Source organism: Staurois parvus, unplaced genomic scaffold (genome assembly GCF_062004578.1).
Source record: "Staurois parvus isolate SC_StPar_1 unplaced genomic scaffold, SC_StPar_1.0 ptg001036l, whole genome shotgun sequence".
NCBI lineage: Eukaryota > Metazoa > Chordata > Amphibia > Anura > Ranidae > Staurois > Staurois parvus.
In genome coordinates, this window is record NW_028318832.1 from 105,417 (window position 1) to 249,595 (window position 144,179).

At 46.7% G+C, this 144,179-nt stretch overlaps 2 protein-coding genes across 2 annotated transcripts; one reads left to right on the forward strand and one right to left on the reverse strand.

The window, feature by feature from the left end:
* The first annotated feature begins 4,496 nt into the window (after positions 1–4,496).
* LOC149441018 (NACHT, LRR and PYD domains-containing protein 3-like) lies at positions 4,497–120,511 on the forward strand. Its single transcript, XM_089657854.1, has 10 exons — positions 4,497–4,869; positions 49,697–49,764; positions 50,178–50,477; positions 77,107–77,145; positions 77,668–79,393; positions 82,854–83,000; positions 92,002–92,172; positions 105,649–105,819; positions 114,124–114,306; positions 119,844–120,511. Exons 2-10 carry the CDS (start codon positions 49,728–49,730, stop codon positions 119,944–119,946), a joined length of 2,877 nt encoding a protein of 958 aa, XP_089513980.1. The 5' UTR covers positions 4,497–4,869; positions 49,697–49,727; the 3' UTR covers positions 119,947–120,511.
* LOC149441019 (nuclear factor 7, ovary-like) lies at positions 7,698–13,483 on the reverse strand. The gene is made up of 2 exons (XM_089657853.1): positions 13,297–13,483; positions 7,698–10,300 (listed from the first exon to the last, which is right to left on the reverse strand). The coding sequence occupies exon 2, from the start codon at positions 10,223–10,225 to the stop codon at positions 8,918–8,920; it is 1,308 nt and encodes a 435-aa protein (XP_089513979.1). The 5' UTR covers positions 10,226–10,300; positions 13,297–13,483; the 3' UTR covers positions 7,698–8,917.
* Positions 120,512–144,179: the final 23,668 nt, after the last annotated feature.

Below are 144,179 nucleotides of genomic sequence, written 5' to 3' on the forward strand. Positions count from 1 at the left end.
GGCCCTCGAATCCCTCTTGTATTGAACTATATTGTTACTGTATTGTCTCTCACTATAATGTTAAGCGCTGAGCAATCCGTTAGCACTATATAAATCCTGTATAATAATAATAATGTGGACGGGTGCATTTTTGCAACCAGGGAAGGGACCCAATACCACCATAATAACATTTTATTACATGGTATCTGAAGTACCAGCAGAAGGTTCACCAGTCCTGAACACAAGTCTTGTGGGGATAACAGAACGTTGGAGAGATATCTCCGGACAGAACGATATTCCCTCCCTCTCTCCACACACATGATGAGGCTTCCATCAAGGGGTCCATACAGCAATGAAAGTCTCCTGCCACTATCAGGCACTGGAGAGGACCGAGGCCTGCGGCCATTTCTGGAGCATGCCTGTGAGTGTTTGTCAGCCCCATTGGAGGGGACCTTTCACTCTCTGATTGCTATCGAGGACCAAGTTCTTGGAATCATCATTTCAGGTTCTCTATGCTCTGTGACTCCTTGTGGGTTGAATTTTAAAGGTGAGCGTGCACACTGGCCGGTGGAGGATTTTTTTGTATACGTTTGCCGCACTGGATATTTCACGGCGTGCACCGAAGATTTACTGTGGTTTTTCCTGAGTTTTTGGGACTGCTATATATATATATATATATATATATATATATATATATATATATATATATATATATATATATAATTTAATAATAATCATAATATATTTTTTTTGGGGACTGTACTTATTGATTTTATTGATTTTTTTGGGGGGACTGAGTCACTTATTGATTTTTTGGGGGACTGTGTCACTTATTGATTTTATTGATTTTTTTGGGATACTGAGTCACTTATTGATTTTTTTTGGGGGGACTGAGTCACTTTTATTACACCATACACGTTATCATTATTGTTCTATTCACTTTTGTCACCAGCACTTTATAGTTTTTGTGCTGCGGTTATTGTCATTTCTCATTCTTTTGCACCCATTCGCATGTATTTTGGATATGTTATGTGTACACTTGGATGAGGGCCATATCTGTATTCAGTATAATGTATTTATGTTTCTACTGTTCATTCACTAAGTAGCTCAGCACCCTTTCACCCCTTTTTTGGTTTTCACTATTTTTGGAATATGGTTAGGTGTTTGCGGCCACTTTTGTTTTTTGGGGGTCATTGCAGGTAGGGAGGTAGCAGGAGGACCATCTTTATACAATAGGGTGCTGCCACCATATATGGCACATAGTTCCTACCTGGCCGCAATGCTGGAAATAGGTGGGGGATGCGGACGGGTGCAATTTTGCAACCTGGGAAGGGATCAAGTGCCACCTTAATAACATTTTATAATTGGCCTCTATCAAAGCCGTATTAATCAACACTTTAGATCAGGGATGTCAAACTGGCGGCCCTTCAGCTGTTGTGAAACTACAAGTCCCATCATGCCTCTGCCCTTTTGGGAGTCACGTTTGTAACTGTCCATCTTGCAATGCCTCATGGGACTTGTAGTTTGGCAACAGCTGGAGGGCCTCGAGTTTGACACCCGTGCTTCAGATTGAGTGGCAAGATATTGCTTCTCCTCTGACAATTCGAAAGCAAGGTTCAGGTCCCTTTCCCATGGAGACGTGTAAGGAAGCTTTGAAGTCGGATCAGTGAGGGAAGCATATAGTGCAGACACCCGCCCCCTCGCAAAGTTCCGGGATTGGCAAGAAAGTTCAAAAGGTGTGAGAGTGAGGGGACTAGTTAGCAAATTAAGTTTGGACCGTATGAAAGACACAATGTTTTATACAGCTATATAGTTAGTCTGGCTGAAAAAAAGACAAAATACCATCCAGTGCAACCATAAAAAACACTGTACAATCCTACACCCACAGTTGATCCAGAGGAAGGCAAAGAAACCAGCAAAGCACGATCCAATTTGTTCCTGCAGGGAAACTAGCAGTTCCTTCTTGGTCAAACTAGATGAACTAATTGTGAAGTAGATCCATAAGGCAGAAGGCAAATTGCCATCTTCTTCCAATGGTAGGTGGTTTGGCAATGCTGTCCAACACTGCTGGTGTAAACAAGCCCTGCATGGTTATATCTAAAGAGTTCATTCGAGGACATCTGTAGTTTATCCTTAAGAATTGCGGGGAGTAAATCTGATGACCATTTTGGGCCCCATATAGCCAACCTGACAGGGCCCCCCAAGCCATGGGGCCCCATACAGCCAACCTGACAGGGCCCCCCAAGCCACGGGGCCCCATACAGCCCACCTGACAGGGCCCCTCAAGCCACAGGGCCCAATACAGCCAAATAGAAAAGGGCCCCCAAGCCACGGTGCCTCATACAGCCAACCTGACAAGCCCTCCCCTCTATTACCACAATAAAACACTGTTTAATATGCTTCAATTATGAATGAACAGTTATTAATTGGTACCGATCACTCTTTGTGTTCCTTCAGGAAAGGAAGGGGCTGGTAAATGGGACTTATTTACCAGACCCTTCCCCCACTCTCCATCCTGAAGGATCCTATTGTATGCTTGCAGCTGCCAGTGGGAATGAGAGGAAGGAAGCCGGCAACATTACAGGGGAGGGGGCAGTAGGGTGAAATGTATGGTGTACAGGGAGGGTGATGGGTGTACCGGGGTGGGGGCAATTACTGTAACCATTTCCCTGTCTGATTCTCTGCAGCAGCTGAAAGCCAGCCAGAGGGGGAGGAGAAGAAGCCAACTTTCAGCTCTGCAGAGAGAGCTATACAGGGGATTGGTTCCAGTAATTCCCCCCCTGCTGTGTCAATCACTCTCCCTGCCCCCATCCGATTCCCCATCTGCCTGGGCTCTTCTGCTGGCCTGGGCCCCATACAGGAGGACTGGTGGTACCCCCTTATCCCCGGCCCTGGAGATGGGCATAGTATAGGAGGGTGTAAGCAGGTAGGAAGCCATAATAGTGACCCAATAGGGAAAGGATTGCAGGAGAGGGCTTCAATGGAGACCCAAAGGGGTGAAGGACCCTTAGCGGTAGTGTAGACGACTTGAGCAATCTGCGCAGCTTGAAAATAGGCGCATAAATTAGGAAGGCCAAGCCCACCTCGTGGTTTCGAGGTATAAAATGTTAGTTTGTGCATACGGGGTCTGCCATTTCCCTAAACAAAGCGGAGGTCATCAGTTGGTGAGCGTTGTAGTTCCATTCTCAGGGACAACAATTGTCCTAATATAATAAAGAAGCCTGAGTAAAAATGTCATTTTAATCGAATGAATTCTGCCAAATCAGGATCATGAATAATCCGCCCAGAGGTGGAGATCGTCTCCAAGTGTCTTAACCCCTTCTCTACCGGGCACTTTTACCGCCCTCCTGCCCAGGACAATTTACAGCTTTCAGCACTGTCGCAGTTTGAATGACAATTGCGAGTTCCAGGGGCGAACTGACAACTCATGGGGCCCCCAGGCAATAGGAAATCATGGGGCTCCCATGTCCTCGCCTACACTCAAACCACACCCAAAAAGGCCTATGAAAGGTACCAGGGGCATCTCATGGGGCCCCCTACTGACCCCGGGCCCTCGGGCAATGTCCGAGTGTCTAAATGGTCAGTCCGCCCCTGGTGCGGTCATGCAACACTGTACCCATATGACATTTTCATCATTTTTTTTAGACATATAGAGCTTTCTTTTGGTGGTATTTAATCACCTCCGGGGTTGTTGTTTTTTTTTTTTTTGCTAAACAAACTAAAAAAGAATGAAAATGTTTTTTAAAAAAAAGTTTTTTCTTAGTTTCTGTTATAAATTTTGTAAATGAGTAATTTTTCTCCTTCACTGATGTGCACTAATGAGGCTGCAGTGATGGGCAATGATAGGCTGCACTGATGGACGCTAATGAGGCTGTAGTGATGGGCACTGATAGGCTGCACTGATGGGCACTGATAGGCGGCACTGATATGAGGTACTGGTAAGTGGCACTGATGGGCATTCACAGGCATCACTGATGGCACTGAAAGACAGCACTCATATATGGCACTGATAGGTGGCACTGATAGGTGGCACCGATTGGTGCTATTACTTGGAACTATTAGGTGGCAGTGATGGGCACTGATAGGTAGCACTGATGGGCACTGTTAGGCAGTACTGACTGGCACAGACAGGCATCACTGACTGGCACTGATAGGTGGAGCTGACTGGCAATTATGGTTGGCACTGAAAGGCAGCTCTGATGGGCACTGATATTGAGGCAGTAATGGAAGAGTACCCCTTTAATATGAACCAATGTGGTAGCACCCAGCTAGTGCAGAGTTTCCCTTAAATATGTAAGGTTTTAGTTTGCAGAGTTGAGCTAAGCTCTGACTCCTCCCCCACATTTCCTGTCACAAGGGTCTGTCGTAATTTAGCAGGTGACAGTCTGAGCAGAAACCACAAATATCCTCTATGTTGCTTTTCACAGTTACAAGAAATTTCAAGAGGAAAATATATTCCTTGTGACATAATCACTAATACAGGGCTTGAAATATCTGCTCGCCAAATGCGAGGGGAAATCCCTTTGTGGGGAGCACAGACGGAGCGGGTGGCTTGCAATGGAGCGGGTGGCTTGCAATGCGATCTCCAGGCCCCGGGGATCGATTTCCGTTACACTTGTGCTCCAAGCCTTGTTGTGAAGCCAACTTCTGGTTTCTGACTTCCGGTTTTCAGCTTACAGTTTCTTCTTCGCTGCCTTGGGTGACACAAGGAGTGGCCTGCACTCGACCGCCTTGGGTGACACAAGGAGTGGCCTGCACTCGACCGCCTTGGGGGACACAAGGAGTGGCCCGCTCTCCACTGCCTTGGGGGACACGAGGCCCGCTCTCCACCGACTTGGGGGACACGAGGACCACTCTCCACCACCTTGGGGGACACAAGGCCAGATTAAGGTGAGCTGCTTGCATGCACACTACAGGTCGTTCCTCATTGTTCCTCATACATATGCACATTTAGGAGATACTCCTTTTACCTACAGGGAAGATTTATGATCAGCTACACCAGACCAAGGGATGTTTCCATGGATATTTTACAACAGGGCTTCCTTAAAGTCTCTGGCTCTGGAGGTTCATGACCCCCAATTATAGTGAGCCTAGCTTACAGCCTGTCAGATACTCTGCTAGAAGGCTTATGAGATGGCAATGGGGCTTAATTAGAAGTCATGGGAGGCTTACATCACTCCTCAGACCCAATACCATCATGGACGGGACTTAAAGTGTTCCTAAACCCCCAACAGTACAATCAGTCTGTAGATGCAGTACAGCATGCTTGTTATACTCACTGTGGAACCGAAGGGGTTAATGCTCTGCATTGTGGTATAAGGATGTTTGATCCTGTCTTCTCTGATCGTCCATTTCTTCTGCAGTCCCCATTTCATCTCCTGATATAACACAGCATTGGGGGGCACTCTGCACATGCTCAGTTTGGTGTATTGATAGAGAGTTTTTTCTTTTTCCTGGGAGGGTGCATGTTATCAGCACAGGACCAATCAGCACTCTCCAGACAGAGGGTCAGGGGTCCTGCAATCTCATAGGGCAGTGAGAGGAGAATGAAAACTCCTCCTACAAGCTTTAACCAGTACTCAGCTGGATACTGATAGAAGTCACAAGACTGCTATATACTGCTGATGAGGAAATGTATTTAGCAGTTTATATTTATTTAAAAAATTCCATGTTCTGTGGGAGAGCGGATATAGTGAATGCGGGGTCCGGGGAGAGCGGATATAGTGAATGCGGGGTCTGGGGAGAGTGGATATAGTAAATGCGGGGTCCGGGGAGAGCGGATATAGTGAATGAGGGGTCCGGAGAGAGCGGATATAGTGAATGCGGGGTCCGGGGAGAGCGGATACAGTGAATGCGGGGTCCGGGGAGAGCGGATACAGTGAATGCGGGGTCCGGGGAGAGCGGATATAGTGAATGAGGGGTCCGGAGAGAGCGGATATAGTGAATGCCGTGTCCGGGAGAGCGGATATAGTGAATGCGGGGTCCGGGGAGAGCGGATATAGTGAATGCGGGGTCCTGGGAGAGGGGATACAGTTAATGCGGGGTCCGGGGAGAGCGGATACAGTTAATGCGGGGTCCGGGGAGACCGGATACAGTGAGTGCGGGGTCCGGGGAGAGCGGATGTAGTGAATGCGGGGTCCGGGGAGAGCGGATACAGTGAATGCGGGGTCCGGGGAGAGCGGATACAGTGAATGCGGGGTCCGGGGAGAGCGGATATAGTGAATGAGGGGTCCGGAGAGAGCGGATATAGTGAATGCGGGGTCCGGGGAGAGCGGATATAGTGAATGCGGGGTCCGGGGAGAGCGGATATAGTGAATGCGGGGTCCGGGGAAAGCGGATATAGTGAATGCGGGGTCCGGGGAGAGCGGATATAGTGAATGCGGGGTCCTGGGAGAGCGGATATAGCGAGTGCGGGGTCCGGGGAGAGCGGATATAGCGACTGCGGGGTCCGGCGAGAGCGGATATAGCGAATGCGGGGTCCGGGGAGAGCGGATACAGTGAATGCGGGGTCCGGGGAGAGCGGATATAGTGAATGCGGGGTCCGGGGAGAGCGGATACAGTGAATGCGGGGTCCGGGGAGAGCGGATACAGTGAATGCGGGGTCCGGGGAGAGCGGATACAGTGAATGCGGGGTCCGGGGAGAGCGGATATAGTGAATGCGGGGTCCGGGGAGAGCGGATATAGTGAATGCGGGGTCCGGGGAGAGCGGATATAGTGAATGCGGGGTCCGGGGAGAGCGGATACAGTGAATGCGGGGTCCGGGGAGAGCGGATACAGTGAATGCGGGGTCCGGGGAGAGCGGATACAGTGAATGCGGGGTCCGGGGAGAGCGGATACAGTGAATGCGGGGTCCGGGGAGAGCGGATACAGTGAATGCGGGGTCCGGGGGGAGCGGATTTAGTGAATGCGGGGTCCGGGGAGAGCGGATATAGTGAATGCGGGGTCCGGGGAGAGCGGATACAGTGAATGCGGGGTCCGGGGAGAGCGGATACAGTGAATGCGGGGTCCGGGGGGAGCGGATTTAGTGAATGCGGGGTCCGGGGAGAGCAGATACAGTGAATGCGGGGCCCGGGGGGAGCGGATTTAGTGAATGCGGGAGCAATATCATGCATGATCGAAAGCAGAAGATGACCCGGATGTTTATGTCCGAGGAATCTTTTTAAACACAAACAAAAAATCCAAATGTTAAAAGTAGATCGGCCTAATGAGATCATGAAGCCAGAATTCTGCAGATTATATATTATGTATCACTCATTATGTATACAGATCATGTGATAAATTATATTATACTCATTGCTGGTAATTGTTGTGTATATCGCTCGCTCTGGTCGGAAGGGCGTGGCTACAAGGTCACATGCACACCACATCACTTCCACTTGTACAGAAGGCATCAACACTACGTATTCCCCGATGAACAATTTTTTTAGATTGGTTAATGTGGGCCACGATTTTGACCAAACAACGAACGCCTCTCGGTGGTCGGATGACCGATCGGTCGATTTTCTAGTCGTGTATTCCCACCTTAACAGACTAAATCTGTCCAAACTGATCAGCGATCCCATCTTGTGGCTCATGAATATGTCTGTATGAAAATGGCATCTGGCACATGAGATCTTGCTGGCGTTCGATGGAAGGTGATGTGCAGAAAGTCCTCTTACACTGTGCGCTTGTAATGTTCGAGCATCGATTACATACATACACCGAAAAATACAGAACAATGAAGAACAAAAGATCCATCACCTTTTATTGTTGCACTAAAACTGTACTTACTAATAGATAATAAAAATGGATAATTTTGCAAATATATTAATAAAAATAAACGTAATTGTGAATCTGATTATAGTCATTTCCAGAGACAAATCTCTAAATCTGGTGACTGTTCTTGGAAAGTCAGGCATACTCTGTAGTTATGATCGTGTCTATTTAATGAATTGTGATATTTAACACCTTCCAGTCCGGACACCCCTCCCCCCCCCCTCCCCCCCCTTCCTGTCCAGGCCAATTTTCAGCTTTCAGCCCTATCACACTTTGAATGACAATTGCGCGGTCATGCAACACTGTACCCATATGAATGTTTTAGCTTTTTTTGAGACAGATAAAGCTTTATTTTGGTGGTACTTGTTCACCGCTTGGATTTGTATTTTTTTTGCTATATAAATGAAAATGTCCAAAAATGTTTTAAAAAAGTGTTTTTCTTATAACATTTTGCAAATGAATAATTTTTCTTCATAAATCTTAGCCACAATGTATTCAGTTATATTTTTAATTAAAAAAAAAATAACCCAAATTAGTTTATAACCAAAAATTATAATTTTTCATATTTTAAAAAAAATATATTATTTATTTATTGTTAACATATCGTCACCCTAGCAGTAGTGGCACCATAGTGACACTGTACTACTTGTGGGGGGTGATGAAGATTTTTTCTTCTTTTTTTTACACTGATTGCAATGATTTCTCCTTCTCTCTGGCTTCATTCCTGCAGCCGTTGAGAAATACTGTGAGAGCTGTGATTGGTCACAGCTTGTCACATGGTACAAGGCTGTTGTGAATAGTCCAGTACCATGTGATCTCTGTGATCATTCACAGATTTCACACGTAGTAAGCAATGATGTCAGAAGTGACATTGTGTTTGCTACTATTGATGTGATCACTGATTGGCCAATCAGTGAACACATGAATCGAAACCTCACACAGAGGTCCCGTACAGTGATTGGTGTTCCGCTGTGTCCTCCTAGGGAGCGCGCACAGGCAGTTAATACGGGGGCTATTTATAAATGGTAACCCGCTTCGCACTGCTCCCTTCCGTCCGTTTATGTACATGGGCTGGACAGGAAGTGGTGAAAGTTATCACTATCTTCAAGTATTGGCTCTACAATTAACAATTCTATCCTCCGTTCCTGTGATGTCACCAGTTTCTGGGTGGAGTTCTCACATCTCAGTACTTTCCCCCACAGATCTTTATACAACCTCTCACTACACCTACCCCAGCATGGAGGGGCTCAGTGAAGGTGGTGGTGAAGGTGTGGAGGTGTCGGATTGGGTCACACAGGTCATAGAAGGAGATCCGGCCGGCCTCATAATCCAGATATATCCTGACTCTGGTACTGGGGATGTTTGTAGATAAGGGGATCTCTTTACCGTCATGTCTCACAGAATACTGATTTCTAGACCTCAGCAAACCCCAGGACTTGTCATTCCTTCCTAATCCTGCCTGCAAAACTTTCCTGTCCATACTGGGGTAACACATTCCAACTCTCCACCAATCTGATCCCTCCACATTCACTTCCCAGTAGTGTTGACCTGATGAGAAACGTTGCCTGCTCAATACCTGAAGATGATCTGTAAGTCTCTCTGGTGTTTCTGGGCGATTCTGGTTTCTATCTGACCAGGATGCAGTTTTCCCGTCAACTGATATATGTAGCTTATTGCCAGCTGTGTTCACATCCAGTAATATGTCTGCAGGTTTCTGTATATAGAAGGCTATATTTACCTCTTTTAAGATTCCAGCCATATCCAGCCCCCCTCCATCATGGAGGAGTTCCTCATGTCTCTCTCTGTCCTCATTATCTCCATCCTCAGTATCACACAAGTCACCTGTGTCTGATTCCTGTAGGACAGTCAGTGGATCCGTCATGTTACACATCTCCTCAATGTCACGCATCTTCCTGGACAGATCCTCCTTCTTTATTTCCAGATCCCGGATGAAGATGGAGACCCGCTCTGCCCTCCCGGAGATGTCCCTCAGGACTCTCTTCTCCAGGTCTTCCAGCCACCTCCTGAGATCTTTAAACAGGGCAATGACTCTCTTGGTGTCACCAACTGCTTCTTCTTCTACTTTCCTCCTGTGTTCCTGCAGACTCTGGACTCTTTTCTCCATCTCCTCTCTCTGTGTCAGAAGTTTATGCAGAACATTCCTCAGTTTATTCTTCTTCTTCTTCTTCCCAGAAGCCACGTTCAGTTTTTCCACCTTGCAGAAGACTCTGGACTTCTTCTGATCTGGCAGAGAATACTGGAAACTCTCCGCTATGTTTCGCAGTTTCTTGTTCCTCTGCAGTGCAGGACGACCCCTGAACTTTGTTTTGCATTCAGGACAGGAATATCCTCCAGACCCCTCCTGTGTATCCAGCACACGGTCAATACAGTCCCGGCAGAAGTTGTGTCCACATCTCAGCATTACAGGATCTGCAAAAATGTTCTTACAGAGGAAACATTCCAGCTCAGTTCTCAGAGCAGCAGACGCCATCGCTGACCACAGAAGAGGGAGAGATAATCTGCGAGAATATTAAAGACTTTCTCTTTCATGGACCTTTGGACATTGCTGAAATCAGAAAAATATGAATTCATGATTGGCTGTTCTTACAGGACATACATTACATAAACATGACATTCTTCCACAGTCAGGTGTCAGTCGATCACAGTTGTGTCCCCCATCTTGTGCTGACTCAGTCATCGCTGTACTAGGCAGCTGCTTTATCAGTTTAAAGTGAACCTGTCCTGTGTCATTTGGGGCAGATCAACAAGTAAACCTCACGTCCACTCTCCCAAATATCACATATGTACCTTACCTTTTGCTCCTCTATCACTCTGTATATGGTTGCTGAGAACTAAGAAAAGGAAACCTTGTGTAAGCTTTGAGTCAATCTAGTCAGAGCTTACAGAGGGCTGAGGTCTCTCCCCATCCCTGCCCCCATGACAGTGGAGGACCAATCAGCAAAACTGCTCTCATATGGGAAGATAAGTGATTGACTCTCAGGTAAGTTTGTCCTTAAATCAATTCATGTATACAGTATACACTCACCAGCCATTTTATTATGTCCACCTTGCTAGTGCCAAGAAAATTCCTGCCACACCATGACACCACCAGCCTGAACCCATCATACAAGGCAGGATGGATCCATGCTTCCATGTTGTTTATGCCAAATTCTGACCCTACCATCCGAATGTCACAGCAACCAGTCTGCGCATTCTCCTCTGACCTCAACAAGGCATTCTCCTCCACACAACTGCTGCTCACTGGATATTTTCTCTTTTTTGGACCATTCTCTGTAAACCCTAGAGATGGTTGTGTGTGAAAATCCCAGTAGATCAGCAGTTTTTGAAATACTCAGACCGGCCCGTCTGGAATTAACAACCATGTCACATTCAAAGTCACGTAAATCCCATTTCTTCCCCATTCTGATGCTCGGTTTGAACTTCAGCAAGTCGTCTTCACTACATCTAGATGCCTAAATGCATTGAGTTGCTGCCATGTGATTGGCTGATTAGCAATTTGTGTTACCAAGCAATTGTATCTAATAAAGTGGCCGGTGAGTGTATGTCCCACTGCTGAGACCTACATGAAGTAGAATCACATGTAACTGGAATGCCTTTGTAGTCTAAACATACATTTGTAAATTTGTACAATGAAGGACCCTATGATGAAAGAGAAGTAGATTAGTCCGGCGTTCTTTGCTGATGGATAAGGTGCATGCTGGGAATTGCTTGTTTGTTTTTTGTTCTTGACTTCATCTTCCACAGTCCTTTTTGTTTAGTAATCAGGTGATCCTTGAATGCGCTTCTTGTGACGCATGAACTCCCTCTGCAGACTCCATGTTGAATTCCACATACAGAAAGCCTGATGGTCTCAACCACCAATCAGATTCACACATCACACTGATTGGTGATAGAGGAAATTACACAGCACAGACCAAGGATCTACAATCCTGCTGCCCTACAACTAACCCTGTGAGGTGCTCCCTGAAATATTCTTACAGGCTTTTATACAGATGCATATTAAAGTGGTTCTAAAGGCTCCAGGTTTTATACCTTCATACGTTCTATACGTTCTATGCATGAAGGTAAAAACCTTCTGTGTGCAGCATCCACCCTAATACTCACCTAAGCCTCCTCTATCCAACAATGTTCACTGGAGTCTCGGCTATCCCAGGACTCCCCCTTCTCGCCGGCTGAGACAGAAGTGGGAGCCATTGTCTCCCACCACCATCAACCACAGCCAGTGAGCCAATGAGAATATAGGGGGGCAGGGCTGAGTCACGGAATGGACACACGGAGCAGCAGGTGCCTCCATAGCAAGCTAAAGTTGCAGTGTTTATTTAATACCACAACTAGCTCACTCATTGCATTTCCTTATTGCACAGAATTGCTCTTAAAAATAAAAACTACTGGGCCAAAGTTAGGCTTGGTGGTCTATAATAGAGAATGGGGAAGGAGCCTTTATCAATTCTCAGCAAGGACCAAGATATCAGAATTCCGTCCTTCATACCTGTAGAAGGTCAGTGGCTCAGTACGTAGGGAAACCAGTATCAGGATGATGACCCCAGGAGTCTACCTTCTTTCTATCCATGGGGCAGACTGACAACTCATGGGGCCCCCGGGCAATAGGGGATCATGGGGCCCCCATGTCCTCGCCCACACTCAAACCACACCCAAAAAAGCATATGAAAGGTACCAGGGATATCTCATGGGTCCCCCTACTGACCCCGGGCCCTCGGGCACTGCCCGAGTTCCCCAATGGTCAGTCTGCCCCTGTTTCTATCTTGATAGTTCCCCTTTAACTCCAGCACTTTTCTAGTTATAAGACATTCCCAGTTATATGGGAACCTGCCATGAAAGGAAAACGTGTGTGAAGACTAAGATGTCAGAACTGACAACCTAAGACTTTCAAAACTGAATATTGGTCGTTGCAGTGACCAGTTTATACTGAAGCTATGAAACTTGTATCCAAAGCTGTTCTCACTAAACATTTTCTGATGAATCGACTCTATACAGCTTGTATATGTAAATGTGCTGGTTTAGACATTAATGGCGGTGTGTTGAGTTATTTTGAGGGGACAAAAAATTTACATGTCATGTTATACCAGCTGTACATTGACTACGTCACATTGTAGCAAAGTGTCATTTCTTCAGTGTTGTCACATGGAAAGAGAGAATCAAATATTTACAAAAATGTGAGGGGGGACTCACTTCTGAGAGATACTGGATATATATATATATTGTATACAGTCTGGGGGAGGGGTGGACTCACTTCCATGAGGTACTGGATATATATATATATATATATATATATATATATATATATATAGTATACAGTCTGGGGGAGGGGTGGACTCACTTCCATGAGATACTGTATGTTGATATATACACATACATAATATAATAATGTTTGGAGATTATAAGTAAATTTCTAGCAAAAAAATATGGATTTAAACTTGTAAACAAAACGTCCCAGAAAATGGCGGCTCTTCAAATGGTTATAGTCATTTCGAAGCACATTGGATATAGAGCGGGATAACAATCAGCTGTCAGCAGACTTACCTAGAAGGCCACGTCGGGGTTAATGGAGTCGGCCGGTCTGTGTTGCAGATCACTGGTGCTGCAGCAGTTGCTGTAATCCCCGCAGTGCTCAGGGTAAAGGATCCTTCTCGTGGATGGACCACGGAAGAATGTTCATGAAAACCAGAAAAAGGAAACTTTATTCTCTAAAAGTTATGCTTTTTTCGGCTGCATCGTGACTCCGCCCTTCTACAATTATACACGTAGAGTTGTCAACCCGTTGCAACTTTTTCAAAAGAGAAAACATGGAAACATTCCAGTCAGGGCACATTTTTTACTGACAACCTGAAATATGACTGAAACACCTATTAGAAACGAAGACAATTGACATTTAAAGGATAAGTTCACCTTTGCAGAAAAAATATTAAGTTCTGATAGTTTTGCAGAAAAAAAAGTGAATGTATTATTTTTGGTTGCAGGAGCCTGGGCAGCATTGCACCCGCAATGGGCATATTTCCTCATATCCTTTCCTCACCACCTCTCACAGTTTCAGAGGCCCTAAAATGCCAGGATAGTAGAAGCCCCTCCCCCCCAAATGACCCCTTTTTTGGAAAGTAGACACCCCAAGGAATTTGGTAAGAGGCATGGTGAGTATTTTACAGACTTCATTTTTGTCACAGGGTTTGAAAAAGGAAAAAAAGAAAAGAAAAAATACATTTTTGTTTTCTTTCTTCATTTTCCAAAAAACTTGTGGAAACAAATGAGATCTGTAAAATACTCCCCATGCCTCTTAGTGAATGCATTGGAATGTCTACTTTCCAAAAAGGGGTCATTTGGGGGGGAGGCTGCTTCTACTATCCTGGTATTTCAGGGCCAAAATTAGACGCGTCTGCCAAACATCACCCACTCGTCTAACCACTGGAATACCAAGCCTTTTCCAACACTTTTGTTTACATGAAAAAACGTTTTTTTTGCTAGAAAATTACTTTGAACCCCCAAACATGATTATTTTTTTTTTAAAGCAGAGGCCCTAAAAAAATAAAACGGTGGGTGTTGCCATTTGTTTACATCACACAGTATTTGCGCAGCAATTTTTTAAACGCTACTTTTTTGGAAAAAGATTTTAATCTTAATGCACAGTATATTGAACAATTTTTAAATAAAATACAAAAGATGATGTTAGCTGAATAAATAGATACCAAACATCATATACTTTAAAATTGCGCATGCCTGTGCAATGGCAACAAACTATGTACAGTGGGGCAAAAAAGTATTTAATCACCACCAATTGTACAAGTTCTCCCACTTACAAAGATGAGAGAGGCCTGTAATTGGCATCATAGGGAGACCTCAACTATGAGAGACAAAATGAGAAAACAAATCCAGACAATCTCATTGGCTGATCTGGAAAGAATTTATTTGCAAATTATGGTGGAAAATAAGTATTTGGTCACCTACAAACAAGCAAGATTTCTGGCTCTCACAGACCTGGACCTTCTTCTTTAAGAGGCTCCTCTGTCCTGCACTCATTACCTGTATCAATGGCACCTGTTTGAACTTGTTATCAGTATAAAAGACACCTGTCCACAACCTCAAACAGTCACACTCCAAACTCCACTATGGTGAAGACCAAAGAGCTGTCGAAGGACACCAGAAACAAAATTGTAGACCTGCACCAGGCTGGGAAGACTGAATCTGCAATAGGCAAGCAGCTTGGTGTGAACAAATCAACTGTGGGAGCAATAATTAGAAAATGGAAGACATACAAGACCACTGATAATCTCCCTCCATCTGGGGCTCCACACAAGATCTCACCCCGTGGGGTCAAAATGATCACAAGAACGGTGAGCAAAAATCCCAGGACCACACGGGGGGACCTAGTGAATGACCTGCAGAGAGCTGGGACCAACGTAACAAAGGCTACAATCAGTAACACACTACGCCGCCAGGGACTCAGATCCTGCAGTGCCAGACGTGTCCCCCTGCTTAAGCCAGTACATGTCCCGGCCCGTCTGAAGTTTGCTAGAGAGCATTTGGATGATCCAGAAGAGGATTGGGAGAATGCCATATGGTCAGATGAAACCAAAATAGAACTGTTTGGTAGAAACACAACTCGTCGTGCTTGGAGGAGAGAGAATGCTGAGTTGCATCCAAAGAACACCATACCTACTGTGAAGCATGGGGGTGGCAACATCATGCTTTGGGGCTGTTTCTCCGCAAAGGGACCAGGACAACTGATCCATGTACAGGACAGAATGAATGGGGCCATGTATCGTGAGATTTTGAGTGCAAACCTCCTTCCATCAGCAAGGGCATTGAAGATGAAACATGGCTGGGTCTTCCAACATGACAATGATCCCAAACATACCACCCGGGCAACGAAGGAGTGGCTTCGTAAGAAGCATTTCAAGGTCCTGGAGTGGTCTAGCCAGTCTCCAGATCTCAACCCCATAGAAAACCTTTGGAGGGAGTTGAAAGTCCGTGTTGCCCAGCGACAGCCCCAAAACATCACTGCTGTAGAGGAGATCTGCATGGAGGATGGGCCAACATACCAGCAACAGTGTGTGCCAACCTTGTGAAGACTTACAGGAAACGTCTGACCTCTGTCATTGCCAACAAAGGATATATAACAAAGTATTGACATGAACTTTTCATATTCACCAAATACTTATTTTCCACCATAATTTGCAAATAAATTCTTTCCAGATCAGCCAATGAGATTGTCTGGATTTGTTTTCTCATTTTGTCTCTCATAGTTGAGGTCTCCCTATGATGCCAATTACAGGCCTCTCTCATCTTTGTAAGTGGGAGAACTTGCACCATTGGTGGTGACTAAATACTTTTTTGCCCCACTGTAACTGTTTAATATTGATAGGCAATGCTATAAAAGCCTTTACAGGTCACCACTTTAGATTTACACAGGAGGTCCAGTGCTAGAATGACTGTCCTCGATCTGATGTTTGCGGTGATACCTCACATGCATGGTGCAATCTCTGCACATGAGCACAGGAAGGGGGTGGGGTGGGGTCATTTTTTTTTACACTGTACCTTTCTTTTTTTTAATCAATTTTATTGTTATCACAAGGAATGTAAATATCTCCTGTGATAGCAATAGGCAGTGACAGGTATTCTTTTTTGAGAAATCTGGGGTCTATCAGACTCTAGATCTCTCCTCTGCCCTTATATTATCTAATCTCACCAAGATCGCTGTGATCAGATGACTTCCCAAAGTAAAAATGGCGCTGTTAAAGTCCGGCAAAAGGGAAATGATGAAATGCTCATAGCTTCCAATTTCTTAGACTATAGAGATGATTGGAGCCATTCTGGTTTCTGTTCAGCTCTATGGTCAGCCAGCAGAACTGCCGGCTGCATGCTTGGATCCAGGAGAGCCTAAGAAAGCAGTGGAAAGAGGCGGGGGATGTCCATTTCTGCTGCTTGTAAAAATGATCCTGCAGCTAATTTGTCACTAGGATTGTTTTTACATGAAAGCTGATAACCAGCTAAAAAAAAAACGGTCCCGGGATGATGTCTGTAGCTGCAAGCATCATCCCGGTATAACCACCCAAAGTCCAGCGACGTACCAGTACATTGCTGGTCCATGTTGGACATATATGTAACAGCAGAGAACACGGACATACGATGAATCGGGTCTGTGGACCAATATGGCCGGCATTAATTTTTTTCTGTAACGCCCATGTTGAGGGTTCGTCTCAATAGAGTTTTAAATTCAGAAACCGTGATTGGTTTCCATGTGAATTGTCCAGCAAGAGCTGAATTTGGGTGGCGGCAATGTATTGTTGTGTATAAATTGCCTTGGCCCACAATCCATTGCTACAAATCTGCCATGAAAAACAGCGGGGGGGCTAAACACTAGTGCTGACCGGGAACGGGGCCCATCCTGCTAACTCTGCATTTTTGTGGGCACTATACTAAGCAGGCACTAGTATAAACTGAAACAGGGTGAGTGTGCGCAAATCACAAGACAGCAGCTAGCACACAAGGCAATCCTCAACACCAAAAAAACAAAATATACAAATGGTATGCAGCGCTAAATGGTATATCAACCATCAATATAAAGATGGATGAGACAGTAAATAGACAGTCAAAATATGAATAGTTCCATATAGATAAAATATAAATATATAAATGTTAAAATCCAATCCGGCTTGTGGAAAAATCCAGTAAATGATTGCGCTTACCACAAAAACATACAAACAGAGCGTTGTATGTATAAGATGGACATCAGGGCCTGGTCAGCAACTAGAACAGCATCCGGTCACCATATGAGACTTCCAGGAATGGTGGAAACCCCCCACGGTCATCTCCGGTTTTACCAGCAGGTCCAACGAAGTCCTCTCCACGCACTGTTCATCTGGATCACACCACCTTGGTAACGCTCATAAATGATGAGCCAGAGCAAAATGGGCAATGATAGTGAAGTATGTTTTAATGGGTGAACAGTAAAATATAAAGTATAGAACTCACATAATGGGAAAAACACAGCCCAGGTCAAACGAAGAATTTCCCTGGTGATCTGTGGTTCCCTGGTAATCTAATGGCGTCTGTTGGGTGGATCTCCTAACATGTTTCGAGCCACGCTCGTTGTCAAAGGGGTGAAAAAAAAAATCACCCCTTTGACAACGAACGTGGCTCGAAACATGTTAGGGGATCCACCCAACAGACGCCATTAGATTACCAGGGAACCACAGATCACCAGGGAAATTCTTTGTTTGACCTGGGCTGTGTTTTTCCCATTATGCTGTTCTAGTTGCTGACCAGGCCCTGATGTCCATCTTATACATACAACGCTCTGTTTGTATGTTTTTGTGGTAAGCGCAATCATTTACTGGATTTTTCCACAAGCCGGATTGGATTTTAACATTTATATATTTATATTTTATCTATATGGAACTATTCATATTTTGACTGTCTATTTACTGTCTCAGGCACTAGTATAGTTCTGTAAGTGATCACTATATTGATCCGTACAAACACTATACTAGTAATGGGGGAGATCAGCGACTTATAGCGTGAGTGCGATGGTGTGCGGGCAATCTAACGCTAGCTGACCCTGGCTGGGAGGGGCGCTAACTGACCCTGACGTCATCTGATGTCACTAGTGGCAGGAATACAGTGATCAGTGAAACATTCTATATACTGACACTGTACTAATGGCACTGGCTGGGTGACGGGGCCATCAAAGGGTTAATAGGGGAGATCAAAGGGTTAAATGTGCTAATCGAACGTGTGCATGTAAAATGTATTGCTTTTATTCGGTTCCGTGTTCACTCTTCTCTCCCTGGACTGACCGGGGGGGGCAGCAAGAGGGCGCAGGTGTGTTCACACCCCAATAATAGAAAGTGGCATAAGGTTAAGTCGCTTTGCTCAAAGCCGCTGCTCACCCACAAAATGCGGGCAGGCGGGTTGAAAAAAAAAAGTTAAATTTTTTTTTTTTAATTTTCAATACGGTATTTTTTATTTTAGTTTATTTTTTACATTATTTATTTATTTAAAAATTACTTTCATCAAAGTAATACATCGTTACCATAGTAACATTGTACTACTCTGGGGGGTGATCAGGGATTTTTTTTTACACTTTGCATTGCAGGAGGAATGAAGATCAAAGCTTGTTTTGAATGGTCATGAATGAGTTGAGGTTATGACAGTTCAACCTCATAGTGATCTGTGATTGGCTAGAGCTGGTCACATGGTACATGGTAACCAATCACTAGGAAGAGAAGCGGAACTGTTATGAATCAAATTGATTCGTAAGGACTTTGCTAATGTTGCTAATGATCACCGGGTCTCATTCACTGGGATCTTCATTCTGCTGTGTCCCACAGCTGTCGTGGGTGGGGAGCGCTGCACACCTGCTCGGGCATGCAGCGCCCTCCTGTGTTAGTACAGCCAGAACAACGTACCCATGCGTCGCTCTGCCCGTAGATCCCCGAGGGTGGAGGGTGAGCAGTGTTGCTGATACCAGTGGCTGGAGAAGGTCTTTATGGAGAGGAGTAAGTGCCACCATTGAGGACACCAAGTGAGGTGACTGACCTGTGACCAATAATACCTGTAAGGATCGTGGTGTGATCCTAGAAGGGAGCTGGCTTCTAAGGAGGTGAGGGGGCATTTTGGCCACTTGAGGATTTGCACCTGTGATGTGACCACGACTACACAATATCACCTGCATGATTTTGATGTTTTGAGCACTATTTGATATTTTCTTGAGGTCGCACAAATCCTGTTCGTGATTTTCAATGACAGTGGCCGCAGCGTCCATTCTATCTTCGAGATCGTTCGTCCGGGTGCCCAACTCCCGAATTTCTTGCGAAAGACGGTCGGCCAGCTTGGAGGTAGCAGATGACAATTCCACCTGCAGCATACACTTAAAGTGGCGCTGGAGCTCAGCATCACGCAAGGATGGAGCGGGAGAATGCTGGGATATCTCTGCTTCCAGGTCCCCCATACCATCAGGATCCTCGGATAGCGGAAGCGGGGGACCCACAGTCATGGGCATCATTTGCAGCCCCCGGTGGGAGCCGTGGACCCGCGGCCGGGATCGCGGAAGCCTCCGGCGGCCGGCCCAAAATCGAGGCCGCGGCTTCAGTCGCGACCTCTGGAGGGTAGGCCGCAAAGTCTGGCGCAGCCCGCCGGGCGCTGGAGGCGCGGGCGGCCCGCGTTTTCTTGCCCATAGGGTTCATGGAGGGTCAGGGGCCAGCGAGCAATCAGGGGGACCTCCCCTGAGGGTCGGAAATTGGCCGATGTGTCCGGCGGCCGAGGAAGAAAATCAGAAGGCAGCCATCCTGGCTGCTGCTCACGAGCGCCCCTGGAGCACTAGTTGATATTTTCCATTATTTGTTATTTATATGTGCTGGAAAGGGGGATTTCAGTTGGGGGTGGACATGTACTGGGAGGAGGGGGAATTTATGCTTAGAGGGTAAGAATGCAGATTAGTGGTCAATTTTTTTCTTTTCTTGGGGGGGGGGGATTTTTGCTTAGACATAATGCTCATACATCTTGGGCCGGTGGCATGCAATTTGACATGTATGCCCTGGGCTGTAGATGACCTTGTCCCAGCACTGATCCCTGCTGTTCCTGCCAGTTCCTATGCTTTCCTAGCCTGAGAGCTCAGTGTGGTCAGTTCTCTCTACTCTCTAGGTATGCTGAAAACTCAGCCTGCTCTCCTTCAATGACCAGACTTGTCTTGCCCCTTATACAGCCATTCACTGGGAAGATCGGTGTGCTGAGGTTTATCCTCTCCAGCTCTCTGAGCTCCCTATGATGCTGAGAACAGAGGGAATGTGATCACTTATAAAAAAGGGTATTTATAGTGTTTTTTTTATATCTATACACAAATGTGTTACCTTTCATTTCTATTTTAAACTGAACGGGTGGTTCTACAAGGTGAGGGGTCACTTTAAAGACTTTAAAGGACTTATCAAGAGATGAGTGCCTATATTTACTTCGTTCACGGACGCCGAGCCTACTACAGCTGCCAACGCCTAGCCTACTCCACCTCCAGACGTCGATCCATACCACCTCCTGACGACGACCCTTCCACTTCTCCTGACGCCGGGCCCTTCAGCACCCTCAGCGCCTCCCGACACCGATCCCTCAACACCTGGCCTCAACTTCTCCGATCTCCGAGCCACCAGCATCACCAGACACCGCGCCTACCGCACCCCAGACGTCGCGCCCTATGACCCCTCCGCTCACCGAATCACCGCACCCACTGATGACGTGCTGCCGCACCCACAGACACCAACCTACTTCACCCGCAGACTACTACCAACCAGCTGCTATCCCTGCTGCCCTCCACTCTCCCCTCACAGAAGAACTCAATAGTCTCCTCCACAGTGCTACAGACGCTCTGCTTCACCATCCCGGACCTGCACCCCCTCACCTCCCACGGCGTTTCAGACACTCTGCTTTGCCATCCCTGACCAGCACTCCTTCAAATGCGTTTCGGACACTCTGCTTTGCCATCCCTGACCAGCACCCCTTCACCCCCCTTACCTTTCCAGCACCCCGCTCACCCCAACATGCCGCCCGTGCTCCTCCTCCTCGTCCTCCTCTCCTCCATCCCTAAAACCGCCTCCCTCTACCCGCCCACCCCCACTAAGCAGCTCTATATCACCCCCTCGCTTCTCCCCTCTCCCCATTACGGCACCCACCACCTCCTCCTGCTACTCCACTTCCCCGCTGACCCACTTGCCACCACTTCCAGACCCACGCGCTCCTACACCTCCCGTTCCCATGCCACCTTCCTCACCCTCATCCTTCTCATATCAGCTGGGGACATCTCCCCGAACCCTGGCCCCTCACCACCTCACCCCCCCCCTAGAGCCCCCCCTGCTCACGCCAGCCGACGCGACCCCCTCAACCTCATACATTTACCCCTCCTCCCCATACCTATCCCCCCTCTCTCGGTTGCACTCCTGAATGCCCGTTCGGTTTGCAACAAGCTTACCGCCATCCATGACCTCTTCATCTCTCGCTCCCTAAACCTCCTAGCAGTCACCGAAACCTGGGAACAGGCCACCGACTCCACTTCCCCTGCGGCACTCACCCATTGAGGTCTCATCTGGACCAATTCGCCAAGACTGAGCGATCGCAGAGGTGGTGGTGTCGGCTTGCTCCTTTCACCGCTGAGCACCTTCCAGGTCCTCCCTAACCCACCCTCTCTATCCTTCCCCTCCTTTGAGGCGCACTGCATCCGACTCTTCTCACCCACCCCCCTAAGGATCGCAGTGATCTACAGACCTCCTGGGTCCATACCCCACTTCCTGGACAACTTCGCCGCCTGGCTCCCCTTCTTCCTCTCCTCTGAGCTACCGACCGTCATCCTCGGGGACTTCAATATCCCCATCAACGACAACAACCCGGCCACTTCCCAATTCCTCCACCTAACCTCCTCCTTCGCGCTCACACAGCACACTCAATCCTCCACCCACATCGGAGGGAGCACCCTGGACCTCGTCTTCTCCCACCTCTGTACCCTCAACCAGTTCTCTAACACCCCCTTCCCTCTCTCTGACTACCACCTCATCACGTTCTCCATCTCCCCTTCCCCCAACTCCCCCCCCCCAAAACCGCCAAACCATCACCAGCCGCAATCTCCACAACCTGAACCCGGCCCCCCTCCACTCAGCCGCCGACCGCCTACACGACAGCATCCTCCCACTGTCATGTCCCCTGGACCATATCCCCTCTCAACTCCTCCGGTCACCCCCCTTTTCCCTCATCCGCTCCCTCACCCACATCTTCAATCTCTCCCTCTCTACTGGCGCATTCCCCTCCCCCCTAAAGCACGCACATATCACCCCCATCCTCAAAAAGCCCTCCCTGGATCCCGCAGACCCCAACAACCTCAGACCCATCTCCCTGCTGCCACTCACCTCCAAGCTCCTTGAGCGCATAGTCTATGATCGCCTAAGCGCCCACCTTATTGACAATAACCTCCTTGACCCATTACAGTCCGGCTTCCGTCCCCTACACTCCACCTAAACTGCCCTCCTCAAAATCACTAACGTCCTACTAAACGCCAAAGCCAAGGGCAACTACTCTGTCCTCCTTCTCCTGGACCTCTCTGCGGCCTTCGACACAGTCAACCACCCCCCACTCCTTAATAAACTACTCTCCCTTGGCATCAGAGATACCGCTCTCTCCTGGTTCTCATCCTACCTATCCCGATGCTCCTTCAGCGTCACCTACAATGGTGCCACCTCCCCCTCCCTCCCCCCTCTGTTGGGGTCCCCCAAGGCTCTGTCCTTGGACCCCTTCTCTTCTCCATGTACACCTCCTCTCTGTGCACACTCATACACTCCCATGGCTTCAATTATCACCTCTATGCTGACGACACCCACATTTACCTCTCCACCCCTCACCTCACCCCCACTATCTCCACCCGCATCCCTCACCTCCTAAACGACATCTCAGACTGGATGTCGTTCCATTTCCTCAAGCTTAACCTCTCCAAAACCGAACTCCTCGTCTTTCCCCCTGCCCACACCCCCCCCCCCCCATCCTATCCATCACCACCACCAACACCACTATCATTCCCGCCCCGCAAGCCAAAGTCCTTGGCGTCATCCTTGACTCGAACCTCTCCCTCCAACCTCATGTCAAATCACTTACAAACACCTGCAGGCTCCATCTCCGCAATATTGCCAAGATACGTACCTTCCTCACCCCAGACACCACCAAACTTCTTGTACACTCCCTCATCATCTCACGCCTTGACTACTGCAACTCTCTTCTCACTGGCCTACCCCAGTGCAGGCTCTCCCCGCTCCAGACCATCCTGAACTCAGCGGCCAGACTCATCCACCTCACCACTCGCTCCACCTCTGCCACCCTCCTCTGCCTCTCCCTCCACTGGCTCCCGATTGCCCAACGCATCAAATTTAAACTTCTAATTCTGACCTACAAAGCCGTTCATAACACTGCCCCTGACTACCTCACCAACCTGATCCCCAAGTACCACCCTACCCGTACCCTTCGCTCTTCACTGGACCTCCTTCTATCCTGCTCCCTGGTCTCCTCCTCCCATTCACGACTGCAGGACTTCTCCAGGTCCTCCCCCATCCTCTGGGACTCACTACCCCAATCCATCCGACTGTCGCCTTCCCTCCCCACATTCAGGCGCTCCCTCAAAACCCATCTCTTCAGGGAAGCCTACCCCACCCTCACCTAACGGCCATTCTCCCTCATTCCTCCCACCACTTCATCCCCCTCAGCCACTTCCTATTGTTCCACTACCCCCTCCCTCCTAGATTGTAAGCTTGAAAGAGTAGGGCCCTCTTACCCCTTGTACGCTGTCTGTTTTTGTTGTACTGTGCCATGTATTGTCCCCCTTATTGTACAGCGCTGAGCAAACCCTTTGGCGCTATATAAACTCGATGTAATAATAATTTACTAGGTACTTTTTTTTTTTTTTTTGATTGAGTAGGGAATAAAAATCTGACAGAGGCTCCAGGTTCCTCCATCCAAAATAAAATGCAGGTTTTAATTGGAGTTGGGCTTTAGCCTGCCATGGGACCTGTGAGGTCTTCCCACATCTCTATCTATCCTGTACAGACGGACCATTTATGAGCAGTTTGTCCAGCTCAGATGTGTTCTTTTTGTTGCATTTATAGTAAAGTTCTTTATCTACCCGGCAGGATCTCTAGAAACGTCCTTTTCAGGGTTTCACTTGAAAAATATGTACAGTCAGGGTGACATGGAGACATCACCTTCCCATTGTTGTCTCTTCTGCTTTAAATACTTTCTGTTGTTCTGTAACAACATTTTTTCTCATTTTATCTGTTTGTTTTATTCTTCGTCTGTATTGTACAAACGTTCTCTGTGTTGTGGAGTTCGGAGGATGCGCAGCGTCACCAAAGACTACAGCCAACTAACAGGCAGGATGGAGGCCAGGGAGGTGTAAGTCCTCAGATGGGTGGGCGGAGGAAGGAGGCGAGAGTAGCAGACGGGTGGTCAGAGGAAGGAGACGAGAGTAGCAGACGTGTGGGCGGAGGAAGGAGACGAGAGTAGCAGACGGGTGGGCGGAGGAAGGAGACGAGAGTAGCAGACGGGTGGTCGGAGGAAGGAGATGAGTGTAGCAGTCTGAAGACTGGAGGTCAGGTCACATTAATTATTTTAAATAGATATCACATCCAAAACTGTTAGAGAAAAGAGGGGATATTATAATATATATTGTAGGAGGATATTGGGGCCCAATTGTCCCTGAACTGGGAGCTGTGGCAGTGATAGGCGCCGAGCCTCTATCTACCAGGTGACACCTTACGCCCAAGTTATGAATGGGTGGCATATATATAACGTGTATATTAGACAGAGTGATATTAGGCTCTCCTGATACACACTGCTCAAAAAATGAAAGGAAAACTTTGAAAACCCATCAGATCTCAATGGGGAAAAATCTCCTGCTGGATCTCTATACTGACATGGACAGGGTAATGTGTGAGGAACGTAAGGACGCCCCATCATTGATGGAAATGAAAATGATTGACCTACAGAGGACTGAATTCAAAGACGCCCCGAAAATCAAAGTGAAAAAATGATGCAGCAGGCAAGTCCATTTTGCTGAAAATTCATTGCAGCAACTCAAAATCAACAGTTTGGTCCATTCTGAGGAAAGAAGAACGCACTGGTGAGCTCAGCAACATAAAAAAGGAATGGGCGTCCATGGAAGACAACAGTGGTGGGTGATTGCAGGATCCTCTCTATGGTAAAGAAAAGTCCATTCACAACATCCAGACAAGTGAAGGACACTGTCCAGGAGGGGGGTGTATCATTGTCAAACTCTACAATCAAGAGAAGATTTCACGAGAGCAAGTGCAGAGGGTCCACCACAAGGTGCAAACCATTCATAAGCCTGAAGAATAGAAAAGCCAGATTAGACTTTGCCAAAAAACATCTAAAAAAGCCGGACCAGTTCTGGAAAAGCATTCTTTGGACGGATGAAACAAAGATGAATCTGTACCAGAATGAAGGGAAGAAAAAAGTGAGGAGAAAGGCTTGGAACAGCTCATGAACCAAAGCACACCATGTCATCTGTAAAACATGGTGGAGGCAGTGTGATGGCATGGGTGGAGGCAGTGTGATTGCATGGGTGGAGGCAGGGATATGGCATGGGTGGAGGCAGTGTGATGGCATGGGTGGAGGCAGTGTGATGGCATGGGCATGCATGGCTTCCAGTGGCACTGGGTCGTTGGTGTTTATTGATGATGTGACAGAAGACAGAAGCAGCCGGATGAATTCTGAAGTGTTTACAGATATACTATCAGTCCAGATTCAGCCAAATGCAGCAAAGGTGATTGTACGGCGCTTCACAGTACAGATGGACTATGATCCAAAACACACTGCAAAAGCAACCCAGGAGCTTTTGAAGAAAAATAAGTGGAACATTCTGCAATGGCCAAGTCCATCACCTGATCTCAACCCAATTGAGCATGCATTTTACTTGCTGAAGGCAAAACTCAAGGCAGAAAGACCCACAAAGAACAACTGAAGACAGCTGCAGTTAGAGCCTGGCAAAGCATCATAAAGAAGGAAACCCAGTCTTTGGTCATGTCCATGGGTTCCAGACTTCAGGCAATGCATCAGAAAGGAGGAAACCCAGTCTTTGGTCATGCCCATGGGTTACAGACTTCAGGCAAAGCATCAGAAAGATGGAAACCCAGTCTTTGATCATGTCCATGGGTTACAGACTTCAGGCAAAGCATCAGAAAGGAGGAAACCCAGTCTTTGGTCATGTCCATGAGTCCCAGACTTCAGGCAAAGCATCAGAAAGGAGGAAACCCAATATTTGGTCATGTCCATGGGTTACAGAGTTGTTTGTACAGTCTGACTTGTTTGCTGGGAGCTTAGCCAAGCCCCAGTGGGAATCTGGTCAAGGGAGTGGGTGGTTTTGGTGGCTTGCAGGAGGTCAGGTAGGGTTCCCTCATCAGCCTCCCCTATGGGTGTGGGGCAGATTGCTAGTATGGGCAGGGTCCTGTCATGGTATTCATTTTTTTTTTTAGAGAAACTTTATTGGATTTTCAATTAGCAGGAGAAATACTCCAAGGATGTATCTCAGTAACAAAACATTGTTGTTAAATGTATTGACATAATAATCAAAACAGGCAATAGTAAGAATTATTTATAGAAAATCTGAACATAGAAATTTACCATATACTTGATACCTCTGAGGGGAATTCAGAAGATGAAAAGAAAACACCTAATTGTAGTACCATCAGTAAGGAAATCTGAGGAGAGACTCTGAAAACTGATGAGAAAGAAGAAGAGGTGTGTTGTGAGTCAGAGATGTAGAAGGGTGTGGAACAGTATGCTATATCATATCCAGAGATATGAAGGTGACAATAGGTTATAATGTAGTGATTATGTTCCAGATTACTGAGACTGTGTTGAGAGTCAAGTAAATGGGTTGAATACTAAAGTGGGAAGAAAAAAAAACATACGTGAAAAAGAATTAAGCAGAGAGGAAGGAGAAAAACGAGGAAGTTAGAGGGAGCTATAAAAGGAAAGGAGAGACGTGAGAGAGAGACTAAGCTGGAGAGCAGAAGTGAAAGAAAAGAGAAGAGGAAATGATGCAGGAGCGGGCTGGAGGGGCCCTTCCCAAGAAGTCACTGAATATGTTTAGCAGTGAGCCGAACGGTGTATTAAAGATCAAGGGGGGGGGGTGCAAGAGAAGGCATTATGTAGCTGAAGGTACTGTAGGTGTTGTAAGGCCACACTGGTTAGGGGTGGGAAAGGATAATGTATAGGGAATTAGAGAAGGGATTAGAGTATACAGGAGACGGTGAGGAAAAATAAAGAACAAATAGTTAGATGGAAATTTAGTTTGGCTGGCTAGGAGTGGTAAGAGAGCAGCAACAAAAGAGCCTTGTATGCCTATGATACAGTCATGTGGACTTGAGACAAAATGGATCAATATGATATAGTCGGATTACTGGATCCTGTTTCCAGGTGGAATCATAACAGAAGAGTCATGAAGTAACAGCTGTTGCTCTGAGGTCAGAAAGGACTGTTGTATATAGAGTCTCCATTTTCAATTATAATGTTCCTCTCTATGCTGATGGGAGGAGGTTAGAAAGTTGAGCTGATCCAGATGAAGAAGGGCATTGAGATCTGTCTTGACATCTGAGATATTGGGAGGGCTGTTCGAGACCCATTTTTTCAGTATAGCTCTTCTCGCAACCATCAGGCAAGAGGACAGCCATGGTTTTGTGGCACGGAGTGTGGCAAGCTGAAGCAGGCTAGCTCTTGGCAGAGGCAGTTTCAGATTGCCAAAGAGAAGAGGTAGGGGGTTCCTTGGTAATTGGAGAGAAGTAATGGAATCAATGTAGCTGAGTAGTTGGGTCCAGAAAATAGATATGGATTGGCAAGTCCAAAATCTGTGTTTTAACGAGGGTTTATAGTGACCACATAGAGGGCAGGTAGAAACTGAAGGATTCCCACGGACATATAAGCATGGCATATAGGCATGATACATCAGCTTGAGTTGTTGCTCCCATCAGAACTCATTGGTGTTGAAAACGCTGGTATTGTTGAAACCAGTGAGGAGTTGATCCATTGAAAATGTGTTATCGAAGTCTCTAATCCAGGGATAGTTGGTAGAGGATGACTCTAGAGATTGTATATAATGTAGATTTAACGGTCCATAGATGTTAGATATCTTGTATTTTCGATTCCTGACTAAGGTATCTATGAGCGATGAACGGAAGCGGCCAGCTTTAACTGGTATTATCGTATTCACATAGTTACATACTTGTAGGACGTATAGAAAATGGTGAGGAGGTAGATTGAAGGAAGTTGAGATCTGAGAAAAAGACAGGAGAGAGCCAGAAGCAATGTCATATAATTGGTTTACTAATTTGAGGTCCTGTGCAAACCATAGATCGTATGCCACGTGTTGTTGCAGGACGGGGAAAGCAGGATTGTAGTGAATGGGGAGGAAGCGAGAGACCCAGGGGGGATACCCCTAGTTTGCGTCTGATTTCCCTCCATGTGATAAGGGTATCTCGTATGAGTGGATTATACTTTAAGTGTGGTGGGAGTGAGTTAGGATTTGAATGTAGAAGGGCTGTGAGATCAAAAGGGTGAACCATGGCAGATTCTAATTGTAGATTATAGTAGTTAGAGGACTTGGTCAGCCAATCTATACATACCCGTAGAATGCAGGAAAGATTATATACTCTGATATTTGGAAGACCAATTCCTCCCTCACATCTATGCAGATATAGCTTCTGCAGGGCAATTCGTGAGCGAAGTCCTTTCCATACAAAGTTGGAGATCGCCTTGTTTAGTCGAATTATGTCCGTATGTTTAAGCAGTAGAGGGATAGTTTGAAGAGGGTATAACAATTTTGGGAAGCTCGCCATTTTGAAGAGATGTGCCCGCCCCGAAAGTGACAAGGGCAGCTCTTTCCATAGCTCCAATTCGCCTATAATTTTTTGAACTGTCGGTGAATAATTAAGCGAGTAAAGAGAAGAAGCAAGTTTTCCAATCTTTGTTCCTAAATATGTAATGTGACGTGAGGTAATTTTGAAAATAGAATTGAGAGCCCATGAGGGAGTGCATGCATGGAATAGCGGGAGGACTTTGCTTTACATGAACTTAATGCGGAGACCCGAACAGTGCCGGAAGGCCGTGAAAATATTGTGTATATAAGGCAAGTCGTGGGTTGGGTCAGCCATGAAAATCAAAATATTGTCAGCAAACAATGCTAGACGTAGATCTTGCTGTGCAATTTGAACTCCGTGCAGTTGTGAATGGAACAGTAGGAAGTGGGCTAAGGGTTCTAGTGCCATGTTGAAGAGCAAGGGGGATAGGGGGCAGCCTTGTCTTGTTCCTTCATGAAGTTTTTTATAGAGGGAGATATGTGCCCTGCAGCAATCACCTGTGCCGTGGGAGCCGAATACATAACTTGGACTAAATGAGTGAAAGGGCCCAAGAACCGAATCTATGTAACACCATCTGTAGCCACTGAAAATTAACATTATCAAAGGCCTTCTCGGCGTCAAGGGAAATTATTGCTATATCCTGGAGAGGATTGATTTATTGCATGGTTTAATACAGCTAGTACTTTGGGGATGTTTGAAGCGGCAGAGCGACCCTGTATGAAGCCTGCTTGTGAAGGGTGGATGATGGAAGGCAAGATGATGGCTAAACGATTCGCTATAATTTTTGAGAGAATTTTGGCGTCTAAATTTAGAAGGGAGATTGGTCTATAAGAACCCGGTTCAGATGGGTCCTTGTCTTGTTTTGCGATTAGTTTTATATGTGCTTGGAAGGCTGACGGAAGGTACGCTCCCCCTGCTTGTATTGAAGAGTACACTGATTGTAAGGTTGGAGAAAGGGTTGTATCCATGAGTTTATAAAATTTGGAAGTGTATCCTTCTGGGCCGGGACCTTTACCATTTGCTAGGGTTTTTATGGCAGAGTGAATGTTGGATTGTGAGATAGGAGCATTGAGGGATTGGAGTGCTACGGGGGCAATTTGGGGAAGAGCAATACTGTCTAGGAAGGAGATGGCCTGTGATTGATCAATGGGTTCGGATCCATAAAGTTTAGCATAGAAATTTTACAATATGGAAATAATTTCCTCAGGGGAGTGTTTTAGCGTGCCCTGAGAGTCTTTGAGGGAGGTGAAGTGTGTAGGTGTAAACGGTTTACGGCACAAGCGGGCTAGCAATTTACCATGTTTGTTGCCAAATTTATGGTACTGTAAATCTAGATAGGATTGGTACATAGATTTTTGGGCTGTTGCCCATGTTTCGAAGTGATGTTCTGCATCCAGCGCTGAGCGAACTATTGGCGCTTTATAAATACTGTATAATAATAATAATAATAGCCATTCTTTCCTGTGTTCATGTATGTTGGATTCCGCCAAATTTTTTTGAGTCAGTCGTAGTCGATTACTAGCTTCTGTGTATTTGAGAGTGAATTTTTTCTTGTAAGTGGATGTAAAAGCGATGATTTTACCACGTAAGACTGCCTTACCTGCTTCCCAAAATAGATTTGGGTTAGTCAGATGAGCTGCATTAGTGAACTGGAAGTCTGCCCATGTGTCTTGGAGTTGTCGTAACAGCTCCTGATTATTTACTAAGAAGGAAGGAAAGCGCCACATTTTGTGTTGTTGTGTTATTAAGATAGTTGAGAGAAATGGAGATGGGAGAATGGTCCGAGATAGCAATATCATGTATGTCTGAAGATGAAGTGAATTGCGTTGCAAAGGAATTGTAGAAAAAATAATCTATTCTAGAAAGCGAGTGATGTACCGGGGAAAAGAAGGTGAATTCCTTAACCACTCTATGGGCCAAGCATCAAATATCAGTTAATTGCATTGCTTCCGCAAAGGAAGATTAGAGAGTGTGTGTAGGGTGGGACTCCGAGGGTGAACGATGGTTAAGATCCAGGGACTTTGACTTGTCATCAAGGGCGTTCATGAATGAGTTGAAATCCCCTCCAACTACTAAAGGGAGATGAATGTAGCTGGCCTGTCTTGAAGACAAGTCCTGGAAAAACTGTTTAGATGGTGAATTTCGGGGCATATGTGTTGGTGAGGACCAGGGATTGAGACCCTACTTTAAGATGTATTGCTAGGAATCTGCCTACTTCATCAGTGTTTACTGATAGTATTTTGGGAGTGAGACTTTTGTGTATCAGAATAAGGACTCCAGCTTTATTGTTGAGTGAAGGGGAGCCTATAACGTGCCCTACCCAGAGTTTCTTCATATGAGCAAAGTCAGTTTGACCTAGATGTGTATCTTGGAGTAGTGCTACATCTGCTCTGAGTCTGTGGAGATGATGACGTATTGCCATGCATTTATGTGGTGATCTCAAGCCCTTGACATTCCAGGAAATACGTATCATTGTGTCACATGAAAGGTGATGTGTACTGAGGTGATAGACTTGCAGGTTTGCTGAGCGCAACAATCTAATCGCTCATCACCACCCCATCTCTGATGGAATATGATTGACTCCCGGGGGGGGGGAAAGTCTCCAGAGAAATGTGATGAAGGAAAGTAAAAAGGGAAAGAGAGAGAGTAGAGCAGGATGTCCCAACTGGGGCCTAACTGATTGGCAAAATAAACAGTAAACCATAGCAATATACTGGACTTCACGTATATCTGCATGCTGTCCCTGTGCTATGACCAGCGTATCCGGGTAGTAGCAGAATAAATGATCTGCAACAGGGGCTCATTGGAATTGTTGAGAGGACAGAGGAGCATAGCCCCCTGACCTGTTTGGTAGTACCGAGGGGGAGTGGACTCAACAAATCGAGCTGCCAAAGTGGAACTTTTGGTCGAGGCAAGGCACAGAAAAGGGGTGTCACAATAAATGCATGTATAAATGATCAAACAGAGTGACAATTAAGTAACCACAAAACCAAGAGTGTTATCACTATCTAGCAGCAGTTAGATCTACCCGTGGACTCAAATCGAGGTAATATCTAAAGGCCTAGAAGACATATATGTAAATGACTGGAGCAGGTAGATTAATGTGAGGAGCTGTCCATATAGCACCTGTATGACTGCGTCAACTCAGAATTGGCGAGATTTGGAGGAGGCAAAGTTGGCGTTTCGGTGGATCGTTGCGGGGGCTTCGTTGATCTCTAGGACCCGAGTGTCGGGTGGGATGATGGGGAGACGTTAAAGCTTCCATGTCCCCCAAAGAATCTTAGAGATATTAAGTGGCTTCTTCTGGGTGGACGAAAGTCTTTGTGTCACCAGAGGGTGTAGTGAAGCGGAGAGTAGCCGGATAAGCCAGGGTGAACTTGTAACCCCTTTGGTATAGCGTGGCACATATTTGCTGAAAGGCCTTGCATTTGCAGGAAACATCTTGTGAATAATCAGCAAATAGGAGTAATTTGTGACCATCTATTTGCAGGGACCGTGAGTTGCAGAAAGAATTGAGAATAGCCACTCGATCAGCATAATTGAGATATTTGACGATCCTCAAGCGTAATGTGCGACGGTCATTCGAGGGCGGCCCTAGGCAATGTGCTCTCTCGACTTGGCATGGTGTGGTTATGCCAAAGCTGAGGGTATACATGTGGAACATAATTCTGGAAGTACCCCTGATGGAAATGATTCCAGAAGGCCCACAATACGTAAATTATTTCTGCGTGAGTGGCTTTCTAAATCATCTAACTTGTCTAGGATGGTTTGGTGTGTACGATTGGTCTGATATGTACCTGTACGTAGTGATTGAACGTCAGCTTCTAAATCTGACAAATGCTGCTCCACCTCAGTTAAGCGTTTGGAGTGATCACCCATATCCCTCCTAATCTGGTCAATGCCAGTGGCTACAACATTATCCACAGCTTGAGTGATTGTGGGCAGTAAGATGGAGGCGACTACTTGTGCAATCTTTTCATAAAGATCTGTGGGACTAAAAGTGCCAGGAGTGGTGCCAGGGGTAGTGAGCAGAGCTGGGAGCATTGTGACAGTGTGAGCAGGGAGGATGTTTGTACCTGCTTCAGCGTTTCTGTCAGCCTCTGTGCCTGTGGCCATTGAGGAGCTGTTATCGGTAGCCATCTTGGCTGCAGGGAGGGGGGAGCCGCATCCCTCTCCCTTTGTGGCGGGACCGGAGCTGGGCGGCGTCGGCAGGAGGAATCGCTCCATGCCAGAGTGATCGGGGATGTGTGGGGGAGTCAGGGGGGAGCCCTGTTATAATTCGCAGGAGTCCCTGATGCAGAGTGCCGGTGTTATATGCTGGGTTCCCGGGAACCACGGGTCTCACCACCTCACAGCACCAGAACCGGAAGTGCCATGGTATTCTTTAAGCATGTTTACATGGACTGTGCGCTGCTGCCGGTCACAATCGTCTATACTAATCATATAACTAGTCTCATCAATTGTGTGGAGGATCTTATAAGGTCCTTCCATGGTGTGCTGTAGCTTGTTCTGGGGGTGGGGGGACTATCTTGAGAACTTGTTGGCCCTCTGTGAACACCCATTCATGGGCCCTGCGGTCGTACTACACCTTCTGCCGTATCTGAGCTGCTTTGAGGTGGCTGTGGGCTATGGCAGAAAGTCTGGTCAGTCGCTCTCGCAGTTCCAGTACATATGATATGACTGTAGTGCCCATATCTTCATCCTTCCCAGTGCTCCCGCAGTAAGGTCAAGGGACCTCAAACTTTTTGCCTGTATAGGAGTTCAATGGGGGAGAGCCCCATGGACTCCTGCGGCACTTCCTGGTATGCAAACCGATAATGGGGGAGGAGTTTTTCCCAATCTGCCTCACTGTCCACAAAGGATTTAAGCATGCCTTTTAGGGTCCCGTTAAAGCGTTCACAGAGGCCGATTGTCTGGGGTTGGTATGGGGTGGTCTGGATGACCCATACCCCACAGGTGTGCCACAGGGATTGTATTACATCTGACATAAACTGGGTGCCTTGATCAGTTAGGAACTCACTGGGGAATCCCACGTGGGAAAAAACGGTGACCCTGTGCAGAAATGCAAGACAGGGTTACAGCTTCCAGGTAGAAGGTCGCGTAGTCCACTATAGTGAGGATATACCTTTTCCATGACTTACTGGGGCGGTCAGAGGGCTGATGATAGTGACTGCCACTCTCTGAAAGGGCTCCTTGTTGATGGCTAGGGTATGGAGTGGAGCTCTGGGGCAATCACAGGTCCGGCAGAAGTTAGCAACGAACTGGGAGATGCCCGGCCAGTAAAATGCATGGGTCAGTCTTTTTTCTCTTCTCCTCTTCCCCGGGTGGCCAGCTAAGGGAATGTTTTGGGCGATTTGGAGCAGCGGGAACCTAAACAGTTGGGGAACTATCAGCTGTTTAGCTGCAGTTTGAGGCTGGCCTGGGCATCTTGAGTTCATCAGGCGGTACAGTAGTCCTTGCTCCCAAAAGGAGTTGCTCCCCACACTCCTTTACTGGTCCGGTATCCGCCTGGGCCCTAAATCTGCTCAGAGTGGGGTCGAAGTCCAGTTCCCCTTTAAATTTTTCCCAGTCCCAGGTCAGAGTGGTATTTAGGCCAGGGTAGGGAGCACTCACCTTATCCAGGGTGGGAGGGGGTTCCGGGTGGGCCTCTTCACCTGGAAGACCTTGACTGGCTTGGCTCCTGGTCACAGCCCTGATGTACTGGCACTGCAGCTCCCCTATTTCATTTCCAAGCAGGACATCTGCAGGGAGCCAGCTCATAACTCCAATCTGGCAGCGCTTTTCCCCAGATCCATAGTCAAGACATACTGAAGCCCTGGGAATGTGCTTCCTGGCACCACCTGCTAGTTTGATAGAGAACCCATGGTCTGGTTCGATGGCTTCCATGGGGGAAGTTCGATGTAGTTGCCAAGCCCAGCCGAGGAGAGGTGTGAGACTCGCCGCAGGAGGCAGCTCCCTGGTGCCCAACACACCACTATATGTGGGCCACGTGTGGGCGCAGAGACATGTAATGAGGAAGGGGGGGGAAGAGAGGGAGTGGGGGAGGGCCATGACATGTATTGTACACCTTTTGCTGACATAGTGGCCACTGAAGTGCCAAGAAACATGATTATGATGGCTTAACCTCCCTGGCGGTATTCCCGAGTGTAGCTCGGGGTAAAGTTTCAGTACCAAAAGCGGTAACCCCGAGCTACACTCAGGCTTACCATGCGGCGCTGCTCTGCGATCTGTTCTTCTCTTACCTTGTCCTGCGTTCCCGCGATGTCCCTCTTGCAGTGTCCCCGGCAATGTCCTCTGGCAGATGCCGGCATCGGTCATCTGGGTTCCTTCCCCTGTGAGCGTCGGGACGTACGGGGGACGGGTTGGTGGGAAATTTGAAAATGACATTCATTAAAATCACATAGTAAAACATTCCTGTATCAACCCATTTCACATACATTTTGTCCCGAGTGCTTTCTCTGGCGCCCTGCCTGCATTATTACTGTTCTTTCTGCCTGGAAACTGAGAAATGTCCATGGCGTCCAAAAAGCGTCCCTTTAGGTCAAAATCAGTTTTAGACCGGCTAGAGAACAGCGATAGTAAATCAGAACCACTTGCAGAACTTGATAATTAGAGATGAGCGAATTATTCAAAAATTCGATTCGACTGATTCGGCGAATTCGTGGGAAAAAATTGATTTGAGTCGAATATATTCGCTGCGAATTTAACTTATAAAAAGGGTGTTTCTAGGCTTCAGAGAGCCTTTATATTAGTGCAGAACACTGTACCTTTAATTTAAATGCCCTTGGAATCTGCTGGGGAAGAGAAATAATACTGTCAGTCAGTATGACATGCAGATGAGTGCCGTCGATCTTAGAATCACCGCACACTTCACTCATTTGGGCAGTCACGGGGCCAAAACCAGAGTGTGGAGCCACAGTGTGGCGGTGGAGGCAGCAGCAATGGGAGGCCATACAGCACCCTATGACAAAATGGAACCCACCAGCAGTGTGAGGAGACCTGAAAGTGGCACATGGCAGAGTGTGGCGATGGAGACAGCAGCAATGGGAGGCCGTACAGGGACCCATGAGAGACTCTGGACTTGGCAGCAGCATGAGGAGGCGGTACAGGGGCCCATGACAGATTACGGGCCTGGCAGCAGCATGAGGAGTCGGTACGGGGGCCCATGGCAGATTACGGGCCTGGCAGCAGCAATGGGAGGCCGTACAGGGACCCATGACACACTCTGGACCTGGCAGCAGCATGAGGAGGCGGTACAGGGGCCCATGACAGATTACAGGCCTGGCAGCAGCATGAGGAGTCGGTACAGGGGCCCATGACACACTCTGGACCTGGCAGCAGCATGAGGAGTCGGTACGGGGGCCCATGGCATAATACGGGCCTAGCAGCAGCAATGGGAGGCCGTACAGGGACCCATGACACACTCTGGACCTGGCAGCAGCATGAGGAGGCGGTACAGGGGCCCATGACAGATTATGGGCCTGGCAGCAGCATGAGGAGTCGGTACGGGGGCCCATGGCAGATTACGGGCCTGGCAGCAGCAATGGGAGGCCGTACAGGGACCCATGACACACTCTGGACCTGGCAGCAGCATGAGGAGGCGGTACAGGGGCCCATGACAGATTACGGGCCTGGCAGCAGCATGAGGAGTCGGTACGGGGCCCATGGCAGATTACGGGCCTGGCAGCAGCAATGGGAGGCCGTACAGGGACCCATGACACACTGTGGACCTGGCAGCAGCATGAGGAGGCGGTACAGGGGCCCATTACAGATTAAGGGCCTGGCAGCAGCATGAGGAGGCGGTACATGGGCCCATGACAGATTACGGGCCTGGCAGCAGCATGAGGAGGCGGTACGGGGGCCCATGGCAGATTACGGGCCTGGCAGCAGCAATGAGAGGCCCGTAATCTGCCAGCACCCTATGACAAAATGGAACCCTTGGCTGGGGCAGGCCGAACCGCCGTATCTTTATCACGGTTTTCCCAGGCCACCGAATGGCGACGCTGCATATGCTGACGCAACGCTGTAGTCCCAACATGGGCCCCCTGGCCACGCTTGACTTTCTGGCCACATAGTCGACATACGGCTACGTTTACTTCCTCGGGCGGCTTGACGAAAAATTGCCACACCGCCGAGTAGGAAACTTTGCCCCCGCTACTCCTCACTGGCTGACTGCTACTTCCTCCGTGCACACCGGCACCACTACTGGCCGTGGTGGTAGGCTGCAGTGGAGATGGTGCTCTACTCCGTGGCCGTTTGCCTCCACTGACACTGCTGCGACCCTGCTGCCTCCTGGCAGCAGCAATGGGAGGCCGTACAGGGACCCATGAGACACTGTGGACCTGGCAGCAGCATGAGGAGGCGGTACAGGGGCCCATGGCAGATTAGGGGCCTGGCAGCAGCAATGGGAGGCCCGTAATCTGCCAGCACCCTATGACAAAATGGAACCCAGCAGCAGTGTGAGGAGACCTGAAAGTGGCACATGGCAGAGTGTGGCGATGGAGACAGCAGCAATGGGAGGCCGTACAGGGACCCATTAGACACTGTGGACCTGGCAGCAGCATGAGGAGGCGGTACAGGGGCCCATGGCAGATTAGGGGCCTGGCAGCAGCAATGGGAGGCCCATAATCTGCCAGCACCCTATGGCAAAATGGAACCCAGCAGCAGTGTGAGGAGACCTGAAAGTGGCACATGGCAGAGTGTGGCGATGGAGACAGCAGCAATGGGAGGCCGTACAGGGACACATGAGACACTGTGGACCTGGCAGCAGCATGAGGAGGCGGTACAGGGGCCCATGGCAGATTAGGGGCCTGGCAGCAGTAATGGGAGGCCCGTAATCTGCCAGCACCCTATGACAAAATGGAACCCAGCAGCAGTGTGAGGAGACCTGAAAGTGGCAAATGGCAGAGTGTGGCGATGGAGACAGCAGCAATGGGAGGCGGTACAGGGACCCATGAGACACTGTGGACCTGGCAGCAGCATGAGGAGGCAGTACAGGGACCCATGAGACACTCTGGACCTGGCAGCAGCATGAGGAGGTGGTACAGGGACCCGTGAGACACTCTGGACCTGGCAGCAGCATGAGGAGGCGGTACAGGGGCCCATGGCAGATTAGGGGCCTGGCAGCAGCAATGGGAGGCCCGTAATCTGCCAGCATCCTATGACAAAATGGAACCCAGCAGCAGTGTGAGGAGACCTGAAAGTGGCACATGGCAGAGTGTGGCGATGGAGACAGCAGCAATGGGAGGCTGTACAGGGACCCATGAGACACTCTGGACCTGGCAGCAGCATGAGGAGGCGGTACAGGGGCCCATGGCAGATTAGGGGCCTGGCAGCAGCAATGGGAGGCCCGTAATCTGCCAGCATCCTATGACAAAATGGAACCCAGCAGCAGTGTGAGGAGACCTGAAAGTGGCACATGGCAAAGTGTGGCGATGGAGACAGCAGCAATGGGAGGCCGTACAGGGACCCATGAGACACTGTGGACCTGGCAGCAGCATGAGGAGGCGGTACAGGGGCCCATGGCAGATTAGGGGCCTGGCAGCAGCAATGGGAGGCCCGTAATCTGCCAGCATCCTATGACAAAATGGAACCCAGCAGCAGTGTGAGGAGACCTGAAAGTGGCACATGGCAGAGTGTGGCGATGGAGACAGCAGCAATGGGAGGCGGTACAGGGACCCATGAGACACTGTGGACCTGGCAGCAGCATGAGGAGGCGGTACAGGGGCCCATGGCAGATTAGGGGCCTGGCAGCAGCAATGGGAGGCCCGTAATCTGCCAGCATCCTATGACAAAATGGAACCCAGCAGCAGTGTGAGGAGACCTGAAAGTGGCACATGGCAGAGTGTGGCGATAGAGACAGCAGCAATGGGAGGCCGCACAGGGACCCATGAGACACTGTGGACCTGGCAGCAGCATGAGGAGGCGGTACAGGGGCCCATGGCAGATTAGGGGCCTGGCAGCAGCAGCAATGGGAGGCCCGTAATCTGCCAGCACCCTATGACAAAATGGAACCCAGCAGCAGTGTGAGGAGACCTGAAAGTGGCACATGGAGACAGCAGCAATGGGAGGCCGTACAGGGACCCATGAGACACTGTGGACCTGGCAGCAGCATGAGGAAGCGGTACAGGGGCCCATGGCAGATTAGGGGCCTGGCAGCAGCAATGGGAGGCCCGTAATCTGCCAGCACCCTATGACAAAATGGAACCCACCAGCAGTGTGAGGAGACCTGAAAGCGGCACATGTTTGGGGCATGATTCATGGCGGATTTAGTCAGTTGTGTCAGGAACTGGTGGTTTGAAATCCAGACTAATCCACGCCTGATTCATTTTCACAAACGTGAGTCTCTCCACACTTTGGGTGGACAGTCGTGTCCTCCGCGGAGTTACAATACCTCCTGCCGCACTAAACACGCGCTCCGATGCCACGCTACTGGCCGGGCATGACAGCCTTTCAAGGGCAAATTCAGCTAGTTGGGGCCAAAGGTCAAGTTTCGTTGCCCAGTAGTCAAGGGGATTGTCTACCTTGGTTGGCAGGGTGCTGTCCAAGTAGGCCGAAGCCTGTTGTTTGAGGTCCTGCTCCAGGTCCACCTGATGCTGCTGCTGCTGCGGCTTGTTAGTAGTTTCCTCACTGCGCTGGTGAAGAAAGCTACTCATCATCGACTGCAGACTGAGGCAGCCGCTGCTGGTGGAGCTGCCACTGCTCCTACCACCCCACCCCTCCCCTGCTGCCATGGCAGCGGAACGCGAGCGCACAGGGCCCACAGTGTCTGAGGATGGACGTTGGCGCAGAAAGGCAGAGACCAACTGACTACATAGGTGGTTTTTATAGTACTTTATTTTGGCCTCCCTCTCAGCAGGTGTGAAAAAGGCCACCATTTTTGAACGGTAGCGAGGGTCCAACAAGGTGGACAGCCAAAAGTCATCCCTCTGTCTGATGGTTATTATTCGGCTGTCGCTACGCAAGCAACCGAGCATGCTATGGGCCATTTGTGCCAAGGAATGCGAGGGACTCCCTGCCTCCATCTCCACAGCATACTGCCACGGTGCGTCTGGGTCCTCTGTCTCCTCCTCCTCCTCTACCAGATGCTCCTGCTCCTCCACTGCTGTCCGTTGAGTGGAAAAACCACCCATTTCACTCAATAATTCCTGAGCACCAATGTCCTCCTCTACCTCCTCCTCTTCTTCCTGTCCTGCCCCCACAGGGGTCATGTGGCGTTGAGATCTGTGCGCCACGTCTACCGCACCCTGACCAGCCATTGTTAACAGCATTTGTTCCAGGACGTGCAACAGAGGAATGACGTCGTTCATCCCATAGTCCTGCCGACTCACGAATAGCGTGGCCTCCTCAAAGGGCCTGAGCAAGCGGCAGGTGTCACGCATGAGCTGCCAATGGCTGACATCGAAGTTACACAGGGGAGTACCTTTATCCGCTTGTAACATCAGGAAATCGGTGATGGCCTTTCGCTGTTCGTAAAGGCGGTCTAACATGTGTAGGGTTGAATTCCACCTTGTTGCAACGTCGCAGATCAGGCGATGCTGTGGAATTCCGTTCTGCCGCTGCAGCTCAAGGAGGGTGTGCTTTGCGCTGTAGGAATGGCTGAAATGCATGCAAAGTTTACGTGACATTTTAAGGATGTCCTGCAGTGGGATGGTGGATTTTAGGAACCGCTTGACAACCAGATTGAACACGTGAGCCATGCATGGCACATGGCACAACCTTCCTTGACGCAGAGCAGACACCACGTTCTTTCCGTTGTCCGTCAACATGGTTCTGATTTTCAGTTTGCGCGGAGACAGCCATCTGTCGATTTCTCTGTTCATTACACTCAGAAGTTCCTCCCCTGTGTGACTACGTTTGCCAAGGCATACCAGGTGCAGCACAGCGTGACACCGTTGCGCCCTGCACATGTGATATGCCGGTCGGGTAATGGGACTTGGCACGGGGGTGGCGGCTGAGGACACGGCGGAAGAAGAGGTGGTAGAGGCGGACATCTTTGCTGGAGGACGTGCAAACGTGGAGGCAAAAGCGGCGTGACCTGTCCAAGTTGCTGGTGCGGCTGTGCCGGCACCACGTTCACCCAGTGGGCCGTAAATGACATGTATTGTCCCTGACCATAGTTACAGCTCCACACGTCGGCGCTGCCGTGCACTTTGGCAGAGACCGACATGCTCAAAGACTGGCCCACCATCTCTTCTACATGTGAATGCAGGGCTGGCACTGCCTTTTTGGCGAAGAAATGCCGGCTTGGCACTCTCCACCGCGGCGCGGCACAAGCCATCATTTCTCGGAAAGGTGCTGAGTCCACCACTTGGAAAGGGAGGGACTGCAGCACCAGCAACTTGGACAGGAGGACGTTCAGCTTCTGCACCATCGGGTGCGTGCTCGCAAACTGTTGTCTCTTGGAAACGGATTCCAAGAAAGACTGCTGACGGAATCCGTGAAGAGGAGTAGCAGGAGAAGGAGCATCTGAACGAGCGGAAGATGCCAACGAGCGACAACTCCCCTCAGCAGAGGTGTTGGAGCCTTGACTGGCTGATAGAGGGCGATTGACGTCGGGTGACGGAGCAAGTAACGGAGCGGGTGATGGAGCGGGGGCTGGGGCAGGCAGAACCGCCGTATCTTTATCACGGTTTTCCCAGGCCACCAAATGGCGACGCTGCATATGCTGACGCAATGCTGTAGTCCCAACATGGGCCCCCTGGCCACGCTTGACTTTCTGGCCACATAGTCGACATACGGCTACGTTTACTTCCTCGGGCGGCTTGACGAAAAATTGCCACACCGCCGAGTAGGAAACTTTGCCCCCGCTACTCCTCACTGGCTGACTGCTACTTCCTCTGTGCACACCGGCACCACTACTGGCCGTGGTGGTAGGCTGCAGTGGAGCTGGTGCTCTACACCGTGGCCGTTTGCCTTCACTGACACTGCTGCGACCCTGCTGCCTCCTGGGCAACCCACCGACTGTTTTGCTCGCTGCCAAGCTGACACCCTCTTCTCCTGATGATGCAGAAGCAATAGCCTGATGACGACGAGGCTGGTAAGTGCGATCAGCCTCATCATCATCAATTAGGGTCTCCGCCTCACTACTAGCCCCCTCGGCTGCGTGTGGGTCAGGAGACAGACCTGTCTCTAGACCGGCTACCGAGCCACTCTCCTCGCCAGTACTTCTTCGCCTGGCTGCTGAAAAGGCGGATGTCTCCCCCCGTTCCTGACCGCCCTCTGTTAGCTCTTCCTCACTGTACAGTGGGGCTGAGCCCACAGCATGCGATACTTCGCTTGGTGAGTGAACACCAAAGGACAGGGGCAGGTCGAGGACACGTGATTTCAGTGGGCTTGCTCCCGGGCCATGCCAACTAACGGTTGTGTCTGACGTACACACCGACCGTTGGCTGTAGGTGTCAGAGGTGACCTGGGAAGAGGAAGACGACCGAGCCAACCAATCGATGACGGCAGGGTTGTCGGTGGAGACACGACCGCTGGATGACACCTGGAGCACTGGCCTCTGGCTGCGACTAGTGCTGCCTTGACCCCTTCCTCTGCTGCCACGTCTGCTCGCTCCTAAAACATTGCCTCCTCTGCCACTCCTCTGCGTGTTGTCTGACATACTCTTTAATTCAACGATTCTGTGTCCCTGAGTAACAGTTCTGTGTCCCTGAGTAACAGTTCTGTGTCCCTGAGTAACAGTTCTGTGTCCCTGAGTAACAGTTCTGTGTCTGTCCCTGAGTAACAATTCTGTGTCCCTCAGTAACAATTCTGTGTCCCTCAGTAACAATTCTGTGTCCCTCAGTAACAATTCTGTGTCTGTCCCTGAGTAACAATTTTGTGTCCCTGAGTAACAGTTCTGTGTCCCTGAGTAATAGTTATGTGTCCCTGAGTAACAGTTCTGTGTCCCTCAGTAACAATTCTGTGTCTGTCCCTCAGTAACAATTCTGTGTCTGTCCCTCAGTAACAATTTTGTGTCCCTCAGTAACAATTCTGTGTCCCTCAGTAACAATTCTGTGTCCCTCAGTAACAATTCTGTGTCTGTCCCTGAGTAACAGTTCTGTGTCCCTGAGTAACAGTTCTGTGTCCCTCAGTAACAATTCTGTGTCCCTCAGTAACAATTCTGTGTCTGTCCCTGAGTAACAATTCTGTGTCCCTCAGTAACAATTCTGTGTCCCTCAGTAACAATTCTGTGTCCCTCAGTAACAATTCTGTGTCTGTCCCTGAGTAACAATTCTGTGTCTGTCCCTGAGTAACAGTTCTGTGTCCCTCAGTAACAATTCTGTGTCCCTCAGTAACAATTCTGTGTCCCTCAGTAACAATTCTGTGTCTGTCCCTGAGTAACAGTTCTGTGTCCCTGAGTAACAGTTCTGTGTCCCTCAGTAACAATTTTGTGTCCCTCAGTAACAATTCTGTGTCTCTCAGTAACAATTCTGTGTCCCTGAGTAACGATTATGTGTCCCTGAGTAACAGTTCTGTGTCCCTGAGTAACAATTATGTGTCCCTGAGTAACAATTCTGTGTCCCTGAGTAACAGTTCTGTGTCCCTCAGTAACAATTCTGTGTCTGTCCCTGAGTAACAATTTTGTGTCCCTCAGTAACAATTCTGTGTCTGTCCCTGAGTAACAGTTCTGTGTCCCTGAGTAACAGTTCTGTGTCTCTGAGTAACAGTTCTGTGTCCCTCAGTAACAATTCTGTGTCTGTCCCTGAGTAACAATTCTGTGTCCCTCAGTAACAATTCTGTGTCCCTCAGTAACAATTCTGTGTCTGTCCCTGAGTATCAGTTCTGTGTCCCTGAGTAACAGTTCTGTGTCCCTGAGTAACAGTTCTGTGTCCCTGAGTAACAGTTCTGTGTCCCTCAGTAACAATTCTGTGTCTGTCCCTGAGTAACAATTATGTGTCCCTCAGTAACAATTTTGTGTCCCTCAGTAACAATTCTGTGTCCCTCAGTAACAATTCTGTGTCTGTCCCTGAGTAACTGTTCTGTGTCCCTGAGTAACAGTTCTGTATCCCTGAGTAACAGTTCTGTGTCCCTCAGTAACAATTCTGTGTCTTTCCCTGAGTAACAATTCTGTGTCCCTCAGTAACAATTATGTGTCCCTCAGTAACAATTATGTGTCTGTCCCTCAGTAACAATTCTGTGTCCCTCAGTAACAATTCTGTGTCTGTCCCTGAGTAACAGTTCTGTGTCTGTCCCTGAGTAACAGTTCTGTGTCCCTGAGTAACAGTTTTGTGTCCCTCAGTAACAATTCTGTGTCTTTCCCTGAGTAACAGTTCTGTGTCTGTCCCTGAGTAAAAGTTATGTGTCCCTGAGTAACAGTTCTGTGTCCCTGAGTAACAGTTCTGTGTCCCTCAGTAACAATTCTGTGTCTTTCCCTCAGTAACAATTCTGTTTCTGTCCCTGAGTAACAGTTCTGTGTCTGTCCCTGAGTAACAGTTCTGTGTCTGTCCCTGAGTAACAGTTCTGTGTCCCTGAGTAACAGTTCTGTGTCCCTCAGTAACAATTCTGTGTCCCTCAGTAACAATTATGTGTCTCTCAGTAACAATTCTGTGTCTGTCCCTGAGTAACAATTCTGTGTCCCTGAGTAACGATTCTGTGCCCCGGAGTAACAGTTCTGTGTCCCTGAGTAACAGTTTTGTGTCCCTCAGTAACAATTCTGTGTCTGTCCCTGAGTAACAGTTCTGTGTCCCTGAGTAACAGTTCTGTATCCCTGAGTAACAGTTCTGTGTCCCTGAGTAACAGTTCTGTATCCCTGAGTAACAGTTCTGTGTCCCTCAGTAACAATTATGTGTCTGTCCCTCAGTAACAATTCTGTGTCCCTCAGTAACAATTCTGTGTCCCTCAGTAACAATTCTGTGTCTGTCCCTGAGTAACAGTTCTGTGTCCCTGAGTAACAATTCGGTGTCCCTGAGTAACAATTCGGTGTCCCTGAGTAACAATTCTGTGTCTGTCCCTGAGTAACAATTCTGTGTCCCTCAGTAACAATTCTGTGTCTGTCCCTGAGTAACAGTTCTGTGTCTGTCCCTGAGTAACAGTTCTGTGTCCCTGAGTAACAGTTCTGTGTCCCTCAGTAACAATTCTGTGTCTTTCCCTGAGTAACAGTTCTGGGTCTGTCCCTGAGTAAAAGTTATGTGTCCCTGAGTAACAGTTCTGTGTCCCTGAGTAACAGTTCTGTGTCCCTCAGTAACAATTCTGTGTCTTTCCCTAAGTAACAATTCTGTGTCTGTCCCTGAGTAACAGTTCTGTGTCTGTCCCTGAGTAACAGTTCTGTGTCCCTGAGTAACAGTTCTGTGTCCCTGAGTAACAGTTCTGTGTCCCTCAGTAACAATTATGTGTCTCTCAGTAACAATTCTGTGTCTGTCCCTGAGTAACAATTCTGTGTCCCTGAGTAACGGTTCTGTGTCCCTGAGTAACAGTTCTGTGTCCCTGAGTAACAGTTTTGTGTCCCTCAGTAACAATTCTGTGTCTGTCCCTCAGTAACAGTTCTGTGTCCCTCAGTAACAATTCTGTGTCTGTCCCTCAGTAACAATTCTGTGTCCCTCAGTAACAATTCTGTGTCCCTCAGTAACAATTCTGTGTCCCTCAGTAACAATTCTGTGTCTGTCCCTGAGTAACAGTTCTGTGTCCCTCAGTAACAGTTCTGTGTCCCTCAGTAACAATTCTGTGTCCCTCAGTAACAATTCCGTCTGTCCCTGAGTAACAATTATGTGTCCCTGAGTAACGATTCTGTGTCCCTGAGTAACAGTTCTGTGTCCCTGAGTATCAGTTCTGTGTCCCTGAGTAACAGTTCTGTGTCCCTCAGTAACAATTCTGTGTCCCTCAGTAACAATTCTGTGTCTGTCCCTGAGTAACAATTCTGTGTCCCTCAGTAACAATTTTGTGTCCCTCAGTAACAATTCTGTGTCTGTCCCTCAGTAACAATTCTGTGTCTGTCCCTCAGTAACAATTCTGTGTCCCTGAGTAACGATTATGTGTCCCTGAGTAACAGTTCTGTGTCCCTGAGTAACAGTTCTGTGTCCCTGAGTAACAGTTCTGTGTCCCTCAGTAACAATTCTGTGTCCCTCAGTAACAATTCTGTGTCTGTCCCTGAGTAACAATTCTGTGTCCCTCAGTAACAATTCTGTGTCTGTCCCAGAGTAAGAGTTCTGTGTCCCTGAGTAACAGTTCTGTGTCCCTGAGTAACAGTTCTGTGTCCCTCAGTAACAATTCTGTGTCTGTCCCTGAGTAACAATTCTGTGTCCCTCAGTAACAATTCTGTGTCCCTCAGTAACAATTCTGTGTCTGTCCCTGAGTAACAGTTATGTGTCCCTGAGTAACAGTTCTGTGTCCCTGAGTAACAATTATGTGTCCCTGAGTAACGATTCTGTGTCCCTGAGTAACAGTTCTGTGTCCCTGAGTAACAATTCGGTGTCCCTGAGTAACAATTCTGTGTCCCTGAGTAACAATTCTGTGTCTGTCCCTGAGTAACAATTCTGTGTCCCTCAGTAACAATTCTGTGTCCCTCAGTAACAATTCTGTGTCTGTCCCTGAGTAACAGTTCTGTGTCCCTCAGTAACAGTTCTGTGTCCCTCAGTAACAATTCTGTGTCTGTCCCTGAGTAACAATTCTGTGTCCCTGAGTAACAATTCTGTGTCCCTCAGTAACAATTCTGTGTCGGTCCCTCAGTAACAATTCTGTGTCTGTCCCTGAGTAACAATTCTGTGTCCCTGAGTAACGATTATGTGTCCCTGAGTAACAGTTCTGTGTCCCTGAGTAACAGTTCTGTGTCCCTGAGTAACAATTCTGTGTCCCTCAATAACAATTCTGTGTCTGTCCCTGAGTAACAATTCTGTGTCCCTCAGTAACAATTCTGTGTCCCTCAGTAACAATTCTGTGTCCCTCAGTAACAATTCTGTGTCGGTCCCTAACTAACAATTCTGTTTCTGTCCCTGAGTAACAGTTCTGTGTCCCTGAGTAACAGTTCTGTGTCCCTCAGTAACAATTCTGTGTCCCTCAGTAACAATTCTGTCTGTCCCTGAGTAACAATTACGTGTCCCTGAGTAACGATTCTGTGTCCCTGAGTAACAGTTCTGTGTCCCTGAGTAACAGTTCTGTGTCCCTCAATAACAATTCTGTGTCTGTCCCTGAGTAACAATTCTGTGTCCCTCAGTAACAATTATGTGTCTCTCAGTAACAATTCTGTGTCCCTCAGTAACAATTCTGTGTCTGTCCCTGAGTAACAGTTCTGTGTCTGTCCCTGAGTAACAGTTCTGTGTCCCTGAGTAACATTTCTGTGTCCCTGAGTAACAGTTCTGTGTCCCTCAGTAACAATTCTGTGTCCCTCAGTAACAATTCTGTGTCTGTCCCTGAGTAACAGTTCTGTATCTGTCCCTGAGTAACAGTTCTGTGTCCCTGAGTAACAATTATGTGTCCCTCAGTAACAATTCTGTGTCTCTCAGTAACAATTCTGTGTCCCTGAGTAACGATTCTGTGTCCCTGACTAACAGTTCTGTGTCCCTGAGTAACAGTTCTGTGTCCCTGAGTAATGTTCTGTGTCCCTCAGTAACAATTCTGTGTCCCTCAGTAACAATTCTGTGTCTGTCCCTGAGTAACAATTCTATGTCCCTCAGTAACAATTCTGTGTCTGTCCCTGAGTAACAGTTCTGTGTCCCTGAGTAACAGTTCTGTGTCCCTGAGTAACAGTTCTGTGTCCCTCAGTAACAATTCTGTGTCCCTCAGTAACAATTCTGTCTGTCCCTCAGTAACAATTTTGTGTCCCTCAGTAACAATTCTGTGTCCCTCAGTAACAATTCTGTGTCCCTCAGTAACAGTTCTGTGTCCCTGAGTAACAGTTCTGTGTCCCTCAGTAACAAGTCTGTGTCCCTGAGTAATAGTTCTGTGTCCCTCAGTAACAATTCTGTGTCTGTCCCTGAGTAACAACTCTGTATCCCTCAGTAACAATTATGTGTCCCTCAGTAACAATTCTGTGTCCCTGAGTAACAGTTCTGTGTCCCTGAGTAACAGTTCTGTGTCCCTCAGTAACAATTCTGTGTCCCTCAGTAACAATTCTGTGTCTGTCCCTGAGTAACAGTTCTGTGTCCCTGAGTAACAGTTCTGTGTCCCTGAGTAACAGTTCTGTGTCCCTCAGTAACAATTCTGTGTCTGTCCCTGAGTAACAATTCTGTGTCCCTCAGTAACTATTCTGTGTCCCTCAGTAACAATTCTGTGTCCCTCAGTAACAATTCTGTGTCTGTCCCTGAGTAACAGTTCTGTGTCTGTCCCTGAGTAACAGTTCTGTGTCCCTGAGTAACAGTTCTGTGTCCCTGAGTAACAATTCTGTGTCTGTCCCTGAGTAACAGTTCTGTGTCCCTGAGTAACAATTCTGTGTCTGTCCCTGAGTTACAGTTCTGTGTCCCTGAGTAACAATTCTGTGTCTGTCCCTGAGTTACAGTTCTGTGTCCCTGAGTAACAGTTCTGTGTCCCTAAGTAACGATTCTTTGTCCGTAAAGTCTCTGTGGCCCTAACTCTGTCCCTAATACAGAGAGGTCTGTCTCTCTTGAATGACCGGAGTCAAATGGAGAATTGTAAGATGGCCGCAATTTATTGCTCCACCATTACACAGTGCTGGCTGGCTGCTGATTGGCTAATGCGATCACATGTCATGAATGAATGCATTATGGGTCAGCGCGCCTTGTCTGTGCGCCTTCCCAGAGATCCCCGCTCCGTCGCCACACATGTCGCCGCCATTTTAGGAAAAATTTTGATTCGCGCATCCGAAGTATGCTAATTTTCGGATTCGACGCGAATCAAATTTTTCCTAATATTCAAAACGAATTCCACTTCGCCAAGTTCGATTCGCTCATCTCTATTGATAATGATTGGTGGGGGAAATTCCTCATCAGACACTGAAAACAATTTTGCGACTTTGCTCAGTGATGTGCAAACATGGCGTTTTATTTCAAATTTCCGTGTTTTTGGTTTGATTATATTATTGAATTAAATTTATTATTATGAATGATTATTTATTAAATTATAATTTCGTGTTTCAAATTGTAACATACCCGGGTTGTTTACTAGATTCTTGTTCGGACAGATTTCAGTGAGTTATTCCTAAAAATTACAGGCCTACAATAAAAAAAAAAACAACAAAATACATATTTCCATTCAAAAAAATGTACCGCTTTGAGCACAGAAATATGGACATAATCAGACCGCTAGGGAGGTTAACCTGTTTTTATGATCAATAAATACTGACCTTCCTGAAGTATCTACTTGGCTATAAATGGCACAGATTTGTGGAGGTGACACCTAAAAGTACGAGTCTGTATAAATTGTGACCCTAAACAGGGTAAAATTCCTGTGTGACCCGATATACCAATCAGATGAATGCCAGGATGAAGGTTCTGATTGACCTTCAGAGTTATGGGTTGTAAATGACAGAAGTCCATCCAATTCTGATCTTCTCTGATTGGACAACCAGGCGGCCAAGCGTTGTTATTCACATAAGAAAACAAAATCCTTATTGGTTCTGTTCATCGCACCACAAATGAGTTTATGATTGTTTGTGCTCTTTCCAGGTGATGTTATCTCGGGTCATCTCCTGATGTCATGGGGACCTCTTCCTCCTCATCCTCCTCCTCACAAGGTATGACTGCTGATCCTCACAATCCTTTCCAATGGATTCCTCCATCTCACATCTCCAGAGATTGGAATTAGATGATAGGCCACTAGATGGAGCTGATGATGAAAGGAAATAAACATATTATGGGGATTATTCATGAAGGTGATTTCATTTTTATAAATAGACCCCTAGGTTTTTGCATTCATCCATCAGAGAGGTAACACACCATCCTGGAAGAGGTCATGTGACATTATCACAGGGAAGCCAATCCCTCCATAGGATAAATGTACATATAGACATATTGGGGGGGATTTCCTTCCTCTTCTATATGCTCTTTGTAGCATTACCAGCTGCCAGTATAGACTTATCAGCTGTCATGTGTCAAAAATCATCCAATCAGGATGAATGTTTATGGTTGATGATTGTCCTCTCTGCAGGGTCGGCTCCTGATATCCTGAGAAAGGTCACACAAACCCCCGGGGATCTTCTCATATATTCTCTGGAGGATCTGAAAGGATGTGACTTCAAGAGATTTAGAAATAAATTGTCTGATTTCTCCTATGGAGGTAAACTTCCCATCCCCCGAGGAAAACTAGAAAATTCCGACTGTATCACCACCAAGGACATCCTGATAGACACATATGGAGAAGGGGCTCTGGATGTCACCATTAAAGTCTTTACACTGATCGGTCTGATGGGACCCGCAAATGACCTCCAGAAGAGGAGAGCCCAGAATGGTGAGTTCCCATCTATAATGACCATTTCCTACCAATTCCTGATCAATAATTGTGTGAGGAAGAATCAGGAATGTCATCCAGGGAAAGCCAGCAACCAGTCAGGAGCTTCCAACTGGATGAACCCCTTCCCGCTGACAGTATGGGGCCTCACAGAAGTGGGTCTTTATCCTGGGGGCCCCATATCTGTGTACCTGTCTTTGTGCTGGGAGCGCTGCACAGAGACTAGGATCTCATCAAGTGCCCCGGGTATCGTACTAATGATCGGGACCCGGGACTCCCACTTTCCGGTTACCTGATCACTATGATAGCCGCTGATTGGCAAACAAATTGATCAGTCATTGTGCAGCCCACCTCTATGTTTTATTTCTTTATGTATGGAGAGAAAGAAACATTGTATACATACAGGACACATTATATCATACATTGTATACATACAGGACACATTATATCATACATTGTATACATACAGGATACATTATATCATACATTGTATACATACAGGATACATTATATAATACATTGTATACATACAGGATCCATTATATCATACATTGTATACATACAGGACACATTATATAATACATTGTATACATACAGGATCCATTATATAATACATTGTATACATACAGGACACATTATATCATACATTGTATACATACAGGATCCATTATCCCAACAAATGAAGCCCAGTTTGTCCTGACAAGACGTGGTATGATCCACCTGAATACACAATGTAGTTGCATTGATATGTACAGATTTACTAACACAGATTATGATTGCATATTTGTGTTCAGGCATTAACATTTGTTTTACCCTCAGTCATTAAGGGGTTAAACAATCTTTCCTGAGGAAGTTTACAAAATAAAATAAATTTGGGTATCAAAATTGTGGATGAAGGAAAAGACTACGGAGTTCAGGAACATTCTGAAAGGGACACAGAGTAACAATTCTCCAGGATGCTGGCAGTCAGTCCCCATAACACAATGACATCACTCAGCATGCCGAGCAGAGCAATACAATTGCAGCCACTTACCTATTATACAGACCCTCCATATTTATAGATTTTTTAGAGTGATTCTTAACCGCTTCCATACGGGCACGTTTACCCCCTTCCTGCCCAGGCCATTTTTCAGGTTTCAGCGTTCTCACACTTTGAATGACAATTGCACGGTCATGCAACGCTGTACCCAAACTAAAATTGTATCATTTTCTTAGGCTGAGATGTATTCTGCTACATGTCTTTGGTGAAAATAAACCAAATTAGGATGTATTATTTAGTCTGTAGGAAAGTTACAGAGTTCACAAACTATGGGATAGATCTGAAAAATTTATCAATTCTGAAGTACTGAAAGCCAATCTAATTTCTTGAGGCCCAAAACATTAGAACAGTACAGATATCCCCCAAATGTCAGAACAGGACAGATATCCCCCCCAAATGTCAGGACAGTACAGATATCCCCCCCAAATGTCAGGACAGTACAGATATCCCCCAAATGTCAGGACAGTACAGATATCCCCCCCAAATGTCAGGACAGTACAGATATCCCCCAAATGTCAGAACAGTACAGATATCCCCCAAATGTCAGGACAGTACAGATATCCCCCAAATGTCAGAACAGGAGAGATATCCCCCCCAAATGTCAGGACAGTACAGATATCCCCCCCAAATGTCAGGACACATATCCCCCTGTGATGGAAGCATAGGCAGGACAGAACATACAAAGAAGATGGTAAGCACACAAAGCTTTATTGTACTATGTGTGGGAACTCACTTCTTAATGGTAGAGCTTTTTTAAAGCACACAGCGACTCACTTCTTTTTAAGGGTCTTTTTGCCCAATTTTATTTGAAAGAAAGTTAAAAAAAAATGCTTCCCACGCAGGGGTATCCACCATTAAGCAAAAACAACAAAGATTCAGCCTCCTGGCTTATACACAGTCTGATGTCTGTCTCCTGCAGACTCTTCCCAAATTATGGCTCTTACACACAGCTGGCCACTAGCACACAGCTAGTCTGGCTTCCACCTCTCCTTGGTGGAGCCCTTCTGACTCCTGTCTTCCAGGTGGAGCCCTCCTGACTCCGTCTGCCAGGGTGGAGCCCAGAACCATGGCCCGGCCTCCACAAAAAGGCCTGCATGCACCTGTGCAATTGTGAGATGGGGAAACAGCTCTCATTGTTTGAACACTAATTGAAGTAAATTAAAAACGTTCTGACTGCCATTGTGCAGTTTAGCCACAAGATGTTGCTGTTTTGTTCTAACAGTCTCAGACTGCATAGAGATTTCTTTATTCATGAAGGGGTGGGGTTTGAGACTTGGCGTGTGAACAGGAAAAAGGAGAGAGCAGCCATGCTTGAGAGAGAGAAGGGGGGCTGTGTGATCTGAGAATCTGATGCTATCCAGCTGTGAACACTGCCCTCCGTAATCAGAAATCCCATTGAGTGAAGCTGATGGTGTTCAAGACGCTAACCCTGTCCAAAGAGAGGCAGATTTGCTGGCATGAAGCTGATGAGGACAGAGGAGCAAAGCAACATACATTTCTGATAACATTGCATGATTAGTGGAGAGACTTTTGATCTGTTCAGAGTCATCAGCGGCTGCAATACAGACCCGGGTCGGTAAGATCGTGCACGCACCTCATTTCATTGTTGGCGCCTATAACACTGAGTCCAGGCCTATAGTCTGTTAGGGTTTCTGTGTCAGGCCACAAGTGTTATTGCTGATCATTGGAAGGACTCCACAACTTAAAGTGACATTTCACAGTGGAGAACTGATAAAATCCTACAAACTCAAGCCAGAGTGGTGTTTTGCTCAGAAGGAATACTCAGGCACGTGCTACAGGACCAGTTATGGGAGGGGGAATACTGTAGATTTGTGTAAGATTGTAAGCTGTTGTGCTGCACTGCAGGCTAGCCCATACCGTACACCCATACACTGATTCCTGCTCTGTAGGGTAATAACAGGTAAGGTGTGGCAGCTTAGTTGTGCCCCCCAGTATGTAAATTACTACACCTTCTACCTTCATCCATCAGAAGGCACTGTACTGTGCAGCACAAGGGTCTCAGCCAGGCTGGGTGTATGTAAATATTTGTATGTTCCCAGCATTTGGGGTTGTGTATATTTGCCACATCTAAGTAAAAATTCTGTTGTGGGAAAAGCTGGTGTTGCTTTCCTCGTTCATGACTTCACTGTATCCTGGGGAGCCCACCCCCGTACACAGCTTACACAATCAGCGCGCCGACTGCTCTTAAAACATGGGCCCAGGACTGGAGACTTCCACCATGGCAGGATACTGCACTGCCATATACCCCCCCTTTGTTTTGATCCCATAGGGGGCAGAACACACAAACCCAAACTCTTTAATTTGGCACCTCTGTGCCAGCTGTCACCCATATGAGTCCATTCCTGACTGATATTGCTTTCAAAGGGAAACTTTCCTTCCTGTCTTATGAGGTGACTTTCCCTGTGTTCTCCTACTATACGGACGTGGGCTCTATAAAGACATGGTGCCTTGTGACGGGTACAGTTCCAAAAGCGTTGCCTCTCTATTTTCCTTGGGGCCACCCAAGTCACCTTCCCATTAAGAACTTCCAAAACTTGGTACCTTTCTGAGGATGAGGTTGACGCCTGAGTTTTAGGTGTCGGATAACATTAAAGCTACGCTGCACTTTCAACAGCCGGTTTCCCCTTTACATTTGAAGGGGTCACGCTTTTAAACACAAAAAAGTGTGGGCTCTTTTATTGGGGTTACCTTAGACCCTCTCTGCATGCTATGTACAGGCATCTTCTTACTGACCAAACTTAGCTCTGCTTGTTCCCCCCCGTACACTGCATGCTTCCTCTTGTCACTGACATTCTCAGACAACAGCAATGTCCTACTCTCCTTCTGAAGGACAGACCAATTGTCTTGCCCTTCAGATGTTTTTATGTCAGGGGTCCCCTTTAAATAATCCACTTCCTTCAAGTTTTCCCTCGGGGCAGATAAGCCATTTAAAGTTTCCCTTCCCCGAGCACCCTCCTAAACCTGTAGGGGGCGTAATTCTACTGCCACCTCTAGCTCCACTGTGTCTACCACATCATTACCCGCCACATCACGTGTTTCGGGGTTATCCGCACGCATGTCCACATAACCTTCAGGTCCATCATTAGGCCTATGATCACCCACAGAAACTAAATGATCGACATTTACCAGTGCCTCGCACTTTTCCTCATCATATTTTACAACATTTACCAGTGCCTCGCACTTTTCCTCATCATATTTTACAACATTTACCAGTGCCTCGCACTTTTCCTCATCATATTTTACAACATTTATCAGTGCCTCGCACTTTTCCTCATCATCATAAATATCAACATTTACAAGGGCCTTGCATTTTTCCTCATGGTCAGAAACATCCACACCTTTGTCAGAACTCATTTCAATGTTTGGCAGGGCAGTGTCTGGAGACTAAGCGCACACAGCGGAGTGGTTGTCTCCCATGGCAACGTCACTATTCACCTTCTCCACGGGCACATGAACCTCTTCCAGCAATGGTCCTGACCGTCATAACATAATTCTACATTTGGTTTACTGACCCCAATCACTTGATTTGTGCCGTCTGACACTTCCACCAACACCAGCTCATTTGGTATCACGCTATTCATTACCACGCCTTTAGATCCTTTCTGGGTTGAGGGCACAATCTCTGCTATGTGCTCAATCTCACTTGGCCCATCCATATTGGGAGGGAGACCATCTGCAGCAACAGCGAGTGGCCCCTTGTCTATAAGCTGCTCTGCAGTCCCTCCATTTAGCACAGCAGAAGTCATGTCCAATCCACTGTTAGAGACAGAGGTCCCTTCCAACAAAGCCAAAAGGTTTTCAGCCCATCTGTCCCAGTCTACTTTCTCCGCACTCCCATCAGAGGTACTACGCAGTACCGCACCAACTGCCGGAGGAGACACAGGACAGAGTGGCTCAGCAGACACATCACACACACACATATCACTTTTCTTCAAATTAAACTGTGGCCCTAAATTTTTAACCTCAACAGGTTGCAATACCACACCCTCACCACCGTACTCTGATGGCGCTTCAGTCAACTCAGGAGCACTTCCATACATTCTACGGTCAGTACTGACAGACTCCGCTCACCCATTATCACCATCATACATTCTACTGTCAGTACTGACAGACTCCGCTCACCCATTATCACCATCATACATTCTACGGTCAGTACTGACAGACTCCGCTCACCCATTATCACCATCATACATTCTACATTCATACATTCTGAATCCTGGCCCTCCACCTCCCTCACCCGCTCAACACCCTCCCACTTCCACGTCCTACTGCAACCCCCGCAACTTAGTATCTGCCCCCCTGCTCCCTAAAATCTCCCCCCCGTTTTCATGTGCACTCCTGAACGCCCGTTCGGTGTGCAACAAGCTTACCGCCATCCACGACCTCTTTGTTTCCCGCTCCCTCAACCTCCTGGCGATCACGGAAACCTGGATCCAGCCCACTGACTCTACCTCCCCTGCTGCACTCTCCTATGGAGGTCTCACCTGGACCCACTCACCCAGGCCTAACGGTCGTAAAGGTGGTGGGGTTGGTCTGCTCCTGTCACCGCTGAGCACCTTCCGAGTCCTCCCAAACCCCCCCTCCCTATCCTTCTCCTCCTTCGAGGCCCACTGCGTCCGACTATTCTCCCCAACCCCCCTGAAGATTGCTGTGATATACCGGCCTCCTGGATCCATACCCCGCTTCCTGGATGACTTCTCCTCCTGGCTACCCTTCTTCCTCTCCTCTGAGCTACCCACCATAATTCTTGGGGATTTCAACATCCCTGTCAACCTCGACAACCCGGACACAGCCCGTCTCCTCCACCTAACCTCCTCCTTTGCACTTGCACAGTGCATACAATCCACCACCCACTCCGACGGAAATATCCTGGATCTTGTCTTCTCCAACCGCTGCGCTCCCCACAACCTCACTAACACCCCCTTCCCTCTCTCTGACCACAACCTGATCACCTTCTCTATCTCCTCGTCCTCCAACGCCTACCCCTCCAAATGTCACACTACTACCAGCCGTAACCTCCGCAACCTTAACCCTGCCTCCCTCCACTCTGCAGCTGATCAACTCCACGACCGCATCCTCCCCCTGTCCTGCCCCGACTTGGCTTTGACCGCCTACAACAATGCGCTCTCAACAGCCCTTGACTCACTAGCGCCTTTAACCACACGCAACATCAGACCCCGACCGCTCCAGCCCTGGCAGACTGATCACACCAAAACCCTCAAACGACAAAGTCGTGCCCTAGAGCGACTATGGCGCAAAACCAAATCCAAACAAGCCTTCACCCGCTACAAATCTGCCTTCCGCACCTACACCTCCTCCCTCCATGCTGCCAAACAGGCTTACTTCTTGACCCTCATCAAGACCCTCTCCTCCAATCCTCGCCGACTCTTCTCTGCCTTCAACTCTCTACTCTCTCCACCCCCACCTCCACCCAGCACCTCACTCACTGCCCTTGAGATTGCCAATCACTTCAAAAACAAAATTGACACAATTCGCAAGGACATTGCCGCAACTCACACGCCCTCTCAACCTGTCCCCTCTCACACAGCTACCCCCTTATCCCCCCTCCCCCTCGACATAACCCGCAGGGACTTCGTCGCTGCTCAAACTCTCTCCAACCCCCTTCACCCTCACTCAGCTACCCCCTCATCACCCCTCTCCCACGGCCCCACCACTGCTCTGACCTCCTCTTCCACCCCACCCTACATTCCTCATACTGAAGCTCCCCCAACACTCCACACCTTTGACCTTACTACCATCGAGGAAGTCTCCAAGACCCTCTCTGATGCCCGCCTCACCACCTGCCCCCTCGACCCTATCCCCTCACAACTCCTACGACCTTCCTCCTCCTCCATCCTACGCTCCCTCACCCACATCTTCAATCTCTCCCTCTCCTCAGGCACTTTCCCCTCCCCTCTGAAACATGCACACATCACCCCCATACTTAAAAAGCCCTCCCTGGACCCCAATGACCCGAACAACCTCAGACCCATCTCCCTGCTCCCATTTACATCTAAACTCCTCGAGCGCCTAGTCTACACCCGCCTATGCTCTCACCTCAACGACAACAACCTCCTCGATCCCCTACAGTCCGGCTTCCGTCCCCTACACTCCACCGAAACTGCCTTACTCAAACTCTCCAACGACCTGCTAACCGCCAAAGCTAATGGCCACTATTCAGTGCTCCTACTCCTTGACCTCTCTGCGGCCTTCGACACAGTCGACCACCCCCTCCTCCTCAAAAAACTACACTCCCTCGGCCTCAGAGATTCTGCTCTCTCCTGGATCTCATCCTACCTGTCAGAACGCTCTTTCAGCGTTACCTATAATGCTACCACCTCCCCCTCACTCCCCCTCTCTGTTGGGGTCCCTCAAGGCTCTGTCCTCGGGCCCCTTCTCTTCTCCATCTATACCTCCTCCCTTGGCCAACTCATACACTCCCACGGCTTCAACTACCACCTCTATGCCGACGACACACAAATCTATCTCTCAACCCCCCACCTCACCCCCTTGGTCTCAGCCCGAATCACACACCTACTGAGCGACATATCAGACTGGATGTCGCTCCACTTCCTTAAATTGAACCTCTCCAAAACCGAGTTTCTTGTCTTCCCCCCAGCCCGGACACCACCCCCCATTGATTTCTCCGTCACATCCAACAACGCTACCATCAAACCCGCCCTGCAGGCCAGAGTACTGGGTGTCATTCTGGACTCCAACCTATCCTTCCAGCCCCAAGTCCAATCTTTAACAAACTCGTGCAGACTCCACCTCCGCAACATCGCCAAAATCCGCACGTTCCTAACCCCAGAAACCACTAAACAGCTCATCCACTCCCTCATCATATCACGACTCGACTACTGCAACTCCCTCCTCACTGGCCTGCCTCGCCACTGGCTATCCCCTCTTCAGTCCATCCTGAACACGGCTGCCAGACTCATTCACCTTTCCAACCGCTCTGTCTCCGCCACCCCCCTCTGCCAATCCCTCCACTGGCTTCCGATTGCGCAACGGATCAAATTCAAAATCCTAACGCTGACGTACAAAGCTGTCCACCATACTGCCCCGAACTACATCACTGACCTAATATCCAAGTACCGCCCAGCACGCACACTCCGCTCCTCACAAGACCTCCTTCTCTCTAGTTCCCTGGTCTCCTCCTCCCATGCCCGCCTCCAGGACTTCTCCAGGGTGTCACCCATCCTCTGGAACTCCCTGCCCCAACCCATCAGATTATCACCTACTCTCCTCTCCTTTAGGCGCACCCTGAAAACCCATCTCTTCAGGGAAGCCTACACCACCCCCTGCTAACTTGCCTCCCTCCTCCACTCTTCCTACCACTCCATCCCCCACAGCTATCTCCTCCTGTGCCACCACCCCCTCCCTCCTAGATTGTAAGCTCGAAAGAGCAGGGCCCTCGATCCCCTCATGTTTTGCATTGTATTGTTCTGTCACATGTTCTGTCTCCCTTTGTAATGTACAGCGCTGAGCGAACTATTGGCGCTTTATAAATACTGTATAATAATAATAATACGGTCACTACTGGCAGACTCCGTTCACCCATTATCACCATCATACATTCTACGGTCAGTACTGACAGACTCCGTTCACCCATTATCACCATCATACATTCTACGGTCAGTACTGACAGACTCCGTTCACCCATTATCACCATCATACATTCTATGGTCAGTACTGGCAGACTCCGTTCACCCATTATCACCATCATACATTCTATGGTCAGTACTGGCAGACTCCGTTCACCCATTATCACCATCATACATTCTATGGTCAGTACTGGCAGACTCCGTTCACCCATTATCACCATCATACATTCTATGGTCAGTACTGGCAGACTCCGTTCACCCATTATCACCATCATACATTCTATGGTCAGTACTGGCAGACTCCGTTCACCCATTATCACCATCATACATTCTATGGTCAGTACTGGCAGACTCCGTTCACCCATTATCACCATCATACATTCTACGGTCAGTACTGACAGACTCCGCTCACCCATTATCACCATCATACATTCTATGGTCAGTACTGAGACTCCGTTCACCCATTATCACCATCATACATTCTACGGTCAGTACTGGCAGACTCCGTTCACCCATTATCATCATCATACATTCTATGGTCAGTACTGAGACTCCGTTCACCCATTATCACCATCATACATTCTATGGTCAGTACTGGCAGACTCCGTTCACCCATTATCACCATCATACATTCTACGGTCAGTACTGACAGACTCCGTTCACCCATTATCACCATCATACATTCTATGGTCAGTACTGGCAGACTCCGTTCACCCATTATCACCATCATACATTCTATGGTCAGTACTGGCAGACTCCGTTCACCCATTATCACCATCATACATTCTATGGTCAGTACTGGCAGACTCCGTTCACCCATTATCACCATCATACATTCTATGGTCAGTACTGGCAGACTCCGTTCACCCATTATCACCATCATACATTCTATGGTCAGTACTGGCAGACTCCGTTCACCCATTATCACCATCATACATTCTATGGTCAGTACTGGCAGACTCCGTTCACCCATTATCACCATCATACATTCTACGGTCAGTACTGACAGACTCCGCTCACCCATTATCACCATCATACATTCTATGGTCAGTACTGAGACTCCGTTCACCCATTATCACCATCATACATTCTATGGTCAGTACTGGCAGACTCCGTTCACCCATTATCACCATCATACATTCTATGGTCACTACTGACAGACTCCACATTATCACCATCATACATTCTATAGTCAGTACTCACAGACTCCACATTATCACCATCATACATTCTTTGGTCAGTACTGACAGCCGCCATTAATCCATTATCGCCATCATACATTCTATGGTCAGTACTGAGACTCCGTTCACCCATTATCACCATCATACATTCTATGGTCACTACTGAGACTCCGTTCACCCATTATCACCTTGAGCATTTTCAAATATTTCAGTTTTAGCATTTAACTTATCACTTGGTTCAAGTACGCTCTTGTCTACAGCAGCACCATAGTTGTCCCAGGCAACCTCTGGCTCCAACACACAGAGCTCCCAGGAGGTTTCCATGGACACCTTTTACAGCCCTGGATACTGTTGCCAAGGGCAACAACAGATCTTTAATCATATTCACCTCAACACTGTTATCTTTAGTGAGCTGTGCTAGCTCATCACCAACCATAACCTTACATTTACCAACAGTAACACTTTTGTCAGCATGACCATCAGCATTCTCATTGCATATAGACATGACTGTGGCTTTTGCTGGTAGTCCCTGGCTATTACCCAGCTGTGCAGCCTGTGAGCCATGCTTCACAGCACCCTCTCTCTTTAAAGGGGCACTATTTGCTGTTTTAGCAGCTCCATAGCTGACCTGGGAAATCCTCTGCTCCGTCACTGCGGGCTCCTGGGAGGTTTCCCTGGGCATCTCTGCAGCACCTGGAACTAGGGAACACGGTGACAGGACAGTTTTGGTCACCCCTAGTCTAATTTCACCAGCCATCTGCTGGATTATAGCAGGCACCTGCAGAGTCCCCATGTCCTTTTCCATATTTAGTCCTACTAATCGTTGGGCTTCTCCCTGTGCCTCCCCACTACTCAGGATAGCACCCAGCAGCCAGTCCATGTCCATCTGTATTGTGGAACTCCCTGAAGGACACATTCTCACTTCCTTGGACTCAGTCCCACAACCTGAAACAGTCTTACCATTTCCTGCAGCAGGTGTCATAGCCTTCACTTGAGTACGTAGTCTCTCCTCTGTGGTGTCTCCACAGGCTGACTTCCTATGTGGTCACGGGGCAACACTGCAGCCATTCCGGACCCACTTACACCCCCTGCAGGTAAAACCAGATCCCTGTTGCTAGGGGTAACAGTAGACTCGCTCTCAAAAGGCAATTGGCTATACCTCATGTAGAATGCAGACTGTTGTGCCCTCTGTTCAGGGCCGAACACTTCACCTAAGCGGCAATAACACAAAACCTTGTATTTCTCTGGCTTTCTGATCCCTTGGCCTTCCAGTGACACCTCTCCCAACCTGGAGCATTGCTGGCCAGCCATGACACGCTGAACTTCCCCTCGAAGAAGGATTTCCTCTTTAAAGGTGTAGTAGTCATCCTGGGACCAATCCATCAAATTATTACCGGAACGCTGTCGGTAATAATTGTTGCAGCAATTCTGGCCACCGGTCCCTAAGCCATTTTCTCTGTGTAGCGCCTTTTTCAAAGAAGTCCCCAACCTCCTCTGTAGGTAGCATGGGTTGCATGTAATCAAAGGCTCAGAACTCAGCACCGCTCACCATAGACTTTACATTGCAGGTATTGCTACGAGCAACTACACTTCTCTCAAACTTGTGGTCAGCCTTTCGCTCATTCCTTGCACTCAGAGCCAGCTTGCCAAACACAGATGCAGTCCTTTGCTTTGCAACTTTGCAATGGAGGCTGAGACAAAGGGCATTCAGAGACAGCGTGCCCCCACTCCCTGCACCACAAGCATCGCTCTTGCCAGCGTGTCTTGTCCAGGCTCCCCACATTGCAGCCTTTTTCCAGTTTAGAACTCTGCACATTCATAGCTGCTCTCTTTTTACCAGTGTTGCCAGGGGCAACAACATGCACTTCCCACTGTGGCAACCTCTGTTCATCCATGTATGGGGCTCGTTCTGGGGATAACAATCCCTCCAGCCACACGGCTCTGTCTCTCATTTCAGGAAATCTTGCTTCTTTGCTTTGAACGCACCATCTTCACAGTCACTTCACAACACTTTTGCACAGTCCAACCACAAAGGAATGAAGCACTGTCTCTTTAAGGCAGGTTCTCCTCACCTGCACACACAAATTGTGCTGTCCATTGCACAGAAACACAGTTCATATAACTGATGAACTTACTTCTTTTGCAGGGATCTCCAATTCTGCCCCCTGCATCCGCCACCATATGTGGGAACTCGCTTCTTAATGGTAGAGCTTTTTTAAAACCCAGCAACTCGCTTCTTTTTAAGGGCCTTTTTGCCCAATTTTTTTTTAAAGAAAGTTCAAAAAATGCTTCCCACGCAGGGGAAAAACAACAAAGATTTAGCCTCCTGGCTTGTACGCAGTCTGATGTCTGTCTCCTGCAGACTCTTCACAAATTATGGCTCTCACACACAGCTAGTCTGGCTTCCACCTCTCCTTGGTGGAGCCCTCCTGACTCCTGTCTTCCGTGTGGAACCCTCCTGACTCCATCTGCCAGGGTGGAGCCCAGAACCATGGCCCGGCCTCCACAAAAAGGCCTGCACGCACCTGTGCAATCAGCGCGCTGGCTGCTCTCAAAACATGGGCCCAGGACTGGAGACTTCCACCATGGCAGGATACTGCACTGCCACATATGAAAGACACTCAATCAGGACAGTCCATGGCACTCTGCAACATACAGCTTGTAGGGACACTCATGATAAGCGGGCTCACATGGACTCAGCGGGACTTTGGCTGGAGGACTGACCTCAGCAAAGCTCCCACACAGCTTTCTAGAACCACAGCAGGCTCACGGGGACTCAGCGGGACTTTGGCTGCGGGTCTGATATCCCCCAAATGTCAGGACACTACAGATATCCCCCAAATGTCAGGACAGTACAGATATCCCCCAAATGTCAGGACAGGACAGATATCCCCCAAATGTCAGGACAGTACAGATATCCCCCAAATGTCAGGACAGGACAGATATCCCCCTGTGACAGAAGCATAGACAGGACAGAACACACAAAGAAGATGGTAAGCGCACAAAGCTTTATTGTACTATGAAAGATACTCAATCAGGACAGTTCATGGCACTCCGTAACATACGGCTTGCAGGGACACTTGCGATAAGTGGGCTCACGGGGACTCAGTGGGACTTTGGCTGGGGGTCTAACCTCAGCACATCTCCCACACAGCTTTCAAGGGAAAACATCAGGCTCACGGCCACCCAGCGGGACCTAGGCTGTGGGGTCTGGCCTCAGCACAGCTCCCACACAGCTTTCTAGGGAAAACATCAGGCTCACGGGGACTCAGCAGGACTTTGGCTGGGGGTCTGACCTCAGCACAGCTCCCACACAGCTTTCTAGGACAATAGCAAGCTCACGGGGACTCAGCGGGACTTTGGCTGGGGGTCTGACCTCAGCACAGCTCCCACACAGCTTTCTAGGGACAACATCAGGCTCATGGGCACCCAGCGGGACCTAGGCTGTGGGGTCTGGCCTCAGCACAGCTCCCACACAGCTTTCTAGGGACAACATCAGGCTCACGGGGACTCATCAGGACCTTGGCGATGGGGTCTGATTCAGGTAGCGATGGCTCAAGCCCTCAGTGGGGCAGTCCAGTAGCTATAATCCGGGCACGCCATGGGGCAGTTTAAACAAGGGCGGTCTGAGCACACAATAGGGGCAGTTCATGGCTTCTAGGGACACTCACAATAGGTGGCTTGCGGGCGCTCAGCAGCAGGCGGCTTCCAGGAAGGTAGGTGGCTTGCAGACACTCACAGTTCCAGCAGGGATGTCCTGGCTCACAGCAGGCGACAGAAAGGGGGGGTGAACCTCCTCATCACACAGCAGAGCGGATAACCCTGGCCCCAGAGTATTAGGCAGGGTATAAGGGGGCCCACAGCAAAGTAGTTCTAGCACATAGCACAGCGGGTAATCCGGGCCCCAGAGTATCAGGCAGGGTATTGTGGGGTCCACAGCAAAGCAGTTCTAGCACACAGCACAGCGGGTAATCCGGGCCCCAGAGTATTAGGCAGGGTATCCGGGAGTCCACAGTGAAGCAGTTCCAGCACACAGCACAGTGGGTACTCCCAACCCTGGAGTATTTAGCAGGGTGGCAGCGGATAATAGTCCTGACCTTTGGGGGGGTTGGTCTCCTGCAGGGTGCCCAGAGATTACATCGGCGGAGGTCCGGTCCCCACCAAGACCTCCTATGACAGCGATGGTGGCAGGCAGAGAGAGCAAATCTGGATCCCGCGCCGGCCTTTTAAAGCCGGGAAGGATGCTTCCGGGTTGCCCCGGCCGGCCCAATGCCGAGTTGCCTGGGCAACGAGGCATGCCCCCTTGACTCGGGCCTTGCTCACTTTGTCACTGGTGGGCACAGAGCGCAGGAAGCCCAGTGCCCGAGCTGCGTCCACTGGGGGCGCACGGAGACCTCCCAGTGCCCCCCTGCCGGGGTCTCCTGGCGGGGGGGTTACAGCTCCTCCGGCTAGATTGCCAGGGGGCTGTGATCCTCGCTGCAGGGGTCCCCTCCCTCCATCCTGCACAGCCTGCTTCAAAGGCTGTGTGCAGGATGAGAGGATGCAGCGAGGGGGGAAGTAAGCAGGGAAAGCGGGCACATCGTAACAACCCCAAATGTCAGAACAGTACAGATATCCCCCAAATGTCAGGACAGTACAGATATCCCCCAAATGTCAGGACAGGACAGATATCAGCTAAATGTGAGGACAGGAGAGCTATCCCCCAAATGTCAGGACAGTACAGATATCCCCTAAATGTCAGGACAGGACAGATATCCCCCAAATGTCAGAACAGTACAGATATCCCCCAAATGTCAGGACAGTACAGATATCCCCCAAATGTCAGAACAGGACAGATATCCCCCAAATGTAAGAACAGTACAGATATCCCCCAAATGTCAGGACAGGACAGATATCCCCCAAATGTCAGGACAGTACAGATATCCCCCAAATGTCAGGACAGGACAGATATCCCCCTGTGACAGAAGCATAGACAGGACAGAACACACAAAGAAGATGGTAAGCGCACAAAGCTTTATTGTACTATGAAAGATACTCAATCAGGACAGTTCATGGCACTCCGTAACATACGGCTTGCAGGGACACTCGCGATAAGTGGGCTCACGGGGACTCAGTGGGACTTTGGCTGGGGGTCTAACCTCAGCACATCTCCCACACAGCTTTCAAGGGAAAACATCAGGCTCACGGCCACCCAGCGGGACCTAGGCTGTGGGGTCTGGCCTCAGCACAGCTCCCACACAGCTTTCTAGGGACAACATCAGGCTCACGGGGACTCAGCAGGACTTTGGCTGGGGGTCTGACCTCAGCACAGCTCCCACACAGCTTTCTAGGACAATAGCAAGCTCACGGGGACTCAGCGGGACTTTGGCTGGGGGTCTGACCTCAGCACAGCTCCCACACAGCTAGGGACAACATCAGGCTCATGGGGACTCAGAAGGACCTTGGCTATGGGGTATGGCCTCAGCACAGCTCCCACACAGCTTTCTAGGGACAACATCAGGCTCACGGGGACTCATCAGGACCTTGGCGATGGGGTCTGATTCAGGTAGCGATGGCTCAAGCCCTCAGTGGGGCAGTCCAGTAGCTATAATCCGGGCACGCCATGGGGCAGTTTAAACAAGGGTGGTCTGAGCACACAATAGGGGCAGTTCATGGCAAGGGTGGTCTGGGCACACAATAGGGGCAGTTCACGGCTTCTAGGGACACTCACAATAGGTGGCTTGCAGACGCTCAGCAGCAGGCGGCTTCCAGGAAGGTAGGTGCCTTGCAGACACTCACAGTTCCGGCAAGGATGTCCTGGCTCACAGCAGGCGACAGAAAGGGGGGGTGAACCTCCTCATCACACAGCACAGCGGATAACCCTGGCCCCAGAGTATTAGGCAGGGTATAAGGGGGCCCACAGCAAAGCAGTTCTAGCAGACAGCACAACGGGTAATCCGGGCCCCAAAGTATTAGGCAGGGTATCGGGGGGCCCACAGCGAAGCAGTTCCAGCACACAACACAGTGGGTACTCCCAACCCTGGAGTATTTAGCAGGGTGGAAGCATATAATAGTCCTGACCTTTTGGGGGGTTGGTCTCCTGCAGAGTGCCCAGAGATTACATCGGCGGAGGTCCGGTCCCCACCCAGACCTCCCACGACAGCGATGGTGGCAGGCAGAGAGAGCGAGGCCGAATCCCGCACCAGACTTTTAAAGCCGGGAAGGATGCTTCCGGGTTGCCCCAGCAACGGCCGGCCCAATGCCGCATTGCCGGGGCAACGAGGCACGCCTCACACTGCATTGCTGGAGCAACAAAGCACGCCCCCTTGACTCGGGCCGTGCTCACTTTGCCAGTGGCGGGCACAGAGCGCAGGAAGCCCTGTGCCCGAGCTGCGTCCACTGGGGGCACGCGGATACCTCCCGGTGGCCCCCTGCCGGGTTCTCCTGGCGGAGGGTTACAGTTCCTCTGGCTAGATTGCCGGGGGGCTGCGATCCTCGCTGCAGGGGTCCCCCTCCCCCATCCTGCACAGCCTGCTTCAAAGGCTGTGTGCAGGATGAGAGGATGCGGCGAGGAGGGAGGGAGGGGGGAGCGAGCAGGGACAGTGGGCACACCGTAACACCCCCAAATGTCAGAACAGTACAGATATCCCCCAAATGTCAGAACAGTACAGATATCCCTGAAATGTCAGGACAGTACAGATATCCCCCAAATGTCAGGACAGTACAGATATCCCCCAAATGTCAGGACGGTACAGATATCCCACAAATGTCAGGAAAGGACAGATATCCCCAGAATGTCAGAACGGTACAGATATCCCCCAAATGTCAGGACGGTACAGATATCCTCCAAATGTCAGGACAGTACAGATATCCCCCAAATGTGAGGACAGGACAGATATCCCCCAAATGTCAGAACGGTACAGATATCCCCCAAATGTCAGGACAGTACAGATATCCCCCAAATGTCAGGACAGTACAGATATCCCCCAAATGTCAGGACGGTACAGATATCCCCCAAAAGTCAGGACAGTACAGATACCCCTCAAATGTCAGGACGGTACAGATATCCCCCAAATGTCAGGACGGTACAGATATCCCCCAAATGTCAGAACGGTACAGATATCCCCCAAATGTCAGGACGGTACAAATATCCTCCAAATGTCAGGACGGTAAAGATATCCTCCAAATGTCAGGACAGTACAGATATCCCCCAAATGTGAGGACAGGACAGATATCCCCCAAATGTCAGAACGGTACAGATATCCCCCAAATGTCAGGACAGTACAGATATCCCCCAAATGTCAGGACGGTACAGATATCCCCCAAAAGTCAGGACAGTACAGATACCCCTCAAATGTCAGAACGGTACAGATATCCCCCAAATGTCAGGACGGTACAGATATCCCCCAAATGTCAGAACGGTACAGATATCCCCCAAATGTCAGGACGGTACAGATATCCCCCAAATGTCAGGACGGTACAGATATCCCCCAAATGTCAGGACGGTACAGATATCCCCCAAATGTCAGAACGGTACAGATATCCCCCAAATGTCAGGACGGTACAGATATCCCCCAAATGTCAGGACAGTACAGATATCCCCCAAATGTCAGGACAGTACAGATATCCCCCAAATGTCAGGACTAGAGATGAGCGAATCGAACCAGGCGAACCGGAATTCGAGTCGAATTTCAGGAAATATTCGATTCGCGGCGAAACCGAAATTTTGCCTACTTCGGGTGCGCGAATCGAACATTTCCCGATCAGCCGGCAAAAGTGTCCCTGCAGTGAGCTCCGCTATTTCTGACAGTTCTCTGACAGAAGGAACACATGTTTAGCGGTTGAAACATTGTATCTATTAGTTTACATTTAGGATACAGATGTTTCAACCGCTGTACATGTGAAGAAGCTGTGAGAGAACTGTCAGAAATAGAGGAACTCTGCACATACACTTTTTGCCGGCTTGGAATTATTCTTCTTTTCATCCTACTTCTTCTTCTTCTTCTTCTTCATCCTCATCCTCATCCTCTTCTTCTGAGGATGAGGATGAGGATGAAGAAGAAGAAGAAGCAGTAGGATGAAAATAAGAATAATTCCAAGCCGGCAAAAAGTGTATGTGCAGAGTTCCTCTATTCTGCAGATACACTTAGAGGAACTCTGCACATACACTTTTTGCCTGTTTGGAATTAATCTTATTTTCATCCTACTTCTTCTTCTTCTTCTTCTTCTTTATCCTCATCCTCAGAAGAAGAAGAAGAGGATGAAGAAGAAGAAGAAGAAGAAGAGGATGAGGATGAAGAAGAAGAAGAAGAAGAAGTAGGATGAAAATAAGATTAATTCCAAGCCGGCAAAAAGTGTATGTGCAGAGCTCCTCTAAGTGTATCTGCAGAGCTCCTCTAAGTGTATCTGCAGAGCTCCTCTAAGTGTATCTGCAGAATAGAGGAACTCTGCACATACACTTTTTGCCGGAAACCGCTGTATGGAGGGAATGTCATGGAACTGTCAGAAATAGACTATTAATGACAGTTCTGGGACTGTCCTTCCATGCAGCGGTTGAAACATTGTATGTATTTGTTTCCATAAATGGATCCATTTATGGAAACAAATACATACAATGTTTCAACCGCTGTATGGAAGGACAGTCCCAGAACTGTCATAAATAGTCTATTTCTGACAGTTCTATGACATTCCCTCCATACAGCGGTTGAAACAGCTGTATGGAGTGAATGTCCCAGAACTGTCAGAAATAGACTATTTCTGACAGTTCTGGGACATTCACTCCATACAGCGGTTGAAACATTGTATCTATTTTTTTTAATAAATGACATTCTGCAGATACACTTAGAGGAGCGCTGCAGATACACTTTTTGCCGGCTTGGAATTATTCTTATTTTCATCCTACTTCTTCTTTTTCTTCTTATGAGGATGAGGATGAAGAAGAAGAAGTAGGATGAAAATAAGATTAATTCCAAGCCGGCAAAAAGTGTATCTGCAGCGCTCCTCTAAGTGTATCTGCAGAATGTCATTTATGGAAAAAAATAGATACAATGTTTCAACCGCTGTATGGAGTGAATGTCCCAGAACTGTCAGAAATAGTCTATTTCTGACAGTTCTGGGACATTCACTCCATACAGCTGTTTCAACCGCTGTATGGAGGGAATGTCATAGAACTGTCAGAAATAGACTATTAATGACAGTTCTGGGACTGTCCTTCCATACAGCGGTTGAAACATTGTATCTATTTGTTTCCATAAATGGATCCATTTATGGAAACAAATACATACAATGTTTCAACCGCTGCATGGAAGGACAGTCCCAGAACTGTCATTAATAGTCTATTTCTGACAGTTCCATGACATTCCCTCCATACAGCGGTTGAAACAGCTGTATGGAGTGAATGTCCCAGAACTGTCAGAAATAGACAGAAACTGTCACAGAACTGTCCTTCTTCTCATCCTTCTTCTTCTCATCCTTCTTCTCATCCTTCTTCTCATCCTTCTCCTTCTTCTCATCCTTCTCCTTCTTCTCATCCTTCTCCTTCTCCTTCTTCTCATCCTTCTTCTCCTTCTTCTCATCCTTCTCCTTCTTCTCATCCTTCTCCTTCTCCTTCTTCTCATCCTTCTCCTTCTCCTTCTTCTCATCCTTCTCCTTCTCCTTCTTCTCATCCTTCTCCTTCTCCTTCTTCTCATCCTTCTCCTTCTCCTCATCCTTCTCCTTCTCCTCATCCTTCTCCTTCTCCTTCTTCTCATCCTTCTCCTTCTCCTTCTTCTCATCCTTCTCCTTCTCCATCTTCTCATCCTTCTCCTTTTCCTTCTTCTCATCCTTCTCCTTCTCCTTCTCCTTCTCCTTCTTCTCATCCTTCTCCTTCTTCTCATCCTTCTCCTTCTTCTCATCCTTCTCCTTCTTCTCATCCTTCTCCTTCTCCTTCTTCTCATCCTTCTCCTTCTTCTCATCCTTCTCCTTCTTCTCATCCTTCTTCTTCTCATCCTTCTCCTTCTCCTCATCCTTCTCCTTCTCCTCATCCTTCTCCTTCTCCTCATCCTTCTCCTTCTCCTCATCCTTCTCCTTCTCCTTCTTCTCATCCTTCTCCTTCTTCTCATCCTTCTCCTTCTCCATCTTCTCATCCTTCTCCTTCTCCTTCTTCTCATCCTTCTCCTTCTTCTCATCCTTCTCCTTCTCCTTCTTCTCATCCTTCTCCTTCTTCTCATCCTTCTCCTTCTTCTCATCCTTCTCCTTCTCCTTCTTCTCATCCTTCTCCTTCTCCTTCTTCTCATCCTTCTCCTTCTCCTTCTTCTCATCCTTCTCCTTCTTCTCATCCTTCTCCTTCTCCTTCCTCATCTCCAAGGGCATTTAAATTAAAGGTACAGTGTTCTGCACTAATTTAAAGGCTCTCTGAAGCCTAGAAACCCTTTTTATAAGTCATCTTCGTAGCGAAGAAATTCGCATCGAATCGAATTTCACACTGGAATTCGCCGAATCAGCCGAATCGAATTTTTGAGAAATTCGCTCATCTCTAGTCAGGACGGTACAGATATCCCACAAATGTCAGGAAAGGACAGATATCCCCAGAATGTCAGAACGGTACAGATATCCCCCAAATGTCAGGACGGTACAGATATCCTCCAAATGTCAGGACAGTACAGATATCCCCCAAATGTCAGGACAGTACAGATATCCCCCAAATGTCAGGACAGTACAGATATCCCCCAAATGTCAGGACAGTACAGATACCCCCCAAATGTCAGGACGGTACAGATATCCCCCAAATGTCAGGACGGTACAGATATCCCCCAAATGTCAGAACGGTACAGATATCCCCCAAATGTCAGGACGGTACAGATATCCTCCAAATGTCAGGACAGTACAGATATCCCCCAAATGTGAGGACAGGACAGATATCCCCCAAATGTCAGAACGGTACAGATATCCCCCAAATGTCAGGACAATACAGATATCCCCCAAATGTCAGGACAGTACAGATATCCCCCAAATGTCAGGACGGTACAGATATCCCCCAAAAGTCAGGACGGTACAGATACCCCTCAAATGTCAGGACGGTACAGATATCCCCCAAATGTCAGGACGGTACAGATATCCCCCAAATGTCAGAACGGTAGAGATATCCCCCAAATGTCAGGACAGGACAGATATCCCCCAAATGTCAGAACAGTACAGATATCCTCCAAATGTCAGAACAGTACAGATATCCCCCAAATGTCAGAACGGTACAGATATCCCCCAAATGTCAGAACGGTACAGATATCCCCCAAATGTCAGGACAGTACAGATATCCCCCAAATGTCAGGACAGTACAGATATCCCCCAAATGTCAGGACAGTACAGATATCCCCCAAATGTCAGGACAGTACAGATATCCCCAAATGTCAGGACAGTACAGATATCCCCTCAAATGATCCCTTTTTGCAAAGTAGACAGTCCAATGTATTTAATCAGAGGCATGGCAAGCTTTTTGAAGTGTTAATTTTTTTGTCATAATTTTTTGGAAATGAGGAAATAAAAAAAATGATTTTCACTATTTTTTTTACATACTGTCACCAGTGCAGTACAACGTCATCATATAACTGGCATGGTGGTGATCAGGGACACTGACTGGTGACAGTATGAAAAAAATATTATATTTTTATAATTTGTTTAATTTTTTATTACATTTTTTTCTTTTTTTTAGATTTTTTTTCATATTTCACTATGACCAAAGTAGTATAATATTACCATAGTACTTTGGGGAAGTAATCAGTATTTTTTTTTGGGGGGGGGGGTTTTACATTATTTGCTTATAGCAAAGAATTACTTTGCTAGAAGCAAGCAATTACCTGAATGAAATCAATTCATTCAGGGTTTTTTTGTTGTGATTAGCTGTGAATGGCCCATCCTGTGCATGTGATCACTTTGACCATTCACAGCTAGGCACAGTTGTATACAATGGATGGCATGAAAGGAAGCCATCCATTGTATATAACTGTCATGTGACCTGCTGTGATTGGTCACAGCAGGTCACATGGTACTGACAACGGGGCCGGTACACAGATCTGTCATCGGCCGTGTCCGAGGTACACAGCCAGTGACAGATCACGCCGCTGCGTGACTCTGCGGGCAGGCAAACTGTGCATAACTGAAAGGACGTCATATGGCGTCCACCCAGAGGGACGAGCTGCTCGCCCGGCCACCATCTGGCTATAAGCCAGGCGGCAACTGGTTAAAGTATGTTAACCATTTCCATACCGGGCAATTTTACACCTTCCTGCCCAGGCCATTTTTCAGGTTTCAGCGCTCTCACACTTTGAATGACAATTGCGCGGTCATACAACATTGTACCCAAACTAAAATTTTATCATTTTCTTCACACAACTAGAGCTTTCTTTTGGTGGTATTTAATCACTGCCGGGGTTTTTATTTTTTGCTAAATTAACAAACAAAGACCAAACATTTTGAAAAAAAACCACGTTTTTCTTTGTTTCTGTTATAAAAGTTTACAAATAAATAATTGTTCTTCATAAATTTAGGCCGAGATGTATTCTACTACATGTCTTTGGTGAAAATAACCCAAATTAGGATGTATTATTTAGTTTGTAGGAAAGTTATAGAGTTCACAAACTATAGTATAGATCTGAAAATTGATAAATCCTGAAGTACTGACAGCCAATCTAATTTCTTGAGGTCCAAGAATGTCAGAATAGTACAGATATCCCCCAAATGTCAGAACAGTACAGATATCCCCCAAATATCAGAACAGTACAGATATCCCCCAAATGTCAGGACAGGACAGATATCCCCCAAATGTCAGGACAGTACAGATATCCCCCAAATGTCAGAACAGTACAGATATCCCCCAAATGTCAGGACAGGACAGATATCCCCCAAATGTCAGAACAGGACAGATATCCCCAAATGACCCCTTTTTGCAGAGTAGACAGTCTGACGTACTTCATAAGAGGAATGGCAAATTTTTTGAAGTTGTATTTTTTTTCTCATAATTTTTCAGAAAATTAAAAAATTAAAAAAAATATTTTCACTATTTTTTTTTACATACTGTCACCAGTGCAGTACAGCGTCATCATATAACTGGCATGGTGGTGAACAGGGACACTGACTGGTGACAGTATTAAAAAAAATAAAATATATATATATATATTTTTTTTTATTATTATTATTTTAATTTTGTATTACATTTTTTTTTTTTTTTTTTAAGATTTCTTTTCATATTTTACTATGACCAAAGTAGTACAATGTTACCATAGTAACATTGTACTACTTTGGGGAAGTGATCAGTATTTTTTTTTTTTTTAAGAATTACTTTGCTATAAGGAAGCATTTACCTGAATGACATCGATTCATTCAAGTTTTTTTTTTTTTTCTTTGTGGTTAGCTGTGATTTGGTCAAAGCTAATTATATGACATGTGCATGTGACCTGCTGTGACCATTCACAGCTAGGCACTAGTATACAATGGATGGCATGAATGAAGCCACCCATTGTATACAACTGTCATGTGACCTACTGTGATTGGTCACAGCAGGTCACATGGTACCGGCAATGGGGGCCGGTACTCAGATCTGTCATCGGCCGTGTCTGAGGTACATGGCCGGTGACAGATCGCGCCTCTGCGCGGCTCTGAAACTGCGCGAACTGCGCATGTGCGGGAGGACGCCAAATGGCGTACCCCCCGGAAATCTAAAGCATTTTTGCAGCTGCCAAACGGCTATAGACCGGGCGTGTATTGGTTAATCACTAAACCACACCAATTGATGCTTTTAAATATTCAATATTATATCCAATCAGCTGCCACTTTAAATTACTATGTAAAACTTATTCCAAAAAATACCACTCCTAATATTAGTGATAATTAGCGGCGCACTATATATATATATATATATATATATATATATATATATTTGTGTCACACTAATTCCTTTTGATGATCTCTGTGTGCAATCTTATTTACACAAATATTAAGTGACATAAATTCTATGTGACAAAAAATAAACAAATTATATAAGTTATAATAGTGCCCACAAAACACCGTAAATATACATCCCTGGTGTAATCAATAATGAATTACAAAAAAAAAAAAATTGTCCAAAAAAATCTCCCACTATGTGAATCCTTTGCGACTCCCAGTGCAGAAATAAATAAACCACGTGCTGTGCTTCTCATACCCCCCCTCTTAGGTGCGCTCTCACCAGAACATAGCCTTTAACTACCTCCCGCCCACCATATAGTACAATGAGGGGCACAAGGCAGTTCCCTCATTTTGGGAGGACATCATATGATGTCCTCACATTCTCACCGCACATGCACGGCTCCTGGAGCGCGCAGCGTGACGATCCACGGTGCACTGTGTCCCTTGGACACAGCGGATCACCGATCAATGGAAAGAGCCGAAGATGTCGGCTCGGTCATGTGATCAGCTGTGTCCTATCACTGCTGATCGCATGTAAATAGGGAAATGCTGGTTATCGGCACTTCTCTCCTCATGAGCTGTCACGCTGACAGAGGAGAGGAGCGGAGAGCCGGTAATCGGCATTCCTCGGAGGGAACATGTACACTGATCATCAGAGCACTGATGATCAGTGTGCCCTGATGATCTGTGTAGCCCCAGCAGTGGCACCTCATCAGTGCCTATCAGTGTGACCTATCAGTGCGCATCACTGCAGCCTCATTAGTGCACATCAGTGAAGGAGAAAAATCACTTATTTACAAAATTTTATAACAAAAACTAAGAAAACGTTTTTTTCAAAATTTTTAGTGGTTTTTGGTTTCTTTAAGAAAAAATAAAAAACCCAAAGGTGATTAAATACCACCAAAATAAAGCTCTATCTGTCACCAAAAAATAATAAAAAATTCATATGGATACAATGTTGCATGACCGCGCAATTGTCATTCAAAGTGTGACAGAGCTGAAAGCTGGAAATTGGCCTGGGCAGGAAGGGGGTAGAAGTGTCCTGTAGGCAGGAAGGGGGTAGAAGTGCCCTGTAGGTAGGAAGGGGGTAGAAGTGCCCTGTAGGGAGGAAGGGGGTAGAAGTGTCCTGTAGGCAGGAAGGGGGTAGAAGTGTCCTGTAGGCAGGAAGGGGGTAGAAGTGTCCTGTAGGCAGGAAGGGGGTAGAAGTGCCCAGTAGGCAGGAAGGGGGTAGAAGTGTTCGGTAGGCAGGAAGGGGGTAGAAGTGTCCTGTAGGCAGGAAGGGGGTAGAAGTGCCCGGTAGGCAGGAAGGGGGTAGAAGTGCCCTGTAGGCAGGGAGGGGGTAGAAGTGTCCTGTAGGCAGGAAGGGGGTAGAAGTGCCCAGGAGGCAGGAAGGGGGTAGAAGTGCCCTGTAGGCAGGAAGGGGGTAGAAGTGTCCTGTAGGCAGGAAGGGGGTAGAAGTGTCTGGTAGGCAGGAAGGAGGTAGAAGTGCCTGGTAGGCAGGAAGGAGGTAGAAGTGCCCGGTAGGCAGGAAGGGGGTAGAAGTGCCCTGTAGGCAGGAAGGGGGTAGAAGTGCCCGGTAGGCAGGAAGGGGGTAGAAGTGCCCGGTAGGCAGGAAGGGGGTAGAAGTGCCCGGGAGGCAGGAAGGGGGTAGAAGTGCCCTGTAGACAGGAAGGGGGTAGAAGTGTCCTGTAGGCAGGAAGGGGGTAGAAGTGTCTGGTAGGCAGGAAGGAGGTAGAAGTGCCTGGTAGGCAGGAAGGAGGTAGAAGTGCCCGGTAGGCAGGAAGGGGGTAGAAGTGCCCTGTAGGCAGGAAGGATGTAGAAGTGCCCTGTAGGCAGGAAGGATGTAGAAGTGCCCTGTAGGCAGGAAGGGGGTAGAAGTGCCCGGTAGGCAGGAAGGGGGTAGAAGTGCCCGGTAGGCAGGAAGGGGGTAGAAGTGCCCTGTAGGCAGGAAGGGGGTAGAAGTGCCCTGTAGGCAGGAAGGGGGTAGAAGTGCCCGGTAGGGGAGGGGTTAATGAGCCTTATTGCATAAATTCCAGAAATCAGGGTCATCAGAAAACGGCCTTTTTTCCACTTTATACAGACTCCAAATTGTTAAAACCGGGAGGTTCCTCCAATAATCATCCATGATAAGAATGGTAGCCAAGATCATAATATATATTCCTCTCCATAGTTATATATTTTTTCTCTTTCTCTGTAACTAAGGAGAGGAATATATATTTATGCAATAAGGCTCATTAAAGGCTCTGTTCTGGTGAGTGCGCACCTAAGAGGGGTGTATGAGAAGCACAGCACGTGGTTTATTTATTTCTGCACTGAAAGTCACAAAGGATTCACATAGTGCAAGATTTTTTTGAACATTTTTATTTTTTTAGACAATTTTTTTTGTGGGGACAATTTTTTTTTTTTTGTAATTCATTATTGTTTACACTAGAGATATATATTTATGGTGTTTTGTGGGAACTATTATAATATATATAATTTGTTTATTCTTTGTCACATATAATTTTATGTCACTTAATATTTGTGCAAATAAGTTTGCACATAGAGATCATCAAAAGGAATTAGTGTGCCACATATATATATATATTCTGCGATCTTACCAGGCAGACATAGACACTCCCCATCACCTGCATAGAGAATTGGGGGGGTTCTGGTCCCCCACCATGGTCACATGTCACTGCAATGTGCTGAGATGTTACCAGGCAGACATGGACACTCCCCATCACCTGCATGGAGAAATAGGAGGAGGAGAGACTTCAATCTACAGAGGGTTGGTGGGATGATGGTGTCGGGGAGGATCTGCTACACTAATAACTCTCTTAGTTATTATTTTATACATTTCAGAGGTTTGTCAGGACTAATCACTTCCCTCATCTTATTTCCAGCCAAACTGAAGAAGAAGATGACACACAACAGATTATCAAGTTAGTAGGACATCAACTTTTCATATGGAATCTCTTCTGGATGAACATTTTGTTCTGTTGTAGTCAGGATCAGTGGTGGAACTACCAGGGTCACAAAGGTTGTACTAGCAGCTTGAGTCACATTGATTAGGATGTACCCCCTGAAATAAATGTGTTTTGATTTGTCATGTGACTTTGTGTCATACGGCACATAAGTGGCAGCAGTGTGAACCGGGGCTTATAAAAGGCCCCATGATGGGAGTTAGTGAAAAATGCCCCAGGACCAATAGAAAGGGCCCCAAGGCCAATAGAAAGGGCCCCAGTGGTCAGGGGGACCCTTCATGGTTTCTCTTTGCTCCTCTGCTCTGGCTGGTGTGTCCATAGTTTGGATGCTTCCACAATCCTCCAGTATTTCATGAGATATCTTCTGTTAGGGTTCCACTCTTTGGGTTTCTAGTTAGAATATAATATTCCCAACTCTGTTGTATAAATACTATTTCATGTGTGTATGAGGAATAAAATATTTTACTTTCTCTCATAAAGACTTCAGAAAGAAACACAAAGTGTCTATGAAAGAAGCATTCCAGAAGATTAAAGAATATAATTCCTGTAGGGGGGAGACTGTTCATCTACAGAAAAGATACATCAAGTTACCAATGAGAAAAGGACCCCAGAAAAAAAAGGGAACAGAACAAGAACTAAGGAGTTCAGGCAGAAGACATCTACAGACCATGGAGAAAAGACCTTCTGATGGATCCTCCCCAACCACAATCCAGGCCCTCTTTGACCCTGATGAAGTTGGTTGTATCCCTAAGATTGTGGTGTTAGAAGGACCTGCTGGGATTGGTAAAACAATGACCTCCAAGAAGATCATGCTGGACTGGGCCTCTGGGAATCTCTACCAAGACAAGTTTGACTTTCTGTTTTATCTGAGCTGTAGAGAAATCAACACCATCCCTGGAAACATAAGTCTTGTGGGACTTTTATCCAGAGCCTGCGGACTAGAGAGTTCAGATGACCTGGCTTCTCTTCTAGAGGATCCTGAAAGTCAAAGAAAACTTCTCTTTCTAGTTGATGGGTTTGATGAGCTGAGATGGACTCTGGAGGAGAAATCTGAGGTTTGTCATGACGTTTTAAAAGAAAACCACAAGGAAATAATTCTCCAAAGATTGCTCAGGAGACAGGTTCTCCCACATTCTTCTCTGATCATCACCACAAGGTCACTGGCCATGAAGAAACTTAACACATTCATTGATGATCCTCACAATGTGGAAATCCAGGGATTTACAAGGAATGATCGAGAGGAATATGTCCGTCAATTCTTTGGAAATAAGGAAGATGCAGACAAGGTTCTCGGTATAATAAAAGACAATGAAGTTCTGTACACCATGTGTGCCGTCCCCATCACATGCTGGATTGTCTGCACTGTAATGAAACAAGAAATAGAAAAAGATTTGGGTTTAATTCAGTGTAAAACGACGACTTCAATTTACCTTCTCTACCTGGAGGTTCTAATAACCCATCACAGCAAGGAGCAGTCTGTACGCAGGAAACAAACCTGTCTGAAGAAGCTGTGTGCTCTGGCCAATCAGGGAGTTCTGCAGCAACAAATCTTATTTGAGAAGAAAGATCTAGAAAGACATGGACTTTCTCTGTCTGAGGTGGAGTCTGTATTTCTGAATGAGAACATCTTTCATTGGGACGTCCGCACCCAGACCTGCTACAGCTTCATCCACCTGAGTGTACAGGAGTTCCTTGCTGCTCTGTATTATGGGCTGGATGATGGGTCTATGGAAGGTACTTTCCTCCCGGAGATCTGTGAAGGGGAATCACTCCGTGGCCTCATTTCCGATGACTCACATTTATCATTAGCTGTACAATTCCTGTTTGGTCTCCTAAATGAAGATCAGGTGAAGACATTCTCAGAGATCACAGGAATCAACATCTCACTCCGAGCCAGACCTGCCGTGATGGAATGGGCCAAGAAGGACATTGATCGGAATCTCTATACTCAGACCATCTTCTGTCTGTATGAGACTCAGGATGAGGACTTCATTAGGAGCGTCATGTCTGGTTGTTCACGTCTGAAGCTGGGGGGCTCATCTACTGATCGCTTCTTGATGAAAAGTAATTATTCCAAGCAGCTGAGCTATTGCTTGAAGGCTTTGAAGAGAGAAACTTTTCAGTCTTTATCTTTTGCGTGGCTCCCTGTGGATCCAGAGTGCCAGAAAATGCTGTCTCCATTCCTACACAGGTGTCAGGAGGTCTGGTAAGTGAGTGTGAGGATATCCTAACTGAATGTAGAGAATGGGCAGGAACCTGCATACAGTATAACGGGGATTATCAGACATGTTCTCCATCTACCACACGTGTTAGAAGTCCTGGGAACTCATTCTTTCCTCAGTCCTCTGCCCTGGGTCACACTGGTGGGATCTTTCCAGCGACATTCTGGTGACATGTAAAGTCGCAGGTGAAATGAAAACACGCAGATTTTATGGGGTTCTCTCTTAATTGCTGCACCTCTAGTCGCTGCAACAACAAAAAATACTTCTTGTTCTACTTTTGGGTGATTCTTGAGCTTCACGCCTCCCATAGACTTCAATGTAAAATCACCAGCAAGTCATACATTTGTCTTCATCTTTGTGGTGACTTTGCTGCGACTTCTGAGGCAGTGCTTTATTTACCCCTCACCTCTCCTCCCTGGTCATCCTTGTTGCCTAAAAACTTCCTCCCAAGCACATCCCATTCACACCTGAGCGTAAAAGACACGCAGGTGCTGCGCACATTTTTCTGCATTTTTCATGTGTAAACATACATCTCGTATGGTGAAGCCCATTCACTTGAACAGCACAGCAGCCCACAAGAGAACACATGCGTTGCTGTGCATTGTGAAACATGTGGCAATGCGTGTTGTGTTTGCGCTTCTTCTCAGTAAAGTGGCCCTGAAGTGACCCCTGGTCACCAGGAAGTTGGAGAGCAAAGTGGAGATGGAAGTCGCTGCGACTTTCATGTCAGGAGAGTGAGAACCAGAGCTAAATGGCCGATCCACAGATATCACCTGATACAGGACTTCTGGGAGAATCCCACCATTTACATCAGATTAACCCTTTCCCTGCCCCTCCCCCAATTATACCATTCATCACACACATGATCACATGTCACCCACATGTACCCCATCCCCCAAAACTCTGCATGTACTTGTAGCAGAGGATCTGGAGGAGAAAAAGATGGTCTTTGTGTGAAGGATTTACAATTTGTGCCGAAGTCACCAAAATTCCCGGCAATGTTTGTAATATGTGTGAGATGTCAGCTTCCATCTGTGGCCTTTCACAGGGTGAATGTAACATTCCCTGACATTCCATCCTAAGAGAACATTGTCCTAAGAACATTCGACCAGAAGAGCGAATAATGTGTGGAAGAGCTGAGCTCCGTGTATGGAGATTCCTGAGCTCCCCACTGGCAGTGTCATGGATCCCATACTGCAGAGGGAACCGCCATACCGAATCCAGGAGATCGATCTCTGTACATTGTATGTTCCGTATAGGAGATCGATCTCTGTACATTGTATGTTCCGTATAGGAGATCGATTTCTGTACATTGTATGTCCTGTATAGGAGATCGATCTCTGTACATTGTATGTTCTGTATAGGAGATTGATCTCTGTACATTGTATGTCCTCTATAGGAGATCGATCTCTGTACATTGTATGTTCTGCATAGGAGATCGATCTCTGTACATTGTATGTTCTGTATAGGAGATCGATCTCTGTACATTGTATGTTCTGTATAGGAGATTGATCTCTGTACATTGTATGTTCTGTATAGGAGATTGATCTCTGTACATTGTATGTTCTGTATAGGAGATTGATCTCTGTACATTGTATGTTCTGTATAGGAGATCGATCTCTGTACATTGTATGTCCTGTATAGGAGATTGATCTCTGTACATTGTATGTTCTGTATAGGAGATTGATCTCTGTACATTGTATGTTCTGTATAGGAGATCGATGTCTGCACATTGTATGTTCTGTATAGGAGATTGATCTCTGTACATTGTATGTTCTGTATAGGAGATCGATGTCTGCACATTGTATGTCCTGTATAGGAGATCGATCTCTGTACATTGTATGGTCTGTATAGGAGATCGATGTCTGTACATTGTATGTCCTGTATAGGAGATCGATGTCTGTACATTGTATGTTCTGTATAGGAGATCGATCTCTGTACATTGTATGGTCTGTATAGGAGATCGATCTCTGTACATTGTATGTCCTGTATAGGAGATCGATCTCTGTACATTGTATGTCCTGTATAGGAGATCGATGTCTGCACATTGTATGTTCTGTATAGGAGATCGATCTCTGTACATTGTATGGTCTGTATAGGAGATCGATCTCTGTACATTGTATGTTCTGTATAGGAGATCGATGTCTGCACATTGTATGTCCTGTATAGGAGATCGATCTCTGTAGTAGACGATTCAGTACACTTAATATTTATGTCTTCTGACCATCAGCTCCATCTAGTGGCCATAATGCAGTATTTTCCGGATTCACTCTCTTCTTATGACTGGAGATAAAATCTTCTCTAACTCTTCAGGTTGAATGTAATTGGGGCGATTTTCTCTTCTGATCGAATGTTAGGGAATGTCACATTCACCCTCTAAAAGGCTAAAAGGCAACATTTCACACAGATTCCACACATCACAGAGATGATTTGTGACTTTTGTGTGAATATTGAGCCATTCACAGGGCCCTTCTATAAATAATCGCCCCAACAATGATTTCTAGGGCACACACACCATCCAATCTCCAATCTCTCCATTAAATCCAGTATAAAGGACGAGGCTGTGTGGAGATAATAAATCACAAATCTGTCCAAAGGTCGATCTCTTGTGAAATGGTGAGAAACTCGTCCGGAAGGTTCCCTCTTCATTCCCCCTTTTCCTATCTTCCAATATACAGCACAGACCCCCAACATGAAAGGATGATAGCGGGGGTCTTGTTATTATCAGGACACATATAGAGGGTTCCCCTAAACCTGTATGGGGGGAGATGAGTGGGGGAGGGGAATGATGACTGCAATCCCTCCCATCTCACTTCATAGCCCCCAGTATTGGGATATTATGTCCCATCAATAGATTCTATGACCTCCCCAGTGTGTCTGCACCTCGTAGAGGTTGTCCAGTGTTCAGCAGTGGTGCCGACTGACCTATCGCCCTCCTCCTGCCGGGTCAGGTGTGAGCTGCGAGTCATTCATTGGTGGACAGGAATGGGTGTGTCCAGCCAATGGAGGGAAAGCTTAGTGTTCAGAGATCTGGGGGAGGGAAATAATTCCAGGGGTGTGACATCATCACCCTAACATTGGAGGGACCAATTGTCTGCAGAAGTGGGCGGAGATGGGAATGTCTGGACTGCATTGTATATGTTAACCAAAGTGGTGTTCCAGGATTTCCCAGAATGTGTTGATGAATGGAACCTCTTGTGTAGGTAGTCCGGAGATCCTGTATATACAGTACATATATATATATATCAGGGGCATCGAACGTTTTGTCTAGAGTGTGACTTCAAAGATCGGTCATAGCCACCAATGACATCAGGACCAGCATGAGAGTGTAGAGCCGGAGGGAAGGCAGCCATGTGGGAGGGAAATGTTGGGTGTTACATTGTTATCGTGTTGTCAGAGGTCATACATTCCTGGTGGTAATTATTGTCTCATTGTTGGTTTCAGGTTTCTCTTATGTAATATTTCCAGTAAAGATTGTCCGGGAGAGGACAGAGCAGAAGATGATGAAGTGTCCTCCTCCTCAGAAGATGAATCGGATCCTGCTGATCTTTCCTTTCTGATGAACCCGGAGAGTAAAATTCAGACATTACGGTAAGTGAGATCTGTGATCCTGCAGTGATGTGACGTCTTGTGATTGTTCCCGTCTCTCGGTGGTTCCTGATATCTCTGGGTGTCCTCCATCCTCACCGATGTAGAATCTTCCATCACCTTCCTCTTCTCATGTCTTCTCCTCTCTGAGGGAATCTTTCTCTCTGTGATCTCCTCCATGGGATTTGGGGTTCTCCTTGAAGTAGACCTGTGAGCAGGCTTTGTACATATGGAATGAACATCCCTATCCATAACAAGCAGGAAATAGGATCCAATACAAACCCTTAGGGCTCGTTCTCACGTGTGATTCTGAAGGAGGAAGCAATGCTCACTAACACTTCTCTGGCATGATGACGTCTTTTCATTGTGTCTATCAATGCTAAATAAATAAATCGCTCTCACTATCGCCGCGTCCTCTCCCTCACTATCGCCGCGTCATCGATCTCACTATCGCCGCGTCATCGCTCTCACTATCGCCGCGTCATCGATCTCACTGAGCCTTTAAATGGTCTCTCAGTCTGGATCAGTGGGAATCACAATCATGGGAAAGACTGCTGGCCTGACACCATCACTGACACCCTCCATAAGGAGGGAAAGCCTCAAAAGGTCATTGCAGAAGAAGTTGGATGTTCCCAAAGTGCTGCATCAAAGCACATTAATAGAAAGTTATGTGGAAGGGAAAAGTGTGGAAGAAAAAGGTGCACAAGCAGCAGGGATGACCGCAGCCTGGAGAGGATTGTCAGGAAAAGGCCATTCAAAAGTGTTGGGGACTTTCACAAGGAGTGGACTGAGGCTGGAGTCGCTCTCACCATTTAAATTGCATTACTGAAGTAAATGAACTTTTGCACAATATGCTCATTTTTCGAGTTTCACCTGTAGATTAAAAAATCTGATAATTTAAAAAAAAACAATATTTTCTACTTTCGGTTATAAAAAAAAATCCAGTAAACTAAAATTTGTCATAAGTTTTGGCCAAAATATATTCTGCTACATGACTTTGATACAATAAATCCCAGTAATTGTATATTAATTGGGTTGTGTGTAAGTTATAGCGTCTACAGACTGTGGTATACATATGATGAAGATGGCAGCCGGGGCTCTCCTGGCGCCGGCAGCATGACGTCACAGCGCTGTAGTCCCTCTCTGGCGCATTTCGTGCAATGGCACGTAGTCATAGGGGGTGACGTCACGCCACCGGCGCCTGGAGATCCCCAGCGGCCATCCTCATCTTTACACATGGTCAGTGGTTTTGTCCCTATTGTTTTGTATGGTACTGTTACAGAAGCGTAGGCAGGACAGAGCACACGGAGAAGATGGGAACACACAAAGCTTTATTGAAACAACAAAATGACAGACACTCAATGGGGAAATGGCAGGGAGGGTGATGTGTTCGCAAACTAGGGACGATTCCGGGCACGGGGGGTCTTCGGCGACAGGCAGGCAACCCACCCCTGGACAGGGGTCTCGGGCAATAGCAGGCAATCTCCCTCCAGGCTTGAGACCTCAGCCGAGCTCCCTCCATGACTGGACAGCGGATTGGGGACTCGGGCCACAGGCGGGCAACCTACCCCTGGGCAGGGGTCTCGGGCAACAGGCAGGCAATCTCCTCCCTGGGCTTGGGGCCTCAGCTGAGCTCCCTCCATGACTGGACAGCGGATTGGAGACTCGAGCAACAGGCGGGCAACCTACCCCTGGACAGGGGTCTTGGGGACTCAATGGGACTCTAGCTGTGGCGTCTGGCCTGGTACAGCTCCCACCCAGCTTTCTAGGGACATCGGGTTCACGGGGACTCAACGGGTAGCGATGGCTCAAGCACTCAGGGGCATCACAGGTAGCTATACTCCGGGCACGCCATGGGGCAGTTCAAGTAAGGGTAGTCTAGGCGTGTAGTAGGGCAGTTCCTAACCCAGGTGGTCTGTGGGCACTACAGGGCCAGCTCAGGACACGGGTGGTCGGTGCACACAGCAGTGACAGTTCAAAACACAAGTGGTCGGTGCACACAACAGGGACAGTTCAAAATACGGGTGGCCGGTGCACACAGCAGGGACAGTTCAAAATACGGGTGGCCGGTGCACACAGCAGGGACAGTTCAAAACACGGGTGGCCGGTGCGCACAGCAGGGACAGTTCAAAACACGGGTGGCCGGTGCGCACAGCAGGGACAGTTCAAAACACGGGGGAGGTCGGTGCGCACAGCAGGGACAGTTCAGGACACGGGTAGTCTGTGTGCACAACAGGGAAAGTTCAGGACACGGGTAGTCTGTGTGCACAACAGGGACAGTTCAGGACACGGGGAAGGTTGGTGCACACAACAGGGACAGTTCAGGACACGGGGAAGGTCGGTGCACACAACAGGGACAGTTCAGGACACGGGGAAGGTCGGTGCACACAACAGGGACAGTTCAGGACACGGGTAGTCTGGGCGCACACCACAGGCAGTTCATGGCTTCTAGGGACAATCACGGTAGGTGACATGCAGACGCTCAGCAGCAGGCGGCTTCCAGGGACCCTCACAGCAGCCGGCTCCTCCAGGGGCCTAGCAATCAGCAGCAAGGGCCCTCACGGCAGCCTGCTCCTCCAGGGGCCCAGCGACCAGCAGGCAGGGGCCCTCACGGCAGTTGGCTCCTCTAGGGGCCCAGCGATCAGAAGGCAGGGGCCCTCACAGTGGCTGGCTTCTCGAGGGGCCCAGTGACCAGCAGGCAGGGGCCCTCACAGCAGCCAGCTTGTCCAGGGGCCCAGCAATCAGCAGCAAGGGTCCTCACAATGGCCAGCTTCTCCAGGGGCCCAGCGATCAGAAGGCAGGGGCCCTCACAGCGGCCGGCTTCTCCAGGGCCCTGTGACCAGCAGGCAGGGGCCCTCACAGTGGCCAGGAACAGCAGCGGGGGTAGCATGGCCGCGGGGTCTGACCTTGGAAGAGGGGGCTCATGCAGAGCTGCAGAGACTCCCACCCTGGGACATTCAGCGGATGAAGCAAGATGATTCCAGCAGTGTGCACAGGAACAAAGAGGGCAGCTGATTCCTGTGCCAGTCTATTTAAAAAACCATGTGGGACGCGGCCGGGTTTCCTCGGCAACGGCCGGCCCACCACCATTCATGGAAGCTACATGGACATCGGAATGTGCAAGGGGGGAGGGAGGGGTGGAGGGATATGGCGGGGGATGGGAGAGGCACTGGCACTCCGTGACAGGTACATATGGAATAAACGGTTCCTGTCAAAAGAATATTACACTCTTTGGCCTCCTCTGTTTTTTGGGGCTCCTTGTGAGCTGTCTATATCTGCAGGGCAGCTTCTCCTAGTGTGCCAGTGTGTACCAGGCAGTGAGGGGTACCAGACCGGACCAGACCTGACCCACATAAAGATTTCCAGTGTGATGAGGTTATCATCTCTATATGCGCATTTTGGTTGCGTATCTGGTGAGTGCGCAATCTTTTCACAGTATTTTCACATCACCATATTGGATTTAATTACTGGATTTTGAAGATCATCAGAGATCTCCTATGCACCTTCATTGTGAACTATGTTGGGTTGATGTGTCCGGCACTATTCACTTTATTGGTCACTCCTTAGTGGCAATTTATCTGCACATTGTCACTGGACTTATTATTATATTTCTGATTATATGACATATTTTGGATAAAGCATGTCTATTTCATTTATGTGAGATATTACGAGATTTTATAAGTGGATATTTTAGCGCTGCACCCTGCTTTTTATGTTTTCATGCTGAATATTTGTCTGCAGCCTTGGACCATCCCTCTGCCTTCCACGTTGACTGACCCTGGCCTGGTTACTGACTATGCCTCTGCCTGCCGTCTGGATTGTTTCTAAACCACGTTTCTGCCTTCCACCTGCACTGACCTCGGCCTGTTAATCGGCCATGTTTTTTGCCTGACGCTTGAACTGGTCTTTTGCCATGCTACTGTAGTAATGGGTGCAAGATAACACCGGGGTCTCACATATGTGAGGGGCTTCAGAGTAGAGAGAACCAGTTTTTGGTTGTCACCGGTGATAGGACTGATGTCTGTCTGTAGCCAACCTGTCCTCGCTCCTCTTTAGCACCGGATCCGGGGAAATAAAGCCATTGACACAGAAGTGTTGTCAGCCGTATTTCTGAAGTGTAATCCGATGTGTTCGGGGTAATATACAGAAACAAAATAGACGTCTCTTAGTCAGGATAACCAATAAAGCATTACACTCTTATCAGTATAGTTATGTGAAAACAGAAACTACAGAAGCTGAGGGGCCCCATATAAGATATTTCCCTTTACACAGAAATGAGAGAAAATTCCTGAGAAACAAAACCTAAGCTGTTCCATATCTAACATGGAGGCATTATATAGAATGGATGCCAGTTTAACCACTTGCTGAATGACGGCTTCACTGCGGCTGGCCAGTTCTGGGAGGGTGTCATATGACGTCCTCCCAGAACACGCCCTCCCGCGTGACCCCAGCAATCTTTTACCAATCACAGCAGCCTTTTACCATGTGATCAGCCGTGCCCAATGACACAGCAGATCACCGGGAAATACAGTTGCCAGTTATCGACTGCACTTTCCTCACACTTTCAAAACATGAGGAAAGTACTGCCAATAACCAGAAATTGTAGCAGTGCCACCCACCAGTGCCCATCAATGGCCACCAGTGCCACCCACCAGTGCCCTTCAGTGCCGTCCACCAGTGCCACCAGTCAGTGCCATCAGTCAGTGCCACCCATTAGTGCCCATCAGTGCCTCTTATCAGTGCTGCTTATCAGAACCCATCAGTGCTGCCTATCAGTGCAGCCTCATCAACGCACATCAGTGAAGGAGAAAGATTAACTGTTTGCAAAATATTATAATAGGAACAAAGGAAAACCTTTTTTTTTTCAATTGTTTTGCTTTTTTTTGTTTATAGTGCAAAAAACCCCCAGCGGCGAGTAAATACCACCAAAAGAAAGCTCTATTTGTGTAAAAAAAAAGATAAAAATTTTCATATGGGTACAGTGTTGCATGACCGCACAATTGTCATTCAAAGTGTGACAGTGCTGAAAGCTGAAAATTGAGCTGGGCAGGAAGGGGGTATAAGTGCCCGGTAGGGAAGGGGTTAAAGATACATCTCCTTACAACCGGGATTTGTAATTCCTGGATCAGAGTCTCTTAGTCCGGAGGCTTTGAAGTGATTGGGTAGGATAAAGCCTCTACCCCTGTGGCCGGGTCTTACGTGACTGAGGCCTTAAGCCTGATGTTCCTTCCTGCTGCCTGGACCAATACTGTGCTGTCCATATCTCTGCCTGCTGCCTGTATGGACCCAGGACTTTTTATGGACCATGCTCCTGCCTGCTACCTGAACCAGTTCATTGGCTGTGCTGACCATATCTCTGCCTGCTGCCTGTATGGACCCAGGACTTTTTATGGACCATGCTCCTGCCTGCTACCTGAACCAGTACATTGGCTGTGCTGACCATATCTCTGCCTGCTGCCTGTATGGACCCAGGACTTTTTATGGACCATGCTCCTGCCTGCTACCTGAACCAGTTCATTGGCTGTGCTGACCATATCTCTGCCTGCTGCCTGTAATGACCCAAGACCTTTTTTTGGACTATGTTCCTGCCTGCTGTTTGGACACCAAGTCCCAAACTATCTTGCCATGTAGTCTAGGCATCTGGGGGACTCCACGTGACTATCTTTTCCCTTGTAAATCTGAAAATGACATGTATAGCCTGTTGCCATCTCACAGGTCTTCTACATATTGACCCCAGATCTGGTACACTTGCTGGGGAGATACTGTTTGAATGCAAGGCGGCCAGAAAAATTAATGAGGGACTCATCCAGGCAGAAGTTTTGTTGGGCAGTATAGACATTATAAGGTGATTTACGAGGGGATACAATCAATTTCTGTCTGTCTGTAGCCCAACCTGTCCTCGTTTATCTCTTACCACCGGATATGAGGAAATAACAATCTCCTAGATTGTAAGCTCAAAAAAGCAGGGCCCTCGATCCCCTCATGTTTTGCATTGTATTGGTATTGTTCTGTCACATGTTCTGTCCCCCTTTGTAATGTACAGCGCTGAGCGAACTATCGGCGCTTTATAAATACTGTATAATAATAATAATAAAGCAGCTCTCCACACAGAAGTGTAAAAGAAGTATTTCTAAAAGTTTAATACAAAGCAAGAGAAGATCTACAGAAACTCAACAGGCATTTCTAAATCAGGATAACCAATGAAACATTCTACTCTTCTCAGTATAGTTACGTGAAGAACAGAAACTGCAAATGGCTGAGAGGTGCCATATAAAGTGCATCCACTTACAGAGAAATGAGATTCATTCCTGAGAAATGAGACTTACTGCCTACATGTTGTAGGCATATACACAGTGTGTATCATAGATATAACTATATATATATAATATGAGGAAATGTACTGTATATACATTCATGGATGTGAGGTTGGCATTCATAGTGGGCCAGATGAAGTGCATATTTTACACACCAAAAGGATAGCCAAGGACTCCTTACTATGTTAATATATGTACGCGGTAATGACCTTCCCTTTGTTGTGTTGGGGTAACCTGTGTTTGGGTACATATGTGGAGTGAAGTGCTTGTCATTGTACTGAATGGGAAAAATGTGTATATCAAGGAAGCTTCTTTTTGGTTAAGAGACACAGATGACAGGACACAGGAAGGTTCTCTGAAGGGTTCTAATGATTGCCTGTCATCTGCCTCATCTGTACCTCCGCTGGGAGAGGAGCTTCTTCCTGTCATTAATATGGGAGGACAGGTATAGATCATAACTCCCATTATTGCATGCATGGAAGTGACCTCGGTGCATATTACAGATCGGACATATGATGGACGGTGTCGGATCTCTATGCTTGATATGAAGGATCTTACATGGGACTCTGAGGGTTGTTGTTATTATTATTATACAGTATTTATAAAGCACCAACAGTTCGCTCAGCGCTGTACATTACAAAGGGAGACAGAACATGCAACAGTATGAAAACAATACAATGTGATACATGAGGGGTTCGAGGGCCCTGCTTTTTCAAGCTTACAATCTAGGAGGGAGGGGATGGTGGCACAGGAGGAGAAAGCTGTGGGGAATGGAGTGGTAGGAAGAGTGGAGGAGGTCGGCAATTAGCAGGGGGTGGGGTAGGCTTCCCTGAAGAGGTGGGTTTTCAGGGTGCGCCTAAATGAGAGGAGAGTAAGTGATAGTCTGATTTGGGTAGGGAGTTCCAGAGGATAAGCGATGTCCTGGAGAAATCCTGGAGGCGGGCATGGGAGGAGGAGACCAGGGAACTAGAGAGAAGGAGGTCTTGTGAGGAGCGGAGTGTGCGTGCTGGGCGGTACTTGGATATTAGGTCAGTGATGTAGTTCGGGGCAGTATGGTGGATGGCTTTGTATGTCAGTGTTAGGATTTTGAATTTGATCCGTTGGGCAATCGGAAGCCAGTGGAGGGATTGGCAGAGGGGGGTGGCGGAAACAGAGTGGTTGGTGAGGTGAATGAGTCTGGCTGCCGTGTTCAGGATCGACTGAAGCGGGGATAGCCAGCGGCGAGGCAGGCCAGTGAGGAGGGAGTTGCAGTAATCGAGTTGTGATATGATGAGGGAGTGGATGAGCTGTTTAGTGGTTTCTGGGGTTAGGAACGTGCGGATTTTGGCGATGTTGCGGAGGTGGAGTCTGCATGAGTTTGTTAGTGATTGGACTTGGGGCTGGAAGGATAGGTTGGAGTCCAGAATGACAACAAGTACTCTGGCTGGTGGGGTGGGCCTGATGGTGGCATTCTTGGATGTGATGGAGAAGTCAGTGGGGGGGTGGGATCCGGGCTGGGGGGAGGACAAGGAGATCAGTTTTGGAGAGGTTCAGTTTAAGGAAATGGAGAGACATCCAGTCTGATATGTCGCTCAGTAGGCTTGTGATTCGGGCGGAGACTGAGGGGGTGAGGTGAGGGGTAGAGAGATAGATTTGTGTGTCATCGGCATAGAGGTGGTAGTTGAAGCCGTGAGAGTGTATGAGTTGGCCAAGAGAGGAGGTGTAGATGGAGAAGACAAGGGGCCCAAGGACGGAGCCTTGAGGGACCCCAACAGAGAGGGGGAGTGAGGGGAAGGTGGTAGCATTATAGGTAACGCTGAAGGAGCGTTGTGATAGGTAGGACGAGAGCCAGGAGAGAGCAGAATCTCTGAGGCCGAGGGAGTGTAGTTTTTTGAGGGGGGGGTGGTCGACTGTGTCGAAGGCCGCGGAGAGGTCGAGGAGTAGGAGCACTGAATAGTGGACATTAGCTTCGGCGGTTAGAAGGTCGTTGGAGAGTTTGAGTAAGGCAGTTTCGGTGGAGTGGAGGGGACAGAAGCCGGACTGTAGGGGATCGAGGAGGTTGTTGTCGTTGAGGTGAGAGGTGTTCATTGTAATATTTACAAATATTCAGCCGGATTTCTGTCATCTGTAACAAATATCTTTATCCGAATAAATGCATCTCTCTAGAATACAACTATTAGTTGCTGCAGGAAAGCACATAGATAAATGCACCCTGGTCATCTGGAGAAGGGCTGGATCTCCATGTTTGATATGAACTATCTGTTGCAAATATCTTCATCCGCTCAGTTTTATGGATTGCTATAGTTGTGTTCATAATTTAGGACAACATTGGTGCCGTGACCCGGATTAGTTGTTACATTAATGTTAAGACAACACTGACCAAGTTCCCCCTGAGTCCCCCTATGTCAGGCCTTGTCTGCTCCTGTTCAGTATCTGCTCATCATTTCTCTGTGTGATCTCAGTAATGATATGGGAGACATTCTACTCCAGAGACAAGCTTCCTACAGAGTGAATGGACTGCTGGAGAGATTTACACCCCTCCCCCTTCCATGGATCATCAGAAGGGGATTTACTGACTTTTCTCACCTTGATGATGGAACCCCATTATCTTCTTCCTTCTTTCTTTTCTATGAGTTTTATGATGACCATACCCTAAGAGTTGTTGGTTCTTTCCCTAATATACTCTCATGTGTCTGTATTTGTCTCTGCAGGTTGGTGAGATGTGGTCTGACTTCCTCCTGCTGTGATGATCTCCGCTCCATTCTTATCACTAACCCATCCCTCACCAGACTGGATTTATCACGTAATAATCTCCAAGACTCTGGAATGAGACGTCTGTGTGAGGGACTCCGTCATCCTGGCTGTACTCTGCAGTACCTAAGGTGAGAATTCTACTATAAATGATCTCATATTCTGCAGGACTCTGATATAAATCTTCTATGTGAGGGACTCCGAGATCCAGGAGATGAGGGGAGAATTCTACTATAAATGATCTCATATTCTGCAGGACTCTGATATATATCTTCTATGTGAGGGACTCCGAGATCCAGGAGATGAGGGGAGAATTCTACTATAAATGATCTCATATTCTGCAGGACTCTGATATAAATCTTCTATGTGAGGGACTCCAAGATCCAGGAGATGAGGGGGGAATTCTACTATAAATGATCTCATATTCTGCTGGATTTTGGGATAAATCCTTTGTGAGGGATCCAGACACGTTCCCTAGATGACAGTTATACAAAGACAGACTTCTTGGCAGGTTACACTGGGAGACGCCATCATAGTCCTTCAGGTCACTGGCTGTTATTGCCTTTCATCCATTCCACCCTCCACTGACTATCAGAGATCAGACTTCATGTCTGTCGAGGTGGATTGTTGTTTGGATGATATAAAAACACAATGAAGTTTATTTGGCCCATAGAGACTGAGTGATGACATTTTGTATCCAATAAACACGTCCAGATCTATCCATCTACCAGACAAATGTTGTGTTGTAGTCTTGTTTGTAGAACTTAGAACATCAGATGTGTACTGACTAGTAGGGATGAGTGACTCTGCCCTGGTTCAGTTCCCTGCAGGGTCCCACTGAAGGGGGAAGAATGAGCACCCCTCAAACCATACCAGGCCACATGACCTCAACTGGGGGGGGGGGGGCTTTTGGGCAGGGGGACTTCCTCCCAAAACAGCTTGTGCTCATGTTGATGGGAACAAGGGCCTCTTCCCCATAACTCTTGCCCAATAGTTGTGGGGGTCTGCAGGTGGGGGGCTTATAGGAATCTGGAAACTGCCTTCAAAGGGGGCTCCCAGATCCCAGAAACCTCATGTGAATGAGTATGGGGTGCATAGCAATCCTACTCAAAAGAGAAAAACAAATACAATCTAAACTGAGTGATTAAAAAAAAAAAAAAAGAGCTGAGCAAAATGTTGGCGCTATATAAATCCTTAATAATAATAATTCACAAAAAAAGTGTCAAAAACTAAGTAAAAACACAAACCTAGTTTTTCACAAGTCCCTGATAAAGAGAAAAAAAAATCTCCCCAGTGCCATTAGTACAGTGTCAGTGTTTTTTCTTTTTTTTTGCACTGATCACTGTATTGGTGTCACTGGGATGTCAGTGACCCCAAGTCAGTTCCCCCCCAGTGTCAGAATGTCCACCGCAGTTCTGTCATAAGTCACTAATCGCCTCTATTATTAGTATAAAAAAAATCCCAGTATATATACACCACCATTTGTAAACGCTATAACTTTCACGTAAACCAATTAATTTACACGTATTGGGATTTTTTTTAGCAAAGACACGGAGCAGAATACATTTTGGCCAAAATTTATGACGAAATTTGATTTTTAAATTTTTTTTTACTGGACATGTTTTATAGCAAAAAGTCCAAATATGGTTTTTATTATTGTATTTTTTTTTTTGCAAAATTGTTGGTCTTTTTTTTTATAGCACAAAAAATAAAAAACGCACAGGCGATGAAATACCAAAGAAAGAAAGCCTAATTTGTGGGAAAAAAAGGAAGTAAATTTAATTTTGGTGCAGAGTAACATGACCGCGCAATTGTCAGTTAAAGTGGCGCAGCGCCATAACACAAACCACTTCTGTAATCGCTTCCTGATTGCCCTATAGTAGAAATACTGCTACTGCGTGACACGGGTGCACAAAATCACATAGATATACATGATTCACGCTCCCGCAGTTTTCATGCCTCTCCCAGATAGCGTCAGATTGCCCGTCAGTACACCAGTCATCACATTTAACCCCTTGATTGCCAGGAAGACACTCATACACAATAAACCTCCATTGCTAGTATAGTGTCTGAACGGATCAATATCTTTGATCAGATCAGCACTATACCAGCGTTCACATTAGTATAGTATCCCCCAAAAATGCAGTGTTAGCGGGATCAACCCCAGCACCTGCCAGCACCTGCATTTAGCCCCTACGCTTACCCCCCTTCTCCCCCAGCAAGTGCAGTGTCAGTAGGTCACTGTCACTTGATATATTGCACACAAAACCGCAGTGTTGGCAGAATCAGGCCTGATTTCTGGTAGCATTTGTCGGTAAATTCTGATGACTCTCATATGCAGCAGAGTGCCAGTACTAGTGCCGCGCTACCTTTTGGTGAACTGGCGAGTACCAGCGGCCTAGTATATCCTGGTTTTTCACATACCAGCACTGCAGTATCACTTGGTGATGTGGCAAGTCCCATAAATGCAGTACAAGCTGGTGCCGTGGTGAGCACAACAGGGGCAGACTGACAACTCATGGGGCCCCCGGGCAATAGGGGATCATGTGGCTCCTGTTTCCTTGCCCAAACTCAAAAAAGCCTATGAAAAAGCTACCAGGGGCATCTCATGGGGCCCCCTACTGACCCCGGGCCTTCGGGCAGTGCCCGAGTTTCCAAATGGTCAGTCTGCCCCTGGAGCACAAGTATTGTCCTGCAACCACCAAGAATTCTCACACAGCCCCTTAAAACCCTTAGTATCCTTCTGGATGTGCTTGCAAATCCTGATTGGCAGCCCACAAATTCTGCAGCACCTGTACTTCCCCTATTCACTGCCCAACCCGGAATTCAGGTGGAAACAGCAAATTTAACTCCTCCCCTTGATTTTTTGGAGCTGTTTTTTTTTTAAAAATCTGTATACATTGATTGTGGATCAAAGCAATTTATCACCGCCAACAGTTTCTGAATTAACATTTTTTTGGGCCTAACCCTCAACATGGGCATTACCCAAAATGAATTGCGGTTGTATTGGTCCACAGACCTGATTCATCATATGCCGTGTTCTCTACTGCCATGGCCAGGCAGAGATATGACAGTATAATGTGTTTTATGCATTTCAATGACAATGCACTCTGCCATCCTCGGGGTGACACTGAATTTGACGGCTCCACAAAATTCAGCCCCTCGAAAATCACCTTAGCCAAAAACTTGCAGATGTCTATACTCCCCAACAAAAAATCTGCGTTGAGGAGTCCCTCATTAATTTTTCTGGCCGCCTTCCATTCAAACAATTTCCCAGCAAGCGTGCCAGATATGGGGTCAAGATGTAGGAGACTTGTGAGAGGGCAACAGGCTATACTTATAATTTTTGGATTTACGAAGGAAAAGCCCCCCTGGATGCCCAGACTACATGGGGAGCAGTGACAAGATAGTTTGGGACTTGGTGTTATTCCTCTTCCATATGGGGTACCACTTATACATGGACAATATTTATTCATATGTGCCACTATATAGACATTTGTACAATCTTGGAACTTTCGCATTTGGCATCATGTGACCTAATGTGTGCCCACCATTAGAAGGGGGTGGATGCAGGGCGGTATATTCTAATGGTGGGCATACCACACACTTTCTCTGGCAGAGATTTCTTCTCTATTTCATTCATCCTACAGGCTGCATACAAAAAAAAGAACATAGCATACAGTGAAGGAAATGCATATTTGCTCCCCGGCTGATGTTGAATGTTCGCCCCTCACAAAGAAATGATCAGTCTAAAAATAGAGTGTTCGGTGTATTGTAACACTGAGAGACAGAATACAACAACATATTCAGCAGAAATGCGTCTAACAAATGATGACGGATCTGCATGTTCATGAGGGAAAGAAGGATTTGATCCCCTTCACAAAACATGACTTAGTACTTGGTGGCAAATCCCTTGATGGCAATTAGAGATGAGCGAATCGAAGTAGGCGAAGTGGAATTCGTTTCGAATATTAGAAAAATTTCGATTCGCGCCGAATCCGAAAATTAGCCTACTTCGGATGCGCGAATCAAAATTTTTCCTAAATTGGCGGCGACATGTGCGGCGACAGAGCGGGGATGTCTGGGAAGGCGCGCAGACAAGGCGCGCTGACCCATAATGCATTCATTCATGACATGTGATCGCATTAGCCAATCAGCAGCCAGCCAGCCAGCACTGTGTAATGGTCGAGCTTTAAATGGCGGCCATTTTAGAATTCTCCATTTGCCTCCAGTCATTCAACAGAGGCAGACCTCTCTGTATTAGGGACAGAGTTAGGGACACAGAAACGTTACTTAGGGACAGAGAAACGTTACTTAGGGACACAGAAACGTTACTTAGGGACACAGAAACGTTACTTAGGGCCACAGAACCGTTACTTAGGGCCACAGAACCGTTACTTAGGGCCACAGAACCGTTACTTAGGGACACAGAAACGTTACTTAGGGCCACAGAAACGTTACTTAGGGACACAGAAACGTTACTTAGGGCCACAGAACCGTTACTTAGGGCCACAGAAAAGTTACTTAGGGCCACAGAACCGTTACTTAGGGCCACAGAACCGTTACTTAGGGCCACAGAACCGTTACTTAGGGACACAGAAACGTTACTTAGGGCCACAGAAACGTTACTTAGGGACTCAGAAACGTTACTTAGGGCCACAGAACCGTTACTTAGGGCCATAGAAAAGTTACTTAGGGCCACAGAATCATTACTTAGGGCCACAGAATCGTTACTTAGGGCCACAGAATCGTTACTTAGGGCCACAGAATCGTTACTTAGGGCCACAGAAACGTTACTTAGGGCCACAGAAACGTTACTTAGGGACACAGAATTGTTACTCAGGGACAGACACTGAATTGTTACTCAGGGACAGACACTGAATTGTTACTCAGGGACAGACACAGAATTGTTACTGAGGGACACAGAATTGTTACTGAGGGACACAGAATTATTACTGAGGGACACAGAACTGTTACTCAGGGACAGACACAGAATTGTTACTGAGGGACACAAAATTGTTACTCAGGGACACAGAACTGTTACTCAGGGACACAGAATTGTTACTCAGGGACAGACACAGAATTGTTACTGAGGGACACAGAATTGTTACTGAGGGACACAGAATTGTTACTCAGGGACACAGAATTGTTACTCAGGGACAGACACAGAATTGTTACTGAGGGACACAGAACTGTTACTCAGGGACACAGAACTGTTACTCAGGAACACAGAACTGTTACTCAGGGACAGACACAGAATTGTTACTGAGGGACACAGAATTGTTACTCAGGGACACAGAATTGTTACTCAGGGACAGACACAGAATTGTTACTCAGGGACAGACACTGAGTTGTTGCTCAGGGACAGACACAGAATTGTTACTGAGGGACACAGAATTGTTACTCAGGGACACAGAACTGTTACTCAGGGACAGACACAGAATTGTTACTGAGGGACACAGAATTGTTACTCAGGGACACAGAATTGTTACTCAGGGACAGACACAGAATTGTGACTGAGGGACACAGAACTGTTACTCAGGGACACAGAACTGTTACTCAGGGACACAGAACTGTTACTCAGGGACAGACACAGAATTGTTACTGAGGGACACAGAATTGTTACTGAGGGACACAGAATTGTTACTCAGGGACAGACACAGAATTGTTACTGAGGGACACAGAACTGTTACTCAGGGACACAGAACTGTTACTCAGGGACACAGAACTGTTACTGAGGGACAGACACAGAATTGTTACTGAGGGACACAGAATTGTTACTGAGGGACACAGAATTGTTACTGAGGGACACAGAATTGTTACTCAGGGACACAGAATTGCTGAGGGACACAAAATTGTTACTCAGGGACACAGAATTGTTACTCAGGGACAGACACAGAATTGTTACTGAGGGACACAGAATTGTTACTGAGGGACACAGAATTGTTACTCAGGGACACAGAATTGTTACTCAGGGACACAGAATTGTTACTCAGGGACACATAATTGTTACTCAGGGACAGACACAGAATTGTTGCTGAGGGACACAGAATTGTTACTGAGGGACACAGAATTGTTACTGAGGGACACAGAATTGTTACTCATGGACACAGAATTGTTACTGAGGGACACAGAATTGTTACTCAGGGACAGACACATAATTGTTACTGAGGGACACATAATTGTTACTCAGGGACACAGAATTGTTACTGAGGGACACAAAATTGTTACTCAGGGACACATAATTGTTACTCAGGGACAGACACAGAATTGTTACTCAGGGACAGACACAGAATTGTTACTGAGGGACACAGAATTGTTACTGAGGGACACAGAACTGTTACTCAGGGACACAGAATTGTTACTGAGGGACACAGAATTGTTACTCAGGGACAGACACAGAATTGTTACTGAGGGACAGACACAGAATTGTTACTGAGGGACACAGAATTGTTACTGAGGGACACAGAATTGTTACTGAGGGACACAGAATTGTTACTCATGGACACAGAATTGTTACTGAGGGACACAGAATTGTTACTCAGGGACAGACACATAATTGTTACTGAGGGACACATAATTGTTACTCAGGGACACAGAATTGTTACTGAGGGACACAAAATTGTTACTCAGGGACACATAATTGTTACTCAGGGACAGACACAGAATTGTTACTCAGGGACAGACACAGAATTGTTACTGAGGGACACAGAATTGTTACTGAGGGACACAGAACTGTTACTCAGGGACACAGAATTGTTACTGAGGGACACAGAATTGTTACTCAGGGACAGACACAGAATTGTTACTGAGGGACAGACACAGAATTGTTACTGAGGGACACAGAATTGTTACTGAGGGACACAGAATTGTTACTGAGGGACACAGAATTGTTACTGAGGGACACAGAATTGTTACTGAGGGACACAGAAGTGTTACTGAGGGACACAGAATTGTTACTCAGGGACACAGAATTGTTACTCAGGGACAGACACAGAATTGTTACTCAGGGACACAGAATTGTTACTCAGGGACACATAATCGTTGAATTAAAGAGTATGTCAGACAACATGCAGAGGAGTGGCAGAGGAGGCAATGTTTTAGGAGTGAGCAGACGTGGCAGCAGAGGAAGGGGTCGAGGCAGCACTAGTCGCAGCCAGAGGCCAGTGCTCCCGGTGTCATCCAGCGGTCGTGTCTCCACCGACAACCCTGCCGTCATCGATTGGTTGGCTCGGTCGTCTTCCTCTTCCCAGGTCACCTCTGACACCTACAGCCAACGGTCGGTGGGTACGTCAGACACAACCGTTAGTTGGCATGGCCCGGGAGCAAGCCCACTGAAATCACGTGTCCTCTACCTGCCCCTGTCCTTTGGTGTTCCCTCACCAAGCGAAGTATCGCATGCTGTGGGCTCAGCCCCACTGTACAGTGAGGAAGAGCTAACAGAGGGCGGTCAGGAACGGGGGGAGACATCCGCCTCTTCAGCAGCCAGGCGAAGAAGTACTGGCGAGGAGAGTGGCTCGGTAGCCGGTCTAGAGACAGGTCTGTCTCCTGACCCACACGCAGCCGAGGGGGCTAGTAGTGAGGCGGCGACCCTAATTGATGATGAGGAGGTTGATCGCACTTGGCAGCCTCGTCGTCATCAGGCAATTTCTTCTGCATCATCAGGAGAAGAGGGTGCCAGCTTGGCAGCGAGCAAAACAGTCGGTGGGTTGCCCAGGAGGCAGCAGGGTCGCATCAGTGTCAGTGGAGCCAAACGGCCACGGAGTAGAGCACCAGCTCCACTGCAGCCTACCACCACGGCCAGTAGTGGTGCCGGTGTGCACGGAGGAAGTAGCAGTCAGCCAGTGAGGAGTAGCGGGGGCAAAGTTTCCTACTCGGCGGTGTGGCAATTTTTCGTCAAGCCGCCCGAGGAAGTAAATGTAGCCGTATGTCGACTATGTGGCCAGAAAGTCAAGCGTGGCCAGGGGGCCCATGTTGGGACTACAGCGTTGCGTCAGCATATGCAGCGTTGCCATTTGGTGGCCTGGGATAACCGTGATAAAGATACGGCGGTTCTGCCTGCCCCAGCCCCCGCTCCATCACCCGCTCCGTTACTTGCTCCGTCACCCAACATCAATCGCCCTCTATCAGCCAGTCAAGGCTCCAACACCTCTGCTGAGGGGAGTTGTCGCTCGTTGGCATCTTCCGCTCGTTCAGATGCTCCTTCTCCTGCTACTCCTCTTCACGGATTCCGTCAGCAGTCTTTTTTGGAATCCGTTTCCAAGAGACAACAGTTTGCGAGCACGCACCCGACGGTGCAAAAGCTGAACGTCCTCCTGTCCAAGTTGCTGGTGCTGCAGTCCCTCCCTTTCCAAGTGGTGGACTCGGCACCTTTCCGAGAAATGATGGCTTGTGCCGCGCCGCGGTGGAGAGTGCCAAGCCGGCATTTCTTCGCCAAAAAGGCAGTGCCAGCCCTGCATTCACATGTAGAAGAGATGGTGGGCCAGTCTTTGAGCATGTCGGTCTCTGCCAAAGTGCACGGCAGCGCCAACGTGTGGAGCTGTAACTACGGTCAGGGACAGTACATATCATTTACGGCCCACTGGGTGAACGTGGTGCCGGCACAGCCGCACCAGCAACTTGGACAGGTCACGCCGCTTTTGCCTCCACGTTTGCACGTCCTTGGTCCAGCAAAGATGTCTGCCTCTACCACCTCTTCTTCCGCCGTGTCCTCAGCCGCCACCCCCGTGCCAAGTCCCATTACCCGACCGGCATATCACATGTGCAGGGCGCAACGGTGTCACGCTGTGCTGCACCTGGTATGCCTTGGCGAACGTAGTCACACAGGGGAGGAACTTCTGAGTGTAATGAACAGAGAAATCGACAGATGGCTGTCTCCGCGCAAACTGAAAATCGGAACCATGTTGACCGACAACGGAAAGAACATGGTGTCTGCTCTGCGTCAAGGAAGGTTGTGCCATGCGCCATGCATGGCTCACGTGTTCAATCTGGTTGTCAAGCGGTTCCTAAAATCCACCATCCCACTGCAAGACATCCTTAAAATGTCACGTAAACTTTGCATGCATTTCAGCCATTCCTACACCGCAAAGCACACCCTCCTTGAGCTGCAGCGGCAGAACGGAATTCCACAGCATCGCCTGATCTGCGACGTTGCAACAAGGTGGAATTCAACCCTACACATGTTAGACCGCCTTTACGAGCAGCGAAAGGCCATCACCGATTTCCTGATGTTACAAGCGGATAAAGGTACTCCCCTGTGTAACTTCGATGACAGCCATCGGCAGCTCATGCGTGACACCTGCCGCTTGCTCAGGCCCTTTGAGGAGGCCACGCTATTCGTGAGTCGGCAGGACTATGGGATGAACGACGTCATTCCTCTGTTGCACGTCCTGGAACAAATGCTGTTAACAATGGCTGGTCAGGGTGCGGTAGACGTGGCGCACAGATCTCAACGCCACATGACCCCCTGTGGGGGCAGGACAGGAAGAAGAGGAGGAGGTAGAGGAGGACATTTGTGCTCAGGAATCATTGAGTGAAATGGGTGGTTTTTCCACTCAGTGGACAGGAGTGGAGGAGCAGGAGCATCTGGTAGAGGAGGAGGAGGAGGAGACAGAGGACCCAGACGCACCGTGGCAGTATGCTGTGGAGATGGAGGCAGGGAGTCCCTCGCATTCCTTGGCACAAATGGCCCATAGCATGCTCGGTTGCTTGCGTAGCGACAGCCGAATAATAACCATCAGACAGAGGGATGACTTTTGGCTGTCCACCTTGTTGGACCCTCGCTACCGTTCAAAAATGGTGGCCTTTTTCACACCTGCTGAGAGGGAGGCCAAAATTGCGTACTATAAAAACCACCTATGTAGTCAGTTGGTCTCTGCCTTTCTGCGCCAACGTCCATCCTCAGACACTGTGGGCCCTGTGCGCTCGCGTTCCGCTGCCATGGCAGCAGGGGAGGGGTGGGGTGGTAGGAGCAGTGGCAGCTCCACCAGCAGCGGCTGCCTCAGTCTGCAGTCGATGATGAGTAGCTTTCTTCACCAGCGCAGTGAGGAAACTACTAACCAGCCGCAGCAGCAGCATCAGGTGGACCTGGAGCAGGAGCTCAAACAACAGGCTTGGGCCTACTTGGACAGCACCCTGCCAACCGAGGTAGACAATCCCCTTGACTACTGGGCAACGAAACTTGACCTTTGGCCCCAACTAGCTGAATTTGCCCTTGAAAGGCTGTCATGCCCGGCCAGTAGCGTGGCATCGGAGCGCGTGTTTAGTGCGGCAGGAGGTATTGTAACTCCGCGGAGGACACGACTGTCCACCCAAAGTGTGGAGAGACTCACGTTTGTGAAAATGAATCAGGCGTGGATTAGTCTGGATTTCAAACCACCAGTTCCTGACACAACTGACTAAATCCGCCATGAATCATGCCCCAAACATGTGCCACTTTCAGGTCTCCTCACACTGCTGGTGTGTTCAATTTTTTGACATAGGGTGCTGGCAGATTACGGGCCTCCCATAGCTGCTGCCAGGCCCCTAATCTGCCATGGGCCCCTGTACCGCCTCCTCATGCTGCTGCCAGGTCCAGAGTCTTTCATGGGTCCCTGTATGGCCTCCCATTGCTGCTGTCTCCATCGCCACACTCTGCCATGTGCCACTTTCAGGTCTCCTCACACTGCTGGTGTGTTACATTTTTTGTCATAGGGTGCTGGCAGATTACGGGCCTCACATAGCTACTGCCAGGCCCCTAATCTGCCATGGGCCCCTATACCGCCTCCTCATGCTGCTGCCAGGTCCAGAGTCTCTCATGCCATGTGCCACTTTCAGGTCTCCTCACACTGCTGGTGTGTTCAATTTTTTGACATAGGGTGCTGGCAGATTACGGGCCTCCCATAGCTACTGCCAGGCCCCTAATCTGCCATGGGCCCCTATACCGCCTCCTCATGCTGCTGCCAGGTCCACAGTCTCTCATGGGTCCCTGTACGGCCTCCCATTGCTGCTGTCTCCATCGCCACACTCTGCCATGTGCCACTTTCAGGTCTCCTCACACTGCTGGTGTGTTACATTTTTTGTCATAGGGTGCTGGCAGATTACGGGCCTCCCATAGCTGCTGCCAGGCCCCTAATCTGCCATGGGCCCCCGTACCGCCTCCTCACGCTGCTGCTAGGTCCACAGTGTGTCATGGTTCCCTGTACCGCCTCCCATTGCTGCTGTCTCCATCGCCACACTCTGCCATGTGCCACTTTGAGGTCTCCTCACACTCCTGCGGTTTTCCATTTTGTCATAGTTTGCTGGCAGATTACAGGCCTCCCATAGGTGCCGCCAGGCCCCAAATCGGCCATGGGCCCCAGTACCGCCTGGTCACGCTGCTGCTGGGCCCACAGTGTGACCTGGGTCCCTGTACCGCCTCCCATTGCTCCCACTCTGCCATGTGCCACTTTGAGGTCTCCTCACACTCCTGCGGTTTTCCATTTTGTCATAGGTTGCTGGCAGATTAAAGGCCTCCCATAGGTGCCGCCAGGCCCCAAATCGGCCATGGGCCCCCGTACCGCCTGGTCACGCTGCTGCTGGTCCCACAGTGTGACCTGGGTCCCTGTACCGCCTCCCATTGCTCCCACTCTACCATGTGCCACTTTGAGGTCTCCTCACACTCCTGCGGTTTTCCATTTTGTCATAGGTTGCTGGCAGATTAAAGGCCTCCCATAGGTGCCGCCAGGCCCCAAATCGGCCATGGGCCCCCGTACCGCCTGGTCACGCTGCTGCTGGTCCCACAGTGTGACCTGGGTCCCTGTACCGCCTCCCATTGCTCCCACTCTGCCATGTGCCACTTTGAGGTCTCCTCACACTCCTGCGGTTTTCCATTTTGTCATAGTTTGCTGGCAGATTACTGGCCTCCCATAGGTGCCGCCAGGCCCCAAATCGGCCATGGGCCCCCGTACCGCCTGGTCACACTGCTGCTGGGCCCACAGTGTGACCTGGGTCCCTGTACCGCCTCCCATTGCTCCCACTCTGCCATGTGCCACTTTGAGGTCTCCTCACACTCCTGCGGTTTTCCATTTTGTCATAGGTTGCTGGCAGATTAAAGGCCTCCCATAGGTGCCGCCAGGCCCCAAATCGGCCATGGGCCCCCGTACCGCCTGGTCACGCTGCTGCTGGTCCCACAGTGTGACCTGGGTCCCTGTACCGCCTCCCATTGCTCCCACTCTACCATGTGCCACTTTGAGGTCTCCTCACACTCCTGCGGTTTTCCATTTTGTCATAGGTTGCTGGCAGATTAAAGGCCTCCCATAGGTGCCGCCAGGCCCCAAATCGGCCATGGGCCCCCGTACCGCCTGGTCACGCTGCTGCTGGTCCCACAGTGTGACCTGGGTCCCTGTACCGCCTCCCATTGCTCCCACTCTGCCATGTGCCACTTTGAGGTCTCCTCACACTCCTGCGGTTTTCCATTTTGTCATAGTTTGCTGGCAGATTACTGGCCTCCCATAGGTGCCGCCAGGCCCCAAATCGGCCATGGGCCCCCGTACCGCCTGGTCACACTGCTGCTGGGCCCACAGTGTGACCTGGGTCCCTGTACCGCCTCCCATTGCTCCCACTCTGCCATGTGCCACTTTCAGGTCTCCTCACACTCCTGCTGGTTTCCATTTTGTCATAGGTTGCTGTATGGCCTCCCATTGCTGCTGCCTCCACCGCCACACTGTGGCTCCAAACACTGGTTTTGGCCCCGTGACTGGCCAAATGAGTGAAGTGTGCGGTGATTCTAAGATCGACGGCACTCATCTGCATGTCATACTGAGTGACAGTATTATTTCTCTTCCCAGCAGACTCCAAGGGCATTTAAATTAAAGGTACAGTGTTCTGCACTAATATTAAGTCTCTCTGAAGCCTAGAAACACCCTTTTTTAAGTTAAATTCACAGCGAATATATTCGACTCGAATCGAATATTTTCCACAAATTCGCCGAATCAGTTGAATCAAATTTTTGAATACTTCGCTCATCTCTACTCATGATCATTGACACTCCACGAGGTGAGATCTTGAATGGTGCACCAGACCTAGGGAGACTGACACTTGTTTTGTGTTTCTTCCATTTGTGAATGATTGCACCAACTGTTGTCACCTTCTCACCAAGCTGCTTGGCCATAGTTTGGTAGCCCAGTCCAGCCTTGTGTAAGTCTACCATCTTGTCCCTGACATCCTTGGACAGCTCTTTGGTCTTTGCCATGGTGGAGAGTTTGGAATCTGATGGTTTGATTGCTCCTGTGGGCAGGTGTCTTTTATACAGGTAACAAAATGAGATTAGCAGCACTCCCTTTAAGAGACTGCTTCTAATCTCAGCTTGTTACCTGTATGAGAGACACCTGGGAGCCAGAAATCCTGTTGAATGATAGGGGATCCAATCCTTCTTTCCCTCATGAACATGCAGATCAGTCATCATTTGTTAGAGCATTTCTGCTGAATTTGTTGTTGTACAGTTGCAAGAAAAAGTATGTGAACCCCTTGGGATTACGTGGAGTTTTGCATGACTTGGGCATAAAATGTGCTCTGAACGTCAACAACAAGAGAAGAACACAGTCTTCTTTCCCTAATATACTCTCATGTGTCTGTATTTGTCTCTGCAGGTTGGTTGGATGTGGTCTGACTTCCTCCTGCTGTGATGATCTCCGCTCCATTCTGATCACTAACCCATCCCTCACCAGACTGGATTTATCACATAATAATCTCCAAGACTCTGGAATGAGACGTCTGTGTGAGGGACTCCGTCATCCTGGCTGTACTCTGCAGTACCTAAGGTGAGAATTCTACTATAAATGATCTCATATTCTGCAGGACTCTGATATATATCTTCTATGTGAGGGACTCCGAGATCCAGGAGATGAGGGGAGAATTCTACTATAAATGATCTCATTTTCTGCAGGACTCTGATATATATCTTCTATGTGAGGGACTCCGAGATCCAGGAGATGAGGGGGGAATTCTACTATAAATGATCTCATATTCTGCTGGATTTTGGGATAAATCCTTTGTGAGGGATCCAGACACGTTCCCTAGATGACAGTTATACAAAGACAGACTTCTTGGCAGGTTACACTGGGAGACGCCATCATAGTCCTTCAGGTCACTGGCTGTTATTGCCTTTCATCCATTCCACCCTCCACTGACTATCAGAGATCAGACTTCATGTCTGTCGAGGTGGATTGTTGTTTGGATGATATAAAAACACAATGAAGTTTATTTGGTCCATAGAGACTGAGTGATGACATTTCTTATCCAATAAAACACGTCCAGATCTATCCATCTACCAGACAAATGTTGTGTTGTAGTCTTGTTTGTAGAACTTAGAACATCAGATGTGTACTGACTAGTAGGGATGAGTGACTCTGCCCCGGTTCAGTTCCCTGCAGGGTCCCACTGAAGGGGGAAGAATGAGCACCCCTCAAACCATACCAGGCCACATGACCTCAACTGGGGGGGGGGGGGGGGCTTTTGGGCAGGGGGACTTCCTCCCAAAACAGCTTGTGCTCATGTTGATGGGAACAAGGGCCTCTTCCCCATAACTCTTGCCCAATAGTTGTGGGGGTCTGCAGGTGGGGGGCTTATAGGAATCTGGAAACTGCCTTCAAAGGGGGCTCCCAGATCCCAGAAACCTCATGTGAATGAGTATGGGGTGCATAGCAATCCTACTCAAAAGAGAAAAACAAATACAATCTAAACTGAGTGATTAAAAAAAAAAAAAAAGAGCTGAGCAAAATGTTGGCGCTATATAAATCCTTAATAATAATAATTCACAAAAAAAGTGTCAAAAACTAAGTAAAAACACAAACCTAGTTTTTCACAAGTCCTTGATAAAAAGAGAAAAAAAAATCTCCCCAGTGCCATTAGTACAGTGTCAGTGTTTTTTCTTTTTTTTTGCACTGATCACTGTATTGGTGTCACTGGGATGTCAGTGACCCCAAGTCAGTTCCCCCCCAGTGTCAGAATGTCCACCGCAGTTCTGTCATAAGTCACTGATCGCCTCTATTATTAGTATAAAAAAAATCCCAGTATATATACACCACCATTTGTAAACGCTATAACTTTCACGTAAACCAATTAATTTACACGTATTGGGATTTTTTTTAGCAAAGACACGGAGCAGAATACATTTTGGCCAAAATTTATGACGAAATTTGATTTTTAAATTTTTTTTTACTGGACATGTTTTATAGCAAAAAGTCCAAATATGGTTTTTATTATTGTATTTTTTTTTTGCAAAATTGTTGGTCTTTTTTTTTATAGCACAAAAAATAAAAAACGCACAGGCGATGAAATACCAAAGAAAGAAAGCCTAATTTGTGGGAAAAAAAGGAAGTAAATTTAATTTTGGTGCAGAGTAACATGACCGCGCAATTGTCAGTTAAAGTGGCGCAGCGCCATAACACAAACCACTTCTGTAATCGCTTCCTGATTGCCCTATAGTAGAAATACTGCTACTGCGTGACACGGGTGCACAAAATCACATAGATATACATGATTCACGCTCCCGCAGTTTTCATGCCTCTCCCAGATAGCGTCAGATTGCCCGTCAGTACACCAGTCATCACATTTAACCCCTTGATTGCCAGGAAGACACTCATACACAATAAACCTCCATTGCTAGTATAGTGTCTGAACGGATCAATATCTTTGATCAGATCAGCACTATACCAGCGTTCACATTAGTATAGTATCCCCCAAAAATGCAGTGTTAGCGGGATCAACCCCAGCACCTGCCAGCACCTGCATTTAGCCCCTACGCTTACCCCCCTTCTCCCCCAGCAAGTGCAGTGTCAGTAGGTCACTGTCACTTGATATATTGCACACAAAACCGCAGTGTTGGCAGAATCAGGCCTGATTTCTGGTAGCATTTGTCGGTAAATTCTGATGACTCTCATATGCAGCAGAGTGCCAGTACTAGTGCCGCGCTACCTTTTGGTGAACTGGCGAGTACCAGCGGCCTAGTATATCCTGGTTTTTCACATACCAGCACTGCAGTATCACTTGGTGATGTGGCAAGTCCCATAAATGCAGTACAAGCTGGTGCCGTGGTGAGCACAACAGGGGCAGACTGACAACTCATGGGGCCCCCGGGCAATAGGGGATCATGTGGCTCCTGTTTCCTTGCCCAAACTCAAAAAAGCCTATGAAAAAGCTACCAGGGGCATCTCATGGGGCCCCCTACTGACCCCGGGCCTTCGGGCAGTGCCCGAGTTTCCAAATGGTCAGTCTGCCCCTGGAGCACAAGTATTGTCCTGCAACCACCAAGAATTCTCACACAGCCCCTTAAAACCCTTAGTATCCTTCTGGATGTGCTTGCAAATCCTGATTGGCAGCCCACAAATTCTGCAGCACCTGTACTTCCCCTATTCACTGCCCAACCCGGAATTCAGGTGGAAACAGCAAATTTAACTCCTCCCCTTGATTTTTTGGAGCTGTTTTTTTTTTTAAATCTGTATGCATTGATTGTGGATCAAAGCAATTTATCACCGCCAACAGTTTCTGAATTAACTTTTTTTTGGGCCTAACCCTCAACATGGGCATTACCCAAAATGAATTGCGGTTGTATTGGTCCACAGACCTGATTCATCATATGCCGTGTTCTCTACTGCCATGGCCAGGCAGAGATATGACAGTATAATGTGTTTTATGCATTTCAATGACAATGCACTCTGCCATCCTCGGGGTGACACTGAATTTGACGGCTCCACAAAATTCAGCCCCTCGAAAATCACCTTAGCCAAAAACTTGCAGATGTCTATACTCCCCAACAAAAAATCTGCGTTGAGGAGTCCCTCATTAATTTTTCTGGCCGCCTTCCATTCAAACAATTTCCCAGCAAGCGTGCCAGATATGGGGTCAAGATGTAGGAGACTTGTGAGAGGGCAACAGGCTATACATATAATTTTTGGATTTACAAAGGAAAAGCCCCCCTGGATGCCCAGACTACATGGGGAGCAGTGACAAGATAGTTTGGGACTTGGTGTTATTCCTCTTCCATATGGGGTACCACTTATACATGGACAATATTTATTCATATGTGCCACTATATAGACATTTGTATAATCTTGGAACTTTCGCATTTGGCATCATGTGACCTAATGTGTGCCCACCATTAGAAGGGGGTGGATTCAGGGCGGTATATTCTAATGGTGGGCATACCACACACTTTCTCTGGCAGAGATTTCTTCTCTTTTTCATTCATCCTACAGGCTGCATACAAAAAAAAGAACATAGCATACAGTGAAGGAAATGCATATTTGCTCCCCGGCTGATGTTGAATGTTTGCCCCTCACAAAGAAATGATCGGTCTAAAAATAGAGTGTTCGGTGTATTGTAACACTGAGAGACAGAATACAACAACATATTCAGCAGAAATGCGTCTAACAAATGATGACGGATCTGCATGTTCATGAGGGAAAGAAGGATTTGATCCCCTTCACAAAACATGACTTAGTACTTGGTGGCAAATCCCTTGACGGCAATCACAGAGGTCAGATGTTTCCTGGAGTTGGCCCCCAGGTTCGCACACATCTCAGGAGGGATTTTGGCCCACTCCTCTTGGCAGATCCTCTCCAAGTCATTAAGGTTTGGTGGCTGGCGTTCAGCAACTCAAACTTTCAGCTCCCTCCACAGATTTTCAATCGGATGAAGGTCTGGAGACTGGCTAGGCCACTCCAGGACCTTAATGTGCTTCTTCTTGAGCCGCTCCTTTGTTGCCTTGGCCGTGTGTTTTGGGTCATTGTCATGCTGGAACACCCATCCACAACCCATTTTCAATGCCCTGACTGAGGGAAGAAGGTTCTCATCCAAGATTTGATGGTACATTGCCCCGTCCATCGTCCCTTTGATGCGGTGTCCCCTTAGCAGAAAACACCCCAAAAGCAGAATGTTTCCACCACCATGTTTCACAGTTGGGATGGTGTTTTTGGGGTCATAGGCAGCATTCCTCCTCCTCCAAACACAGCGAGTTGAGTTGATGCGAAAGAGCTCAATTTTGGTCTCCTCTGACCACAACACTTCCCACCAGTCCTCCTCTGCATCATTCAGATGTTCAGTGGCAGACTTCAGACGGGCCTGGACATGGGCTTTCTTGATCAGAGGGACCTTGCGGGCACTGCAGGATTTCAGTCCTTGTCGGCGTAGTGTGTTACCAATTGTTTTCTTGGTGACTGTGGTCCCAGCTGCCTGGAGATCATTGACAAGATCCTCACGTGTAGTTGTGGGATGATTCCTCACTGTTCTCATGATCATTGACACTCCACGAGGTGAGATCTTGCATGGTGCACCAGACCTAGGGAGACTGACACTTGTTTTGTGTTTCTTCCATTTGTGAATGATTGCACCAACTGTTGTCACCTTCTCACCAAGCTGCTTGGCCATAGTTTGGTAGCCCAGTCCAGCCTTGTGTAAGTCTACCATCTTGTCCCTGACATCCTTGGACAGCTCTTTGGTCTTTGCCATGGTGGAGAGTTTGGAATCTGATGGTTTGATTGCTCCTGTGGGCAGGTGTCTTTTATACAGGTAACAAAATGAGATTAGCAGCACTCCCTTTAAGAGACTGCTTCTAATCTCAGCTTGTTACCTGTATGAGAGACACCTGGGAGCCAGAAATCCTGTTGAATGATAGGGGATCCAATCCTTCTTTCCCTCATGAACATGCAGATCAGTCATCATTTGTTAGACACATTTCTGCTGAATTTGTTGTTGTACAGTTGCAAGAAAAAGTATGTGAACCCCTTGGGATTACGTGGAGTTTTGCATGACTTGGGCATAAAATGTGCTCTGAACGTCAACAACAAGAGAAGAACACAGTCTGCTGAACATAATACTACACAAACATTAGATGTTGCCATGGTTTAATTGCACATAACATGTAAACATGCACAGTGCAGGGAGGAAAAAGTATGTGAACCTTTGGACTTAATAACTGGTTGACCCTCCTTTGGCAGCAATAACCTCAACCAAACGTTTCCTGTAGTTGCAGATCAGACCTGCACAACGATCTGGAGTCATTTTGGACCACTCCTCTTCTATTCTTGGGATGTCTGGTGTGAATCGCTCTCTTAAGGTCATGCCACAGCATTTCAATGGGGTTGAGGTCAGGACTCTGACTGGGCCACTCCAGAAGGCGTATTCTGTGCTGTTGCAGCCATTGTTTTGTTGAATGACTTGTATGCTTTGGGTCATTGTCCTGTTGCATCACCCATCCTCTGTGGAGCTTCAGTTGGCGGACAGATGGTCGTACGTTTTCCTGCAAAATGTCTTGATAAACTCTGGAATTCATTTTCCCATCAATGACAACAATCCGTCCAGGCCCTGAGGCAGCAAAGCAGCCCCAAACCATGATGCTCCCTCCGCCATGTTTCACAGTGGGGATGAGGTTTTGATGTTGGGGTGCTGTGCCTTTTTTTCTCCACACATAGTGTTGTGTGTTCTTCCCAAACAACTCAATCTTGGTGTCATCTGTCCACAGTATATTTTGCCAGTAGTGCTGTGGAACATCCAGGTGCTCTTTTGCAAACTTCAAACGTGCTGCAATCTTCTTTTTGGCCAGCAATGGCTTCCTCCGTGGTGTCCTCCCATGTACTCCATTCTTGTTTCATGTTTTCCTTATTGTAGATGTGTCAACGAAAATGTTAGCATGTGCCAGAGATTTCTGTAGGTCTTTAGCTGACACTCTGGGATTCTTCTTTACCTCATGCAGCATTCTGCGCTGTGCTCTTGCAGTCATTTTTACAGGACGACCACGCCTAGGGAGAGTAGCAACAGTGCTAAACTTTCTCCATTTGTAGACAGTCTGTCTTACCGTGGACACATGAACATCAAGGCTCAAGGAGATACTTTTGTAACCCTTTCCAGCTTCATGCAAGTCAACAATTCTTGATGGTAGGTCTTCTGAGAGCTCTTTTCTGCGAGGCGTGGTTCACATCAGACAGTGCTTCTTGAAACCAGTAAACCCAAAACAGGTGTCAGCAACACATCCAATATCATCACACTGATTGGAGTCAAGGTTGGCTCACTCCTGGCTCCAATTAGCTCTGGGAGAAGTCATTAAGCTAGGGCCTCACATACTTTTTCCTCCCTGCACTGTGAATGTTTACATGTTATGTGCAATTAAACCATGGCAACATCTAATGTTTGTGTAGTATTATGTTCAGCAGACTGTGTTCTTCTATTGTTGTGACTTAGATGACGTTCAGAGCACATTTTATGCCCAATTCATGCAAAACTCCACGTAATCCCAAGGGGTTCACATACTTTTTCTTGCAACTGTATTCTGTCTCTCAGAGTTACAATACACCGAACATGCCATTTTTAGACTGATCATTTCTTTGTGAGGGGCAAACATTCAAAATCAGCAGGGGAGCAAATACGCATTTCCTTCACTGTGTGTGTGTGACATCCCCAGTGACACCAATACAGTGATCAGTGCTAATTAAAAGGCCTGACACTGTACTAGTGGCACTGGGCAGGAATGGGTTAACATCTGGGGACAATCAAAGGGTTAACTGTGTGCTGTGTTACTCTGTGCTGTGCAGAGCCATCCAAAGCAGTGTGCACAAGCTGAGAGGGAGGAGAACTGTTATGTTTACAAACAGTTCTCCTCCCCACCGGAGATCCTCAACATTCACCGAGCAAAATCACACACACACACACATATATATGTGCATGATTTTGCCTGGTGAATGCTGAGGATCTCCGATGGGGAGGAGGACTGTTTGTAAACAAATCAGTTCTCCTCCCTGTCAGCTTGTGCACACTGCTTTGGATGGCTCTACACAGCACAGAGTAACACAGCACACAGTTAACCCTTTGATTGTCCCCAGATGTTAACCCCTTCCTGCCCAGTGCCACTAGTAGTGTCAGGCCTTTTTATTAGCACTGATCACTGTATTGGTGTCACTGGGGATGTCAGTGACAAGTCAGTTCCCCCCCAGTGTCAGAATGCCCACCACAGACCCGCTATAAATTGCTGATCGCCGCCATTGCTAATAAAAATAATTTAAAAAAATCCCAGTATATATACCGCTATTTGTAAACATTATAACTTTCATGTAAACCAATTAATTTACACGTATTGGGATTTTTTTTTAGAAAAAAACACGGAGCAGAATACATTTTGGCCTAAATTTATGATGAAATTTGATTTATTACATTTTTTACTGGACATGTTTAATAACAAATAGTCCAAAATATTGTTTTTTTCTCAAAGCTGTTGGTCTTTTTTTATTGCACAAAAAATAAATAAAACACACAGGTGACCAAATATCACTGAAAGAAAGCTCAATTAGTGCGGAAAAAAGGACATCAATTAAAATTTGGTGCAGCGTTGCATGACTGCGCAATTGTCAGTTAAAGTAACGCAGCGCCATAATGCAAAAAATGGCCTGGTCAGGAGGAGGGGAGGGAATCCTCTGGAGGGCAGATCTTCCACCTCCTGATTGGTTGGATAGAGAACTCCAAACAAAACACAAAGGCCACCAATACTGAAGTACGTCCTTCAAAACAATTGTCTCTTTATTTACAATAAATGGTCTGACAAGCAATAATATGTCTGCCTATCAAGCACCCGATTGGACAGGAGATAATATTGCTCACTGACACCACTTCCTGTGTCAGTTCCAGGCAGGAAATGACATCACTTGACTCCGCCTGAGGGTGGACTACCCAATTGATTCCTCGATATGCCGACATATTATCATTGCTTGTCAGTGCATCTAGCAATCCTCATGGATTTTGCTGCATGGAGACGCAGGTCAAGTAGAAGTCCCATTATTTCCTATGTGGCCGGTTCCCATCTATGTGCCGCAGGGAATCTATATGGAGCCATTCCCCCTCCAATGTGTGCATCACCACGTACGCTGCAATGTGTCCATCCACACTAAGACTTCTCAGGTGGGTGACAACTCCCCTCCATCTCACAGGGGAGGTCCAACCAATGTTCCATGAGATCATCCATCCAAATGGGCCAACATTTCATCTTCTAAGACCCCGCCCACTGATTATCCATTGGAATGTGTCTACTTCTGCCCGTCACTGGAGAACATCTCACCTCTCTTTCCTGCTTCTCCCACCAGAATATTATGGTGTGATGTGACATTATGGTGCTGGGATGATCTCTGCTCCGTGATCTCCACAAACCGAACTCTGACCAGACTGAAGGTGACATTGCATAAGGAGGATGGTGAGAAGATGTCGTACTCAGAAGTGGATCCTCGTTGGCAGGTCCTCCGGAATGCCGGCTTCACTGTGGATAGAAGGTAAGATCTGTTCTATTGGGGGGAACACACATACTGGGGGGATTTACTAAAGCTGGTTTCCTCAGAATCTGGTGCAGCTGTGCATGGCAGCCAATCAGCTTCTCCCCTCAGCTTGTCCAATGAAGCTTTAGCAATAAAAGCAGTAAGCTGATTGGTTCCCTCGCAGAGGACAGGTATAGGAGCCCCAGCAACTGGACTGTAGGACCATCATGGTGATAATGATGATGATCATTGAAGGAAGGACAGTGAAATGTAAGCTGGCCACAGATGGTTCAGATCTCGGCCAGTTCAGCAGGGACCAGCTGAGATTTGAACCATGTATGGGCAGGCTGATTGTACCCAAGTCAATGGTTGAATGGGTTGTGTACTCCAGCCTGTGGGATTTTACATGCAATTATTGCTAGCAGCTAGTATGGCCACCAGCAGTAATCATTGTGTTGTCCAGGCAGGGATGGTTCCCCCCGAGATGTTTACCATCGTAAGTTATACAGTCGCTCGGCAAGCAGGTAGACACAGACAGAGCATGCTCTGCTCTATGGGCGGTTGGAGGTAAGCGGGTGTAAGCAGACACAAGTCCCTCTACATCTGCCACTCCATAGAGGTGAATGGAGGGTCCACCTGAAAAACGGACAAGGACACCCAATCTGACCGATCGTGTGAAAGGGGCCTTAGTGTTTAGGGGTATGGTAAAAATGTGCAGCTCAGCTGTGAATTCTTACCGCCCCCAAATGCTCCCGCATATACTGCAAAGCAGTGGAGGGGGAATAGTATATACCATGGCCCTGATGATTTATTATCACCGCTGTTCTGTTGGCCCTCAGCCCGCTCCTGTTTTCCCAGGCTGTCCTGCTGTACGCGGATGAGTTGGCAGCATACAGAGTGGGGGGAGGGGAACATCCATGTCTCCCCCCCCTGTGATGAATGAAGCCGGAAGCTACAAGGATTATGTCACTTCTGGGTTTAATTCTGTGTTTACCTGACTGATAACAGCCAGGAAGGCAGCCAATCAAAGTGATTTGTGTATGATCAGGTGCCTTAGAGGGCAGGGGAGGGGTCAGGGGTCTAATAGACCCCATATATCTCCATAAAGAAGACCTGTCACTGCCCCATCTATCACAAGGGATGTTATTCATCACCTGTCATAGCAATACACCGCGTTCCAAATGATTCTGCAAATTCTATTTAAGTGTCACAAAGATGAAATCTTTTGTTTTTCAGTGTAACTCATGGATGGCATTGTGTGTCAGGGCTCTTTTGATCACTGAAAACAATCTGGGACACCTGTGATAATTAGATTGGCCGGTGAGCCCAATTTCAGGAAAAACTCCTAAAGGACGGCGTTCCCCATTATTAAGCAGAACGCCATTTTCAAGCAATATGAGGAAGAAAAAGGATCTCTCTGCTGCCGAAAAGAGTGAAATAGTTCGATGCCTTGGACAAGGGATGAAAACATTCGATATTTCATGAACACGTAAGCGTGATCATCGCACTATGAAGAGATTTGTGGCTGATTCAGAGCACAGACGGGTTGGTGCAGATAAAGGCACATTGAGGAAGATTTCTGCCAGATCCATGCATTGGATCAAGAGAGCAGCTGCTAAAATCCCATTACATAGCAGCAAACAGATATTTGAAGCTGCTGGTGCCTCTGGAGTCCCACGGACATCAAGGTGTAGAGTCCTCCAGAGTCCTGCAACTGTGCAGAAACCTTCTATTCGGCCACCACTAACCAATGCTCACAAGCAGAAACGGCTGCATTGGGCAGAAAATACATGAGGACTCATTTTCAAACAGTCCTGTTCACTGATGAGTGCCGTGCGACCCTGGATGGTCCAGATGGATGGAGTAGTGGATGGTTGGTGGACTGCCACCCTGTTCTAACAAGGCTGCGACGTCAGCAAGGCGGTGGTGGAGTCATGTTTTGGGCCGGAATCATGGGAACAGAGCTGGTTGGTCCCTTTAGGGGCCCCGAAGGTGTAAAGATGACCTCTGCAAAGTATGTGGAGTTTATGACTGACCACTTTCTTCCCTGGTACAGAAGGAAGAACTATGCTTTCCGTAATAAAATCATCTTCATGCATGACAATGCACCATCTCATGCTGCAAAGAATACCTCTGCATCAATGGCTGCTATGGGGATAAAAGGAGAGAAAGTCATGGTGTGGCCTCCATCCTCCCCTGACCTCAATCCTATTGAGAACCTTTGGAGCATCCTCAAGCAAAAGATCTATGAGGGTGAGAGGCAGTTTACATCCAAACAGCAGCTCTGGGAGGCTATTCTGACATCTTGCAAACAAATTCAAGCAGAAACTGTCCAAAACCTCCCAAGTTCAATGGATGCCAGACTTGTGATCTGCTATCAGATAAGGGCTCCTATGTTACAATGTAACGTGACCGCTTCAAATGTTTACAAAGTTACAATGTTGGGAAACGTTGGATTGAAATAGCTTTTGATTTCAGTAAATTTGCTGCAAACACAACAAATGACAATTCTCAGTTCTTTACAACCTAGAAAGTGTTTTGAAACTTCCTGTGCGGAATAATCCGGAACACAAATCCTGTTATTAGGAGGTTTGTTCAATAAAAATTGAATTGTACTCTTCTAGTTGTAACCTGAGAATTCTGCCGACTGATATTTACATCAATTATTGAGGGAAATGAGAAAATATCATTTGCATAATAATTTGGAACAGGGCGTAAAGTTAAACAAAACAAATCCCATAAAAAAGCAATAATTCTGGACCCAGACCTCCTGCCTAACTGTAAACTGGTAACCTGTAAAGGCTATTAAAGCGCCCCCTATGGACAATGTTAGGTACGGTACTTTGTTGCCTTTTACCAGATGTGCACAATATTTCATCTTGGTAAGTTTGGTATCTATTTACTCAACACAACATCATATGCTGTACTATTGCTGGGAAGACTGCAAATGCTAAACATAGAATATTTCAAACCAACACATTGCCAAAAAAAATACAATTCTGCTACTCAAGGGGATTCATGGAGAAAAGTCCTGGGGGCTTAGGGGGTTAAAGAAACACTTTGCCATTCTCCTCTTCCTCCGCGTGGAAATGTTTGTGTAACCCCCCCTCTTACTGTGCTGGTGTATCCACAATGACCATACATGCCCAGCAATTCCAGCATTGTTCTGATTGGCTGCCCCAATGCCACTTGCCAGGTCTTGTGTTGCCGCCTTCTTTTCTCTTTCTTGCAGCCAGCACCTGATGATACACCGCTGTATGTCCCTGCTGCCGCAGTCTCCTGGGATATGTGACGGGTTACATCCCAGGAGGCTACAGGAGCCGGGAAATGTCATATTTGTCTAGGGAAGAAAACCACAGAAAAGGAAAATGACTTTACAGCTAAGAAGTGTCTTAAAGTCATTGGAAAAAATTTTTAACTGCTTCCCATCCGCCCCATAGCAGAAATAGTGCTTTAGGGCGGCATGGGTGCAAAAAATTACGTATATACATGTGGTTTTGCAGTTCTGGGTAGGCGGCGTGCATGAGCTGTGTGCACGCCCTACCCGCACTGCCATTTGTGGCCGCGGCTGTCAATCACCGGGTCCCGGCCGGTAATTACTCGTCGGCGCTCAGTGATTCCCAAGAATCTCCAACAGGGAGGATGACTGTTTTGTTTACTAACAATCCTCCTCCCTGTCAGCTCGGGCACAGCACAGCCATCCAGAGCAGTGTGAGTACAGTGAAGCACACACCCCGCCCCCTAGTAACACAGACACCATCCCCTAGTAACACAGACCCCGTCCCTTAGTAACACAGACCCTGTCCCCTGGTAACATCCCCCACCCCCTAGTAACACACCCCGCCCCCTAGTTAAACACTCTCAGCACACAGTTAACCCTTTGATCGCACCAGATGTTAACCCCTTCCTACCCAGAGCCATTAGTACAGTGTTAGGGCTTTTTTTTTAGCACTGCTCCCTGTATTGGTGTCACTGGGGATGTCAGTGACACCAAGTCAGTTCCCTTCAGTGTCAAAATACCTGCCGCAGTCCCACTATAAGTCGCTGATCATCGCCATTACTAGTCAAAATTACAAAAAATAAATAAATAAAAAAAAATCCCAGTATCTATACCACCATCTGTAAACATTATAACTTTCATGTAAACCAATTAATTTATACATATTGGGATTTTTTTATTTTTTACTTTTTACTGGATGTGTTTAATAGCAAAAAGTCAGAAATATTGTTTTGTTCTCAAAAAATACTCAGAAGGGCAAGTGGTTAATTAAAATAATGAACATATTATACTTACCTGTTCTGTGTAATGGTTTTGCACAAAGCAGCTCCGATGGGTGGGTGGGGGTGAGGTGAGGGGTGGGGCTTGGGGGCCCCATCTGTTAGAAATCATGGGACCCCGTGCGACCTAACAGTGGCCCTGATAACACCACACACAATGTAACGTTTAATATGCACTCTTCTTCTGAGGTTCATGTAAACAAATCATTGTGAACAGTTCTTTTGTCCTTTGTTCAATCTAGACATGGACTCATCCATTCACCTTACCACTTGGTGTCATGTCTGGTCTTTATCTCGTAGCCGTCTGATCCCACCATACCTCCCCCAGATTTATAACCTGGGAACATAAGCTGTAACCACCTTGGAATGTTCTTAGAATCTGTGTTCAGAAACCATGAAATAGAATATACAGAACAAAATGGCTTCCAGCATGTCCATGTAGAGATGAGTTCAGGCCTTCCTGTTTCATTCTGTGAGCCCAGAACAGTTCCCACATTTCTGTAGAACCCATTGGAGGTCTCTGGAGTTATACAGATAATGAGAGAGATGATTGAGATGTCCTGTGCCAGTCACAGATTTCCCAGATGATGGAGAATGTCTTCCTCATCCCAAGTTGTGTCATTACAGATGGGTGGATGAGGAATATCAGATCCACCACTAATAATCTTAGTCGGGTCCTACAATCTTCCACAAGGTTTTACCTTTAAAGAAAAAGAACTTTCATTAAAAATCCCCCCATCCCCCGCTGTCTATCCAATGTGTCAGTATAACTGAGCCAATCAGATGTGTTCTCAGCCTGTACACATGACGGCCCAGCACACCAGGCGTACAGTCTGATATCCCAATGGTTGGACGGCCATGTGTGTGTGGGCCCCTGCCATGGTGAGGGCCCCTCGGTATTAGGTGGGTAGTTTTAGAAGGTGGTGGGCCCTATAAATGGGGGACACTTATCAAACCCCTAAAGTGTGAGGACAGAGGGGATGGTTTGGTGTATTTGCATACTGGGGTCAGTTATGAAGAGATGAGATCCCACATCCCACCATCTACATCCAATCTACGTCAGATCTCCTCCCAGCATAGGAGACCACTGATGTACATTGTACGGCTGCAGATTTGTACATTACACATCGCACACATTTCCAGGAAGACAGAAGAATACTTCCCATTAGTGTGTATAAAAATGTCCATCATTTCTTCCAGAGCTCAGCACCAGCTCCCCCTTTTCCATCATCACAGCAACATTTCCTCCTCTAACACTCTCATTTTATTCTTCATAGATGGCGTGGAGGATGGGATGTATCTATACACAGAAGAAGATCAGAGAATGGTCTGTGGGAAGTCCTCCCCTCCTCTATAGATAATACATGGACCCTGATATGAAGAGAATGTCCAGAATGGAATTATATCAGATTCTCCTGTTCATGGCACTGATTATTCATCATTTTCCTTTTCTTCACATTCCGATGATGATGAGTCTACTGACTGATATCTACTGACCGTTTTTCCGGAATGATCTGAGCGGGGATCTGTCTTTCCTCCCATTCCTCCATTTTATATTGTATTGTTACTCCTCAATGTATTCATTACTACAAAATAAAAATGTGACTTTTGGATCTTCACACCAAAACTGCTACCACTGGTGAGACCAGCACGCTGGGAAATTCCTGTTCATGACATGAAGATTCCTCCTACACAAGAAGAAGAAGACACTGAACACACGGTGACAGTGCGGTGCGGACAGTGGGGGGCGCTCTCCATAACATATAAAGGAACAATGGGTGGACAGGAGATTCCGCACCACAAGGACAGAGGTTACCTTCAGAGACTAAGTGGCAAAAATACTGAATATTTTTGTTATAAAAATAATTTGTATTATTTTTTGTGTAGAAAATATATTTTCAAATATAAAACCACAGAAATAAAAAAACACATTTATCACCATTAACCCAAGACAGTGTTGTCTTCCCACATGACTTCAGACATCCAGATGTGGCCACATCTAATGGGTGGGTCACCTAGACAGTGGGGTGACCCCCTACTGTACCGGCTTCCCCTCCCCCCATATAATAAATGACCTCTCAGGAAAACAACAACTGCTATATAAGGCCAGCTGAGGCTACACTATAGAGTGTGTTTATGAGCTGCAACAAGTAACAGACAAAAACAAAGCAATCCATGTATAAAGGAACACATCTAGTGTCATCTTCCAGGATTACAATAAGAATTGTCTCTGATATTGTTCCATCTGCAGATAAGGAGACTAAAGCCGACAGGGAGCAGAGTCCATATGAAGGTCCAGCCAGTGCAGTGTCCCCCTTTTCAGCATTTCCATCGATCGCTCAGCATGGAATCGGCTGTAGAAATGGAAGCTGACAATTGGTGTAGCGACTCTTAGGTCACGCAATGCCACTAACATTCTGATTGTATCTCTAGTGGTCGCTCAGCAGGGTGCACTACAATGTCCAGCAAGCACAGTCATAGTAGAGCTATCAGAAGATAGAGCAGGACAAGCCATAGAGTTCCAGCAGTTCCAGTCCACATGAGATCTTATGCCACATGAATGGTGACACACGTTAGATTGCAATGACCAATTGGCACTGTCATGGCGGAGCAATTGTGAGAGCGAGCAGAGCAAGCCGCAAGATGTGACAGTCAACGTTCATGTATGAGCCGCAGCGGTCTGGGTGTCGGGTCGAATACTGGGCCACAGTTGCCAACATTTCCAAAACGTTTTTAGTGAAACCTTTTTTTCTGAGTGCCCAGAAAGCCCATGTAGGCGGAGCTTGTACTTTAGGGGTGGGGCATTCATTGATTATGGGTGTGGTTCTACATGAACATGACTTCTTTGTGGCAGGCATATATATTCAGCGCCTCCAATGTACGCAGTGCTGTACATCCTGTACATGACATTTCATTGTTAGGAATGTTTCTACTGGAAGATTTCTCATCAGGACAGAAACAGCTAAGAAGGTATTTGGAATTGGGAACATTATTCAGCCATTTGTTTGGCTACAACAGCACTGACTGTAAAGTGCAGCAACCCGACAGCTCTTGCAGAGAATCCAGTGATAGACACCAATGACACATTTTATTTCATTATTACAGGTGCTTATATAGCGCCATCAATGTACACAGCACTTTCCATACAGTATATATTGTACATTCACATCAGTCCTCAACCAGCGGACAATCTAAGGTCCCTAATCACATCCATACACATACTAGGGACAATCTACCTACCAGCATGTCTTTGGAGTGTGGGAGGAAACCCGCACAGGTACAGGGAGAACATGAAGTGTAATGAGGAAATAAAGCCCTTTAAAAGCCTGATGGTACTTATTGGATTTTGGGGTCCTGTACTTGGCTAGACTGCCAAAACGTCTCTCACATGTGGTACCCCCATACTCAGGAGAAGTAACAGAATGTATTTTGGGGAGTAATTCCACATATACCCATGACATGTGTGAGCAATAAATCATTTAAATGACAATTTTGTGTAGAAAAAAAAAAAGAAAACATTTTTTGTTTGTCATTTTCCAAAAAAAGTGGTAAAAAAATAAATTCTTCTATTGATTCAACATGCCTCTCAGCAAATAGTTTGGGGTGTCTACTTTCTAAAAAGGTGTCGTTTTGGGGGATGGGGGAGTTTTATGCCCAGCATTAGAAGTTTACACTCACTCTTCTAACCACCTGAAGACCAAGCCTTTTCTGACACTTTTTGTTCACATGAAAAACATCTGTATTTTTTGCTAGGAAATTAATTTAAATCCCAAACATTATATATTTTTTAAAGCAGACACCCTAGTGAATAAAGTAGTGGGTGCTGCAATTTTTTATGTCACATAGTACTCGCGCAGCGATTTTTCAAATGCAATTTAAAAAAAAAATACACTTTTTTTTTTACTTTTAATTTCAACCACTGGGGCTTCAGCGACTGTTGAAATCAATTGGAAGACGCTGTTCCAGTACAATCTGAGAGATTTGCATGTCCAGAGTATATGTAGAGTTGATCCTGTTTCTCCGCATTGTCTCCAACAAGCGGGTGAGTGTTGAGAGTAATATAAAGAGAGTTTTTACAGGTGTTATATACCACGGGTGTAACATTTTCATATATGATGACCAATGAGAACTACATCTAGATGCCTTGTGGGTAATGTTGAAGGTTCTTTCCCAAGTGTGCAGTTGTATTGGTTGTTGGAGAAGTTTCTCCCAGTTGGATAGAGAGGTAGTTTGTAGGGCGAGCTGTGAGCTGGTTATAAGTGTGTATAAGGTTGAAATCCCTTTCTTTGGGTATTGAGTTTTGTTAAGGAATTGATGTACAGTAGTAGGAATGTTCAGAAGATGTGGAACGTTTATTTTTTGTAGGGCGTGAGCTATTCTCATGTAAGTGAAGTTTTCGTTGTCGGGGAGGTGAAATTTTTCCTGAAGAGTCGAAAAGGAGTCTAGTTTGTGGTTTGTATAGAGGTCTTGTAAAATAGATATACCTCGGTTTTCCCATTGTAGTAGTTTTAAAGAGGAAATAAAGAAGTGTAGGGTGGTGATTGGAGTAGGAATTGGTTTGGTATCTGTCAGGTTGGATGTTAAGAGATCATACCAGGCTTGTAAAGAGGCTTGGATGCATGGATGTTTGGGTAGAATTTTGGATTGAGGGGTTTGTGGCAAGAACAGCAAATTACGTGGTGTAGGCGGGAGATGCTGGAGTGTTTCCATGGTAGTCCATGCTTTTTTGTTAGTTGGGTGCCACCAAAAATAGAGTTGGTCTAGAAGTGTGGCATTGTAGTATGATTTTACATGTGAGAGACCTGCTCCTCCCCTAGAAGTTGGGCGTATTAAGAGATTTGTAGTACATCTGGGGTTTTTTTTTTGAGTTCCAGAGGAATTTGGCAAGTACTGCTTGTAGTTTGGAGAAGAAGGTATTGGGGACGGGGATGGGGAGTGTGTGGAATATATAAAGGATTTTGGGTAGAATGCACATTTTGAGGGTAGCTACTCTTCCTAGTTTCCATAGTGTTGACGTGCGTAAATGTTTAAGTTCTTGCGGGATGGATTCAAGTAATAGTTTGTGGTTTGGGGCGTATAGTTGATCAGTCATAGTGGTGAGTTTAATTCCCAGGTAAAGGATCCTGTGGTGTTCCCAAGAGAAGGGGAAATGTTTGATCAGCATTTTCTGGATCTTAGTGGGCATATGGAGATTTAGGATAGAGGATTTGGGCTCATTGAGTTTTTAGTATGATACTTCTGAGTAATTATGAAGATGTGTACGAATCATTTGAAGCGATTTGTATGGATTGGTAATCATTAGTATGATGTCATCTGCAAATAGGCTAATTTTGTGTTCTTTTCTGAGGTGGGTGATTCCTGTGAATGTTGGGTCATCTCTGAGTTTTGAGGTGGGTGATTCCTGTGAATGTTGGGTCATCTCTGAGTTTTGAGGCTAAGGGTTCGATGAGTAAAGTAAAGATTATGGGGGATAAGGGGCAGCCTTGTCTGGTACCGTTGGATATGTGGAAAGTATGTGAGAGTGTGCCATTTGTTAATACTCTGGCTGAAGGGTTGGAATAGAGGGAGACGATTGCCGATAGCATCCAGTCTGTAATTCCGAATTTTTGAAGTGTGAGTTTCATAAATTGCCATTGTATTTGGTTGAATGCTTTTTCAGCGTCTAGGGATAAGAATAAGGATGGTTGTTTGGTGGTTTCTAATTTGTGTAGGAGGGATATGAGTCTTCTGGTTGTGTCTGGTGCTTGGCGACCAGGGATAAATCCCACTTGGTCTGGATGGATTAATGTAGGAAGGTGGGGAAGTAGTCTTTGGGCTATTATTTTGGCGTAGAGTTTTAGGTGTGTGTTTAGTAGTGAGATCGGTCTGTAATTCTGGACAAGTTGGGGATCTTTGGGGGTTTTGGAATAGCTGTGATTATGGATTGTAGCATTTCGTTGGGGAATTCACCCATAGAGGCAGCATGGTTAAAGAGGTCGGTTAGGCGTGGTGTAAGATTAGGGGCAAATGTTTTGTAGAATTCATTCATGAAGCCGTTGTTTCCTGGAGATTTATTAAGAGGTAAGGTTTTTATAGTTTTTTCTATTTCTGTAGGATGGATCGGGATAGAGATAGAGGTGAGTTGTGATGGAGTGAGTTGGGGAAGATTAGTGGTGGTTAGGAAGATTTGTATGGATACTGTTGTTGGTTGGGTCGTGTCCGGGTCCTCTTTGATACTATACAGGGTTTGGTAGTAGGTCGCAAAAGCGTTAGCTATGTCTTGTGGATTTGTGAGCGATGTGTCAGTAGTTGGGTGTTGAATTAAAGAGATTTTGGATTTAAGACGTCTTTGTTTGATTATTGTTAAAATAGAATTTGCTTTGTTACCTAGGGAATAAAATTGTGATTTAATTTTTTGAAGGTTGAGGTCATACTTGTAGAGTAAGAGGGTTCGGAGTTTGTTTCTGTCTGAGGTTAGGGATGCAGATGTGGAGGTACTTGGGTTTTTTTTTGTTGATTGCTTCTTTTAGTTTTATGGATGTTAGGAGTTGGTCAATTTGGGATCTTTGTTTAGTGATTTGGGAATTTAGTTGTATGAGGATACCTCTCATGTATGCTTTGTAAGCGGGCCACAATGTGGTTATAGAGATGTCAGGTGTAGCATTAAATTCAAAGAATAGGTTGTGTGCTTCTAACAGGTATTTTTAGTTGTCTGAGTTCTTTAATATTGTAGAGTTCAGTCTCCAGATGGGAGGAATTGCAGAACGTTGGATGTCGTCTAAGATTATGTTGATTGGAGCGTGGTCTGACCAGGTTATGGTACCGATTTTGGATGACATTACGTGTTGTAGAGTCCATTTGTCCGTAATAAAAAAGTCAATTCTGGAGTAAGATAAATGAGAAGGGGAGTAGTAGGTGTAGTCTCTTTCAGTACTGTGTTGGCATCTCCAAATGTCTTAAAGGTCGTGGTCATGTAGGAAACAGTTGAAATTCTGTTTGGGAGATCTTTTGTTGGAAGACGAATCTAGAAGTGGGTTGCCGATGACTCTGAAGTCTCCTCCAATGAGAAGCCTGCCTTGTTTTTGAGACGAGATGATGGTGTGGAGTTTGTGGTAGAATTGCAACTGGTTATTGTTGGGACCGTATACATTTACTAAAGTATAAGGAATATCGTTGATTTTGCAGATTAAAATGTGATATCGGCCTTGAGGGTCAGCCATTTCTGATATGTAGTTGAACTGTGTAGAGTCTTTTATAGCTGTAATAACACCATTTTTTGTTTGGAGTTAGTGGCCATATAGATGAAGGGAGAATCGATGTAGCTGTAGTTTGGGGGTTTTGGTTGTTGCAAAGTGTTTCCTGTAGGAACAGTATGTCAGCCTGAAATGTTCGAGTTTTCTTTTGGAGATCAGTCTCTTAAAGGGGGAGTTTAAGCCACGAACATTGAGAGATGTTATGTGAATCATAATGTAAATCTTTGGTTTGGTTAGTGGAGTAGTTGAGTTGTTGTTTGAGATGTTGATCGAAGTTGGGCAGATATGGTCATGAGAGGGAGTATTCCGGAGACCTGGTAGTATGATATTGGCTCGATCGATGAGTCAGGGGGTGTATTCCATGTTTTTTTGTAGGTTTCAATTGAACATGTGGTATAATTGGTCGACTGGTGGAACAGGAGGAGAAGGAAGTGAGGGAGGTGAAAGGGGATAAAAAGAACTTTTGGAAAATGCAAGTGACATGAGTAGCTTGCTGTGCTACTTCAAAACAGGGGGGTTTGAATGAGCATTGACCTTAAAGGAGGTCATGCCAAACAATTTCTTGTAATGTGAAGATTTCTATACAGGGCCGATCGCCAGAAAATAGGGTGGGATATAGCATCCGAGGTGAAGTGTTTGGAAGTGGATTAAAGGTGTATGAAGTCAGTCATTCTGCCTCCATTTGTTGCATATTGGTAGAGGTGGATTGTTGGGGATCCACGGGTATTATGTTCCATGTCTTCAGTAGGTCAATGCCCGCTTCTAGGTTTTTAATTGTGTAGATTCTGCCGTGATGTTTGACGGTTAGTTTTGTGGGGAAACCCCATTGATAGCCTGTTCCGTGGTTTCGTTAGGCTTTGGTGATGGTGATCAACTTTTTACAGTTAAGGAGTGTGGCCTTTGATAGGTCTGCAAATAATATGATATTTGATGTGATGGCGGGAGTGGAGGGGGGTTTCTGACTGCCGACATTATCTTTTATTTTATGTGGTAAAAGTGGATGCGAGCCAAAACATCTGTAGGAATTGATGCTGATAGGAATGAAGGTTTGGGTATTCTGTGAGCTCGATCTATGGCGATCTCTATATCTGAGAGAGCTGGGATGAGGTGTTTCATATATTGTTGGATATATGGTAGTAGTGCATCATTGGTGATATTTTCAGGAATACCTCTAAATTTGATGTTATTGCGTCTTGAACGATCTTCTAGATCTGCTAGTTTCCAATTTATTTGTTCGATGTCAGATGTATTGTCAGCATGTGTGTCAGTCAGGTCGTTATGTGCTGTAATTATTTCTCCTATTCTCGTTTCAATATGGCGCAATCTATGTTCTTGTTGTTGAACCACGGTTGTAATCTGGGCTAGTGATGACGTTAAGTCGCTGTGTAGTGTTTGTCTCAGCGATAGTAGCATGTTTTTCGTGCATATTTCAGTGATGGGTTGGTCAGATGCGGGGAAATATTCTATCACAGGTGGGTCAGTGCTGAGGTAAGGTGAGGAGAAGGGGGGGGGGGGTAAGCGTAGGGGTTAAACGCAGGTGTTAGCAGGTGCCGGGGCTGATCCCGCTGCATTTTTGGGGACGCTATACTAATGTGAACGCTGGTATAGTGCTGATCTAATCAAATATAAGGAACCATTCAGACACTATACTAGCAGTGGAGGATTATTGTACATGAGCGTGCTCCTGGCAATCAAGGGGTTAAATGTGATGACTGGTGTACTGACGGGCAATCTGATGCCATCTGAGAGGGCCGTGAAAACCACAGGAGCACCAATAACGTATATATATGTGATTTTGCACACCTGTGTCGCCCTGTAGCAGTATTTCTGCTATAGGGCGGTCAGGAAGCGGTTACAGAAGAGGTTTTTGTTACGGCGCTGTGTTACTTTAACTGACAATTGCGCAGTCATGCAACGCTGCACCAAAATGAAATTTAAATATGTTTTTCCCCACAAATTGAGCATTCTTTTGGTGGTATTTGATCGCCTGTGTGTTTTTTATTTTTCCCGCAATAAAAAAAAAAAATAATTTTGAGAAAAAATATTTTGAATTTGTCCAGTGAAAAAATTTAAATATCAAATGTCAGAAATTTCAGCCAAAATGTATTCTGCTCCATTTCTTTGTTAAAAAAAAATCCCAATACGTGTAAATTAATTGGTTTACGTGAAAGTTATAGCGTTTACAAATGGCGGTATACATATCAGAATTTTTATTTTTTTATACTAATAATGGCGGCGATCAACAACTTCTGGCGGGACTGCGGCGGATATTCTGACACTGACTTGGGGTCACTGACATCCCCAGTGACACCAATACAGTGATCAGTGCAAAAAAAACCCTGCTGACACTATATTAATGACACTGGGGAGGAAGGGGTTAAAGTTTTTAGGCAATCAAAGGGTTAACTGTGTGAGGGGAGTGTTTTATTAGTGGGCGGGGGTTGTGTACTTCACTGTTGCACACTGTCCCGGAAAGCTAATCTCTGCTCTCTGGGACAGTGTCCTGGGAACTGACAGGGAGCAGGGCTGCATTGAAAACAAAGCAGCTGTGCTCTGTGTCACTGTTTGACAGCAATCGCTGGGACCCGGCGGGTAATGACCGGCCGGGACCCGGTGATTGACACCCACGGTCACGATCGGCAGAGCAGGTAGGGCGGTTGTGCGCCCCCTACCTGATATGAAAAACCCAGAAGGGGTAGTGGGGAGTGTTAGTGGATGGGAATGTGGTGAGGAGAGTTTGAGATATTGTTAGGAGGAGTCTAAATATTTTTGGTGGAATATCGGACCGCATCTGGACATGGGGAGATCGCTATTCTCCACCGAGGAGCTGATCCTCATTTGCAAAGTAAGTGTGGCCATTGCAACTATGTTCATAGCATGTGAGGGGGATGTGATGGTTTGATGCTTTCTTTGGTTTAACAGCTAATGTGCAGCTTTTGGGGGGCTAGCAGCGTGTCACTTAGCGCACATGTGCATACACACGCTACTTCCTGTTTATCTGTCACAGATATTATCCATCCCAGCAGCTAGGCCTTCATGTTTAAACTTTGCATATATGTACATGTATACCGTGTTCAGTGCGTTAGTGTACAGTGCATTAGTGTTCAGTGCGTTAGTGTTCAGTGCGTTAGTGTACAGTACATTAGTGTTCAGTGCGTTAGTGTACAGTGCATTAGTGTACAGTGCGTTAGTGTACAGTGCGTTAGTGTACAGTGCGTTAGAGTACAGTGCGTTAGTGTACAGTGTGTTAGTGTACAGTGTGTTAGTGTACAATCTGTTAGAGTACAGTGCGTTAGTGTACAGTGTGTTAGAGTACAGTGCATTAGTGTACAGTGTGTTAGTGTTCAATGTGTTGGTGTACAGTGCGTTACAGTACAGTGTGTTACAGTACAGTGTGTTAGTGTACAGTGTGTTAGTGTACAATGTGATAGAATACAGTGCGTTAGTGTACAGTGCGTTAGAGTATAAATTGCGTTAGACTGTACAGTGCGTTAGTGTAATGTGTTAGAGTACAATGCGTTTAAACCATAAGAAATGCAGTCACATTCCGGAGGAGCATACCGCACCATGTATGATGAATATCCAGTAATGACCTTCTTTAGGCACTAGATGGCAGTATCATCCCCAGCAGCATAGACCAGTCCAGGCTCCAAAACGTCCCCACACTGTGTAATGCAAGGCAAGGGCCCGTATCATTACTGCCATCTAGTGCCTAAAGAAGGTCATTACTGGATGTTCATCATACATGGTGCGGTATGCACCTCCGGAATGTGACTGCATTTCTTATGGTTTATTGTACAATAAAAGTAATTACAGGATAAAGCACTATGCTGAGCTTTTGTTTATGAGGAATTACGGCTGACCCTTAGGTGGTTATCTGGAGGGGGCATCCTGGGTGATATTATTCAGCAAGTTGATCATCAGAGTTCATACGTTTGTGACCAAAAGTGCAGTTTGACCAAAACTCTAGGGCGTGCGTTAGTGTACAGTGTGTTAGTGTACAGTGTGTTAGTATACAGTGTGTTAGTGTACAGTGTGACAGTGTACAGTGCGTTAGTGTACAGTGTGTTAGTGTACAGTGTGTTAGTGTACAGTCCTTTAGTACAATGCGTTAGAGTACAGTGCGTTAGTGTACAATGCGTTAGTGTACAGTGCATTAGAGTACAGTGTGTTAGTGTACAGTGCGTTAGTGTACAGTGCGTCAGTGTACAGTGTGTTAGTGTACAGTGCGTTAGAGTACAGTGCGTTAGTGTGCAGTGCGTTAGTGTACAGTGCATTAGTGTAATGAGTTAGAGTACAGTGTGTTAGTGTACAGAGTGTTAGTGTACAGTGCGTTAGAGTACAATGCGTTTAAACCATAAGAAATGCAGTCACATTCCGGAGGAGCATACCGCACCATGTATGATGAACATCCAGTAATGACCTTCTTTAGGCACTAGATGGCAGTATCATCTCCAGCAGCATAGACCAGTCCAGGCTCCAAAACGTCCCCACACTGTGTAATGCAATGCAAAGGGCCAGTATCATTACTGCCATCTAGTGCCTAAAGAAGGTCATTACTGGATGTTCATCATACATGGTGCGGTATGCTCCTCCGGAATGTGACTGCATTTCTTATGGTTTATTGTACAATAAAAGTAATTACAGGATAAAGCACTATACTGAGCTTTTGTTTATGATGAATTAATGCTGACCCTGAGGTGGTTATCTGGAGGGGCATCCTGGGAGATATTATTCAGCAAGTTGATCTTCAGAGTTCATACGTTTGGGACCAAAAGTGCAGTTAGACCAAAACTCTAGGGCGTGCGTTCATGTACAGTGCGTTAGAGTACAGTGCGTTAGAGTACAGTGCGTTACTGTACGGTGTGTTAGTGTACAGTGCGTTAGTGTGCAGTGCGTTAGTGCACAGTGCGTTCGTGTACAGTGCGTTCGTGTACAATGCGTTAGTGTACAGTGCGTTAGAGTACAGTGCGTTAGTGTACAGTACGTTAGAGTACAGTGCGTTAGAGTACAGTGCGTTAGAGTACAGTGCGTTAGTGTACAGTGCGTTAGTGTACAGTGTGTTAGTGTACAGTGTGTTAGAGTACAGTGTGTTAGTATACAGTGTGTTAGTGTACAGTGCGTTAGTGTACAGTGCGTTAGAGTACAGTGTGTTAGTATACAGTGTGTTAGTGTACAGTGTGTTAGTATACAGTGCGTTAGTGTACAGTGCGTTAGTGTACAGTGTGTTAGTGTACAGTGTGTTAGTATACAGTGCGCTAGTGTACAGTGCGTTAGTGTACAGTGTGTTAGTGTACAGTGCGTTAGTACAATGTGTTAGAGTACAGTGCGTTAGTGTACAGTGCATTCGAGTACAGTGCGTTAGTGTACAGTGTGTTAGTGTACAGTGCGTCAGTGTACAGTGTGTTAGTGTATAGTGTGTTAGTGTACAGTGCGTTAGTGTACAGTGCGTCAGTGTACAATGCGTTAGTGTACAGTGCGTTAGTGTACAGTGCGTTAGTGTACAGTGTGTTAATGTACAATGCGTTAGTGAACAGTGTGTTAGTGTACAGTGCGTCAGTGTACAATGCGTTAGTGTACAGTGCGTTAGAGTACAGTGCGTTAGTGTACAGTGCGTTAGTGTAATGAGTTAGAGTACAGTGCGTTTAAACCATAAGAAATGAAGTCACATTCCGGAGGTGCATACCGCACCATGTACAGTATGATGAACATCCAGTAATGACCTTCTTTAGGCACTAGATGGCAGTATCATCCCCAGCAGCATAGACCAGTCCAGGCTCCAAAACGTCCCCACACTGTGTAATGCAAGGCAAGGGCCCGTATCATTACTGCCATCTAGTGCCTAAAGAAGGTCATTACTGGATGTTCATCATACATGGTGCGGTATGCACCTCCGGAATGTGAGTGCATTTCTTATGGTTTATTGTACAATAAAAGTAATTACAGGATAAAGCACTATGCTGAGCTTTTGTTTGAGGAATTACGGCTGACCCTGAGGTGGTTATCTGGAGGGGGCATCCTGGGAGATATTATTCAGCAAGTTGATCTTCAGAGTTCATACGTTTGGGACCAAAAGTGCAGTTTGACAAAAACTCTAGGGCGTGCGTTAGTGTACAGTGCGTTAGTGTAATGTGTTAGTGTACAGTGTGTTAGTGTACAGTGCGTTAGTGTAATGTGTTAGTGTACAGTGCTTTTAGACTGCACAGTGAGTTAGAGTATAAAGTGCGTTAGAGTGTACAGTGCGTTAGAGTATAAAGTGCGTTAGAGTGTACAGTGCGTTAGAGTATAGAGTATATAGTGCATTAGTGTACAGTGCGTTAGTGTACAATGTGTTATTCTGCAGTGTGTTAGTGTACAGTGCGTTAGTGTACAGTGCGTTAGTGTACAGTGTGTTAGTGTACAGTGCGTTAGTGTACAGTGTGTTAGTGTACAGTGCGTTAGTGTACAGTGCGTTAGTGTACAATGCGTTAGTGTAATGTGTTAGTGTACAGTGTGTTAGTGTAATGTGTTAGTGTACAGTGCGTTAGTGTACAGTGTGTTAGTGTACAGTGTGTTAGTGTACAGTGCGTTAGTGTACAGTGCGTTAGTGTAATGTGTTAGTGTACAATGCGTTGGTGTACAGTGCGTTAGTGTACAGTGCGTTAGAGTATACAGTGTGTTAGTGTACAATGTGTTAGAGTATACAGTCAGGGGGGTTTATGAGGAATTACGGCTGACCCTGAGGTGGTTATCTGGAGGGGCATCCTGGGAAATATTATTCAGCAAGTTGGTGTTCAGAATCCATACATTTGGGACCAAAAGTGCAGTTAGACCCAAACTCTAGGGCGGGCACAAAGCGGTGCTTGCCATGTTACCCAGTGTGTAGTCACATGACACGTTGTCCTGGCCAATCAAACATTCCATGAATACATGCTGTGACTTGGGGAAGAGAGTGGAGAGGGAGGAGAACAGCCGGCCAGTGTTGGCCATTGTCTGTGCCACCTGTAGATTTATGAAGAATAAAGATCCTCTGCTATGTATCTAAATGTTTGTATTGTTCTTTCAGCAGATTCACATCTGGAGTACAAGGCAGAGGGGGGCCCTAGGAAGCCTGTTGGGATTGGCTGTCTGGTGTCACAGGGGGGTGGGGAAAAGTGATCTTAACAATTGTTCCAAAATACAATAATAAACAAGTAAGACTTACCTGCCCCGTACAGTAGTTTGCCACAGAGCAGCCCAGATCCTTCATTTCATTTCTCCCCCCAGCATTCCTTGGCCCCTCTCTCCTGTCCAGTGGCCCCAGTACAAGTATTCAGGGCCACTTCCCCACGCCTGCTCACCTGTCACAGGGTGATATGTCCTAATATTGAGGTGGGGGGTTGTTGATTGTTTAATGCTGTGTGGCTTCATTCCATTGTTCTATTGTGTGTCTTGCTTGGGAGCAAACTATTATGGGATGTATATGTTTGTGTATTAGCTTGGTGGGGGGGAGCGTGTCTCCAGCAGCCCTCCCTCCTGATGGGACTGTCTGCTGGCAGGGCTGGACTGACAACTCATGAGGCCCCCAGGCAATAAGGGATCATGGGGCCCCTGTGTCCTTGCCCAAACTCAAAAAATCCTATGAAAAAGGTACCAGGGGCATCTCATGGGGTCCCCTACTGCCCCTTGGCCCTCAGGCAGTGCCCCTGTTTCCAAATGGTCAGTCTGCCCCTGTCTGCTGGTGTGAAGTTTGAATACTTGTGTGTCTCTTGTTACTAAATGTAGATTGCCCCACCCTGTGTCATTATGCAGGTAGGGGGGATTGCCCCGCCCTGTGTCATTATGCAGGGAGGGGGGATTGTCCCCTGAGTGTATATATCTTGTATCTGTGTTCAAATAAACTAGTCTATGTCCTGGTTTACTTCAAGACTGGTGTCGTCTAGTCTTGTATGGTCCGCTGTGGTGTCAGTGGTCAGTGTTCGGATGGGGAAGCGGTAGTCTAACGGAAGTACTCAAGCACAGTCTGGGTCGGGTCCGTTACAATAGGTCAGGGAACGGGACTAACCAGGAATTGTGAATTCAATCAGACTAGTGGTGATATATAATCAGCAATCGTATAATAATGTGAGATCTGAGCTGTAGCTGATAGACAATGAGACACATTAACAAGATCAGGAAATAAATAGTTACATAAAAAGAGTGCGGCTGGGATACTATATTGGCAGATGGAACAGGTGATGACAGGGGGGAGGGGGTGAAGTTGTATAAGGAGAGAGGATTGTATCAGTGAACAGAAAGGGATCAGCAGTCTGGGGGAGAGAAACAACACTGCAATCAAATATAAACAGAAGGAAAGTTGAAAGTGTGAAACTTGTGGAGCCGGAGAGCCTCCAACATCACAACACTGAGCCGCTGTGTGGTAGAATGACGGTAGAATGACAGGAGGCTAACAATGGCATTTAGGAGCTGTAGATGGACTTGTCAGCTGCCCGGGCCCCCCTCTGCAGCTGATGGGGCTTGAGGTCAGGGCCTGGGGTACCCCCTAATCAGCGGCCCTGACCTCAAGTATCTCCATTTTGTCAAATTGTGATATACACAATACTGCAAATGAACAGAACATAGATCAGTGCCTCATATACTGTATATGTTATACAACCAGCTGTGTAGTAAAATGCATAGTATGGTCTATCCTTCCAGAGAGACAAAAAAACAATAATAATATGTAAGTAAATGATATAATCAAAAATACCTGACAGGGTCAGGATTTTCTTTCAGTGGGGTGGCAGGCATCCTTTATTGTGATTGGCATGGATCTACATCACTGGCTGATGTGATTGATGGTAGATTTTCATTGTGGGACCTTTCCTTAAAAGTGTCAGTGTCTTTATTTACTTTCCACATTTTTTGTGAATAAGAAACCAGGGGTACTATGCACCCCTTACTCCTTCATGAAGGGGGCGGTATCTGGGGACTTGTTAAATGGGGGTTCCAGATTTAAATAAATCCTGCTGCTTACTCCTACAACCACTAGGCCAGGGCTTGGGGATGAGGCCATGGTCCTCATCAAAAGGAGGACAAGGTGCTTTGCTTGGGTGCTCCACCCTAGGTAAGGTACACTCCCTGTGTTGAGGTCATGTGACCTGGTGGAGGGATTCAGGCTCATCCAACCATTTCTTGGTCATCCATGTTGCATGCTTGGATAAGGAAGCTGTTAAGGATTTGGGGGGACCCCACACCTTTTTTTTTTTCTTTTTTTGTTCAAATTCTATATTCGGAGGAATAGAACTAGGTCCATGACTGTGGAAAGAGGCTGAGAACATGGAACAATATAATTATGAAACAGTGAAGATCTAACAGCTGAAGTAAAGTTGGCCATAGATGGAGTGATTTTCTTTCCTGCAACCACGGGTTGCAGGATGTAAAATCCTTTGATTTCCCCATCAACACTGACTGTGCTCCTGCAGAACTATTGAGTTATTCCAGCGGGAGGGGGACATCCCTTCTGGGAGAACACACAAGGATTATTACTAGTGTCTAAAGCATGGAAAATCCAGCAGGTTGGCTGTACCCAAGTTGATAAATCAATCAGCTTGGGTATAATCAGCCAGCCCATACATGGCTGGAATCTCAGCCGGTCCCCACTGAACTGGCCGAGATTCGGACTGTCTATGGCCGGCTTACGTTGTATCTAACTCACACAGTAATGTTATTGCAGTTATAATGTACTGGATCCAAGCCATGCCGATTTTATAGACCACACCTACAACAAAAAGGTGGCATCCATTTTTGCTGTCTTCATGGTGCAGCCAAAGTACATAATGGAACCACAAATATGTTTTTTCTAACATGTACGGCAATACACATATAAATGCATGCATGGCATGTGGATATTAAAGAGGAAGGCTCGTCATATGATCTCATGTTAACCCTCCCCTTACACATATCAGACAGTTCTGCTGGAATGGAGGAAACATCCTCTGTAATCCCTTAGAGAATGAGCTCAGACAGTAAAAGGTTCATCTATAGCATCCAATGAGGAATCTTGCAGTTCCCCTGTGCCAACTGTTGGGGGCACTATGCTCCTGACTTGTTCCCTTACACTCTTCACCAGCAGGTGTCTCACAAAGCTCCAAGTTGCTGGGTTTTATTTTGTCATGTTCCCCTCGGTGACTCGCCTTCCATCAAATGTTCCTCTGTTCGGTTTAACCGATTCACCGTCTCCTGAAGGGTTGCTGCTGACACAAAACACACAGGGGGTGCAAATTCCTCTATTGTACTTCACAAACACAGGATCACCTTGGCTTCCTTAACTCGTTATTTTTTCACCTTAAATGATTAAATGACAAATGTATGTTTCCTCAGAACGCCATCTTATATCTGGGGGGACCACAACTGTGCAAACCAGCTGCCCTGTGACATGTGAAGAGACCTCATACTGAAAGGGCAAATACATTATACAAGTATTGGGCCAGTCCTCCAAATCATGTGATTCAGGTGTTCCAATCCCCCCCAATCATGTGATTCAGGTGTTCCAATCCCCTCCAAATCATTGGATTCATGTGTTCCAATCCCCTCCATATCATGTGATTCAGGTGTTCCAATCCCCTCCATGGACACAGGTGTACACAATCAAGCCCCTAGGCATGCAGACGGCTTCTACAAACATTGGTGAAAGAATGGGTCGCTCTCAGGAGCTCAGTGACTCCAAGCGTGGTCCCGTGATAGGTGGCCACCTGGGCAATAAGTCCATCCGTGACATTTCCTGGCTACTAAATATTCCACGCTCAACTGTTAGTGGGATTATAACAAAGTGGAAGCAACTGGGAACAACAGCCACTCAGCCACCAAGTGGTAGGCCACGTCACATGACAGGGCGGGGTCAGCGCATGCTGAAGCGCACAGTGCGCAGAAGTCGCCAACTGTCTGCAGAGTCAATAGATAAAGACCTCCAAACTTGGTGTGGCCTTCAGATGAGCCCAACAACAGTGCGTAGAGAGCTTCATGGAATGGGTTTCCATGGCCTAGCAGCTGCATCCAAGCCTTCCATCACCAAGTGCAATGCAAAGCGTCGGTTGCCGTGGTGTAAAGCACGCCGTCACTGGACTCTAGAGCAATGGAGATGTGTTCTCTGGAGTGACCAATCACACTTCTCTGTCTGGAAATGTGATGGATGTGTCCGATGGATGTTGCTAGGAGAACGGAACTTGCCTGACTTCATTGTGCCAAGTGTAAATTTTGGTGGAGGGGGGATTATGGTGTGGGTTTTTTTTTCAGGGGTTGGGTTTGGCCCCCTAGTTCCAGTTAAGGAAACTCTTAAGGCGACATGTTGGACAATTTCATGCTCCCAACTTTGTGGGAGGAGTTTGGGGATGGCCCCTTCCTGTTCATACATGACTGCCCACCAGTGCACAAAGCAAGGTCCATAAAGACATGGAGGAGCCAGTTTGGGGTGGAGGAACTTGACTGTCCTGCACAGAGTCCTGACCTCAACCCCATAGAACACCTTTGGGATGAATTAGAGCGGAGACTGCGAGCCAGGCCTCCTCCCCCGACATCAGTGCCTCCTCCCCCGACATCAGTGCCTGACCTGACAAATGTGCTTCTGGAAGAATGGTCCAACCTTCCCATAGACACCCTCCTAAACCTTGTGGACGGCCTTCCCAGAAGAGCTGAAGCTGTTATAGCTGCAAAGGGCGGGGCCAACTCAATATTGAACCCTACGAACTAAGACTGGGGGGCCAGTAAAGGTCATGTGTGTGGGAAGGGCGGGGTCAACTCAATATTGAACCCTACGGACTACTACTGGGGGGCCAGTAAAGGTCATGTGTGTGGGAAGGCAGGCGGCCCAATACTTTTGGCATTATACTGTAAGTAGTGTATATGGCTGTGAGAATCACTTTACATGGCCTTTATATTAACTGGTTGCTGACCAGCAGGGTGGCACCACTGCACATAATCATTTATATATATATGATTTTGCATTTCCGGTTAGGGGGCGCATGCAAGGCACATGACTGCCCTACCTGAGCCGCTAATCATGGCCGTGTGTGTCAATCACCGGGTCCCAGCCAGTGACTACCCACCAGAGCCTGGTGATTACCAGCAAACACTGACAGGGAGGAGAGCTGCATTGTTTACAATGCAGCTTTCCTCCCTGTCAGTTTGGGCACACTGATCGGTATGGCTGAGCACAGCCATCCCTAACAGTGTGCTTACAGTGAAACACTCCGATCACACAATTAACCCTTTGATTGCCTCCAAATGTTAACCCCTTCCTCCCCAGTCCCATTAGAACATTGTCAGTGTTATTATTTTTCACTGATCACTGTATTGGTGTCACTGGGATGTCAGTGACCCCAAGTCATGTCCCCCCAGTGTCAGAATGTCCACTGCAGTCCCACAGTGCCACCATAAGTCGCTGATCACCACCATAAGTCACTGATCATCGCCATTATTAGTATTAAAAAAATCCAGTATCTATTCCGTCATTTGTAACTTATAACTTTAATGCTATAACTTTCATGTAAACCAATTAATTTACACGTATTGGGATTTTTTTTTTTAATCAAAGACATGTTGCAGAATGCATTTTGGCCTAAATTTATGACAAAATTTAATTTTTAAATTTTTTTACTGGACATGTTTAATAGCAAAAAGTAAAAAATATAGTTTTTTGTCAAAATTGTCGATCCTTTTTTTTATAGCGCAAAAAATAAAACACACACAGGTGATCAAATACCACTGAAAGAAAGCTCAATTTGTTGCAAAAAAAGGATGTAAATTTAATTTGGTTGCAGTATTGCATGACCGCACAATTGTCAGTTAAAGTAACGCAGCACCATAACACAAACCGCTTCGGTAACGGCTTCCTGACCACCCTACAGCCGAAATACTGCTACAGGATGGCACAGGTGCGCAAAATCACATATATATGTGATTCATGCTCCCGTTGTTTTCATGCCTCTCCCAGATGGCAGTCATCACATTTAACCCCTTGATTGCCAGGAAGATGCTCATACACAATAAACCTCCATTGCTAGTATAGTGCCTGAATGGTTCAATATCTTTGATCAGATCAGCACTATAATAGCGTTCACATTAGTATAGTGTTCCCAAAAATGCAGCGTTAGCGGAATCAGCCCCATCACCTGCGTTTAGCCCCTACGCTTACCCCCCCCTTCTCCCCCAGCAAGTGCAGTGCCAGTAGGTCACTGTCACTTTATACATTGCACACAAAACTGCAATGTTGGCAGAATCAGGCCTGATCTCTGTTAGCACCTGTCAGTAAATTTTGATGACTCTCATATGCAGCAGAGTGCCAGTACTAGTGCCACGCTAACTGGCGAGCACCAGTGGTCTAGTACATCCTGGTCTTTTACATACCTCTTAGATTGTAAGCTCCCAGGATCAGGCCCTCCTAACCCTCTTGTATTGAACTGTATTGTCTCCCTCTATAATATAAAGCGCTGAGCAAACTGTTGGCGCCATAAATACTGTATAATAATAATAATAATAATACCAGCATTGCAGTATGACTTGGTGACGTGGTGAGTCCCATAAGTGTAGTACAAGCTGGTGCGGTGGTGAGCACAAGTATTGTTCAGAGTTACGAGGGAAAAGATAGTCATGTGGAGCCCCCCAGATGCCCAGACTACATGGGGAGCAGTGGCAAGATAGTTTGGGACTTGGTGTTATCCTTCTCCATATGGGGTACCACTTATATGTGGACAATGTTTATTCAAGCGTGCCACTATTTAGACATTTGTACAATCTTAGAACTGGCACAAAGTGTGACCTAATGTGTGCCCACCATTAGCAGTGGGTGGATGCAGGGTGGTATATTCTAACGGTGGGCGTACCACACACTTTTTCTGGCAGAGATTTCTTCTCTTTTTTTCATTCAGTTCACAGGCTGCATATAAAAAAAAAAGAACATAGCATATACAGTAATACTGCGGTTTAGGAATGCCTCTTTTAACATAATTTTCGGTTTACGAATGAAAATCCATTGAAAATAATGCCTCGGGTTATACATTCTTTACTATTTTTTTTCACAATACTAAGTGTATGTCAGTGCTGATTTTTAAATGCAATTGCCATCTTGTTTTTTCTTCAGTATAGCTCACAACATTAACTGTCAGTTTCCCAGAGCTAAAGGATACTTTGTATATTTTAAGAAACTGAGAGTAAACATTGTATATTTTAACTTGGGGAAATAAACTAAAAGAAACTTTCACTCTTTCAGCTGGAGGGGGAAAGTGACTGATGAAGTTCTGAACTACTGTATAGTGAAGGGGAAAAAAAAAGCGGTAATTACATGTAAAAACTGGCACCTGACAGCTGAGTAAATTGCCTGAAATTATTTTTTTTTTTAATTACCAGCAATTCTTTTACATTCATCTGTCAGTGGGGAACCCCTCTGACTGCTGAAATATTAACACATGGTTGTCACTACTAAAATACTGCATGAGTTAATAAAATAACTCATGCAGTATTTTAGTCGTGTTTGCTGTTTTTCTGACCTATTGAACAGATTAATTGGTTTTCACTGCATTCCTATGGGAAACAGTGTTTCTGTTTACAAATTTTTCGCTATATGAAATGTCCTGCAGAACAAATTAAATTCATAAACCGAGGTACTGGTACATCCCTGGACTTTGAATGCTTATACCAGGATGATGCCTACAGCTGCAGGTATCATCCTGGTATCATTTTTTTCAGCCGTCGATCTGCTTTCATGTAAAAGCAATCCTAGTGGCTAATAAGCTGCAGGATTGCTTTTAAAAGCAGAGGAAGATGATGCCCCCTCCCCCACTTCCTTCCATGGCCTTCTTGGGCAGCCGGTGTTTCTGCCAGCTGACCATAGAGCTGATTGAAGACCAGAATGGTGCCGATCATCTCTATAGTCTAAGAAATCAGAAGCTACGAGCATTTCATCTCTTCAGTTTCACAGGATATAAACAGCGCCATTTGTAAATTGGGAAAGCATCTGATCACAGCGATCTTGGTTTGATTAGATAATGTAAGGGCAGAGGAGAGATCCAGAGTCTGATAGACCCCAGATTTCTTAAAAAAGAATCTATGACAATGTCCATTGAAGTTATAAAGAATATTCACATTCCCCGTGATAGCATTAAAAGTTATTAAAAAAATAGGGACAGTGTAAAAATAATACAAAAATCAAAATAACTTAAGAAAAAAAGTACCTTGGCCCCCCTGCGCATGGGCACATCTGCGTTCGTGAGCGTTGACCCCGTGCCAGTATGTAAACAGCGGTTGCACCATGCATGTGAGGTATCGCCATGAACGTCAGATCAAGGGCAGTAATTCTAACATCAGACCTCTTCCGTAAATCTAAAATGGTATCTTATAAAGGCTTTTAAACCATTGCCTATGAATATTAAAAACATATGCAGTTTGTCACCATTGCACGGGGCATGAGCAGTTTTAAAGCATGTCATGTTTGGTATCTATTTACTCTGCAAACATCATCTTATATATTTTACCAAATAATTGGCCAATATTTAGTGTTTTTATGCATTAAAAGTAAAAAAAAGTGTATTTTTTTTTTTAAATTGCGTTTGAAAAATTTCTACTCGAGTACTATGTGACATAAAAAATTGTAGTACCCACTATTTTATTCACTAGGGTGTTTGATTTAAAAAAATATATAATGTTTGGGGTTTAAATTAATTTCCTAGCAAAAAAATACAGATTTTTTTCATGTGAACAAAAAATGACAGACAAGGCTTGGTCTTCAGGTGGTTAGAAGAGTGAGTGATGTGTGACATAAACTTCTAATGCTGGGCATAAAATGCCCCCACCTCCCAAAACGACCCTTTTTGGAAAGTAGACACCCCAAACTATTTGCTGAGAGGTATGTTGAATCAATAGAAGAATTTATTTTTTTTACCACAAGTTTTTGGAAAATAACAAACAAATGTTTTTTTTTCACACAAAATTGTCACTTAAATGATTTATTGCTCACACATGCCATGGGTATATGTGGAATTACTCCCCAAAATACATTCTGCTACTTCTCACGAGTATGGGGGTACCACATGTGAGAGACATTTTGGCAGTATAGCCAATTACAGGACCCCAAATTCCAATAAGCACCTTCAGGCTTTTATTTCCTCATTACACTTCCTGACTACCTATCACAGTTTCGGAGGCCCTGAACTGCCAGGATAGTACAACCCCCCCCCCCCATGACCACTTTTTGGAAAGTAGAGACCGCAAGGAACTTGATCAGAAGCATGGTGAGTATTTTTCAGATCTCGTTTGTTGCCGCAAGTTTTTGAAAATTGAAGAAAAAAAAAAAAAAACATTTTTTTTATATTTCAAAACCTTGAGAGAAAAAATTAGATTTGCAAAATACTCAACATGCCTCTTTTTAAATTCCTTGGGGTGTCAATTTTCTAAAAAGGGGTAATTTGGGGGGGGTTGGTGCTATCCTGGCATTTCAGGGCCTCCAAAACTGTGATAGGTAGTGAGGAAGTGAAATGAGGAAGTTATGCACCATCAGGCTTTCAAAGTGGTCATTAGATTTCAGGCTCCTGTATGTGGCTAGGCACCCAAAAAGTCTCACACATGTGGTATCCCCATACTCGGCAGAAGTAGCAGAATGTATTTTGGGGTGTAATTCCACATATATCCATGGCTTGTGTGAGAAATATATAATTTAAATGATAACTTTGTGTAAAAAAAATGTTTTTGTCATTTTCCAGAAACTTGTGGAAAAAAAAAAAATCTTCCATGGACTCAATATGCCTCTCAGCAGATAGCTTAGGGTGTCTACTTTCTGAAAAGGGGTCATTTTGGGGTGTTTGTACTGTCCTGGTATTTTAGCATCTCAAGAAATGTGATGGACAGTCAGAAAGTAAAAGCTGTAAATTCCAGTATCTATCCCATAGTTTGTAGACGCTATAACTGTCACACAAAGCAATCAATATACACTTACTGGGATTTTTTTAAGAATATATTTTGGCCTAAATTTATGACAAAATTTTAGCTTTTTGGATATTTATTATGATAGAATTGAGAAAATGTTGTTTTTTTTAAAACATTTTTTTCCAACATTTTTTTTGTTTATAGCGTGCACAGGTGATCAAATACCACCAAAAGAAAGCGCTATTTGTGTGAAAAAAAAGGATGTTTGGGTACAGCTTTTCATGACAGCGCAATTATCAGTTGAATTAGTGCAGTGCCGAGTAGCAAAAGGAGGCGTGGTCATTAAGGGGGGTAAATCCTCTGGAGGGCGAGGGGTTAATTTTTTTTATATTTCTGTAAATACATTTTTTGTGTCTACGCGCTCCTATGATTTTTTATGTGGAATAACCAGTTGCTCATACATAGAACCTGTCAGGAATGGACTTGCCAATAGTGGTGGGACTCACCTGCCTTGTGGGCTGCAGTACCAGGGCTGGCCAGCGGGTGCTCTCAACAACCAGAGGTTCACTTCGGCAATTAGCCATCACCTGAGGCTGATTGCAGGTGTATTTAAGGGATGGCCAGACCTGCAGTCTGTGCCTTGGTGTGTGTTTTTCCATGGGCCCCTGTATCCTGTAACCTGCGTTCCTGTTCCTGCCTCTGCCTGACATGTTGCCGACCCTGCCTGATCCTGACCTCTGCTGACTTCTCCTGTTTTGATCCCTGGCTTGTGACCCTGACCATTCTCTCCGCCTGCTCCTCCTGTACCTACCTGCCCGATAGTTATCGACTCGGCCTGCCTGACTACGTTGTGCTCTATATGTGTATGTACCTGTGTATCTGTATCAGTTTAGGTTTGGGTTTGTTTCACCTTGTTGTATGTATTTGTGTTAGCTTGGGGTTTGGTGCACTGCGTTTATATTTGTATTGTTAGTCTTTAATAAATTGTCTTATTTATACCATATCTGAAGCCTGCGTTTCCCTGTGTCAGTCCACACATCTCTGGTCACACCTGCATCCCTGACAGAACCACTAGAGGACGCTGTCTCTCCTTGAGGTTTGTCCCTTCAGTAACTGGCCAATTCATCTTACAAATAATGGAGGATACAATCATTTTTGTATATATATATATATGTTTTTCACACTTAAACTTTTTTCGTATACATTTTTTCATTTTTTTATATGTACAATTAATTTTGATATATTTTAAGCAGAGAGTCACTAGATATACTGCTTTGTGTGATCATTGATATCCTTCCTGGGGTCACATGAATGCACCGAGCTCTTCCAGCATCACTTCCGCTTTACATGAGGAGTAATGACGTCTCACACTATCCTCCAATCCCAGAGGAGGCCAATTAAGGAGAACCACAATGGGCGGAGCTGGGTGTGATGTCATCACGTGCAGGCATGTCAGCTGGTCCCGCGGCAGTACTTTTGGTATTGTACATCACATGTTCCTATTCACCCAAATATAAATGTAATATTTAA

Excerpts from the sequence above, each read along its gene's own strand:
- LOC149441019 (XM_089657853.1), bottom strand. The coding sequence starts at position 10,225 with ATGGCGTCTGCTGCTCTGAGAACTGAGCTGGAATGTTTCCTCTGTAAG.
- LOC149441018 (XM_089657854.1), top strand. The coding sequence starts at position 49,728 with ATGGGGACCTCTTCCTCCTCATCCTCCTCCTCACAAG. Across the intron at positions 49,765-50,177 it reads CTCATCCTCCTCCTCACAAG|GGTCGGCTCCTGATATCCTG; the intron begins GTATGACTGCTG and ends TCCTCTCTGCAG. Across the intron at positions 105,820-114,123 it reads TGTACTCTGCAGTACCTAAG|AATATTATGGTGTGATGTGA; the intron begins GTGAGAATTCTA and ends TTCTCCCACCAG.